Source organism: Gadus morhua, chromosome 18, assembly GCF_902167405.1.
Source record: "Gadus morhua chromosome 18, gadMor3.0, whole genome shotgun sequence".
Lineage (NCBI taxonomy): Eukaryota > Metazoa > Chordata > Actinopteri > Gadiformes > Gadidae > Gadus > Gadus morhua.
The window spans coordinates 21836385-21980563 of record NC_044065.1 but is presented as its reverse complement, the minus strand read 5'-3'; the positions used below and the strand labels follow the sequence as shown (position 1 = coordinate 21980563).

Genomic DNA, 144179 nt, shown 5'->3' with positions numbered 1-144179 from the left:
GTGCACCATTTACGGTTTGGGCTGTAGTACCACTTTCAAGGCGTGAAGTATAATAATCCTTACAAAAACAATAGGGATCCAACCTGTTGGCTTGGACCCCTAAAAATAAAATTGAGGTTGTGGTAATGGACTATTTCCTTTTCAATAACCCCACCCCCCAGATGCAGTCTGCTTTTATTTCACAGCAGTGGGGGGGGGGGGGGGGTATCCAAGTAGAGCAAAGAAAGAGAGAGCGGCTGTAATGTTTGGGATAATAATATGAAATACATTAACATGCAGCCAATGGCGGTTCTACACGGGGGCCCGTGCCCCTGTGGACATGTCCCTGGCCCCCCCTGTGGCCCCACCGTGCTGACCAAATAAAACAATTATGAATTGATTATGATTTTACACGCGAGTGCCAAAAGCGGAACTAATGCGACGCAACGTTCTACACGGGTAAATTAGAGCGGCGCACCCAAACGGCGCACCCAAACATTGTTGCTGCACGTTCTACACGGGTAAATTAGAGCGGCGCACCCAAACGGCGCACCCAAACACTGTGTTGCTGCTGCTCGGTGAATGCGAGCTCAGCAAATACTCCTGGAGAAAGGAGCTACGATTTCTCCTGTTGCGAAAGTCGAAGGTAAGCAAAACGATTTAATCTTTTATGTGACTTGTTGTTCTTGATCTTCCCGTGTTAAGTAGGGAGAAATGGTTATGCAACGAAGTGTAATGCATGCCCCTACGATTTTTTTCTTCTAATAGCAGCTATCATGAAACGAGGAAAGAATATAGCATCCTTTTTTGCCCCAGTAAACAAAAAAGTGAAAGAAACAGCAGTGAGAGAAACAAGTCAAGGTATTGAGAGAGCTGAGGAGCAGGAAGAGGGAGAGTCAGAGGAGGTTGGAGAGAGGGCATGTGATGAACGTGAGGGCTCTGACACAGAGAGGGAAATTTCAGAGAGTGAGAAGGATGAAGAAGAGGGTGAGGAGGAAGAAAACATACAGAGACAGAGAGAGAAACAGCCAGAGGTACAGCAAGTAAATCCATGTGGATCAAGTACTGCAGGTTTGTGATGAAGGTTATTTCTGTCTGCAAAGTAGTGCAATTACAATTTCATTGTAGGTCTACTATGTATCCTTAAAATTATGCTTTCTGCTGTAAATTCAATTTGTGCCAATATGGCACAAACTTGAACTACATGCAGATATACATGCGTAAGTAAATAAATGTTGTAGTTGTGCTCTATGTTTACTGTACATCTTTCTACAGATATCAGCAAGTCCAAGAATGATGCACCAGTACAGCCGAACTTGAATATATTCCCAACCACTTTGATGGGGGACAGAAGACGGTGCTTCAGGCAAAACTGGTATACTCTTCATCCATGGCTTGAGTATTCTGTCATAATGGACTCTACATATTGCTATGCATGTAGACATTTTAGCACACCAAAGGCCCCTGACACTGTTTTTGTTTCAACCCCTGGGTTTAGAAACTGGAAAAATGCAACTATGAGAAAGGCAGGGTTTTCAGTTCATGCAAAGTCTGAGCGACACAAGTGTGCGATGATAGCATGGCGGGATTATCAAAGTGCTGTTAAAAATGATGCAACACTAGCAGATATCCTTAACAAAGAACACACTAAACAAGTACAAGAAAATCGGGCATACATTAAAACAATTGGGGAAGTGCTGTTACTTACAGCTACACAAAACATAGCACAAAGAGGGCATGATGAATCTGAAGAGTCCAATAACAAAGGAACCCAGTCAACATTTCCACATGGGCCCCATATGGGTATTGACATGGGCATGTGGGCATGGGTTCCATCTGGTTTTGCTCCTGGGTTCCAACCGGGGCCCACCCGTGTTAGCCCATATGGGCTTATAGGGGTTCTGACTGGGTCTTAGGTGGGTTCCAAATGGGCAATTCTTATATCTGAACCACCTTTGCGCCACCTGTTTGCGCCTATATGGGCTTGAGCTGGGATCTAAAGGGGCCTTAAGTGGGTTCAAGCTGGGCAACCTATATGCAACCCATGTAGGCTACACCTGTGTCCGCCCATTTAGGGTTCCATCTGGTTTTGCTCCTAGGTTCCAACAGGGGCCCACCTGAGTTAGCCCATATGGGCTTTTGTGGGTTTCTGACTGGGTCTTAAGTGGGTTCCAAATGGGCAATTTTATATCTGAACCACCTTTGCGCCACCTGTGGTTGTCTGTATGGGTTTGAACTGAGATCTGTATGGTCCATGTGTGTGTTTCAGCTGGGCAATTTATATGCGATCCATGTAGGCCACACTTGTGTTAGCATAGAGTTTGCCCAGCTTTAACCCACTTAAGGCCCATGCAGATCCCAGTTCAAGCCCATATAGGCAAACACAGGTGGCAAAGGTGGTTCAGATTAAAAATTTCCCATGTGGACCCCATTTAAGACCCAGTCAGAAACCCCAAGATGTAAAAAGTGCCTAAAATTTAGCAAATTTAAATTTAACCAGGGTGAAAGAACAAAACAAAAAACAATACACTGTTTATTTTTTTAACAAAGTGCACATCAGAACAAAAAATAAACAAGAAATATATGTACACTATTGCTGTCAATCTCATAAAAAAAAAAACTATATAAACTCACAACACAAAAGAACCAACTTAACTGTCCTTACCATCCCTATAACAAAATCAATTCAACCTTAACGCTGATGAAGAAAAAATAACAGCGTCACATAAAACAGGATTTCCGGATTTGCACATGGACAGCTAAAGTGTGTGTGTGTGTGTGTGTGTGTGTGTGTGTGTGTGTGTGTGTGTGCGTGTGTGCGTGCGCGCGCGCGCGCGTGCGAGCGAGCGAGAGATCCAAAGATGTTGGCAGATGACATTCTGCCTATTGGGGCTGTGCCCCATTGTCCTGTAAGTTGCCAGGTGTGTTGCCAAGTGCTTTCTGAGCTCTAGCAGCCCTATTCCCACCTCGATCCCGGGCTCCCGTAAACCACTTGGACAGAGCCGCCTCTGCTTCTTTCTGGTTAATGTCCTTAGTGGATGTTTTCCTTTTGAGTGCCCCTAAAAACAAATGACAAGAAGCCAACTTAGTAAAGCTAACTTAACTCTTTGATCATGAAACCTTATGAGAAAGACATCCGTCAAAAAGTCTTATATCACTGAGAAATGTGTATGCATAATGCATATGTGTATAAGAAAACAGGAAATTGCACGACTATGTACAGGTGCTGGTCATATTATTAGAATATCATGAAAAAGTTGATTTATTTCATTAATTCCATTTAGAAAGTCAAACCTGTAGAATGTATACATTCATTCCAAACAGACTGATACATTATAAGTGTTTTTTGCCAAAAAGAAGATGATTATAGCTGACAACCAATGAAAACCCTAAATTCAACATCTCAGAAAATTAGAATATGGTGAAAAGGTCAGATATTGAAGACAGCTGGTGCCACACTCTAATTAGCTAACTAACTCAAAACACCTGGAAAAGCCTTTAAATGGTCTCTCGTTTTGATTCTGTATGACACACAATCATGGGGAAGACTGCTGACTTGACAACTGTCCAAAAGATGACCATTGATACTTTAAAGAAGGAGGGCAAGACACAAAAGGTCATTGCCAAAGAGGTTGGATGTTCCCAGAGCTCTGTGTCCAAGCACATTAATAGAGAGGCGAAGGGAAGAAAAAGATGTGGTAGAAAAGAGTGTACAAGCAAGAGGGATAAACGCGCCCTGGAGAGGATTGTCAAACAAAACCGATTCAAAAATGTGGGGGAGATCCACAAAGAGTGGACTGTAGCTGGAGTCAGTGCTTCAAGAAGCACCACACACCGACGTATGCAAGATATGGGCTTCAGCTGTCGCATTCCTCGTGTAAAGCCACTCTTGAATAAGAGACAACGTCAAAAGCGTCTCGCCTGGGCTCAAGACAAAAAGGACTGGACTGCTGCTGAGTGGTCCAAAGTTATGTTTTCAGATGAAAGTAAATTTTGTATCTCCTTTGGAAATCAAGGTCCCAGAGTCTGGAGGAAGACAGGAGAGGCACAGAATCCACGTTGCCTGAAGTCCAGTGTAAAATTTCCACAGTCAGTAATGGTCTGGGGTGCCATGTCATCTGCTGCTGTTGGTCCACTGTGTTTCCTGAGGTCCAGGGTCAATGCAGCAGTCTACCAGGAAGTTTTAGAACACTTTATGCTGCCTGCCGCGGACCAACTTTATGGAGGTGACAATTTCATTTTCCAACATGACTTGGCACCTGCACACAGTGCCAAATCTACCAGTACCTGGTTTAAGGACCATGGTATCCCTCTTTTTGATTGGCCTGCAAACTCACCTGACCTTAACCCCATAGAAAACCTATGGGGTATTGTGAAGCGGAAGATGCGAGATGCCAGACCCAACAATGCTGAAGAGCTGAAGGCCACTATTAAAGCAACCTGGGCTCTCATAACACCTGAGGAGTGCAACAGACTGGTCGACTCCATGCCACGCCGTATTGCTGCAGCAATTCAGGCAAAAGGAGCTGCAACTAAGTATTGATTGCCATACATGCTGAAACTTTCCATGTTCATACTTTTCAGTTGGCCCACATTTCTAAAAAATCATTTTTTGTACTAGTCGTAACTAATATTCTAATTTTCTGAGATACTGAATTTGGGATTTTCAGTAATTGTCAGTACTAATCATCCAAATTAAAATAAATAAACATTTCAAATATATCACTCTGTGTGTAATGAATTGATATAATATGTAAGTTTCACGTTCTGAATATAATTACTGAAATAAATCAACTTTTTCATGATATTCTAATAATTTGACCAGCACCTGTATATAGCCTGACAGCAAGAATGGCTAAGGTCTGCTGCATTACGAGTTTGAGTCCCGTTCCTGACTAACATTACTGCAGGTATCTCCACCACATCTCTCCTGTTATTCTCCACTATATAAATAAAGGCATAAAAATCTTTAAAGATAAAAAAATACAAAAGGAATTACAATGGCCTATTAAAAACTCAAATTTACCGTATATAGCATTAAAAAGAGGCAGGTCTCGGAACTTCTTCTTGCCACGATGTCCAAAGAGATTGTATTGGAGAGACAGAGCACTGGTGATGATGAATGCCATCATCCTTCTGACACTGTCATCCAATGAAGTTCCACCAATGTCTGCAACCATGGCAACCTGAGTATGATAAAAGTCACAGGAAGGAAATTCTGTATTAACCCTCTGGTTCTCTTTCTCCATCCTTTGAGACCCTTGAGGACATTTTTGTCCACTCAAAACAACTGCTCTAAATATGTATCAGAGAAAAAAAAAATTCACAGATCTTTCTTTCAGTCAACTTCTATTCTTTCCAAAAATACTAAATATTATATTTTTTCTTTTGTTTTTAATATTTTTATTGGCAATTAACTATAGTGTTCGCCTGATTTTTAATATAAAAAGTGATCAGAGGCGAGAGATTTTTCACGTGGTATTAGACCCTTGGATATTGAAGGGAAAAACGGTCTGTCTAGTTACTGGACCAGATGAAATGAGACGGAGAGGTAATAAAGTCTGTCGGCACGAGGACCTTGGATTTATTAAGTAAAGTGGCAACGGTTATACAGAGTCATAAGCGTGAGAAATCGAATATGTCTAAGTCCCTAATCAGCGCTGATGGTTCGTCCGGAGCTTCGCCTCCGTGGAAGGTCTGCTTCAGAAGAAGGTGAAGAGTCTCAGTGTGATACAGTCTTATGCTGTATCTCCTCGTGATGAGGTGTGTGCGTTTGAGATGTGTGTGGTTCTGTGTGTTTTTACTTGACCTTGGCTCCCAGGCACTAGTGTATGCATGTATATCTTCTTGTGTTCCTCCTCACGGGGGAGAGCTTCAGAGCATCTCCTGTTGTGGCCCTCCCGTTCTTGAGGATGACTGGTGCATTGTCTGAGTGTCTACCATCTGCCGGGAGGAGAAATGGGGCCCTGGCTCCGGCCCTGACCTGACTATATTCTCATGTATGTGTTATGTGTTAAAAGTTGACTATATTATAAGGTGACTGCCATGTGATGTGCTCATTAAGCTAGGGTAGGAGTTAGCTATATTTATAATGTACATGTGATGTACTCAGCAGGTTATTTTGCCCAACAATATGTCAAAGATTAGTTAACAAAAGCTATTCTACTAAAAAATAATCACCAATGTGATTAGAAAATAGATATTGAGGTGAATAAGAGATTTAGAAAATACAATTACTTTTAGAAGTGAATAAGAGATTTGAACTTACAATTGCAGAATTGAACTCTGCGTCGCCCAGCTTGGCGCACATGGCCTCGACATCCTCCACTGTGTTTAGTGGGAACACTGCTCCCTCTGGCACAGTCAGCACTTGAACACCCTCTTTTTGTTTCAGGAGGTTGTTTAGCAGCCTGGTATGGACCCTCTGGGTGTCCTTCACCTCCTCGAGAAGTTTGAATAACGGGATGAACGTTTGTTGTTCCATCCCAGAGCTGCTCGTCCGGCTTGAGGAGGGTTGGCTATGTCTCGGGGTCTGGGTTTCGCTTTGGCTGTTGGGTCTTGGTGTCTGAGATAAGGAGAAGTGGCTCCGTCTCGGGGTCTCGCTGGGGCTGTGAATCAGAGGTGAAGTCTGTCTTCCAATTGTGGTGGAGAGACTCAGGGCTGCAGTTGATCTCTGTCTGTCCACACTGGGGAATCCAATGGGACTGGGGGTGCTCCTCGGGCTCCGGGTTCCTACACATCATTTTACATTAAAAGAAGTTAACTTCTCTCTATATTACTAAATAAATAATAAATCAAAATTCCATAGTTAACATACTTGCGTTAGATGGTCCAGGAGACTCAGGTGGGCTGCTGGACCAACTCGAGTTCCTACTGCAGCTCCGCTGCTGGCTTACTTTCTTTGACAGTTCACGGGGAGGTGTCGGCGGTTCTACATCCTCGGGACAGACTTCAGATTCATCACTCGAGAGAACCTCCCTGAGTTTCTGCAGTTAGTTAGTTGTGCATGGTGTGGGCTAGAATGCATGTCAAACAGCTCCCATGTGTCCAGCTCCAGCAGAAAGGGACAGAACTCACTCAAGTGTTTAAATGGTTTTAGAACCACTGCCTTAACACCAGCTTATAAAAAAACATTACCTCAATTGCCTTTGTGAATTTTCAGGTTCCGTTTGGACGTCATACGTAGCCTCTGCCTTTTTCAGCTTACTGCGAGCCGCGGCAAATGTCACTACAAAAGAAAAAAACACAGAAACAGGGGAAGGGGAAATTAAAGCAATATACTTTGCACAAATCTTCAGACTTTTCCACCCCCCAAAAAACATAAAATGTTCTTACCTGCACTGCCAAGTACACGCACTTGGCATGTCGCCCATGTTGAAGGATCTGGCTGAACCATTCTTTTCACTGCCTTGCTGATCGAGACATTGAGACCCACAGGCCAGTAGCATTCCACCTGATCATCATTCTTGAACCAACGTGTTGGTATAATGTCCACCATAGGCTTTCCATCACCCGTAACCTCATCCGGGAATTCCACAATGTAGAACATGCTGCAAAGTTCATAGGTTACTGGTCATGTAACTGAATGAAAGCCACATTCCCTTCTTCCATTGGAAGCAGTATGATTTTTTCCGTCAATTCAGTCACAGCCACTCCATCCAACTCTTCAGAGAGCTTTGACACCGTTTTGATCCCCACAACAGATGAATCTATAGGGTAATTGTAGAAGCACCCTTGTCTCTCGTAAAACTGGCACACAGCGTATAAAGCTCCTGGTGACACCTCCACAATGTTCTTCACAACAGCAACTCTTCCCTCAGCATTATAACAGTTGCTACCATGAGAGCAGGAAATAATTTGTCCCCCTTGCCTGTACTTCTTGTACTGCATACGAGCCGGTATATGTGGGAGAGTAGGACCACATAAATGTGGTTGTTGCGGGCCATTCCTCCTTTCCTCTCGGGAGATAGGCCTACGTTTTTCACCTACACGCCTTACGAGTTGTTGAACAGCGCCGTGTGGCCTTCTTACTAACTTACTTAATGTCCCGAGATGATTTTCAAATGGGAAACACGAAACACTGTCTAGGGCACCAAACCTCCGTGCATCATCAGCCAGATGTATAAGAGAATGTGTGTTGTAAACTACCTGGTCAGGTCCATATATCTTTGCAAAGTTCTGGACATAACATTTTAATAGTTTGTCAGCATAGTCACAATACTCTGAACACAAAGCTGGACTGAGAAGAATTCTCATCGCTACAGATAAAAGCATGAAGTTTTTGTACATCCGTGTAGATAGGCGTCCTTTCAGGACCACAGGTCCAGTATACAACAAAAACTGCCTACATTCAGTGGCCTTCCATTGTTTGAATTCACTTAGAGACCGTGGTTTTCTTGAAAAATTCCTCGGGATATATTCTCTAATTGATTTCAAGTGGCTCGAGATAGTTGTGATGGTGGACGATGAAAGCCGACACTTTAATGGCCCATGGATCCACAGACTTATAAGTCTCCTAACATTTCCCTAGCAAACTAAATGCATGTAGTCAAGTACAAAACTTGAAACCATCCCTATTCCCAGCTCTAGTAAAGGTGAGTCACGATGGTGATGTCCCTCATCACACCTACTTTTAAATGTTATATCAGTTCTGAGTGGTTCATTCAAGTCAGGAAAAACAACCTTGCCATTTAGATAAACCCCGTGCTCTACACAGCGCTCACAGGCACTGTAGCCTGTATGGCCTTTGATACCTTTTAAGAAGACACGGGCAGGTGCATCACAGATGAAGGCATCTGGAAGAGCGACATTAAAATGTTTCCCATTATAATCAAAACCCTCGGAAGTTATTAGCTTAAGGTCCTGAATAAAATCCTTCAAGTATTCACCAACAGAAGGGGGTTTTGAGTGGCCTGCATAGAGCCCAACGACAAATACATCAGATGTCGGAATTTCTTTAATCTTGGCCAAAATAGGCCACAACTCATTTTTCGAGCTTTTGGAGAGGGATATGCCATCAATGTTGACCCGGAGGGTTAGAGTGTCTACTACAGGAGGTGATTCACGAGATAGCTGTGAAATAATAGCATTTGCAACTCCAAAATAGTAGTAGCTTCCATCTCCCATTTCTTTGACCTCACAGTTTTTTGAGGTTGACATAAGCGTTCTTGGATCTTTTGGCAAGTCAAGGCCACAATGCCTTAAAATAGGTAATAGTTCTGACAAGGCACTATGTGAAATATTGCGTTTTGCTGCCCAATCAGCCAACTTATCTTTAAGCTCACTACACGGATCAGATCCTTCAACAATGTCTGAATTATTCTGGCAAGGTTCTGCTTCACTGCAATAATCATAAACCATCTCGGTATCTGATTCTCGGTCTCCTTCGTCTAAATCTGAATCTTGGTCCCTTTCCTCGGAATCTGAATATTGGTCCCTTTCCTCGGAATCTGATATTTGGCGCCTTTCCTCAGAATCTGATTCTTGGTCCCTTTCACGACAGTCCAAATCCTCATTCAGATTCCCGAAGTCTTTTTTGTAGGTTTCCAACACCCGCAAGTGCTCCTGAACTTTGGCATTAATTCGCCGTCGCTTGGTCCAAACGCTATATTCCATTATTTAAATCAATCTGTAACAGATAAAGATTTGACACTTAAATGTAAAATCTCAATAGATACTACTTGTTTAAGGACATAAATATGCCGTTTAACCACTAAAGCCTCTGTGGAAGACCGCTGCTGTAACAAGTGAAGATAAATGCTTAAGTGTGTGTGTTGTTTGTATACTTACTAGTTCTCCTCAAATGCAGGTGCCTGTCAATCTGCGCACACGCACACACACAGAGACATAGAACACATCTGAGCGAGCACATTTAAATTTTCACATGGTCCATTTTGGGGCTTTTTTAGCTTTTCATTCAGCTCTCTCTTGACCCCTTTTACCTTTTATATTTCACCTTAAAAACTGTTTACCTTGCCCTGTTTGGTGCTTTTTTTCTCAGCACAACCTCACTTATGTGACTGTACAGTTATTTTTTAATTTTGACATACTGTATTAATACAGTGGACCTAAAAACACAAAAATCATAAAATCCAAGTAGGATTTTTTTTTATTTTTTAGTGTGAAAACCACAAATATGCTTAACGAACAATTTTTATTACTTGGAATGCAAATTTAATTTGTTGTTTGCTAAATTTGTACATACGTTAAATTTAGCATACATAAGTTGTAAAAGTTTCATCACGTGAGCAGGACAAGACGGGAGAATTTTCACGGGAGTGGGACAAGACAAGAGTGAAAATCCACTCCCGTGTCACCCTCTAGCTGGGCGTCCCTCGATGGTGGCAACCCTATTTTTGGTGCGAAGTGCGGGGACTTGCGCGTACATATTAATAAACTCTGTGGACATGACCCTGTATTAAAAACACAAGCCACTCTTTTTCACCCTCATGTGAACAAAGTATTTAATTTTTAACTTAATTATGTGAATTACCGTCTCTGCAACTTAGCTGCCATTAGGCTAATGCTAATACAATGCTAGCTAGCTAGCTTTGGACAGGCTAGCCCCCCACATCGCGCGCTAAAGCTAGCTAGCATCGCGCGCAAAAGCTAGCATCGCGCGCAAAAGCTAGCTAGCATCGCGCGCAAAAGCTAGTTTGCGCGCGATGTGGGGGGGCTAGCCTTTCCAGAGCACGCACATATTAATTAACTGTTTCTGTGGACATGATCCCGCCTTTAAAACATAAAGCATTGTTTTTTTTGCCCTTATGTGAACACTTTTATAAAATTGTACTTACTCTTCTGGATATGCCGCGGTCTCCGCAACTAGTGCTGTGAGCCTGTGATAACCGGGAACACACTGCCTGAAGGACCCGTCACTTAGCTGACTTCGGAAGTGCCTGCGAAATTACACGGTTCCCTGCATTGTATAAAAACTATATATTATTTTTAGACTAGTGCTGTCAAAGTTAAAGGTTCATTTTAAGAGTTTAATGTAAGAGCTGGGTTATTCAAGAAAACCATGGAAAATCTCTTAAATTAAACTCTTATGAGCTATTTTTGTTGTTATTTGTCCAAACAAAAGTACCTTTAGTTGTAAAATGAACAAGGGAAAACAAGGGTGGTCTAATATTTTTTTCCATGACTATGTGCACCTTAAGCAATTAAATATTTTTTGAATTTAAATATACTTTCTCTGTGTTTATTCTACATTTCAAAATGATCAACCTTGTGAAAAATGCATTTTTTTTTTTTTACAATATGCAAATATTGAATTGTTATTTTTTTATATAGGCTACTAGAATTTACCAAATGCGCAAATAATATAGGCATGTATTTCACAGTCACAATAATGAGTAGCTGGAAGCAAAAAGTTGTTTCACAAATTTTACTACGCACACAATAAAAAATATCAATAATAATAACAATAAGGTTCATGGGGACGGCTCAGTCTCCTTCATGAAACCCTGAACGCTAATAACACACGCAGGAATAGGCTAGGGTTCATGGCGGCTCATTCGCTTCAATGAAACCCTTGAACTCCGCCTCAGCAACAAAAAAAAAAAGTTGGCTTAATATAATAATAACAATAACAATAACACGTTCATGGGGACGGCTCAGTCTCCTTTATGAAACCCTGAACGCTAACATAACAGTACAGGAATAGTGTTCATGGCGGCTCAGTCTCTGTTCGCTTCAAAGCCTCAGCAAAAAAAAAAAAAAAGTTCTCGGAAACTAAAACCTGCATGGGCAGCTCGCGACCATGTGGTTTGGGTCGCCACAATAGAGACAGAGCTTCTCCTCCTGGGGCCCGTTCCAGAAAGCACGCTCAACCAACTCTGAACCTAACCCTGAAATCTGAGTCAACCAACTCTGAGATGGGCAACTCTTGAGTTTTCCATTCCAGAACAGCTGTTCTGAATTAGTTAAATCAACTCTGAGTATGTAAACTCTGAGTTAAGCGCATGCCTGCCGACTCTACAAAGCCATCATCAATGGAGCTCCGATACTACGATTCACCATGGCAACCGGGAGAGAGTTAAAAATGCGGAGACATGTAGGAGAAACTCAGGGTTTCTTGAAGAAAACCTGCCAGTGAGCAGGTTAGGTTCACAGAGTCAGTTACTATGGTAACTGACCTAAGTTGAGTTCACTCTCTTTCCGGAACGGAAAACTCAGAGTATCCCTCTTCTCAGGGTTAACATACTCAGAGTTTCAGGAAAACCTGCTTTCTGGAACGGGCCCCAGGTCCTCTCCACCGGGTCCAACTTAACTCGGGGCCCAGGGGACCATGAGCCTGGCACGATGCAGCTGCGATCTGTGGCACAGGTAGGGTTGCCAACCGTCCCGTAAAATACGGAATCGTCCCTTATTTGGCAATTAAATGTTGTGTCCCGTATTGAACCAATACGGGACGCAATTTGTTCCGTATTTCCATAAATGTCCAATACACATGTCTGTCACACACACAAATACTAAATCTAACAATAATGATCAAAACAAAACACAGGGAATACTACGGTCAGCAAAATTGTCGCGGCGGGATCTACGCAAGACCCGCTCCGGTCATCTGTGTGTCTGCGCATGCGTGTGGTGGTCACGGTTGCCTAGCGACAGACACCACACACCGGCGCTGCTCACAAAACCCGCGCCTTTTAAAAATGTCTACTACACCCGATACTCCACCACGTCCTCAAAAGCGTAAACGCTTGCAGAAGTACGGACGTGAGTGGGAAGACGCACGTCCTTGACTGGACAGCGTCAGTGGAGATGTTTACAAGGCAAGTTGTCAGACAGCATGCAACAGGAGAGCAACACTGCAGACACGAAAGATCACAGAAGACCCAAGCGTCAGTGTCACAGTTCTTCATACCCCAATCATCTCCTGAGGTTGATACGGTATGGGACATTATGTTGTGATTGATTTCCTATCTGGTTGTGCTTTTGCCAGAACATCGCAGTGCATGGGCAGAGCCTATTTTAGTAAACTGTTGTGGTTTGATTGATTGTTTAGGATGTTGAGTTTTAAAAGTCGAATGAACGACCATTTATTTAATATACAGAAGTATATAAATATTATATATGGCCATTTAAAGAACAAATCATACTAATGGATTATTATCAGTTAATAAATAAATAAATACATTTGTTAAAAGAAAACCTTTATTCTTTAATATACATACATTTCCTAGATTAAAAATGTTTGTAGAGCTTTCTGTGTATTCTGTGTCACAATTTTTATATTTTTGAGGAATGCAGTTTTCAGTGATCATTACATCAATTATATTATTAGTGTGGATTAACTGTTTGGATGACCTGACTTCTTTTCGAGTGACAAGACAGGCAGCAGACAAATGTTCAATTTGATCAACAATATGTCATCCCACTCCTCCTCTCTATATTACCGCAGCTGAGGTGACACAGGTGTACCACAAAGACACAACCTCAGCTACAACAGTGTTGACTGTGCACATAAACTGAATCAAAAGATTCTCCTGGATTCAAAATTTTTAAAAAAAAAATGTATAGGGACAACAATGGCAGAGTCAGTGGTTAAAGATGTCCTTGCTCCAAAGGCAGTGGCTGATGTTTTCAAGGCCCTAACATCAGATAAACCCCTCCCATTTTCCATTCAGACAGATGCATCAAATAAAGGAAACAGGAAGATGTTCCCCCTTGCTGTTCAATACTTCAGTCCAGAATGCGGGGTCACCAACAAAATGCTGGATTTCATTGAAAATGCAGATGAGTCCGCTGCTGGGATTGTAGCTCTCACAGAGCAGTCGCTTGACAAATTTGGCTTATCGTTGGATCATGTGACAGCATTTAGTGCACTGCAGACAACACAAATGTGAATCATGGAATTCACAACTCTGTCTTCACCAACTTGAAGAAGTAACAAAAAGATCTGCTGCAAGGAAACTGCCATGCCCATATTTTGCACAACACAGTGAAGCATGCTCTTGACCAGCTTACTTTAGATGTGGAAAATGTTGTGCTGAAGGTCTATGCCTTCTTTTCCACATCTGCCAAACGAAGAGAATCACTCAAAGAGTTTTGTAGGTTTTATGATGTTGAGTTCCAGGAAATTCTGCAACATGTCACAACCAGGTGGCTCTCCCTTAATCCAGCCATCACCCGGCTAATGCAAACCTGGATTGCACTGAAATCGTACTTCATCAGCCTGGGGGGAGGAGTGTCCTAAACAACTTCGAGCATTGTTAAAGTTCAGTGAGGACTCAACTGAGGAAGATGGAGACATTGTGGAGGTTTACCTTCTTTTCTGCAATAATATCCTCTCTCTCTTTGAGGAAGTTGTAAAGGAGCTGGAGAGTGATGAAACCACCTGTGTTGAGTTATATTCCATCATGGAAAACTTCAAGCAAAAGCTCACACAGAGACGAGATTAACAGTTCTATGGCTACTTAACTAAATTGAAGCTGCAGCGTCTCCGTCCACTTGATGCTGACATGGCAAGGGCAGATTTTAGTGCATTCCTCAACACAGCACTCTCATATGTTGAGAAATGGTTCAACTTTTCGGAACACTACTGGTTGTTCTCACTGCAACCTCTCTCTCTGCACCATGGCACCATGACCTTTACTGACATTGAGAGGGTGACCACCAAGCTCAACCTCATCCATAAAGTCAACATGGATGAACTTTATGATGAATGCTCCACATTAAAACCCATTCTGAAGAGGCTCAAAGAAGATGCTGAAGATGAATGGAAGTCCAAAGGTGTGGCTGCCAGGTGGGTGGCTCTCTTTCGAGTAGCTGACCTGCCAAACATGTTGTCTATCACCAGACACATCCTGAGCATCCCAGCATCCACTGGATGTGTGGAAAGGATCTTCTCCAGAATGAGCTCATGAGAAATGAGCTCCTGATCACTCTCAACTTTGAGCAGTCCTGTTCAGAGTTTTACAACAGCGCTTTAAAAGACAAAGAGTTACTCAGTGCTGCAAGGAGTAACAAGAAGTACACCTGGAAAAAGAAGTAACAGTTTTGAGGGGTGGAGTAATGTTGAGGGAAGGAGTAATGTTTTGCACTCTCTTTTCTTACATAAGTTTATAAGTGTTTTTGTTGTTTATTTGTACTGTTTTTTTTTGTAAAAATGTTCAAAGAGAGTCCCTATAGTTATGCACTTAAAAAGTAACATGAAGTTCTCAGTTTATTTAGTTTATATTTTAAAAGTTCATTGCTGCACACGCCACACAAAGAGATTTCATTCAAGATTTAATTGACTGCACTTTATAAAAGAATGTTATGTGGTAATAAAGCATTTCAAGCTTTAAGTATGACTAATTCCTTTCTTGATCAACCCTTTACTAAAAACACCAGCACAAAATAAAACATACCACTGCTGCGGGCGCCCCGCCCCACAGGAGTCGGGCCCGTGGTGGCCGTCCCTTATTTTAATTTCTGAAAGTTGGCAACCCTAGGCACAGGCGACATCCAACGTTGCGGGTCTGTCAGTACCGCAGCTGACATCTTTCGCAGGTTTCACGGTACTAGCTTTGTCCGACATGATCCTTTTGAGGTCACTCAGCGTGCGCGTCATGTTGACCACAAAGACGGACATCTCGGACATGGCCCGGTGCGTCTCGGAAATCTTTTTATCTTGCGCTTGCAGCATGGCCCTTACTGTTTCAAGCTCGGAATGCTGGCGGGCACACACCTCCTCCAGACTCTTCTCCATCTCCGGCAGCTGGTTGTTGGTCATCTCAGAGTTTATGAACTTGCTTCGACCTGTTACTGTGTCGAGGAAGTTATGTGATCAATAGGCCCCGCAGCTGCTTCCAAGCGCTGATCACGCTGAATAAATCACACTGCTTGGTTTGGCTTAATTGGTGTCGTAGAGGCAGTGCACTCATTTTTTCAGAATTTTCAACCAAACATAACAAAATTCATATGGTGTTACTGTCCGGCACTTGTTTCTCAAAGTGAAAACTTGAATACATTTCTTGAAGCCTGGCAATACATGATAGCTACAGTTCCAGACCAGTTCCAGCCCATGCCCACTTAGCCCATATAAAACTCTTACCGGACCCAGATGTGGTTGACCAGCTCTAACCCATGCCCACTGAGCCCACACATAACCCATACAGCACCCAGATATGGTTGACCAGTTCAAACCCATGCCTACTTAGCCCATAGATAGCCCATATGGGAGCCAGACATGGGTGACCAGTTCCAGCCCATGCCCACTTAGCCCATATAAAACTCTTACCGGACCCAGATGTGGTTCACCAGCTCTAACCCCTGCCCACTTAGCCCATATGTAACCCATATGGGAGCCAGACATGGGTGACCAGTTCAAGCCCATGCCCACTTAGCCCATATGTAACCCATATCGAACCCAGATGTGGTTGACCAGCTCTAACCCATGCCCACTGAGCCCACACATAACCCATACAGCACCCAGATATGGTTGACCAGTTCAAACCCATGCCTACTTAGCCCATAGATAGCCCATATGGGAGCCAGACATGGGTGACCAGTTCCAGCCCATGCCCACTTAGCCCATATAAAACTCTTACCGGACCCAGATGTGGTTCACCAGCTCTAACCCATGCCCACTTAGCCCATATGGAACCTATATGGAACCCAGAACAATTGCCCACTTCTAGCCCATGCCCACTTGGTACCCAGGTAACACACATTGAGCCCATATGATACCCAGGTGGACATGTTGTCTGGGAAACTTTAGGGAAATTCTTAGCACAGTTGCTAACCACGACCCACTTGTTAAGAGAAGATTAACTTCTATTAACAATGCAAAGTACACAAGCAAGATCATCCAGAATGAGGTTTTGGGTTGTTTGGCAGAAATGGTTCGTTCTGAAATCATAGAAGAAGTGAAGAACAGTGAGGTTTTCAGCATCATGGCAGATGAAACAAAGGATGTTTCAAAAAGTGAACAGATTTCTGCAGAGAGGTTAGATGCAGCAAGCCTAACTGGAAAAATAGTGAACTTACTGGAAAGTTACGGCCTGAACTACAAAAATAACCTTCTAGGCCAAGCATACGATGGCGCTGCCGTTATGAGCGGTAAACATTCAGGGGTTCAGGCAAGGATCAAAGAACAGGCTAAATTTGCCTTCTACATTCATTGTAGTGCACACTGTCTCAATTTAGTGTTAGTTGATGTAGTCAAAAATGTCCCAGAAACAGAGGAGTTTTTTTCTTTGTTACAGAGCCTTTATATTTTTACCTCTGGCTCATATGTGCACCCAAAATGGCTGTCTCTCCAAAAAGAAATGTATGGCAAAACAAGAGAATTGCAACGTTTAAGCGACACACGTTGGGCATGCCGATTTCTAGCCCTACGCAACATAATAGACACTCTACCTGCCCTTAAACGACTACTGCAACAGATTGCTCAAGAACGCCACGGTGGCCGTTTGTACAATGCAGACATTGATCAATGTCTGCATTGTACAAACGGCCAAATGAAAAAACATTGGTCTCCTTTAAAAAGGCATCACTCTGGGGGTTGAGAGACTGTATGCTTGTCATGAGCTCACAGTTGGTATTGGAGAAACGTCTGTTCAACTCCTTGAGCATTCTGTCAATTACAGGATAGAAAAATGATGTGCAAAACATAGCTTTGTCACGTTCTACCTCCCTCTGACCAACAGTGCTTAGTGTGCAGTAGCCACTGAGCCTAGTGCTCAGCATTGTCTGACGTTTTGCCACTGATGGTGCAGAATCACAGTGCTCACAAATAGTCAATGCTTCATCCCACAACTTATCAAAGAAAGACTCCTGCCTGTGGTCTTTCAATGTCTGGACTAAAGCATTTACCAAGTCAACAGCTCTAGCCAGATCAACAGTTTGTGACTGTAACATGTCAGACAGTAGTTTTGTCTCCCCAAACAACTTACTAAGAGTGACAAGGTGCACAACAAATTGTAGGTCAATTTGAGGCAGAAGACCTCGGGCCTCAACAGTTCTTTCACCGTGGCGTTCTTGAGCAATCTGTTGCAGTAGTCGTTTAAGGGCAGGTAGAGTGTCTATTATGTTGCGTAGGGCTAGAAATCGGCATGCCCAACGTGTGTCGCTTAAACGTTGCAATTCTCTTGTTTTGCCATACATTTCTTTTTGGAGAGACAGCCATTTTGGGTGCACATATGAGCCAGAGGTAAAAATATAAAGGCTCTGTAACAAAGAAAAAAACTCCTCTGTTTCTGGGACATTTTTGACTACATCAACTAACACTAAATTGAGACAGTGTGCACTACAATGAATGTAGAAGGCAAATTTAGCCTGTTCTTTGATCCTTGCCTGAACCCCTGAATGTTTACCGCTCATAACGGCAGCGCCATCGTATGCTTGGCCTAGAAGGTTATTTTTGTAGTTCAGGCCGTAACTTTCCAGTAAGTTCACTATTTTTCCAGTTAGGCTTGCTGCATCTAACCTCTCTGCAGAAATCTGTTCACTTTTTGAAACATCCTTTGTTTCATCTGCCATGATGCTGAAAACCTCACTGTTCTTCACTTCTTCTATGATTTCAGAACGAACCATTTCTGCCAAACAACCCAAAACCTCATTCTGGATGATCTTGCTTGTGTACTTTGCATTGTTAATAGAAGTTAATCTTCTCTTAACAAGTGGGTCGTGGTTAGCAACTGTGCTAAGAATTTCCCTAAAGTTTCCCAGACAACATGTCCACCTGGGTATCATATGGGCTCAATGTGTGTTACCTGGGTACCAAGTGGGCATGGGCTAGAAGTGGGCAATTGTTCTGGGTTCCATATAGGTTCCATATGGGCTAAGTGGGCATGGGTTAGAGCTGGTGAACCACATCTGGGTCCGGTAAGAGTTTTATATGGGCTAAGTGGGCATGGGCTGGAACTGGTCACCCATGTCTGGCTCCCATATGGGCTATCTATGGGCTAAGTAGGCATGGGTTTGAACTGGTCAACCATATCTGGGTGCTGTATGGGTTATGTGTGGGCTCAGTGGGCATGGGTTAGAGCTGGTCAACCACATCTGGGTTCGATATGGGTTACATATGGGCTAAGTGGGCATGGGCTTGAACTGGTCACCCATGTCTGGCTCCCATATGGGTTACATATGGGCTAAGTGGGCAGGGGTTAGAGCTGGTGAACCACATCTGGGTCCGGTAAGAGTTTTATATGGGCTAAGTGGGCATGGGCTGGAACTGGTCACCCATGTCTGGCTCCCATATGGGCTATCTATGGGCTAAGTAGGCATGGGTTTGAACTGGTCAACCATATCTGGGTGCTGTATGGGTTATGTGTGGGCTCAGTGGGCATGGGTTAGAGCTGGTCAACCACATCTGGGTCCGGTAAGAGTTTTATATGGGCTAAGTGGGCATGGGCTGGAACTGGTCTGGAACTGTAGCTATCATGTATTGCCAGGCTTCAAGAAATGTATTCAAGTTTTCACTTTGAGAAACAAGTGCCGGACAGTAACACCATATGAATTTTGTTATGTTTGGTTGAAAATTCTGAAAAAATGAGTGCACTGCCTCTACGACACCAATTAAGCCAAACCAAGCAGTGTGATTTATTCAGCGTGATCAGCGCTTGGAAGCAGCTGCGGGGCCTATTGATCACATAACTTCCTCGACACAGTAACAGGTCGAAGCAAGTTCATAAACTCTGAGATGACCAACAACCAGCTGCCGGAGATGGAGAAGAGTCTGGAGGAGGTGTGTGCCCGCCAGCATTCCGAGCTTGAAACAGTAAGGGCCATGCTGCAAGCGCAAGATAAAAAGATTTCCGAGACGCACCGGGCCATGTCCGAGATGTCCGTCTTTGTGGTCAACATGACGCGCACGCTGAGTGACCTCAAAAGGATCATGTCGGACAAAGCTAGTACCGTGAAACCTGCGAAAGATGTCAGCTGCGGTACTGACAGACCCGCAACGTTGGATGTCGCCTGTGCCTAGGGTTGCCAACTTTCAGAAATTAAAATAAGGGACGGCCACCACGGGCCCGACTCCTGTGGGGCGGGGCGCCCGCAGCAGTGGTATGTTTTATTTTGTGCTGGTGTTTTTAGTAAAGGGTTGATCAAGAAAGGAATTAGTCATACTTAAAGCTTGAAATGCTTTATTACCACATAACATTCTTTTATAAAGTGCAGTCAATTAAATCTTGAATGAAATCTCTTTGTGTGGCGTGTGCAGCAATGAACTTTTAAAATATAAACTAAATAAACTGAGAACTTCATGTTACTTTTTAAGTGCATAACTATAGGGACTCTCTTTGAACATTTTTACAAAAAAAAACAGTACAAATAAACAACAAAAACACTTATAAACTTATGTAAGAAAAGAGAGTGCAAAACATTACTCCTTCCCTCAACATTACTCCACCCCTCAAAACTGTTACTTCTTTTTCCAGGTGTACTTCTTGTTACTCCTTGCAGCACTGAGTAACTCTTTGTCTTTTAAAGCGCTGTTGTAAAACTCTGAACAGGACTGCTCAAAGTTGAGAGTGATCAGGAGCTCATTTCTCATGAGCTCTGTGGAGCACCTGTTCCTGCAGTCACTCCATTTGTTGGCCATTCTGGAGAAGATCCTTTCCACACATCCAGTGGATGCTGGGATGCTCAGGATGTGTCTGGTGATAGACAACATGTTTGGCAGGTCAGCTACTCGAAAGAGAGCCACCCACCTGGCAGCCACACCTTTGGACTTCCATTCATCTTCAGCATCTTCTTTGAGCCTCTTCAGAATGGGTTTTAATGTGGAGCATTCATCATAAAGTTCATCCATGTTGACTTTATGGATGAGGTTGAGCTTGGTGGTCACCCTCTCAATGTCAGTAAAGGTCATGGTGCCATGGTGCAGAGAGAGAGGTTGCAGTGAGAACAACCAGTAGTGTTCCGAAAAGTTGAACCATTTCTCAACATATGAGAGTGCTGTGTTGAGGAATGCACTAAAATCTGCCCTTGCCATGTCAGCATCAAGTGGACGGAGACGCTGCAGCTTCAATTTAGTTAAGTAGCCATAGAACTGTTAATCTCGTCTCTGTGTGAGCTTTTGCTTGAAGTTTTCCATGATGGAATATAACTCAACACAGGTGGTTTCATCACTCTCCAGCTCCTTTACAACTTCCTCAAAGAGAGAGAGGATATTATTGCAGAAAAGAAGGTAAACCTCCACAATGTCTCCATCTTCCTCAGTTGAGTCCTCACTGAACTTTAACAATGCTCGAAGTTGTTTAGGACACTCCTCCCCCCAGGCTGATGAAGTACGATTTCAGTGCAATCCAGGTTTGCATTAGCCGGGTGATGGCTGGATTAAGGGAGAGCCACCTGGTTGTGACATGTTGCAGAATTTCCTGGAACTCAACATCATAAAACCTACAAAACTCTTTGAGTGATTCTCTTCGTTTGGCAGATGTGGAAAAGAAGGCATAGACCTTCAGCACAACATTTTCCACATCTAAAGTAAGCTGGTCAAGAGCATGCTTCACTGTGTTGTGCAAAATATGGGCATGGCAGTTTCCTTGCAGCAGATCTTTTTGTTACTTCTTCAAGTTGGTGAAGACAGAGTTGTGAATTCCATGATTCACATTTGTGTTGTCTGCAGTGCACTAAATGCTGTCACATGATCCAACGATAAGCCAAATTTGTCAAGCGACTGCTCTGTGAGAGCTACAATCCCAGCAGCGGACTCATCTGCATTTTCAATGAAATCCAGCATTTTGTTGGTGACCCCGCATTCTGGACTGAAGTATTGAACAGCAAGGGGGAACATCTTCCTGTTTCCTTTATTTGATGCATCTGTCTGAATGGAAAATGGGAGGGGTTTATCTGATGTTAGGGCCTTGAAAACATCAGCCACTGCCTTTGGAGCAAGGACATCTTTAACCACTGACTCTGCCATTGTTGTCCCTATACATTTTTTTTTTAAAAATTTTGAATCCAGGAGAATCTTTTGATTCAGTTTATGTGCACAGTCAACACTGTTGTAGCTGAGGTTGTGTCTTTGTGGTACACCTGTGTCACCTCAGCTGCGGTAATATAGAGAGGAGGAGTGGGATGACATATTGTTGATCAAATTGAACATTTGTCTGCTGCCTGTCTTGTCACTCGAAAAGAAGTCAGGTCATCCAAACAGTTAATCCACACTAATAATATAATTGATGTAATGATCACTGAAAACTGCATTCCTCAAAAATATAAAAATTGTGACACAGAATACACAGAAAGCTCTACAAACATTTTTAATCTAGGAAATGTATGTATATTAAAGAATAAAGGTTTTCTTTTAACAAATGTATTTATTTATTTATTAACTGATAATAATCCATTAGTATGATTTGTTCTTTAAATGGCCATATATAATATTTATATACTTCTGTATATTAAATAAATGGTCGTTCATTCGACTTTTAAAACTCAACATCCTAAACAATCAATCAAACCACAACAGTTTACTAAAATAGGCTCTGCCCATGCACTGCGATGTTCTGGCAAAAGCACAACCAGATAGGAAATCAATCACAACATAATGTCCCATACCGTATCAACCTCAGGAGATGATTGGGGTATGAAGAACTGTGACACTGACGCTTGGGTCTTCTGTGATCTTTCGTGTCTGCAGTGTTGCTCTCCTGTTGCATGCTGTCTGACAACTTGCCTTGTAAACATCTCCACTGACGCTGTCCAGTCAAGGACGTGCGTCTTCCCACTCACGTCCGTACTTCTGCAAGCGTTTACGCTTTTGAGGACGTGGTGGAGTATCGGGTGTAGTAGACATTTTTAAAAGGCGCGGGTTTTGTGAGCAGCGCCGGTGTGTGGTGTCTGTCGCTAGGCAACCGTGACCACCACACGCATGCGCAGACACACAGATGACCGGAGCGGGTCTTGCGTAGATCCCGCCGCGACAATTTTGCTGACCGTAGTATTCCCTGTGTTTTGTTTTGATCATTATTGTTAGATTTAGTATTTGTGTGTGTGACAGACATGTGTATTGGACATTTATGGAAATACGGAACAAATTGCGTCCCGTATTGGTTCAATACGGGACACAACATTTAATTGCCAAATAAGGGACGATTCCGTATTTTACGGGACGGTTGGCAACCCTACCTGTGCCACAGATCGCAGCTGCATCGTGCCAGGCTCATGGTCCCCTGGGCCCCGAGTTAAGTTGGACCCGGTGGAGAGGACCTGGGGCCCGTTCCAGAAAGCATTTAGGGCATGAGCTCCATCAATTTAAGAGAGTTTTGGACAGAAAAATACAGAGTGGTGAAATTACAAAGCCATGCAATACAGTTGAGCTGGTTTGTTTTATTGAGCCATACAGGGAAGTTTTCTTTGAACTCTTTAGACTGTGCAAGATTGCCGTAACCCTTCCTGTAAGCTCAGCCTCTTGCGAACGCAGTTTCTCCACACTGAAACTGATCAAAACCTTCCTGCGGTCCACCAGTACTGACGTGAGACTCAGTGATCTTGGTGTCCTGAGCATAGAGTCCAGAAGGGCCAAGGCTCTGGATCTGGATGCATTTGTGGACCGTTTTGCCAGACAGCACAACCGCCGTATCCTGTTGTTGTAGTGTAGTGTTTACATCAATAGGTAATGTCACATTTTTATACCCTTTGTTGTACCCTGGAGGTTTGGTCACATTGAATTGACACACTGTATTTGTACCCTGTACTGTATTTTTCATTTTTCTACGGCCCTACCTCCTTTAGCTTCAGGATTTAGGGCATGAGCTCCATAAATTGAGTGGTTAAGTTAAAAAGCCATGCAGTACAGTTGAGCTGGTTTGTTTTATTGGGCCATACAGGGAAGTTTTCTTTGTATTTTACTGATTTTAAAATAAATAAATCTTTAAATATCATTTTGTGCCTTTTTTTTGTGCCCCTCTGGTTGAACACCGGCCCCTCTTTGGCCCCCCTAGTAAAATTTGTCTAGAACCGCCACTGCAGCATTTGCATTGTAGAATACTAGAATTAGTTTAGCGGCCGTGACGTGAGGTCAGCAGAATTCTTTATTGAAAGGAAAGCAACAGGACTAAATGACAGTTTCCACCTGATCCATCTCAGAAGCGGTACGGCAGTGGAAGTGTTCCGTACCGCAATCCACACTAGAAGCAGTCCGGTCACGTTCCGGCTGAGATATGTCAGCGATGTCGCAGGACAGGACACTGTGTTTTTCCACCACGAGGATGAACAATTCATCATCCATATTTTGTGCCTTTTTTTTGTGCCCCTCTGGTTGAACACCGGCCCCTCTTTGGCCCCCCTAGTAAAATTTGTCTAGAACCGCCACTGCAGCATTTGCATTGTAGAATACTAGAATTAGTTTAGCGGCCGTGACGTGAGGTCAGCAGAATTCTTTATTGAAAGGAAAGCAACAGGACTAAATGACAGTTTCCACCTGATCCATCTCAGAAGCGGTACGGCAGTGGAAGTGTTCCGTACCGCAATCCACACTAGAAGCAGTCCGGTCACGTTCCGGCTGAGATATGTCAGCGATGTCGCACGACAGGACACTGTGTTTTTCCACCACGAGGATGAACAATTCATCATCCATATTTCAGCTGTTGACTTCTGACTGAACTGTAGACTGACTTTTTGTAACGTTAATGTATCAATTGGCGCGAAGTTTAAACCCAGGAATATTCATAGATAATGCTCCTCTGGCGGCGGGAGTCCGCATACGGCAACAATCCCTTTCTCCTCCATGATAAGGTTCAATTTGGACTTCAGAGAGTCAAAGCTAAAGTTATTTTCCCGAAATTCCTTCTCAACCATGGCCGAGATAACCCCCATTACGAGTCTTGACTTGTTGTGGAAGTACCAGAGAGTCTGGGAACCTGACGCAGTCTTTAAGATTCATAATTTCTCCGTCAGTTCGGCCGCGGCGCAATCAATGAATACAAATCGTAAACACGACGGAAGAAAAAAACATTTATTTCGAAAGATGTGCCCGAAGTTACTACTTTACAGCCATATTGATGACCAACATTTAGAATAACATGTACTTTTAATTTTAGTTCCGTCTTGGGTGAAATCGAAGCGTAGTGTGTTGGACTCTTTTACGAACAGGTAGGCTTTTAGATTAAAATAAGTTTAATGTCTGTGGGTCTGTATTAAATCCATGTCGTAATTATTGTAGTATTCAACCATTAGCAAGGTGCCACTGATTAGCTATTGATACCATAGATGGAGTGTATAATATTACCCTAGTGAATTGCACAGGGGTTGATGTGAGCTCATGAAAAAAAGAGGCAAGTATCTTAAATGAAGTGCCGGTTTGGGGGCGGTTCTGTCCGCGACCGTAGCCAGTGGAATAGTCTGCATTGACTGGAATGGTTTCTATTGTGTGCGGCGAACGTTTTACTGCCGGGACGCTTCTGAGATGGACCTGGTAGAAATTGGCCTTTAAGCATTGACACAATAAACTAAGATTCATACAAATATCAAACGTTTGAGAGAAGTTCAAACAGAAAGGACAACATGAGGTCTACTGCTGTCCCCCTACAGACAGTTGATAGTCTACCGGGTTGAAGAGAAAAGAGAGGGAGGCGAGGGGAGAACAGAAGTAGAAATTAGGGAAGAAAGAGATAGATGCTCCATGAGGGAGATGGAAGAGCAGAAGAGAAGAGGGCTAAAGAAGTGGTGATGAGAATATAGAAAGTAAATAAACCGAAAATCCAAACCAAAACTGCTCTAATTTTATTCAAGGAAAAGTGGAGCAGGAAATAGGAGAACAGGGCCAGAGGTCTTTCTTAAGTGTTTCTAAAGAAACAGGAAACAAATCGGGTTTTTTTTATATTCAAGCTCTTTCCAATCTGGTGAATTGGACCTAATGACGGGTATCCTGTCCTGTGTTCGCAACGTGGAACCGCCACAATTACAATCAGGTCCAATTGTATCGGCCACGTGCCAGCAGCACACAGCTGCCAAACAGTATTTAACAAGACGGGTTGACTCAAACAGAAACCACTCTGGTCACACAAGACCGGCAATAACACCCTCGCAACACAGAGCCATACACGCAAACATGCGTCCTGAACACTGTAATTTGGAGATTAGAGGTTAGCATGTTTACACTGCTATCACATAGTCCTCTAGATGTTGAACTGCATAACAATTCAATCTTTTTTAAATCATGGTGATTTCTTTCATCTTCATCATCATATTTCCCGGTCGGCACAGTAGTGGCCTTGGGGCGCTCTTGCAGCCTTATGCGTTTGTCCATTAGGACATGTTTCAGTTCATTCCATTTCTGGAATGCTGCTCCAAGTCTTGTGTGGAGGGATAAGGAGATTTTCTCAGAGTTCGTGAAGGAATATCCCAGGTACTTAAAGATTCTGATATTTTTTCCTCCGAGAGCTATCAAACTGTCTTGGTCCATTAATCCATCACCATCATTAATACTAACGTTTTCAGTCTTCATATGATATTTGCATTCGGTACCGTTTAAAGGTGTTGACACAAATGGAGATTATGCTCTGCAGTTCCTCTGCTGAGTAAACAAATATAACATTATCATTGGCATAGAGCAGTTCGGTGAAATGGCTTTGACCAGATATTGGTGCTTTACCACGAAGCTCTGAACACAGTTCTTTACTCTAAATCCTTTCAATATTTCACTTCGGGCTACTCTTACTACAAAGACCATGTAGATGTTAACAATGGGAGGGGATTCCAAGGTACCTTGGCGGCCCCCCACTAGTGTTTCAAAGTGTTTTGAGTTGAACATCATACTGTCAGTGGAAAAAGGCAATTTTGGCCTTTTTCCACTGACAGTACCAGCTCAACTCGCCTCGGCTTAGCCCACCTGTTTTTGCGTTTCGATCACCAAAATGAGGTATCTAGTAACTGCTAACAGGTACTTTTTTAGTCTCACCTCTGTCGAGGTTCCAAGAGAGCTGGTCGGATACTTTTGTGTGAAGTAAACAGGTTTCTGGCCACTGATCGGCCAGAGAGTGTGTTGATGTGTCAAGTTGATAAGTACGTCCCTGCAGTTTTGCGCATGCATGCTATGAAGATCTGCCCATGTTGAAGAGGTACTTTATTCTAGATGGAAACACGACGTGCCTGGAACCAAACCAAGTTGTGCCATACTAAGTTGTGGCGAGAAGAGCAGGTAGGGTCGGTGGAAAAAGGCCAAAGGAAACTAGAAGTTCCTTTGATGCACGCCTTTGTACCAGTGTACATTGCACGTTGTATAGCTATAAGGTGTGGACATCTGAGTCGAATGTCAAGGCAGGGGAATAAGGCATCTCCTGGAATCTATCGTAGGCGAACTAAGATAAATATGGCGTTGTTTGTTGATTGTTTGCCCGGAATCCAAACTGCGTAGATAGAATAACTCGCTCACATGCTTTGGGCAGGTTAGCGTGGTGGTCAGATGTTGGACTCCCAGCCCAAAGGCTCTGGGTTCCAACATGCACTTCCCTGCTGCCTGAAAAAAGAGTAGCAAGACCAAATGGTTTCTGATGTGCGATGGATAAATAAAGAAGGGAAGAGTTGGTGGAGGAATAGTTGGATCGTGGAATGTAGAGAGAGAGCACAGTTTGGGAAGTGAAGGACATCTTAAAAGCTGTGTGCGACCCACGCTGCAATGTGAGATGACCGCATCTGGGCTCATTATATGGAGGTCAGATGGAGGGGTCAGCAAAACACAGTACTACAACTACGTAACATGCACAATAACACAGAAGTTTTTACATTCCCGTCTTATGCACTCCTTTTTCCCAGCATGGTCCACACATTTGCACTGCTCGAGGTAAATCACCGGCTTGAGCTAGCACCCCAATTTACCCTCCCGGACCCTACACACATTGGCGGTTTCATTCTGATGTAAATGTGATTAGACGGCTCCGCGGTTCCAGGGGCGGGACGTGGGTAGAGGGGTTGCTTCGTTGCCTAGACAGAGACAACGCAGCAATATCAACATGATCAGTTCTAGAGAGAGGGAAATCCGCGAGCTGCTGATCATATGAGAGAAGGTGATGCAGTCAAATTAAACGAGAACGGGGAAAGATGGTGCGATCTACGAGATAGACTTTTTTTATTCTCTGTATAAAATACAAGTGGTCAGCCAAATAAAGAATTAGTTGGCGTTTTTGTACTTGTAAATATTTAATCGAGTTTTTAGTCTACAAAAAAATAGGTCTACTCTCCGTGCGCAGCCCCGCCTCCTCCAGGGAAACAAGAAAGCCCTCTCCTTGACGACGGTGGATTTCACCCCCTTGGTTTTACACAGGCAAGGCAGGGAAATTGCTGGGCGTGCCAAGCAGCGACCAAACCGGCTTGGCAGTGTAAAAAGGCCTGATGACAAACACACCGCAAACTTTATCAAACACATACACATAAAGACACACACACACGTCTCAAACACACACACTCACTCCCAGAAACGGACACAGCGAGAGACACACACACACACACACAGACTTGCATCTCCTCTGACAAAAGTTTTAGGATAATACATTTTAGTTTGACAAGTAAGCAACACTACAGACATTAGCAGATCAACAGTCAAACATTTGACTTGTAGCAGATGTCGTTTTAGTTAACAACCTAATTTAATACGTATAATTAGGTTTTCAATATTTACGGTCCTACAGTATTTATAAATATAACTCATAACTAATTCATAACTAATTCAACAAACCAACAACTTGTTGTTGGTTTGTTGAACAACAAATTTCATTTCTAATAATTTGTAATCTGTTGTGTTCATCCATAACTTTTTAAGATTTATTAAAACAATTAAATAACACAAATAATAATGGTTATGGCTGCTTTAAGTTTGCTTAAAATGGATAGTTTTGGTTGTAACTAAGTTAGTTTTGGAGTAAAAAATCAAAAATCAAGCCAACCCCTTAGCTTTAGATGGAGGGCCGGAAATGACTTGGAGAACGTTAAGCAGAGGTACTCTGTTTATGTAGACAGTTAAGAACCAAATGTTCGGGGAATATGGGAGAAAAAAATACACGATTACATTAATCTATTAATATTATTAAAAAGAAAGATTGACAGGATATTAACAATTGACCCACTGTCATTAGATATTATAAATTGAATGTACTGCAGACCTCCCAATACACCAGTGATCAAATTAATGCGATCAAAAGCCTGGAGACATTTAACCATTTTGTGTGCGGCTCGGTTCACAAACAAAAGGATGGTTTTCTCCAGGGTGAGTGTATGCCTTTAGTGTATGCTTTTATTTAGAGTCAAATTGCTCCAAAGTCCATATGCTAAGGTAGCCTGGCTCCACCCGCCTAAGTACTTCCGCTCAATTTGAATTTCCCTTCAGTACTAGGTCTGGACCTGCTGTATGTAATTTGGTTTTCTGGGGCCGCCACAGCGGCGCCCAATCAGCGAACAGAGGGCGTGTCTGAGAACAATGACGATGGCGTGTTGTCAACGATTAGACCCAGCTTCGAAAGTTGACGGCATACATCATCTCTGGCCTTACTATAAAATATTGATTTACAATGTGCAATTTTTCCCTGGTAAATTAAATTCGATGAACAAAACCTGCAGCTGTCGTTGACGGACATTTTTGTGCAGACGCGCAAGGTGTTTGGTTTGTGTACAACCTGCGCGTGATTCCCGGCGCATGACATACGTCACAACCAAACGTTAGCGATTGGTTATGGCAGATCCAGAGTGGCACTGGGCAGATCCAATAATTTTAAACTTCAACAGACACCCGCCTTCAAGTGAGTTAACGTTTGTCAATTGATTAGGTCCAGACTCTCTGTACAAATTAAATGAAATGAAGTGAAGTACGAGAGTCTGGTAGAACCAGGCTAATGCTAAGGATGGGTTGTAGCAATTGTGAACATAATTTTTTTTGCCTTACCTTGATGTTCGGGCTAAACACAGGGCTATCAACCGTCAAAAAACAAGAGGTAAACATGGACCAAACATAACCGCTATAACACATCACCAGAAATTTTTTTGATTTGCTAGAAAGCAAAAACATTAGTGTGTATACATATTTATATGTGTATGTATCAGTGGCGGCTGGTGGTTTTTGAAGTGAGGGAGGAAGGACTGCACGCTTGGTTGCCATTGGCTTGCTTGCACTAGTTAGTGGTGTATGTGAGACTCAAGTTGTTTCAGGGTGTTTTGGTGAACTACAAAATAGCAGGGAGGGATACTTATGTGAATTAAATTGATACAAATCCACCAGTGGCAGCATTGTAATTTGAAAGCTGGTGGCCAGCATGTCTTGGACTACTAGGGGAGAAGGCAAGGATGCAAAGCCAATTAGTCAAATCAGGCCTACTCTTGATTTGTAAAACTAAATAAAAGAATCTGGGCCTATTTTTGCCCTCAATGAGTGAAGATATTTGTTGTAATTTGGCCATGTTTATTTTCAGCTACAATTGTTTAAAGAATGAAGACACAAGACCATCATGTTCTGAATCATTCACTAACATCCTTCCACAATATCAAACAGAACGGTCGGAGCAGAAGACAATTAAAAGAACAACAAGAACATTATTTCACAATTATTTACATGGGCTGTAAGCCTAACATTGTTTGAGGCAAATGTGGATGTTACACTCTAAGCCCGGATAAGTTTAATTTACTTAAAATTTTTGAGGAAACCGGTTGCCTTAAAAAGTAATGCATGATGAAAACTTAAGTACATCTTACTTAAAAAGCTTAAAGGTACTGGAATTTCTGTTTTTAGTTTAGTACACTAAATGCCAATTTGATTCAGTTTACTTTTTTCTTACTAACTGCTTTGCACAACTATTGCACTAAACATCTATAAGTTAAACACACTAAATTCCAAGTTGATTTAACTTTGAATAGTTTACAGCTGAAATTCTTTTTAACAGATGACCCTTGTATCATTAGCTCCTGAGACGATATTTTGCATAAATCATTCAAACAAATTTAAAGGCCTAAAAACAATCTTTGTCAGTTGTTTTAACTTCGGACCATTAAATACTTTCACAATAACAGCCCAACAAATTACATATACAATTCTTTGTAGAAAAAGTGTGCAAAAAGTCTGAACATAAGCTTCAAACTGTAGCAGGAAAATTCTTAACCATAGCCAAGTTCACAGTGCTGCCACTGCTCACTTCTTAATGCTAGAAGTGGGTTGATATAGAGACATCAGAAGTATTTTCTTACAATTCCGACCAAACATATTTTTTAATGTAATCGAACCACAGTATCAGTGCCCATCTATAACATACAATGTATAAACATAAGCAGCAACATGTCAGAAGTGCAACTTTTCAACCAAACACTAGATCACGAGATCTGCACCAGTCAGGAACCAACTTTACCCTGAGAGCTGTTTTTTCAAAGACTGAATTTTGGGTGCCAACTGGCTTTTACCCAAGCTGAGCATCACCTGCTGGACAAAGGAGAAAGTATTTTTCATGTACTTGGGAGTTGGGATAGTCGAGGTGTAGGGCGTAAATCAACCCAAAAAGGATGCAAAAGGCCTTAGGAAGGCTGGCCAGGTCATCCATCACAAGACTTCCTTCCAAGACGATTCCCACTATGGATGGGTTCAGCTCTGGGCTTTCTTCATCAATACGAAGGAGTCCCACTGGAGTTTGAATGTATGAGTCCTGGTCAGTGTCATCCTAAAGGAGGAAAGAAACAGATCAGCAAAGAGGAGACGATCAAGAGAGTTAAATAGTAGTGTTGTATCCAAAAACTGTCTTCAGGTGTACATTTAACCACCCCCCCAAGAAAATAAACTGAAAGAAAGAAAAAACACACTGCATATACAGGATGACTCCTGGCTCTGTTTCCTTTTCATTTGTATAGCCACAGAAAAATGAGTTATGTTACCTGAGCTTGGGCAGAAACAACATGCATCTGCAACATGTTCAACAAATTGATTTACTTACAGAACATGTTTTGAAGAAGGCAGAAGGATCATCCCCAAGGATGACTGGAAGCCCTCGAAGGCAAAGACATCGAACGTCTGTTGGCTCAGTTTTCTGGGAGATAATGGAAATTGAATACAACACACAGTAGAAGTAACAGTTATTAAGGATACTCACGTGTATTGAAAACACAAATTTACATGTAAGACATGGAAGGAAAGAACAGAGGACAAGATAATGAGGGGTGTGTGTGTGGGACAGTGTTTCCCACAGGAATTTTGGAGACTATGGTTTGGGGCTTGCAATCCTCTAGGGGGGTCCGGGGGCATTTTTTTTATCGATTTAATTTAAATGGATCAATCTGGTGAATTTTGGGAACCAAAATATGACATATCAGTTACTGACAAATTACTTACAAACTGCTGGTACTGATATGAATGTTGATTACGCAATGTAAAGGGTCATACTGAATGGGGTTGAAGATTTTTCAGAAAGCATTCAAGAAAAGATGACAACAAAAATGACTAAAACACAGTGCTGAGCCTTTATGCTACTAGTTTATTATTATTATCATGATTATTATTTTTATTATAATTAATACTATTCAATTCATAGATTCTGTGCATACCAAATATTCTCTAACTCCACCCCTATGAAGGTATTATTGTAGCAAAAGTCTTTAGCACCTGTAACTGCAGAATTTGAATGCGTACACTAAAGTCACAGTAAATTTGAAGTCGTATATATTTATTTTGCATGTGTACTCTAAAGTCACAAATGTGTAACAGTACATTTGTTGTCGTAAAAAAAAGATATATATTTTTTATACCATTGTAAACACAAAATAGGGTCTACGAGTACACTAATCTGTGTTACAGGTGCACAAATCCTTTTGCTACAATTATTGCAGCGCAGTTGGTGCAAAACACATTCGCACACCCGTGTTTCATAATCTGAGAACATGCCCAAAAGGCGTGCATTCGTAAACCCAAATTTGAACAAGTACATCAGAAGTTGCACATCTGTGAACGCTATGTTAATTCAGCATTTTAATGAGCGAGCACAAAACCATTTTACAACTGCTCGAATCTGCTCCTGCAAGTCTCAGCTGTGGGTTTTTTGCAGGTTGTTTTGCAACACCCCTAGGTGGTAAATGTGTAGCAAAAGTATTCGTATCCGTAGATGACAGAGCGTCCGTGAGCGGGACAAAATAGTCCCGCCCATAATTTCCTAATCCAATGAAAATCGCCGGCAGGGATGCATTTCTCAAATTACACTGGGACCCACTGCGTGCCAGTCATGGAGCTATAAAGATCGCAGCATACCCAGCGCGGGATAGGCCTACGTTTCTTTCTGGAGAAGTGAAGAGGGCGTCCTACTGAACGGAGATGGGTATCCTACATTATGTTAAATGAAATGATTTAGTTCAAGTGAATTGAATTCCCTCCAAAGTATTTCATTAACATGCCGCAAATGTCCTTGAATGTATTTTAATGGTCGCCATAATAACATAAATTCAGAAATGTTAATGCAATACTTTGGGGAGAATTCACTTAGTCATTTCATTTTACATAATGTAGGATACCCACCTCCGTTCAGTAGGACGCCCTCTTCACTTCTCCAGAAAGAAACGTACCTGCGCTGAGAATGCTGCGATCTTTATAGCTCCATGGCTGGCACGCGATGGGTCCCAGTCAGGGACGGCTGGTATAAATGGGCTAACAGGGCTAAGCCCTCTTACAGTGAAAATAAAAAAAATATTAAAAACTTACAACTGTTTGTTTATTGTTTTAAATGTTGGTAGAACCTAAAGGAGCAACAGCACCAAAAAGTGACCCAGGATATATATCTTCGTTTTTTTCCTGTGAATGGGCTAAATGTATTCAGCCCAAGCGCAGTAGCGTAAGCTTCCATTGACGTTTGATTGACATATGCCCTGACACGCCCCCTTCATATGCTTCCCATTTGGGCTAAATTAGTTTAGCCCAAAGGCTGACCTAGCACAGTAGCTACAGTACAGTGACCTTCGACTAATCACAGCACAGTCAGTAGCGCAAGTGCAGAATGGCGGGCGTTAGCATGAAAATTAGTGAAGTGGATTATTTACTTTCTAATCGGTTTTCTTTAATGTCTTTGGAGGAAAAATTGGAAGTGAAAAGATTGGGGACACATCAACCAAACGATGTACAGATTTACTGCCAGGAGTGCGGTCAGAATATGGCCTGTAATAGTGCATTTGTAAGCGGGTCAACTACGTTTCGTATCGAAACATTTAAAAAGCTGTCTAAATAACCCAACATGACGTGACAAGTGTGTAGAGATAGTGGCCCCTCTCCAAGCTGCATTTCAGCGACAGGCAGTAACAATAAGGTTCTCTAGGGAATCGGAAATGATCTCATTTAATGTTGCATATTTGCCAAAGAGGAGTTGCCATTCTCAATTTAAATCCGAAATTATTCTCATGAAGAGAAATGGATTAAACATCAACCCGACGTATAGCAATGAGATGGCATGTGCACAATTCATTGCAGTAGGCCTAATGTGCGACACCTTAAAGCAAAAGACAGCTGCGGACGTCGGAAACGCCACATAGGCCTACATGTCCTTCATGATTGACGGCGACACAGACGTCTCTACCAAAGAGTGTGTGATCGTCTACAGCCGCATTTTGCGCAAAGGGAGACCAGTCAACATTTTAATTGTGTAATACTTTAAGCACAAAAAAAGTTTTATTTTGCTTAATGGTTTAGTTCGAAATGTTCAATTTCAGCTCAGTGAAGCACTTTAAACACCTTATTTTTCTTCTATTTATAATTGTGCTTCAAATAAAGACATGCCTTTCTCTACACCTTATTCTTGTTTAAAAATCATTCACATTATATGAAAGTTATGAACAGAGATATAAAGGTGACCTCATGGCGTCTGGAGCCCTGTGAAGTATTGATAAATGTAATGCATTCTTTAGCCCACCCACCCAAAATCACCACCAGCCGTCACTGTAATTTGAGAAATGCATCCCTGCCGGCGATTTTCATTGGATTAGGAAATTATGGGCGGGACTATTTTGTCCCGCTCACGGACGCTCTGTCATCTACGGATACGAATACTTTTGCTACACATTTACCACCTAGGGGTGTTGCAAAACAACCTGCAAAAAAAACCCACAGCTGAGACTTGCAGGAGCAGATTCGAGCAGTTGTAAAATGGTTTTGTGCTCGCTCATTAAAATGCTGAATTAACATAGCGTTCACAGATGTGCAACTTCTGATGCATTTGTTCAAATGTGGGTTTACGAATGCACACCTTTTGGGCATGTTCTCAGATTATGAAACACGGGTGTGCAAATGTGTTTTGCACCAACTGCGCTGCAATAATTGTAGCAAAAGGATTTGTGCACCTGTAACACAGATTAGCGTACTCATAGACCCTATTTTGTGTTTACAATGGTATAAAAAATATATATATTTTTTTTACGACTACAAATGTACTGTTACACATTTGTGACTTTAGAGTACACATGCAAAATAAATATATACAACTTCAAATTTACTGTGACTTTGGTGTACGCATTCAAATTCTGCAGTTACAGGTGCTAAAGACTTTTGCTACAATAATACCTTCATACACCCCCCCCCCCCCCACACACACACACACACACACACCCTGATGGCTGGTTCAGATTACACGATCACAGTTATTCCTTCACGATTTAACATTTCACACTATGCAATCACAGAGCCAGGAAATCTGGCTTTGTCTCGTCGGAAGACTGGCCACACTACAAGATTCGTGCAGTGAAGGCTAGTCAGTAGAGATGTGCGGATGAGCTGTAATGTCATCCGCACCTGCTGCCTCATATCAATATCCACCCGAAGCAATGTTTTTCTCAACAATTAATACCCGCAACCGCCCGATCATCTGGGACGCTCCGGTTTTGCGCGGACAGTCCAGATTTTGAGTTGCGTGTTCCGCGTCCCGACAAAAGCCTGTCGACATAGCCAACGTGGTCTTATTATAGCCCGATTATTAACTTAAAGACACATAGAAAGAATAAAGCAACCAGCATATGATTTCAACCATGTGTGTGAGGACATACGCAGCAGGGATGATCGCATAGTGAAATGCTTATGGAAAACAAGCGGACGAGTGCTGGGCGGAGCTGTTCGTGCATTTCAGAAGCAGGGAGATTAAAGAAAAATATGTAATTTTTGTCAGTTTGCCGTTTGTCTTGTCAAAATGTTAACCTACACATTAATTATTTATTTAAACCGCGACCCGGCCGCAATTCCTCCCAGTAGGCGATTACTTTTTTTCACGCAATCTACCTGTAGTGTATGGCATCCCACGTTAGATGCGTGTTGACGTTCAGCCATGCGCAGTTGTAGGTTACCGGAAGTGGAGTAATTAAGCGAGCACGTGAAGCGGTGCCGGTGTTAATGTCGTTAATATTAATATGGTTTAAACACTACAAATTGCGACGAGGATTTAAAACGGGATGTTTTAATTTGCACTAACTGTTGAGGGTGCATGAAGTAAAGTTTCGTCCGTCAAGGGGGAGAAAAAGAGGACAACAAAGCAAGCATGTCGTTGAGTTTACCGGTGGTCGGTCCCTTTGATGTGCTGTGTGAGTCGGCTAATGTCGGTGTTCCCTGGGAGAAGTGGATAAATAGTTTCAAACTCTATTTAGCCGCATCAGGAATCCGTGAAGCATCGCGAAAAAGGGCTTTACTGCTTCATTTAGCAGGACCCGACGTTCAGGACATATTCTTCACGTTGGAGGGCACTGGAAATGATGCAGACTACGATGGAGCGGAAACGAATTAAATGCATACTTCACACCTCAGAAGAACATTCCCTATGAGAGACATATGTTTAGACAAGTAGAACAAGCACAAGAGGAGTCTATGGACAGTTTTGTGAGCCGATTAAAGAAGATGGCAGCAACGTGTGAGTTTGGGGATAACAAGGATGATTTTATCCGTGACCAAGTTATTGACAAGTGCATTTCAAACACGCTGCGCCGACGGCTATTGCGGGAGAAAGACCTTAAACTTCCAGGGCTCCTGGATATTGCACGGACAATGGAGGTAGCAGATCACCAGGCTGCAAGAATGGGGAAATTGACTGTCAATGCTGTAGAGAAGAGACCTGTGAGAGGGAGGAGTCAAACGGTAAGACCCAGAGTCTCCACAACTCGGAATCAATCACCACGTGATGAGCACGGAATGAAATGCTTCCGGTGTGGACGTGACGGTCATTTAAGTCGTGAGTGCACAGTGACAAAAAACAAAAAGTGCAATAACTGTGACAAAGAAGGACATTTTGCTGTAATGTGTAGAATGAAGAAAACACATAAAATAAACAGTAACGACCACAGACACACACAGACGGTGACAGTGACAGTGAGGATGACTATGTATTCACAGTTAATGATAGTGTTGAGGATGGAACACTAACAGTGCTGGTGAATGAGTGGATAATGTGGATAGACTCAGGGGCTACATGCAATATCGTGACTGAGACAAAGTTCGCACAACTGAAGTCCAAAAGTGACATCATACTACAGTGCCCAGGGAAGCAAGTCTATCCATTCGCTTCAACAACACCACTACATGTGAAAGGGATTTTCGTGGCTGATTTTAAAGCAAATGGAAAATCTGAAACTGTCACTGCAAAAATCCAAGTAATTAAAGAAGCACGGATTTGTGTGCTGGGGAGAAAGACTGCTGTACAGTTGGGATTGCTTCGTATTTGTCCTGTTGAACAAGTGAATACTGTTCAACCAAAAGACACAGCAGTTTTCGCGGCTGACTTGGAGGAGAAATACAAAGACTGTTTTCATGGCCTAGGAAAACTGAAAGATTTTCAGCTGGGGCTGCATGTGGACAGCAGTGTGAAGCCGGTAGCCCAGCCTGTTCGCCGAATACCATTCAGTGTGAGGAAACAAGTGGATGACAAACTCAAGCAACTTGAGGAGATGGATGTCATCGAGAGAGTGAGCGTACCAACACCATGGGTTTCGCCGCTCGTTGTTGTACATGGAAAAAAAGAGCCAAGACTGTGTGTGGACATGCGCAGATCAAATGAAGCCATAGTGCGTGAACGACACCCTATCCCCATCATAGATGAAATACTGGAGGACATGACGGGAGCCACAGTGTTTTCAAACTTAGATTTGAAGTGGGGATATCATCAGATAGAACTGAAACCTGAGTCCAGGTCACTCACCGCGTTCGTCTCACACACAGGGTTGTGGCGTTACAAGAGGCTGATGTTTGGAATATCATCCGCACCTGAGATATATCAACACATCATCAGTCAAGTCCTACAAGGCATCCCTGGAGTGCACAACATATCAGATGACATCATCGTTTCAGGTGAGACATTCAACTGCATGATGAAAGACTGCACCAAGTCCTGCAACGCCTGCAAGAGAGACAGCTGACAGTCAACAGCAAAAAGTGCCTGTTCCGGATGTCACAGCTGGAATTTATGGGTCATGTACTGTCCAAAAATGGCATAGGAGCAGCTCAGTCAAAGATTGAGGCAGTGGAGAGCACACGTCGGCCAACAAATGCGGCTGAGGTGAGGAGTTTCCTAGGGCTCGTTAACTACTGTGGGAGGTTCATTCCTAATCTGGCCACGACATCAGAACCACTGAGGAGACTCACCAGGCAATCCTGCAAATGGACATGGGGGTCAGAGCAGGAAATGGCCTTTGTAGAACTAAAGAAACAGCTGGCCAGTTCACATGTAATGGCATATTTCAGCCAGGATGCAGAGACACAAGCCTGTCTATCACGCGAGCCGAGCTTTATCTGACGTAGAGCACCGCTACTCTCAGACTGAAAGAGAAGCCCTTGCCATTGTGTGGGGATGTGAGAAATTTCATGTGTTCCTCTACGGGAAAGAGTTTGTGATGGTGACGGATCACAAACCACTCGAAACCATCTACTCGCCAAAGTCCAAACCGCCAGCGAGAATTGAAAGGTGGGCTTGAAAACATGCAGTGCCCCATGCTTTCCCACCACGACAAATGGAGAACTTGTCGGCAGAGGACCACACTCTTGCTACTGTACGGAGCAGTATCGAGACAGATGACTGGAGTAAATGCGAGGCGGCTTACAAAACCGTCAAGACTGAGCTCTCCACTGTTGGGAAAATAGTGCTGAGAGATACCCGGATTGTTGTTCCTCAGGCAGCACGACAACAGACGCTGATGTTAGCGCATGAAGGACATCAAGGAATAGTCAAAACAAAACAAAGACTGAGAACAAAAGTGTGGTGGCCCGGAAATGATCGTGAAGCAGAGGAGTTAGTGAGGTCACGCTTGTCAACTCAATAGCTTCACTTCACAGTATGTTCCTACCACAAGGTCCGAGCTCCCTGCTAAACCATGTCAGACGCTTGCAATGGACATGTGTGGACCATTCCCATCAGGAGACCATCTACTGGTGGTGACTGATTACTACTCTAGATGGGTGAATGTCGATATCCTCAGAAGTCCCACATCAGTTAACATAATAAAATGTCTGGAACACCTATTTGCGACTCATGGAATCCCAGAGTCTCTAGTGACTGACAACGGCATGCCGTTCGTGTCAAAGGAATTCAAAACATATCTGCAGGAGAGTGGAATTGAACATCGCCGTGTCACGCCATATTGGCCTCAGGCGAACGGGGAAGTTGAGAGACAGAACAGGACACTATGTAAAGCCATACGTGCAGCTCACGCTGAAGGCAAGGACTGGCGCAGTGAGCTTGATGTTTTTCTTATGGCTTACCGCAGCACTCCACAATGTGTCACCGGCCGCAGTCCGGCCGAGCTACTCTTCAACCGCCAGATCAGAACCAAGCTTCCGGAACTGTCGGCGAACAACCAGTTGCAACCGACCGGACAAGATGCTGCTGTTCGCAGGACTGATGCTGTGAGGAAGGAGAAGGGACGTGTGGATGCAGACAGAATCAGAAGAGCGAAGGACAGCACTGTGAAGCAGGGTGACAAAGTCCTGCTCCGTCAGCAGAAACAAAACAAACTGTCTACACCGTTCGAACAAGACCCCTACACTGTGGTGGACCAAAAAGGATGTTCAGTCATTCTTGAAAAGGACGGCAAGCAGATAATGCGTCATGTGTAATTTGTGAAGCGGTGGGTTCAGCCTGAACCAGACACGGTCGTGCCAATCGGTGTGGCTGGAGAGAGGTTGGTCTCTCACACCACAGCACAAGTTAAACCCATGAACTGGACACTAGACCTCAGAGAACCAGGAGAATGCCAACTCACTTTGTTGACTATCGTTTAGACAGACAGTGCCATAAAGGGGCAGAATAATCCCCAGCGTTTGTCTTAATGGCAGTCCACCCCTCGCCATTCAGGTCATGTTTTGTTAAATCAAATGTTAAGGTTTTCTCTGAATTTAAGATTATCTATATATATATATATATATATTAGAGCTGTCAGTTAAACGCGTTATTAACGGCATTAACGCAAACCAATTTTAACGGCGTTAAATTTTTTATCGCGCGATTAACTCAATTATTTCGCCGTTAGTCGTCAATGTAAAGGCCAAGAGCAATTGTGAACTCATCCTTTGAAAGAAGTGAATTTTCGCTAATAAACGCGTTTGTGCTTCGTTTTATGTGTAGAGACCCTAGTCATGCTACTGCAGGGTTGGTGCTATGTGTGTGGGGGGTGTGTGTGTGTGTGTGTGTGTGTGTGTGTGTGTGGGGGGGGGGGGGGGGCAATATGAAAAGTAAGAAATAAAAAGGGAAAAAAACAGACAAAGGAATTAAAAAAAGAGAGCAACAGCGAAAGGACATTAGAAAAGAAGAAAGATAAGATGGAGAAGAAGAGAGGTAAATATCTGAGGTCAAAAAAGAGTCAAGAATAGAGCAGAAAAGGGGAAAAAGGATAGAAAAAAACAAGAAAGGAACAGAGATCGAATAAAAACTTCACAAGACAGGGATAATGTAGACCAAGGATGCCAGGGTGAAATTGGTCAGGGGGCCAGATTTTTTTCAAGAGAGACCTCAGGGGGCCGGATTACACTTTCGGACTGAAAAGGCCTGAAAGGCCAAACACTGCCTCAACACATGGATAGGTAGGCTATTTTAAATTATGCTTGAAGGCCTAGACATCAAAAATAAATTGCATTGGCCCCAAAATAGCCTCACAATGAGGCCTAGAATTACATAGCCTAAAGCAGGAGACAGCTCCCCTCTAACTGTGTGTTCACACCAAACGCAAAATTTTTCGCCCGTTCGCATTGTCGCCGAATTTTTGTCGCGCCACACATCATAATCTGTCGCTGTGCAAGTTGTTGAATTTGTCGCGCCACAACAAGGTAACCACCATTGCATGTCTTTACCTTTTGTGGAAGAGGGAGAGAGTCGCGGAGGACCCGACGCAGTATTATTCATAATATTGTAATGACCACGGAAGAGGCAGTGAATGAAGTATTGAATAGACAGAGATGTATTAGATAGGCCTACCTAATAAACCGTTGGAACACACAAGACCGGAAACATAGCCGGTAAACAAACCCCGAGAAGCCCAATCCCTATGAGAGCTCCCTGCGCTACGGCCATCCGGAGGCGCACAGAGCTTTTGGCCGTGATATTATATATACAATTATAGTATATTATATACTATTATATATAGAGCTCCGGGAGTCGCAAACGGCAACATTCACTTTCTCCTCCATGCTGCAGTTCACCCCGGACTGCACTGCACTGAGTTTGACGGTTGAACGCTGATTGGCTGATAAATTACACATGTGACTCAGTGGCCACGCTTTTGAATGCTGATTGACTGTCAAATTCGCGTCAAAGTTCAAATATTTGAACTCTAGCAAATTTTTTGCGCAACAAATTCTCGTGAACGCGCTCGCCTGTGCACGGCAAAAGTGTGGCGCGACAAATCAAAACTTGTCGCCCGTTTTCTCTCGCGAAAAATTCGCCCAAAACGCATCTATACGTTCAATTTGTATGGGATCATGTCGCCCCGTCGCGTTTGGTGTGAACACAAAGTAAGAACTTAACATTTTCCTATCCATGCAAGTAGCCTACATTTATAAATGAGAAATGCAACAAAATAGACTAGGTGCCAACAAAACACATTTCCTATTAATAACACAAGTGTATACTGTTAATTACTTTTATTTTATTTATTGAAGGCTTGCACAGGTGAACTAGGCGATCGCCTAGGGCGGCAAATGCGTTGGGTGCGGCAAAAGTGTTGGGGGCGCCCCCTGGTGGCGGCCTTAATTGATGAATACATTTTAATGAAACAAGCGTGTTTTCTAAACACGTTTCAAAATGGAATGGAGAATGGGGGATGAACAGTTATTGAATCGTAACAGACCAGCAACAGTAACAGACCAACTGACGGATTCCAAAAAAAAAAAAAGAATAAATACATATATTCTCCCCTTATCACCCGCGGGCCGGATGTGACATTCAGTCGGGCCGTGTCCGGCCCGCGGGCCGTAACCCTGGCATCCCTGATGTAGACGCTCACCTTTGTGTGATGTAAAAAAAAAAATTTTTTCCCCCACCACTCTTCTGAACTCATAATAAACCTGAAACAAAGTAAAACAATATATCAGCACATTGTCAAATTTCCTTATGACACCCTCACCAAAACACATGGGTGACACAATATGTAATGGTCAACATTACAGTTGAAACACACGTAAAAACATTTATAATGGCTGAACATCACCCCGGTCCTCAAGAATCTCCACTGGCTCCCCATCTCACATCGGATCCACTACAAACTCCTGGTCCTCACCTACAAAGCTCTCCACCATATGGCCCCCCCATATCTCTCTGATCTTCTCTCCCTCTACCAACCCCCCCGGGCCCTCAGATCCTCCTCAGCTGGTCTCCTCTCCACCCACACATCAAAACTCCACAGCCTAGGTGACAGAGCCTTCTCCAGGACATCTCCCAGGCTCTGGAACTCCCTCCCCCAACATATTCGTGACTCTGAGTCCCTCACCATCTTCCAGTCCCGCCTCAAGACTCATCTCTTCTCCTCTGCCTACCCCTAGATCACTCACTATCTCTAGCCCCATCAACTTCCCCTATGTAAAGCGCTTTGAGTACGTGAAAAGCGCTATATAAATTGAATCTATTATTATTATTATTATTATTATTATAATGAATATGAAAACCATGGATACAAACCTGACTTTCTGTGAAAAGAGCAGGGCATCTATTTGCCATCTGGTTGATGGCAGGCTTGTCTTGGACAACATCCTTTCTGTGAAGAGAAAATGTCATATCCATCTCTTTATTAACCAGGGACCCATTTGGCTTTTTCTTCATCATTTCATTGACCAGAACCTGATGAGCTTCCTCCAAGTTGTGTTCCTCCTGAAATTTATTTCCCCTTTCCTTGGCTTCTTGATGTCTTTGTTGGGAGGGTCGCCCCTTGTAGAGTGCCTTCCGCGTTTACTACCATTGACAGTGACATCAACTCGACCGTATTGGCGCATTTTGGTTCTATAATTACCCATCTTGAACTTGAGACTGTTCTTCCATCCATCCCATCCAGAGGGCTGGCCTTTTCTTTAAGGCATGGATGTGTTTGCACCAAAGCTTTTGCAACAGTTATTAAACTCTTCGTTTGTTGGGTATGCTTTAAATGCATACATTGTCTCTGCCAGTTTTTCAAGGATTTCATGTTTCAGTTCTTTTGTCACTTTCAGATAGGTGGCATCCCTGAGATACAGCAGGTTACCGAGACGTAGTCTGTATTCAACATCAATTGGAAATTTGGGGATTTCAAATACATCTTGCCACTGAGAACTTCTATCTGAAGAGGAGATGGACAGGATATCTGTGTCTGCCTGGCTGCTTGTGTCACTGAACGTTTCATGGACTGGTATAAGTTCGATCCCTGGAATGATTTTGATAGTTGGTTTCTCAGGGAGCTCCGACAGATCGGTGAGGTTACACAGTTCATTGTTAAATTCAGTATTGCAAGTTAAAGTTGTAGCTTGCTTGGAGAGTGCCTTTGAGCCAGTCAATCAAATCTCCCTCAGTGACAATAACCCACATGGTAAATTTCTGTTTCACAGACATCTGGATAGAAATAAGAAAGTTATTTAGCAAATAACAAATCGTCTCAGTGTTACCATAAGCTCTCCTTGTACCCTGTACAATGATAATGGGAGGACATCGTTTAACTATGACATCTTAACCACATACATAGAGGTGACATCATCACAATGAAGTTGGTAAGATCTCAAATGCTCACAGTACCAGGCTGTCAATTTGTGGCATGCAAACAGAATCTCTGCATCAGCTGCAATAATCTTTTCAATCTGGGCAAATTCAGGTAGACCTGAGCATGACCCAGCAGGTATCATGTTTGGTTGATACTTTATTCAATCTACACACACAGATGACGCATTTAGCAATGATCCTGGTATTCTTATCTTATGAGCAATTGCTGTGCAAAGCAAAACTGGGGTAACCTGTGACATCTCAACTGACGGTCTGAAAAATGAGCTACAATCAAGGAGGCAAATGATTGCCCGCTGGTGCTTTGTCTCAAGTGTCATGGCAACATTTTTGAAGTTTTGTGCAGTGCGAATTGCCCTTTTAAAAAACTTGTGCTTCCCCTTGAAGCACATTATCCAAACCTCACACAGGGAACCAAACATCCTGATAAACTGAGGGTAATGTTCCACAAAGTGTTGTTTTGACCTCAAACGAAAATCTGGGAAGGTTAACTGTAGCAAGTGCCTGTGCTCTGCAATCTTGCAGTCCAGGAAATGCAGTGTCTCCTCAGTATGCCTTGGTGCTACAGCTAACTCAACAATGTCCTTGAGAAGCATGAGGATTTCCCAAGTGTTGTCACCCTCAGGGACATAGTGACTAGGGATGGGCAAAATGATCTTTTTCCGGGAATCAATTCTTTCAGTTCAGTTCACTATAACGATTTGTTTGTTTGATTCGTTCGTTAAGTCAGATTACGTCATTTGACAGGGAATCTCCCAGGTGTCTGCCCCCCTCCGCGAGACGGCCCTGAGCATAAATTAAACGACTTCTAGGCTCTACACTCCGTGAAAACCCAAAATATATACTATTTAGTTTAACTAAATGTCCCACCAATATTTATACCACTTGCTTACTCTCTGTCATTTATGGTTTTATATTTATAAAAAAAAATTACTTTACATTTAATTCTTCATTATTCAGGAATTACAGAACTTTCATGGTCATAAATAAAAAATACGAACTGCAGTTTAATTTCTTTGTTTGTTCTTGAATTGATGTAGAATGGAGCAAAGACTCCTGGGATTGGGAAATGCGTTTATCCAATAAACAGATGGAGGTCAAGTCTATTTTCGGAAATGTAGGGGGATATATGAGTGGCCCCACGTCGAATGGCATGACCCAAGATACGTCAGACAGAGAAAGCGCGCAAATTCGACGTTACCACCTTGTCATTTGTTTATCCAGGTGCCATGGCAACACCATTGCTACCTCTCATTGGCTGAATCTTTGAGACCGTTGTAGACTCAATCAATATAAGGTCGCGGGGAGACGAAGCTCTGATCGTTTGTATATTTTATTTACGTGACCTTATTTTTGGTTTATGTTAAAAAAAAAGAATCAATGAACCAGTTCTCTTGTTTTGGGGAACCAGTTGTTGTCGTTCACCTTCGGGATTCGTTCGTTGTGAACGAATCGGTCGCGACCGACTCATCCCTAATAGTGACCAACAACAAGTGGAAGGAGCCTTATTAGACACCAGTTCTCAAATCCATTTCCACCAATTGTCCCTTTAGTGGAAAATCCCTTGCCGATCATCTGAGGTCGACCTGTTCTGTCACTAAATGGGTACTGAAAGAAACTGATGGCCTGATTCAGCACATTGAGTATGAAATAATGTTTGCCTATCAGGTCTGAAAGACACTGTGACACCTCGGTTGGAACAACGCTTTCCAAGATATCGTGCAAGATGTCAGGTGGGTACCCACTCACCACATGAAAGTGCTTAAACTTTTGAGTTAAAGGACATGCTCCTTTCACACCATAAGAGCGACCCAATCCAGGATCCCCTCGCACCTCTTGCACCTGCCTATCATGGGACTCTTTATCTCGCATGTGAACGAAACCAGAACATACATCACGCTGTTGAGTGTCACTTCTACTGGCTGAACAGAATCTGCAGAATTTCTCGACACTGAAGCTCTCCAAGAATCCTGCTAGAGAGTGAGCACCAAGATTGTCAGCTGCAACATACAAAACAGTACCTTTGACACTTGCAACTAGCTGCTCCAGGAAAATGCCATTTTGCTCAACAAACTGAAGATCATAGATCAGAGGTTGCAGTACTTTTGCATAACCACACTCTTTGACCGTGGAGGTGTTGCACAGTAGAGCTAGTTGGATAGAGTTAAGGGTGGATCTATATTTTGCTGGCATGTTCGCAATAACCCCAGTATATTGCACACATCTTATGTTTTAACTTTGATGTTCCAAGAGGATTGGCTACTTCAGAGTCGTCAATGTAAAGGCCAAGAGCAATTGTGAACTCATCCTTTGAAAGAAGTGAATTTTCGCTACTGCCCATCTGCATATGACCTGTATTCCTGTGGGACATGGACTTTGTCTGACATAGCTTTGTCTAAAACATACATTTTGTTAAGCAACTTCTGTTGCATGGAAACAATTGGAACATATGCAAGAGGTTTTTTGCCTTTTTCCACAACACATTCAATTGGATTTACCAGTAGAAAGTCTCTGCGCACATAGGCTGCTCTTTTTTTGGCAGGCATTATCCCTCCTCCGCTTCGCGTCGGACGGTTCACGCCTCCACGTCGTCCATTAATTCCTGATAATGGACACCTTGTCGGGCATTATCCCTTACTTAATAAAGACCTGACTCTGTTTTGTAGAAGTTGTAGTGAAAGCTGATTAATTTGCCAAAGCTGTTGTACCAAATCTTGCCCCACGTTCACAGGTTACTTAAAGGGATAGTTCACCCATTTAGAACCGGCGTTCTATCATTATAAAATCGCTATTGTAATGTAAATTAATATATAAAAAAATATATGTCTAAACCAGTCTCCCCTTGGCCCATTTTTTCTCATTTAATTTTCTCCCGAAATGACGTCAAATGGCGCGTTTGACGTCATTTCGGGAGAAACCTCTCTTCCCGCTAGATGGGCCGAGGACTACAACACACTTTTGGTGGCAAATTTGCCGGAAATGTTTCCACCAATAAGGAATGAGAGGGGGCGGGAGCTTGCACGCTCAGCTCGCGTACTGAGGGGGAATGAGAGGGACGGGAGACCGACACAAACCTCTGACCATGGCAGAAGCAACATCTGAGTTTGAAAATATATTGCTGCATTGTGATATTCAGGGCTATTTTTATGAGCCAGAATACAGCGAGGAAGAACTGAGACGAATAGAGGAGGAGGCTGCTGCGGCTGCAGCTGAACAAGCCTTGCCTGTTGCCGAGGAGCCGGATCGCGCCGGAGTGAACTGGTGATGTACCTGTTTGCTCTGTTCACCTATGGAGACTCACAAAGAGTCCCTGTGCTGCAGTGAATTTCAGCGATGCCAGTATCTTCGCGATGAAATGGCTGAATCTGGCGAGGAAGGGGCCGTGTGTGTACCATCTCACCCAGGCTTTACGCCTCATCTGAACCGTTGGGTATTGGACACTTATTTCCGGACCCAGAAAGTCAACTGGAAACGCCAGCCAAAGCCCGCCGGGAGAAACGGATGTCTGAGCACAGAGTAAGTGTTTGTTTACTAACACATTGGCTACAATAGTTTTGAGTCACGGGGAACGTGACAATGTAGTTATCCGAAAGTAGCCGACCTTATTGGCAGAGCATAGGCTACGTTACGTTAGCTTCAAGTCTGTGTAAAGCTGTAGGCTACTCGAGGCATAATTTATCTTGCTTTGCTAATTTTGTTCTTTCTTTCTTAGACAGTATAGGCTAACATCTTACCGGCATTTCCTGGAGTGGATACTGCAAGGTGAGAGACTTGGGAAAGGCAATCGCCTTGTTTTGCCAGCGTGTGTTGTCCAGGCCATCAGGGCTAATTACCCAACACAAGATGGGCAGTACCGTGGCTACCAGGAGACGGTAGATGCCCAAGATGAGCTCTGATATTTAGCAAACTCGCCATACGTTTTGTTTTTGTATATAGTTTATATTTTATGAATAAAACTTCAAATTCATGTTGGTTGTTGTGATTTGTTTACTATACCAAATGATGTTACACTAAAGTAGGCCTGCTGTATAAGATGAACACTTATTTCAACTGGGGAGAAAAGGTTTACATATAGCCTACTTGATATGCTGAAATACTGTAATTAGCAAATGTTTGATGTACAGTAATATACAAATGATACCTAAAGTACTTATAAATCTATTCTTGCTACATTCATACATTATGGCTGTATGTTGAACCTACTTTGCAACTTCGTGATTTATACCACAAATTGTAGTTTTAACCATATGGAAAAAAATGTAATGACAGAAATTTAAATAATTATTGCAGTGAAGTTTGTTATGGTGAACATGGGTTTATACAGGAGTCCAAGGTAAGGTAGTAAAAACAATAAGATTTTATTCACAAAGGAAAATGATCCAATATTTACAAAGATAAGATTGAAAACAAATGTTTTATAAAAGATACGTTTAAATAGATAAAATAGGTCAGATGTCCCTCTCAGAAGCGCCTTTTTAATTCAGCCACTGCCGCCTCCTTTGGTGGTTTTGGCACTGGTGCAATGTTAGGTGGCAGCGCAGGCTGCGGCAGGGCAAGTGAGGATGTTGAAACCTTATATAGAATCGTTGGGTTTCGTCTTCTGGTTATGACACTTGTGACAAGTGTGTCAATGAACTGGGTGGTGTGTGGAATAAAAATCAGCTTCACGACCCACTGCTTGGATCTCCTGCAAAACACTTGGTTGAAGCGTGGTTGTCCTGCAAAATAAATTAAAAATAATTATAGATAAGACTATAAAGGCAACATTTGAGATGCTGTACTTTTTTCAAATGAAATACCCGAATTATTCAGCTAAATCTGCAAACCGTGTAAGCTGTGAAAATTATATTCTTGATTCTTCATTGAGCCACTCTTACTACACAGGTTGTGGCCTGCTTTCTTTTGACAATGTTTTCATTGTGCTCCAAACATGCAAGATGACCCCTTTCTCTCATTCCCTGGAAAGAGAATCCCTGCCTTTTTGGGAGGTACTTGAGCATTGCACTGTGAAAGATCTCCAGCGGCCCTGTATGCAATAAAATAAAAAGTGAAAAGAATATGAGAATGAAAACATGATCATTACGGAGTGATTTTGTAAAGTATTCAAGCTTATAAGGAGAACTATCATAAACTCACCAGTGTGTTTGAACAGGGCCATCTGTTCCAGGTCTTTCAAAAGCCTTTTGTCATTTACCAGCGATTCGAGATTTTCAAACGCTGAAGACTCCCTCTTCATCCATTGGCGCTTGCTTTGCTCCTGGGCTGTTAGAGGATGATTTCCACACCAGTTTGTTTGTCCATCATCCTCTGTCCATTCATGCTCATTACACACGTGGTGTAGAATGGACTGCCATCTGCATTTCAGTATCTGTATGAAACAAGTATTATTTACAATTATAAGACTATATATTTTTGGTCTCTAAAAAACAGATGAACAAAGCCTTTGATTCCTTACCTCTGCATCACCCTTGCTTGTTGCACAGGTAAAACACATGTGGTTTATGATTGACCTATGAAAGAAGAAAATTAGTATTTTAGAAACTTACAAAACAATGAAAAGCTTGGCACTTTACAAACCAACACTGACCTGCTCCATGCAGCAAGAATTTCGTTCCCTTTAATTGCTCCTTTCCTCTGTATCTTCTTCCTCAAACCTGAAAGAATAAATGTGACATAAGTTCGGTCCCCTCACAACATTTGTTGAATTTTTTTGTATAGTACAGCCAAATCCCATCCTTTTATCTGCAATATTTAAATCACTCTGTGCTGCAAAGCTCTGGACATGATTTGTGAATGGGGAGGGCTGGAGAATGGGGGAGGATTATGTTTCGTTGTGTGTGTACAGGGAAGGCAAAAAATACATACCTTTCGCTGTATGCCAGATGTCAAACTCATGCTGAACATTGGGGAATTCTTCCCTCATGATCTTGCATATCGATGTTGAGCGGTACGTGGTCATCACCTCAATATCTAAGCCATCACCCATGATCTCCTTCATGCCCCTTTTGAAACCGAGTGGTTCCATGGCAACAGAGCTGCCGGCTTCTGTAGACTAGAAAATAAAGTTGAATAGTTACTTGAATTGAATAGTAATTTTTCCCAGCAGCAATAATAACATATATTTTTATTTTCCAGTGTTAATCTTTTATTTACCTGCAGCAGTTCTGTGTGAATAATCTCCTTGGTGTCGTCCAACATGAGGGTGTAATGGCAGTACTTGGCACTGAAACCTGGGGTGTCACACCGGCCATCCCCTGACAAGTGTAGCTTCTTCCCATCCTCCTGTTCTAGGTACACTCTGGCCATGATTTCTTTTCTCTGTTGTTGATATAGGTCTTCAATGGCAGGGTGCAAGTAAGCCTTCTGCATCTCATAAAACGTAGTCTTGGCGATCATTTGGACATTCATGGTCTTGCACCAGTCTGACAGTTCAGTGTACGTGCCACCCCTGAACTGAACAGCTGCCACTGCGAGGAGGTTCACCTCTGCCATTCCCCTCACTTCAGGCGATGATCTCCATGTCCCGGAAGGTCCAGCAAGACATGTCCACGTCACCTTCCTTTGCGCCCCACAGTCAAAGACAGTTTTTGATGACAGAGGCTTGCCGCACATCTGGCAAAATTTGAAAAGTGACATCAAGCAGGACTCATTCACAATGATCTTCTTTCCATGCCAGTCATTGATGCCTTCATCTTCTGATGAAGACGTTGACGTGGGGGTGACAGTTGTGTTGGGCTGATAGTTTTCGTCTGCTTCACCCACAGTGCTAAAACTTGAATCAAGGGTCCCAGGTGTGTCGGGGCACGATGTCTGCAAAACAAAGAGGTTTATTTTTAATTGTAAAGATGACCAATTATATAAATATTATTCCTTTAGAATGATTAGTTGAAAGTTAGAAAGTGTTATCTTGTGTAAGTAATATATTGCCAAAATATTTGATTCAGATCATTTGTAAAGTAGCCTTTTCAGAATCTTACCGATAGTCCTTGGTCCGAGGGAAAGGTTTTCACTGGTGTGGATGTCAAAGGGAAGGTCTTCAGCGGGTTGGAGGATGCAGAGAGAGTCAATGCGCCATGACCACTATCAGCGTTCTGTAATGACACAGGCATTTAGTTTGTCATGTTTTTGGTACCACACACACAAAAATTAAATGTAGGGACAAGAATAAAACTGCTCAATATGCATTTGCTTCCTAGTATAATGTTAGATTATATCACTCACTGAAAAGGCTTTTTTCCTGCTTTACTTTGTTTATGAACTATTTTAGCAATTTGCCCCGATAGCTGCTATTCGTTTGGGTCACGTGACGTCACTATAGCTTTGCGCCACCATCTTGACGACCGATCTCACCCACTGACCCATTGATTTCAGTGGTAACTCATGCCGGCAATTTGTTATGCAGTGGGCACAACAGTACATACTACATACCTAGCGCAAGGCAACGGGCAATGCTCGTTCAAAACTCATCCCCGGCGTCCATAGCGAAATCGACAGTATGCTAAGCTAAGCTAAGCACACAGAGACCCCGGGTAGCAGCCGAGGGAGCGTATCTATGATCCCGGGTCCTATGTTCCCCGGGTCCTATGTTCCCCTCTTTGTATGAGACTCAAAGGACCGCTTTTCCCAAAAAGGGTCCTATGTTCCCCGATATGTTAGTTTTTCCACCATTACTGCCAAATACCGGCCGAGAAAACTACCATTGCATGTGTTTACCTTTTGTGGAAGAGGGAGACGTCCGAGAACCTGACAGTCTTTTCATACGCCGGTAAACAAACCCCGAGAAGCCCAATCCCACGAGAGCTCCCCGCGCTACGGCCAACCAGATGCGCAGAGCCTTTGGCCGTGATATTATTATACAAATGATATTATATACTAAAAGCTCCGGGAGTCGCAAACGGCACGGGGAACATAGGACCCTTTTCACTGCTAGTGAGCTCTAGCAGTAAACTGAAGTGCTCACTAGTAGCCTCACAGAAATATAGTAGAATATTACGACAGTCTTACCTGTAGGCGACTGCGTTTTGCTGCAGGGGGTGCATTAGAAGCCCCGGCTGTTCGTCATCTGGGAACGGGCCCACAGCGAAGACGGACGGAACAGCAGTTGGTTTGAGTGCGGACCTTATCTTGCCGAAAAGTCTTCCTCCAGTTTGAAATGGAGACTGCATATCGTTTTTCCTTTTATAATTTCCGTCCCGGTGTCTTCTCCAACTCTGGGGTTGTTTATCGCCCGCAGCCATAGTTTGCAACGCTGAGCGTCTTTCACTGGCAAACCGTGAAAACTTACACTCTGTCCCAACCTCGACTTTTCGGTGCAACCGGGTACCAAACAACCACTGGGCATGATTGCTTTTGGAAAAACGAGCCAAAACTAGTCAACGACGGTTCGTGAATAACTTCGTGAATAAAGTTTGTTTGCTCGCATGGGTCCTTCCCCCTTTTAAACGGAAACAGGTGGGCGGGGGCAGCGAGCGCAATGCACTGTGGTAGTTGGAGGTTTTCTCACTTTGAGCCAGAGAGACCATGAAAACACTCTTTCTGCCTTTTTTCATGCTAGGATGAACCAATTTCAATTTCTTTTTCACATTTATAATACATTGAATTATTTAATTCATAAAACCTTCATATTACCACCGGTGAACTATCCCTTTAACTGACCTCATCTATGTCTTCAATATCATCTGCATCTGACATTTGCTCTTGTGCAGCATCACAATCATGACTTAAACATCATCACCAACGATTTCTGACTTAAACCTCCTCCAGTTTTGTTCTTTATGTAATTTGCTCTTGTGTGCTTTGAACGTGGAGTAAACACTGCTTTCAAAGTTACAGTCTTTATAAGGACATCTGACCTTATGGTTTACTTTCAGATGCACAGAATGCAGATGAGTGATTTAAACATACGGACATTCCTGATGTAAACAAGGAAATGGCATGTTTGAGCCTATAATGTTTAAACAGCTTTGCTCTCTTTTCACAGCTAAAAGCACAATACTTGAACTTCCACATCATTATTGTTTGAATTCTGCTTTGAACAGTTTTTCCGTAGCGTCTGAACATTGAAACTGTTTCTAATGTTCCCTAATTAGCCGAAAATACCCTAAATGTCCTTTTGAGGGCCAATATGGGCAAATTTATGAACTTAGTTGCAGTAGCACAGCACAGAAAAGCGACTGGACGGCGTTACCTCTCTCCCTGCACGCAAAGAGCCCACCGCCGTCTCAGTCCAGATCCCGGTGTGGTATCTAGATGGTGAAAGTCTTTACTGTGATGTTTCATCGCTCTCATAAAGCTACTAGAGTGAGAAAACTAGCTCTATCATTGGCTAGTGGATAGCCAGCTAGCGCCTTAAAATGTCGGTCGGACCTGTTAACATTAAAGTTAGTCTTTACCCCACAAAGAAAAAAACACAAAAAGTCCAGTTGCTCACCAGTAGTTCCTCGAAGTCACGCAACAGCATTAACGGTTATAGTATGGTCGGAGAGCTGTCGGACTCAGCACTGCGGCCTGGCTTGGACTGTCGAACGCGGTCGCGGTCTGCAACTGCGGCGTCTCAACTCAGTGGATTTGAAAAGAGGCGTGGTGTAACAAAACTTGGAAGTTTAAGGTAATTTTAATTGAAATTATTCATACATTCACTGTTACGCCTCCTGGTGGTGACTCATTAGAAGGGTGCAACATAAGTCAACAGACGTAGGGTGAGGGTGCAGGTTTCGCGGCACAAAACCGCAAAACCAGGTACCAACTAGGGATGGGCGATATGGCTTAAAATCCATATTGCGATATACATTGCAACCTATTGCGATAACGATATATATCACGATATATAAATCATAATAGAACCATTTCAGAACAGGGTACTTATGCCGCTTTTCCACTGCATGGTACCAGCTCGACTCGACTCGCATTTTTGGCGTTTCCACCGCGAAAACATGGTATCTGGTACCTGAAGTGGCTGCTTTTTTTAGTACCGCTTCGCTCTAGGTTCCAAGCGAGCTGAGCCGATGCTAAAAGGTGACGTCGGCAGACGGCCGGCCACTGATTGGCCAGAGAGTGTGATGAAGTCACGAGAGCGACATGGCAACCATGCTGGTAACAGCCATAGCAGCGCCGCAGCCAACATATTCCACTTCTTCAACATGCCAGCTAATAATACGAACACGAATACCATCGCATCGATGTCCTCCATTGTTGCTATGTGGGTTCTGTCCATGTGTGGGTTGCGTAGGTGTTGTTTGCGTCACGTACAAAAATACGTCACGGCCCTTTCGCGCAGCCGACCCCGCCCACGTCCAGGAGGTACTATTTGCGGTGGAAAACGACCCGTGCTGCTACCGTGTCGAGTCGTGTCGAGTCGAGTCGAGCTACATGTGCGGTGGAAAAGCGGCAATAGACTCTAAGGAAAGCCAAACTGCTAAATGTATAAAACAAAAGAAAGAAACTTAGTAGGTCTATGTCGTTTTGAGAACATTTATTGTGCAAAACTGTAATCATACAACATAATGAGGTAGCTGCAGAGACTTTAACAAAGAAAAAAATCTTCTGTGTAATGACGTATACTTCTCTTAATTAAATTAAAACTGGTGGTGTCTTGTAAATAAAGAAACGGATATTGTGAGTTAGGGAAATACGTATTAGGCATGGCTATTTTAAATAAAGAAAAATCTTCCAAGTGTGTGCACAGATACTTGATATTAAAACATAAAAGTGCAAAGTGAAAGCATACAATTTTAAAATGAACATGAAATGAGGGCATCACCAGCTCCTCCGTTTCGCTTTCAGCCATATTTGCTTAGATGACGATGATGCGTTGAAGCCGGTTGCAGCTCATGGCTCTTTTAATTTCGCGGCTCGTGGATGATGCGTTGCAGCCGGTTGCAGCATGTGGCTCTTTAAATTTTGCGGGTCGCGGACGATGCGTTGCAGCCGGTTGCAGCTCGTGGCTCTTTAAATTTCGTGGGTCGCGGATGATGCGATGCAGCTGGTTGCAGCTCGTGGCTCTTTTTAAATTTCGCGGGTCACGGACGATGCGTTGCAGACGGTTGCAGCTCGTAGCTCTACCCATGACCCGCTCTATATATTTCGCGGGTCATGGATAGATCGCGTCAAACATGCATCAACGCGATAGAGCAATATAACTCAAATCTCTATCGTAGGCCATTTTTTATCGTTTATATCGTATATCGTTTATATTGCGCATTCCTAGTACCAACTAGGGTTGGGCAATCGTCTACAAGCTTCCATCGTCCGATAACGCCCCCTAGCGATCGCAGATAGTCGATGCTATCGGGGGGCATCTTTATAATAATTTTATAATATTAATTATTTATAATAATTTATCACTTTGAAAAAATTCGTGTTTTTATTTTTCTATATATTTTTTTAAAACGATTACGAAGGTCTTCCCCTTGGACCAGCGTGAGCCTCCGCTGATTTAAGTTTCGATGCGGCGCTGTCATGATGACACGCTGATGACACACAGCTCATAGCTGTGTTCAAAATCGTTCCCTATCACGGATATACTAGTGCACTATATAGGGTGCTCGCCATTTTATTGTGTTGTTCGAATTCTCACTGGTTAATTTCATGCCCTATATAGTGCACTTAAAATACCCAAAATTTGAGTTTACATATGTTCACTACGTGTTACTCCCATATACCACAATGCAATGCGGTCGTGTTTTTCCGAGGAGAAGAAGAGGTCTCCGGCTTTCGTTTAGAAATATCCAAATTTATTTGGGATTGAACAAGAAAATGTAACATTCAAAATTAATAAGAAAAACCTTGTTCAAGGAAATGTAACATTCAACATCAATACAACCTCCAGCTTTCCTCGAGAGTTGTTTGCATGATCTGGGCGCATTTGTCTGCGTCACACAAATACCCGGCGCATTTACTGACGCAAATGACGTTTAGAAATGTTCAGCGTAGTGTCCGAATTCTCGTTTGTTCATTCCCTATGTAGTGCACTATATCATGAACACTATAGGGAATAGTGAGTGAGTGAATAGGGAACGATTTCGAACACAGCTCATGTACCTCAGCTGTGACCCGGAAAAGGTGCAGCGGGGTGTGATGTAATTTCGCCGTGCGAGCAGACCGGTAGGTTTCGAGCCCCTCCCCTCTCCTCTCGCAGCAGTGAGTGAATACGGCAGGTCAGCGCTACATAGTATGTTTTCCACCGGTGCCAGTTATTTCAATTACGATTGCGGGGCTTTTTAAGTTGTAATAATAGCTACCACAGCGGTTAAAAAAATAAATAATAATAATAATTAAAAATTAATTATTAAAATATAATTATCGCCTTTTTATCTGTAACTTGAGACGATCGACGATGGAATCCATCTATCGTCGATAGAATCGACTATCGGCCCATCCCTAGTACCAACAGTAATATTTATTTACAAAAAAAAACAAGCAACCCAGGGGTCAAGGAGGACTAACAGTGGCACCAAAGTAAACAAAAGGAAATAATAACCCACCCATCCCCCCCCTTGACAGGTGCTAAGCACCCATAAATACAGTGGGTGGTGCACACTCTAATCTAGGGTTGTAACAACAGGTAAACCTACGTGATGCAAGATGTAGAACCCAGGGTATCCTCCTGTTCTCACTTGCTCCCCAAATACAGCCGCTCCGAACTGAACACAAAGGGGACTATATATCAGGTGAGGGGTAGCTTGATTGCTGATCAGGAACAGGTGGGGTGGTGACTGAAATCAGGGGTAGATCTGCGAAAAGTGACAGGAGGGAGACAAAAACACCACAAAACAGAACCAAACAAGACATGTCTAAAAAACGTACAGCATACATAAACCCCAGACGTAACACTCCCCCCCCATAAAGAGTCAGCCCATGGCTGACGATAACCCACACCATCCCCATGTAACCATATTCCATCATTGTTCCCCTTTCACAAAATAACCACCTGCAACAGGCTAAACACGAGAAAGGGCATCAGCAAAAACATTATCACCGCCTTTCTTATGGCGGATTACTAAATTATAACTTAGAGACCACCGCATTAAACGGTGGTTGTGGTTATACATACGTTGCAGAAAAACCAGTGGGTTGTGGTCTGTGTATACAACCACAGGCTCCACACTAGACCCCACATATACCTCAAAGAACTGCAAGGCAAGCAGTAAGGCCAAAGTCTCCTGCTCTATTGTAGAGTAGTGTGTCTGGCTGCTGTTGAACTTCTTTGAGAAGTACCCTACAGGATGGACCAAACCCTCGGAATCCTTCTGGGTTAGAACTGCACCTGCCCCAATACAACTAGCATCAACTTCAACAGAAAAGGGTTCATCAAAATAAGGAGCGCTAAGGACTGGAGCATTGCACAAAAGGGCTTTACTTCAAAAGCTGACACTTATCTGACCACACAAACGATACTAAGGGACTGATCAGGTCAGTCAGAGGGGCTATAACCGAGGAGAAGTTCCTACAGAACCCTCTGTAGTAACCGGTCATCCCGAAAAAAAAGGCGCAACTCCCGCCGTGTGGTTGGCACTGGGAAAGATGTGATGGCCTCTACCTTGGCCTCAAGGGGACGCACTTTTCCACTGCCGACCTGTTTTCCCAAGTAGGTCACTGTTGCTTTCCCAAACTCACATTTGGCCAAGTTCAAGGTCAGAGAAGCGTCTGCGAACCGCTGGAACATTTTTCTCAGTGAGCCCATGTGAGCAGACCATTCTCTTGAGTGTACCACCACATCGTCAAGGTACGCTGTACAGTTGGGCACCTTTCCCAGCACTATAGTTACTAGCCGTTGGAATGTTGCAGGAGCATTTCGCATTCCAAACGCCATAACTGAATATTGGAGGAAATAGCAATGGCAGATATTTCTGAGGCTCTAGGTGGAAGTGGCACCTGCCAATAACCTTTCAAAAGATTCAGTTTGGTAACATAGGAGGCGGACCTAATGGTATCTATACAGTCATCAATACGCGGCATGGAAAAGGAATCGGGAATTGGGACCGCATTTACCTTAGGATAATCCGTGCAGAAACAGGACGTGGTATCAGGCCTTGGAACCAACAGACACGGGGAGCTCCATGGACTTGAACTCTGGTGTGCCAGTGATGCTCCAACAAATATGCAACCTCCTGCTTCATCACTGATCTCTTCACTGTGTTCACTCGATAGGGATGCTGCTTAATCGGCTTTGCATCACCCACATCTATGTCATGTTGCAAAACAGTAGTGCGAGTTGGAACATCTCAAAACAGACAAGGAAAATTATGAATGAGCCCCACCATGTCAGCTTCCTGCTCTTTACTCAAGTGTGGCATTAAGGAAGGAAGGTTCAACAAAATCTCAGGGTTGGATAACCGAGGAGTTTTTTGTTGGACCTTGTGACCGTTCAGACCATCCTCATCACTCACTGTGAGCGTAGAAGGACTAGAACTCACAGCTGCTAGCACTGCAGCTCCCACAGCGGCCGCAGGGTTCGCACTGCGTCTCTCAGGCTGCATGTCGCCTCTAGGATGGTAACGTTTTAACATGTTTATATGACACACTCGAGTTTTCCTTCGCCTATCAGGAGATACATAGTCAACAACATAGTCAGTATCACTTAACCTCCTCTCAATAGAATAAGGACCAAAAAAACAAGCATACATAGAAGAGCCAGGGATGGGGAGCAAAACTAAAACCATATCATCTGACTGGAAAGAACGTTGAAGCGCCTTTCTATCAAACTGCCGTTTCATAGAGCTCTGAGCAGCAGAGAGCCTCTCCTTCAGTAGGGCCGAGATCGTTTATTGGCCTGTGGCATGTGCCACCGCGACCACTGACATACCATGGCATATGCCGTTCTGGAACGGTAACTGCCGTTCTGAAACGGTAACTGCCGTTCTGAAACGGTAACTGCCGTCGCGACCACTGACATACCATGGCATATGCCGTTCTGGAACGGTAACTACCATTCTGAAACGGTAACTACCGTTCTGAAACGGTAACTGCCGTCGCGACCACAGACATACCATGGCATATGCCATTCTGGAACGGTAACTGCCGTTCTGAAACGGTAACTGCCGTCGCGACCACTGACATACCATGGCATATGCCGTTCTGGAACGGTAACTGCCGTTCTGGAACGGTAACTGCCGTTCTGAAACGGTAACTGCCGTTCTGAAACGGTAACTGCCGTTCTGAAACGGTAACTACCGTTCTGAAACGGTGATGCCATGGCATATGCCTTTCTGGAACGGTAACTACCGTTCTGAAACGGTAACTGCCGTTCAGGTGGAACGGTAACTGCAGTTCCCAACAATGGTATGTGACACCAGCATAACTCCTCCGTATAATTTCAAGGCAGGTATTGCCATAAATGTAAAGGTATATATATTTGGTATTTATTGACACAATATCACAACATAACGCCGTAAATAAAGGGATTTACACGTTTCTCTCGTCCGTGCTGTTGTAAGGATATTTCCGATCTGTTTGTTGTTGCTTTTGTAATGACAGTTGCTTTTGAAAACAGCCGGACTTGCTCCGGTGACGGTAGTTATAGCCTAGCCTTCTAGGTGGCCATAGAGCTATAGTCTATTGCTTTGTTCCAATATCCATACTATCCGCAGTCATTATACTTTATTTTAGTATGACTTATTTTTTGTGACAAGCTCTAGTTTCTGTATATATGTATTTGGCATGTATCATACACACAACCTAAATGACATCAGTTCAGACATGGCTCTAAAGCAATTTTTTTTGTCTTCGAAAATAATAGGTCATAATTGAACTACAATAACTAGGATGTGCTTTATATGTAAGGCATATGGCAATATGCCAAATACCTTCTACATCATGCCAACTACACCTGGAAGAAATTTTGGAGTTCTAGGCCTAAACCTTGGGGAGTTAATGGAGTTTTTATGGTGTGTTGTCACTGGCGGCACAAACCTCTCCAAAATGTCTCCAAATGGCCAAATTGTGCCAAATGCATTTACTCTACTTCTGTGACACTGGAAACATTACTGAAGCATTTTGGTGACTATAAAACCTTTCTCCATGATTCAAAACATAATTTTTTCACACATTCATATTGAGATATTGGCCATATCATGAAAATATGACAAGAACTAAATATGAACAATATATGCGCAAAATATGCGCAAAGTGAGTTGTCTGCCGTGTTGACGCAGCTTTATATCTCGGCTCATACGTATCACACCTGGACACGCCTAGCAGCGTTGGAAAGGTAAACTCATTGGCTAGAAGCCCAAGTGATTGATATATCAATAGCCAATACGCTGTCCCTATACTAAAGCCGCGAAACAAAGTAAACAAAGCCCATTGGCCCTTCGAACTGGGAGCGCTCCATCTACTTCACGGGCTGTACCGGAGTGAAAACTGAACAGAAAAAGACGGGGACACTTTTATTTTGTAGCCAGCAAAGTGATGAAAACAAGCATATCCAACAACTGCATACTGGAGCTAGAGAAAATATCGATACGGCTGCGAACGTCTGTATGTTAGTTGACGAACAAAGTTTGGAGATGGTAAACAAATGGAATTTACACGACGATATTCACAAGCTGGAATAATTTTATGAAAAACCATTTGGATGCTTTTGATCAGTGGATTCTCACGGACAATTGGAATATAAATAATTGAGGAATGGACACATATTACGGTTCTCAGATTGCTTCAAAGGTAGGGAGTCACTCTGTTTTTTGGCATTTCCGGTTTACCATGCTGGTAAATATCAATATTTATGGTTTTGTGCTCATGATTTATAGAAAAAAACAACCGGATGAATAAATTGTGGAGATTCTACCCTTTCTAACGACGTATAGAATGTCTGTAATGATGAAAGTTGAAGCGGGTTATGTCGCTCCGTAGTGGAAATATATCGTCAACAAACCAAATCGCCCACCGGTGGGCGATTGGGTCTTAAGAGATACCATTTACATTCAAAATAATAGGTTACCGATAAATGTATGGAATATATTCATTGTCTCTATGACCCTTGAGACTACGACCTCTAGCGAAGCATTTGTCAATCAAGTCAATGTGCACTACTGAGCACCATGAGACACATTGCAACAATGTGCACATAGGTCTGCTAATAATTGGGTTTGTCTTGCATATTTGACAAACTGAACGGGCTGAATAAGTCATGAGCATCTGGTAATGGCATGATCAAATCTACGAGTTCAGGAGAAACCCCTTTTATGTTCTTTATATAATATAAGGATAACTTCTTAGTAATGTGACACAAAGAACGCAGGTCGAGACGTTGATATCCGTTTTAACTCGGATGTACCAGCACCAGGTTCCGTAGAGTGCCCCCTGAGGCATGGGAATAGCAATGCAACTATCCATATCATACATAACATTTCCTCCCAACATATGGTTGTTATAACTCCGGTCTCTTCAGCAATACAGTTGGAACTGAAATAAGCAATAGCATTACAATGCATTAGAACTTAATAATAAAAATAATAATCTTTAGGAGAGAACAGTCTCGTAGGCAACTTTGTGTTATTGTTTGAAAGTCTATGTTGCTTCATGGATCTGTGAATGAGAAGAAGAAAAAACGTTATAGATGACAGCAGATAACTGTGCTTGAACAAGCGATTCTATCTTTACGAAGGGTAGTGCTGCACGGAACCAAAAGAACATGATGAGTTGTATCACGAGGAATAGCACGAAGGCATGAATCAGGACATAAGGGTCGAAGTCAAGGGCTGACTCAATATGTGTGGAAACAAGTCTCTGTGTCTTTGTTAACGATGTGTTGACAAAGGGCCCAACATGAAGACCACCCCTCTGAGAATTAGGCTTTTTGAGCAACCTTCACGCTTCAATTCAAAACCCGGGCACAAGCCTTTAAAGCAAATTTCTAAATAAATTTCTATCCTTGCCCGATAGCATTTTCATCTGGTTTGGCCGTAGGCTTCAAAATAATTGGCTTGCTGAACTGCTCAAACACACTTTGACAGGACGGAGGGGAAGGTGAATATCCAAACAGGTATCGTCGTGTTTGACTTCATGTTTGTTTTTTAACTCATACAGCCTTTAATCGGCAGGTTATATGTTTTCTTCAAAGATCTTCTGAGTTCATCTTTCAGATGAAGATCGACCTTCTAAAAAGTAGGTGGCAAATCCAGCTTTGCTGAGTGTACATTACTGGTGAGAAGATCTTCAGTTAAATCCGGTTGGATCTGCTGTTACAGCGCGATTAATCGCTTGATGTGTTTGGCGGTGGATGTGTTGATCATTTGTTAAATCAAGGACTTTTTCTCGCCAGATATTGACTGAGCTTGTTAGCGCTCGGCTGAACACAGAGAAGACGGCATGGTTCTGTTTGACCAAGCTTTACGCCCGCCAAGCTCGGAGATTACTGCATTCTTCTTTGATACCGTTTTTGTCCCTAAACGCCTCAACAGGGCTTTGTTGGCCTGAGAGTCTATGTGAATACACACGCGTGTGCCAAATCCAACGCAAAAAACTTGCATTAATATAAAGAAAGGTATATGGTGTGTGTGTGTGTGTGTGTGTGTGTGTGTGTGTGTGTGTGTGTGTGTGTGTGTGTGTGTGTGTGTGTGTGTGTGTGTGTGTGTAACCGAGAGACAGAGAGCTAGAGACACACACACAAAATGAAGGAGACAAAGAGAGAAGGTAAGAGGGAGGGTTGTGAGAGGAGGGCATTCAAACACAAGAGGTGGTTGAAGCCACTTTAGCGTGTTTTGTCCCTGTAACCAAAAGAGTCGGGCAAGAGACCTTACACTAGGCAGAGAGACAATTTCAATACCATCTCTGTGTTTCCATGGCAACCAGACAACTAGTGTAGCTCGGGAGGTGATGTGGGTTAAAAATGGACTGCATCCGCATTGGGTGATATAACTGTGTGTATAAGTGTGTCTACATTTTTTTTTTATCTTCCTTTGAAGGACTTAGACAGAAACGTGCTACATGGTGGCTGCACGTACTGTGGCGGACGGCAGGGAGCAGTAAGGGGAGGAGACATTGAGCCCTCTAGCCCCAACCCCAAACCTTATATAGGCTTCCTTCTTTAACAAGGCCAACCTGTGGATTGTTCCACAGGCAGTGATGGGGATGAAGAGGAGAGCATCTGTACGACTGCCTAGAGAAAACATGTTGGTCATCCAAGAGAGCTGAAGAATTAGAGAGTGACATCAACTCCCCCCCCTGCTCCCTAATAAACAAGGATTGCCTTTGATGCTTTAGCAAAAAATAAGAAGTAAGTAGATTACACACACACACGCGCAGACAAACACGGACAAAATGAAAAGAAACCCAAAAGAAAGATGGTTGAAAGCTCATCTCTCTTCTCATCTGCACAAAGACACAAATGCACACGGATGCAGAAAGCAGGACTTTTATACATAACAAGTAGAGGCCACGTTTATGATGAACAGATTGTCAAGAGATTTTTTGACCCAAAAATACATGAGGAATTCATTACAAAATCTCTGCTAGTCGGCGTCTATTGAAAAGTTGTTCACATTTCTAAGCATCTCTCCTTCACACATGTTTTGTAATCCTAATGACCGAATCAGCATGAATCAGCTTCAAACATGTTTACCATGTCCTTTACATGGAAGCGGAGAAGGGAGACTTAAAACTCAAGACCAGAGGTGTTCGCCCAATCTCAGTATAGAACTGATCCCAGGGCAGCTAAAACCCTCTTGGTCAAACGCAAACAGTAGCCGTAACGTAGGCAAACCTTAACTGATTGTATAATGAAACATCATTAAAAACATTGGATATTTGTTATTGGGACGAAGTGGGTTAGCCAATATAGTCTTCCAAGACAATTCACAGCATGTCTTTTATTTTGCTCAATTGGTTAGGAGGGACCTGCCAATACCTCTAGTCTAAGAACTTTTACACCAACTCTATCATTAAGCCTTGGTTTGGCTTCCTGCCTTTTAAGTGCAAGTCATTTGATTGCACCTGTTTCCTTACTTGGATTGATAAAATAATGAATGTTGAGTGATCAAATGTCGAAAATGTATTCAATTTATTATAGATTGCCTTTGGCAAAATGTTAACGTTGTGGGATTGCAGCTGTTTATTGCTACATGGAGAGGAGAGGGAACCGCAACATGGATTTATTTTTAATCTCAGACCTTGTTTGCAAACTCACAAAATAAAATAACAAGTTGGGAAGGTTGTAAAAGATCAACTCAACAAAAGGTTTTGAAAAGCTTATGGAAAGAAAAGCAGCACATGCTTTAAAATAATGATCAACCTCGAAGAGTTGCCCTTCTCTAAGCCAAACTCATTCCAGAACATTCTTGACTATCAAAACATACACGACTGGACCAAGCCAGCCTATATCGAACAAAACCACATTGTACAGGCCAAACCCGATTGGGTAACCAAATCAGTTCCTACTTGCAGAACCAGATTTTAACCAAATTAACCAGATCTTGACGTGCTGGAACACAAAAATTATATTATAATTTAGACAGTGTATACGCTATGACAATTTGCAGCCAAAAAATAACAACAGTCCAACACAGTGGCTTTCAACAGAAGGAAATTGTGTTTTAATCGTTATCGGTAAATCATGCTTGTTGTGAAGCAGCAGCTTAACAGAATTCCATCGATTGACAGTTGAACTCCAGAGAAACCGTCCACATTAATAACATACATGTTATATAGTTTCAATGTCAGTTAACCATATCCGCTGTAAATCTCATCGCAAGCATATTGCAGTCAACTAAAGGAACAGATACAAGTGGATTGAGTGGATATGGATTATAACCACTAATGGACTGGAAGGGACGGGGATTGAACCGGTAACCTAGTGATCACTTGACTGTCTTTCTGACACTCCGAACTTGTAGCGTTAGCCATACTTGATATTGCATATAGTTATTTTGATGAACAGCATTTGTGTGGGGACAAAAACATACACGCCGTAGTTATTAGTACAATTAAGGATTTCTAGCAGCACAGTTTTATTAAACAAGACAGAGAAGTTGCGGATCAAAAAGGAAGGGATAGGTTTAATGGCTGTAGCAGGCAATGAGCCATACAATTATTGCATATACGTCATAATAAACATTTAAACATTAAGGGTCAGTTCTTTAATCACACCACAACGCTCGCTAAGCTCCTTTTGTTTGAGCTCCAAAAACGATTCTGTTTTGAAATCACAAATCGATTACAGTTAAAAGGATAGCCATACAACATTTGAAACTGTTAAAGTATTTCACCAAGTGGTATCAATGGATCCTCATCCCCCCTAACACCCTCGAGCTTCACATCGTTACTTAAACGATTTTATCTGGTGTGTTGGCATGACATACCTGTCTGTTCTCCCTCCTTACCATATTTAACTAGCAAGAGCTAACCTTTCAGTAGTACGCAACTGCATAACATTGCTTTTGGTCAGACTCGCATTTTGGGTGAGATTTTATGAACACGATTATGGTGATTGTAGGTGTGACACCAATTTGTTCAAATAGGACAGTGTATCTTTAATTAAATGTGATGATCAAAACCAAACTTTTCAAAAGCTTAAAAGCAACACTTCTCTCAACAAGTTTCTTAACAGCACAACATTGTAAATAAATAAACAAAATATAAATTACACAATTTAACTTAAAATGAATGGATGAGGAAACAACACTTTTAAATAGGCTACAATTTGTTATACCCATAAGTATTATCAAACATTAAATTAGATGTACAGATGGAGAAAAGCTCTTTCTCGACAGCATTTCAGAATGCAATTCAACTTCCGTGTGAGCGTGTTCTCCCGACCTCGTACGGATCGGTGGACACACAGCAGGGATCGGATTTCTTCATGTTAAGGTGCCTTTTTCAGAATTATAAATAATAAACAGAAGTGACTCCAAAAGCTCATGGAAACACGTACAAGTACAGATGCAGATATATACATACAAAGATGTGTTCCTGCCTCCGTCTCAAAGCTTATAACCCCTTCCACAATCCAGTGGCTTCTCCCAGTGTGAGCTCCTCCCAACATTACCTCCATGGTCGTTCAAGTGACGGACAGACGGACGGACCAATCAGGGTTGAGCGTTGTGAGTACATGTGTATAGCAGCAAGGGGTCGGACCCACAGTCACATAGATATATAATATTGATAATAATAATACATTCGATTTATATAGCGGTTTTTAGGGTCTCAAAGACGCTTTACAGAGCGAACCCAAAAAGAAATCATTCAATAAGAAAGTATATTAGTAAGAAAAAGGGATTTTAATCACAATGAGACTTTTACCTGGTTAAATAAAGGTTCAATAAAAAGTAAAACAAGATAAGAAAGGAGGAAAGGGGAGGGAACGAAAGGAAGTTCTGTGGTGAAAGCGTTCTTAAAGAGGTGGGTTTTGAGGGTTTAACTGAAGGGAGTGTTTTGGCCGGTCGGTTGTGGTCGGGGAGGGAGTTCCAGAGGGAGTGTGAGAGAAGGCCCTGTAACCCCAGGTGCAGAGCTTGGTCTTGGGGGTTCTGAGTGTGTGTGTGTGTGTCCGTAGACCTGAGGCAATGGGTGGAAGTGTGGAGGTGGAGGAGGTCGGAGAGGTAGGGAGGGGCCAGGTTATTTAGGACTTTATAGGTGGTGAGTAGTACCTTGAAATTAATCCTAAATTGAAATGGGAGCCAGGGGAGGTTGTGGAGGACTGGGCTGAGGTGATCTCGGCGGCGGGTTGAGGTGAGCGTGCGGAGAGCTTCTGGACGTACTGAAGTTTATGGAGGTTTGTGTTAGGTGAGCCATAGAGGATGCTGTGGCAGCCGTCGAGTCTGGAAGTTATGAGTGCGTGGATAAGTGTTTGAACTCATATGTCGGGATTGGTTGTTGTTGGCCATGCTGACTGTGAAGTTGCCATGGGTGGGGGGGAACAGAGAGTTTAGGTGGGGAGGTGGGTTGTAGAAAGAATGAAGACAAAGAATAGCATAACCGGTTAGCTAGAGGACTGGGACAAACAGTTTAGGAGGGTCAGGCCCGCTAACAGGGAGGCAATCAGGCATGAAAGACGGACAAGATCACAGGATTGGTCCTTGGTTCTTTTGCTGGGGAAGGTGCAAGGAGCCAGCCAATGGGGGAGCGGCTCTGACTTTGGCCCCAGAAGCAGCGCTGTGGTCTGCATGGTGGGGCGCCAACGGCTGCCTGAGAGCCCTGGGCCGGGGTTGGGGGGTGCGGGTGGGACTCGGCGGGGTGCTGGCCATGCTGGGGTAGACCGCTGGGCCGGCTGGGGTAAGCGTAGCGGCGGAGGAGGAGGAGAGGGGGATCTTGGAGGTGAGGAGAGGGAGGTGGCGCAGTTTGTAGGACGGCAGGAGGGATTGCCCTCCTCGTGCGCCTCCTTTCTCCTCCTTCCCGGGCTGCTTGTGTCTCCTCCTCCCCTCCGGCGTCGGCTCAAAGGCCTCGCCCTTCTCCTCCTCGGACCCCCTCCTCGTAACGCTCACTCCTCTTTTCAGAACCCTCCCCCTCTCCTCTCCCTGCACGCTCCTCTCCGACGCATTGCCGCCGTCGCATCCGCCGTCCATGGGAGGAGGAGGAGGAGGAGGAGGAGGAAGAGGAGGAGACGGGCTGGGGCCAGCGTGAGCGGGGGTGGCGGGCTGTTCCAGAGTGTCGTTGCTTAAAAGAGTCAGGCGGTGTTGGAGTACCACGGGGGAGGTGGGTTCAGCGGGGGGGGGCGCCCGGCGGGCCAGGCCGGGGGCTGTCCGGGTCAGTTGGCCCTGATGGTCCAGCTGGATATGGGACGGTAGTACCTGAGGCTGAATGATGGAGAGAGACAGAGAGAGACAGAGAGAGCAGTGACGTTAGTGTTTAGTTTGATTCCAATGGCTCAACAAAATCAGCTCTCCGTGGAGTCCACAGGTCCAAAGAGGTCTCTACCATCTTCTGAGGGTCCCATCAAGTGACTCTGCTTATAAACTGACCTGACCTCGCCTCAGATACACATCGATAAATGTGCAGTATGAATAAAACGACACAGGCAGCCCGGTCGGAGGCGTTTCGCGGACGGAGAGAGAAAGGGAGAGGCAGATATTAAAAAGAAGATGAGAGACGGCAGACAGGAGAGGGAGAGCAGGACACAGAAAAATTAAACGGCAAGAGAGAGACTGATGCATATTTTAGAGAGACCAGAGGGGTGGAGAAAGCATGAAAGACGGGAGAAGAACTGAGGGAGAATAAAGAGCGGGACACAGGGACACAGAGGGAGGGAGGGAGAGACAGGGGAGGGAAACAGGGGAGGGCAGAGGTGATGAATGGGGATGGACAGAGCAGATGAAGAGATGGTAAAGAAACAGACTGAAATAAAAGCAGCAGAGAGATGTGGAGAGAGGGAGGAGGAAGAGAGGAGAGAGACAGAGAGACACAGTTATTCTCTCAGATGACACATAATTTTGGAGGCGAACAGGCCAGAGGAGACACAGGAAAGATGCCCTTTATAAGGGCTGCTTTGATCTGTGTGACTGTGTGTGTGTGTGTGTGTGTGTGTGTGTGTGTGTGTGTGTGTGTGTGTGTGTGTGTGTGTGTGTGTGTAGATACGACTGTGTGTACACATGTGGATATTAGTGTGTTTGTGTGTCTATGTGTTGATATTAGTGTGTGACTTTGCATGTGTGTATATTAGTGTGTGTGTGTGTGTGTGTGTGTGTGTGTGTGTGTGTGTGTGTGTGTGTGTGTGTGCATGTGTGTATATAAGTGTGTGAGTGTCTGCTTCCGTGCTACTGCAGTTTGATCTGCCGCTCTGCGTGTGTGTCCTTGTGTGCACCTGTGTTGGTGCGTGTTAACCGACAACTTTGGCAAGCTCATTAAATCCTCCCCCAACACACACACACACACCACACACACACACAGAGAGTGGAACAACATCAATACGGCCTCCCGCCTCTAGCCTCCACACGCCCAGACCCTGCTTGTCCCACAACACACCACCACATTACCCAGAATCCTCAGTCTGGGCCTACATGGTTGTTGAATACTAAACGCGTACAAAATAATGCATCTTATCCAAACGACCGATCTGGGAGCTTATGTAAAATAAGTTATGAACCACAGTAATGTATGTTGTATAATGGGTGGCAGGTAAGGTTTAAGAACTTGATTTGAGCATAATTTGTCAGGAATGAAAGAGCCATCTCAGTTAGTGCTGTGAAATGCTGTGTGAGTATATCTGTTGTAGTTGACTTCGAGCCTTTCGATATTAGACAAGTACTGGCTCATTCTGGACCAATCAGGGTGTCTCCTCCCGGATCGGTTGGGGGATTTCATCTTGCCTGTCAATAACATATGTGAATGCAGCAGTTGGGGGGCGCTCATTAGGCCCCTAAGACATTTATTTACATGAAAATCTTCGACACTATAAACATATATATACATGTATAAGATGAACGGATATGATGAATGTTAAAGAAGGTATAAAAATAGATATGTTGCTGAAACTACATGATGTATGTTAATGCCACTGACTGAAGTGATCTATTGCTTTTATACAACGGTTACTGTTATGGCGAAACGTAAGTCATAGACACACCACATTTAAAAAGAAACGAAGAAAGTCAAAGTAGCCGTTTTATTAAAGAATACAAAAAAGTAGTCCCTCCTGGCTGCCGTTATGCATCGACGGTCGCTATGCAACACACTTTAGCGTCCCTCCGAGAGAAGGCTCCGATAGAGCGGTTCGCCGGCAATCGTGTGCCTAAGCTTTCGTTAGTCTCTCCATCGCCTTGCTCACTCCCGGAGTAACAACATTTACACCCTCTCCATCATCCAACATATGTTTTACTTTGTAACTGTTTCTACTTCCAGGCGCGGAGTGATATGCAAACTTTCACAAAATGATCGGGCGTCATAGCAGTTATGTATACGCTCATTATACAACAGTTGGGAACCAATCAGATCGCTGGATTTAGGTCCCCCGTTGTATAAAAACATATATATGATGAACGTAAATGATGCATGTTAATGAAGGTATGAACACATATACATTTATGAAGGTATACAATGTATGGTAATGAAGGTATAAACAGATATTTGATGAACATATAAGATGTATGTTAATGAAGGTTTGACATTGGTATCCATTGATGAAATTATATATAATGCATGCTAGTAAATATTATACATATGTTGATGAATGTATTTAATGGGCCTAAATAAACATATGATATATATATGTTGATGAATGTATAAAATGTATTTGAATACATACGTTGTCAAGAGAGTGTATGACATGAATGTGAATAAAATAAACAAGATGAACTGATCACAAGACTTCATGAATATCGGTTTGGACACATGGGTCAGGATGACGTGTGTGTGTGTGTGTGCGTGTGCGTGTGTGTGTGTGTGTGTGCCCGTGTCTATGCTGTGTGCAGCTACTGTTTGTATGGTTCCTCCTGCATTTGTTTGTTTCAGATAATTATACAACCGACACGTCTATTACAGACTATTTAATAACATCTATAATGTCATATCTAACTGACACGTTAAGCGCCAGGAACACACACAATGTGTGTGATAATAATCACAGTTATTGAATTTGTCAAAAAACAGACACACGAATGCACTTGTGGACAGCTATTCACATTTTATGGAGGGGTCAGCGGAGACGCATGCAGTGAAAATATACTAAGAAGACATTTGCGTCATCAGGGGTACACAGTGGTCCACAGATGGTTAATTATAGTCCTGCCTCTACATTTGGAATGATTATGGCGCTGCATTGTATATTCCCCAGCATTATTGTACTCTATCTCTATCTGCGGGCTGCTCAAATTGTTGGCTTTAAAGCCCATTTTTCGGGGGCAGTTCCAACGGAAGATACAAGCAGGCGTTCATTCCCATTGAGGGGCGCCTTTTGGTGGTGCACAGTGGCACCTGGTGGCAGTACTGCAGTCGGTCTGTGCGTCTAAATGATTTATGTCAACCCATCTGCCTGGGCATCTGTCTGTCTGGCTGCTCGATTCTCGAATCATCTACTTCAACCCTTGTCCATTTGACTGTCTATCCTCTTGTGTGTGTTTGCGCGCGCGCGTGCGTGTGTGCGTGTGCGTGTGTGTGTGTATCTGTGTCTGTCTGTGTGTCTGTCTGTGTATGTGTCTGTGTGTCTGATTGTGTGTCTGTCTGAGTATGTGTCTCTGTGTCTGTCGGTCTGTCGGTCTGTCTTTGGCTGTCTGCTGTGTGTTTTATCTGTGCGTGTCTGTCTGTGCATGAACAAGTAAAGTAGGTGGGAGTTTGGGTGTGACTGTTTTGTTCTCTCTTTCATTCTGTCTTCCTCCCTTTGTCCCTGTTCTGTCCTCTAACCCCTCCTTCATCATGAATAAGAGATGAGGGAGGGAGGGATAACGTTATACACTGAATGACTCAGCACGCGAGAGGGTGAGGGGAGAGAGACATAAGGTAGGGCAGAGAGAGTGAGAGACAGAAGTTGGACGGTAGAGAGAGAGAGAGACAGAGACATACTAAGTGCGAGGAGAAGGACAGAATAGAGAGTAGAAAGAAAGAGGACAAACAGCGAGCTAAAGGTTATCAAATGATACGGCAGAGGGGAGAAGACTGGAAGACGGAGAGAGAGGAAAGAAGGGACGAGAAAGAGAAAAGGAGTAATGGCTGGCAGGTGCTTTGAAGGAGGGATTCACCTTCGCCGGCTGTCTTTGGCTGTGTGTGTGTGTGTGTGTGTGTGTGTGTGTGTGTGTGTGTGTGTGTGTGTGTGTGTGTGTGTGTGTGTGTGTGTGTGTGTGTGTGTGTGTGCCTTAGAATACGGACATTTCCAGAATGTACCGTCTCGTTGGAAATCTGATTTTTTAACAGGTTTTCTCGCCTTACGAAACACACAAACAGAACGCAAACCCAGTTAAGCTCTCAAGCTAAATTTACTGATGTCCCAATAAAGGCAAGCCTTAACTTAACCTCCCAGTGTAACCCTTCAAAATCCATTGGACATCAACTTAACGTTGAGCAGTAGTTTAGGTGATGCATACACAGTAGTATCAGTGTAAACCATGTACAATAACTACTGAGTAAACTGCAGTGTAGATAACGTCACTGTAATCAAGTGCTCACAAACTAGTCTGAGATCTGTTAGTGTCCGTCTGTGTCTGTTTGTGTCTAAAAAGTCTGTCTACTACTGCACCGGAACAAGGGTACAGGGACGAAGTGCTAAGACACAGGGTCAGAGAGGGTACATGCAGTAGGTTGGCATCATTGTCCTGTGAAACATTTTAAATAGTAGAAATACTTAAAATACACTATAGTTTATATAAATTGAAGCTTTTAATCCAAAAAATGCTATGTGGGATCCAAACTGATCTTATTAAGACTCTAGTTTAGGGCATCGATTCCCAACCCCAGGTCCCTGGACCGGAGCCGGTCCGTGGACCTGTCAGAACCGGGCCTTGAAATATTTCCGTAAAAAAATATTTATTTTCTTTTGTTTCTTTTATCAAAAAAAAAGTATTTTATATTATTGCATTGTTGAAGGCAGCATAAGGCTCAAGCATTTCATTTCTGTTGCCATAATTGTTTAATTGAATATGACAAATAAACCATCTTGAATAACAGCCACATCCTTTGTTTAGAAATGATGCATCTTACAATGAAGGCATTAATATTTATTTGGTCATCCAAATGTTTTTATGAATATGCCGATCTATGGAACAAAAAAGGTTGTGAAGCCCTGCTCTAGACGACTGGACAAACCCTACTGAGGATCACTACATATCCAAGTTCACTTCTGAGTTCACTTTATACAGGAATGTACACAATTGTGGGGGGGTGTGGGGGAGAGAGGGGTGTGTGTGGGGGAGAGGGGTGTGTTTGAGAGAGGGGTGTGTTGGAGATAGGGGTGTGTGTGGGAGAGCGGGGTGTGTGTTGGAGAGAGGGGTGTGGGGGAGAGAGGGGTGTGTGTTGGAGAGAGGGGTGTGGGGGAGAGAGGGGTGTGGGGGAGAGAGGGGTGTGTGTGGGAGAGCGGGGTGTGTGTTGGAGAGAGGGGTGTGGGGGAGAGAGGGGTGTGTGTTGGAGAGAGGGGTGTGGGGGAGAGAGGGGTGTGGGGGAGAGAGGGGTGTGTGTGGGAGAGCGGGGTGTGTGTTGGAGAGAGGGGTGTGGGGGAGAGAGGGGTGTGTGTGGGAGAGAGGGGTGTGTGTGGGAGAGCGGGGTGTGTGTTGGAGAGAGGGGTGTGGGGGAGAGAGGGGTGTGTGTGTGTCGTAGAGGGCTGTATTTGGGAGAGTGGTGTGGGGGAGAGAAGGGTGTGTGTTGGTGAGGTGTGTCTGTAGGGGGGAGAGGGTTGTGTGGAAGGGGAGGGGTGCGGCGGAGGAAGAGTATACAACGAGAGGAGGACGAGGAGGAGGAAGACATTTTGAAAAGGTTCCACCATACCATGCTTTGTCACTGAAGTAATGCACTAGCGTTTCCACTCCTTGCCAAGGTAGGGTTAAAGGAGGCAGAGGGAGAGAAGGGGAGAGAGGGGGGGGGGGGGGGGGTGATGGGGGAGAGAGGGGACAGGAGTGGTGGTTAGAGGAAACAACATCAGTGTTATTCAGACAGAGTATGCACAGACACACACACACACACACACACACACACACACACACACACACACACACACACACACACACACACACACACACACACACACACACACACACACACACGCACACACTGAGGTGGTTTGGTTGTAAACAGACGAAAGCTGCGAGGGTGCTGAAAGTGAGGCATTGTGTCCGTCTTACATCTGTAAACATACAGATGGATGAAAGACCGGTGGACAGTCAGATAAGCCAGTGGAAGGACAGACAGAGAGGAGCACAGACACATTGACAGAGATACAGACAGACATTTAAATATAAGATTAGGTGTTGAGGAAATGAATGGCGAGAAGAAAAACAAAGACTGAACAAAGATAATGGAGATGGATGAGCAGAATCAAAAGCATTGTTTATTTATTGTGCTTCCACTTACAGGGGGCGGGATAAGTCAGGAAGGTTTGATAACCGTTGTGTTGGAACCGTTGAAACATGTATACTAAACATGTGTAATAATTGTCTTAGGCTTTTTTATGAACGAATGATTCATACACTCAGTGAGTGTATATCATTCGTTCATAAAAAATAATGCCCAGACAATTATGAAAAACAAAAACCAACGAAAGCGCCGGACATGTGAGATAGTGGGGAGATAAGAGGGAGATATATTAATATCTGAAATCAGAAGATGAATATAACCAATTGCTGAACTGAGGACCAGCTGATGTGGTGAAACATGTGTACTTATTACCAAATGAAAGGACGAATTGTCTATTGTGGGACTTTAAGCTTTAACCTGAAAAGTGTCATTAGTATTATATTAGCTAATATACTTTATACGACATAATCCCATTGAGAAGCTAATGGAAGCACACAGTCAAACAGGAAGAGGACAACCTACAAAATAAAGGCCCCGGCAGCGGTCTCAACAGCAATACCGCCCGCAGAGAGATTAATGAGAAAGGGGCTTTTAGCGAATTACAAAGATGGAAATCCTTTGATATTTATTCAAAGCTTGCGGTTGAAAGCGGTGAAAAGCCCACGTCTGGCTCAGATTCTCTAATTGATTTCGTGTTTGCTATCTTATTTTTAGCTAAATAACTTTGTCACTCTTAAAAAAGTCTCCCTTGAAGTAAACAGATTTACCTTTTTTTATTTTTTCAATAATTGTTTAAGGGGGAGACTGAATGCTTAACCATCCCAAACGACAGAAAATTAAGTTGTTGACAGAATCTATGCAACACAACCCGTAAAGAACTCAAAGAGACGAACACAAGAATGAGATGAACAGGAACAGAGAGAACACAGAGATACAGAGATAGGACACAGCCAATGAAACACTCTGAATTAATGGTACTCAAAGTGGAGAACGTGTAATGCATTGCTCCATGCTATTTAGTTGAACTACTTCGAGGGATAGTGGCATAACTTGAGGGAGAGGAAGGGATGGAGGGAGCGCGAAAGGGAGTGGCATGGTAATGAGCACATCATTGAATTGTGGGGTTTCGTAGCAGAAATGAGTGGGGCGTTGGACAAATAACATCCTTTGTTTTTCCCTAAGTGGGTTCTGTGATTTTTAATTTTTTTAACACAAGATCAGGTCATCATTAAAAACAGGATGCAGAGTCCCTCTCTCGCTCTGCATAAGAAGACTATGACGGTAGCATCAGATATGAAAATGATGATGATAAAGGGGAAAATGGATGTTAGGATTCACCATCTCCCCCGAGAGGAGGGTGGTGAAGGCGAGCATTTAGCGGTTCATGGAGGTATGGGGGGTATTAGGGAAGGGCACCAATAAGAGACTCACTCTGTGGACCGCAGTGGGGGACGCATGGTCGCTGCCTCCCCCTGTAGGGTCTGGAGCGCTGGTACTGCCACGGAGGAGAGAGGAAAGGAACGGGAGGAGAGCCCTGGAGAGACAGAGAGAGACAGAGGCAGAGGCAGAGACAGAGACAGAGACAGAGACAGAGAGAGAGAGAGAGAGAAATAATAGGTAACGGTTTAAAAGGTGATGGGTTAAAGGGTAGATAGAACAACTTGGAGGAGAAAGGTGATGAGGTTGGAAACAACATAGGAAACGATAGGATGGAGATGATATGAACCCATGAAATCATGACACAGATATATCAAAACTCAGCCTCCCAGAATAGATGCCTCCTGTTTCTCATGAGAGCTTTCTTGTGTGAATGTGCAGGCCATTTTAGTGGGTGTTTGTGGGTGTGGGTGTTTTCTCTTACACACACACACACACACACACACACACACACACACACACACACACACACACACACACACACACACACACACACACACACACACACACACACACACACACACACACACACACACAGCATCTTCCACAGTGATAACCTTTGAAAACCGCAGTAGTCAAACAGAAATGCCAAAGCTATCGTGCAACGTCCTGCAACACAAGAGAGAGAACACAGAGAGGGAGAGAGACATCGGGAGACAGAGAGCGAGAGAATAATGAATAAGGAAACCATAAAGAGGAAATGAGCAGGTCATCAAAGAGAGAGAGAGAGAGAGAGAGAGAGAGAGAGAGAGAGAGAGAGAGAGAGAGAGAGAGAGAGAGAGAGAGAGAGAGAGAGAGAGAGAGAGAGAGAGAGAGAGAGAGAGAGAGAGAGAGAGAGAGAGAGAGAGAGAGAGAGAGACTAGGCCACAGAACCAAAGCAGTAGGGAGATAACCAGAGGAGGTATGGGAGGATCCAGACAGAGCTGCAGAGAGGCAGCCCGGTGTGTAGAGCGAGGTCACACATGCTGTCGACCGCCGTTAAGAATGAAGAGGGCCGCCCTTGTGCGTGCGTGTGCGTGCGTGCAGACATGGGTAGTGCAGCCCATCCGTGCAGGTGAACAACAGAACTGCCTGAGTCGGCCCCGTCGGAGACAACCAAATACTCCACCATGTTCCTCCTTATCTCTCCTTATCTCTCCTGCTTCTCTCCCTACCCAGACAAGCTCCTCCACGGTCAAAGGTTTAAGTTAGTGAGAGGAGGGACGGACTTGAGATGAACACACACACACGCTAATACACTGCCTGTGATTGTTCACGGATGAAGCTGTGATCAATTATGGAGTATGTGCATGTCTTGAGAGTGAATGAAGGTAAAGGTAAACTGACATGCACTCTGAAGGCGGTTCATGAAGCATCTCTAGAATCCAAGTAAAAATGTAGATATTTGTATGAGAGGGGTCGCGAAGAAGCCACGGGCTCAGTCACCATGTAAGCCTTCAGTCTCTAGTGGTCTGAGAGGTGAAGAGGCCTCGTCTACAGGCTCAGTCACCAGGTAAGCCTTCAGTCTCTAGTGGTATGAGGGGTGAAGAGGCCTCGCCTACAGGCTCAGTCACCAGGTAAGCCTTCAGTCTGTATTGGTATGAGAGGTGAAGTGGCCAGTGGGCTCAGAGCACCACAAATGTATGGTTCAATGAGGGGATAGTGTTTGCTTTAATATCGTGCTGTCTCATAGGGCATAGAATACATTTATTTTCATCAGAACCCCTGAGCTCATTGAGGTCCGAGGTTGAATAAGGGACATAAACCAGACGACTTAGCCTATTATTCTCCCTGTACGCCATTACCGAGTTTAATTCTAGAGCAGATGTCTCTGATCACATGACTGACAGATTGCGCTCTGATAGGCCGGCAGTCGGCTTAGGCCTGTGTTGGAATGCCCTGCTCCTGCTGTAGGTTATGACGACGTGAATATGAGTAATAAATTACCAGAATTTTGTATCTGAATTAGAGAACATGGATTAGGGAACATGGATTAGTTATTGAAATAGTACAACTTGAAATGCAAACTTTGAATTTATTAGTTTTGAATACACATCTTAGGAATTCAGATGACCTTGTTTTGAAAGCCTCATATTTAAATGTTGAATTCAATGATGTTTATATTTCCATTTACAAAATTCAAAGTCTTTTAAGATTGAAAACATGATGGCTTTGATTGGCTTCCATGTGCCTGCCTATAGTGATGTGCATTCACCACTCGTTTAAGTACCCCATATCTTTGAGTAGTTTGTTTGTGCTATGTTTATAATGCAACCAAATGAAAAGCTATATTTAATAGATTTTTCTGGCCATCTTCAAAATAAATGTCATATATCAGTCTCGGGGGAAATGCCCCCTGTCCATCATACAAGGTCCCATGGCATGAATATCTCACTTTATGAGGTTTTCTAACATAAATATGAGTTACCCTAGCCTGCCTATGGTCCCCCAGTGGCAAAAACTTGCTTTCTGTGTAAAACGAGCAGTAGGTGTTCTGCTCGCCTTTGAAAAAACAGAGGCTCAAGCGCGCTGATTTGGAATGTGGTCCCATATGTCGTCATAAAGTATCTAAGCACCTCCCCTTTCTCTGCATTGGCCGCCCGCCACATGTGTGTGTGTGTGATTACACACCCTGTAACGCAAGTGTTTGCTGTTGGTGTTATGGCGCATAACACGTCGGTTCTTTGACGTCTCTTGTATTTCCACAACAAGACTGTAGTCTTGGGGGTTATCTCAGCCATGGTTGAGAAGGAATTGGGGGTAAGGAACTTTTGCTTTGACTCCCTGAGGTACATGAACTGCGACATGCTAGCTGCCGCCGGTCTTCCCGAGGCACCACCGCCCGGCAGCGGGCAGCGGGCCGCAGGCAACGGGCCGCAGGCAGCGCGCGGTTCAGTCTACTTCAGATTGATGTGGAAGTGGAAGAACCAGAGATGTCGGAGAACCCGACAAAGTCGTTTGTGATTCATAATATCTTCTGGAGGCGCACACAACTTTTCACTGTGGTAATATAGATATCTATCTATTGTATGATATTATTTAGATATAGAGCTCCAGGACTGTAACGCAAGTGCTGTAGACTTCCTTGTTATTTGGATAACCGTTCTGCTGTTGGCGTTATGGTGCATAACACGTCGGACTCTCGTCTCTGGTATTTCCACAACGAGACTCATAGTGGGGGTTATCTCAGCCATGGTTGAGAATTAATTGGGGGACAGGAACTTTGGCTTTGACTCCCTGAAGTACATGAACCACGACATGGAGGAGAAAGGAATTGTTGGCCGCGAATGTCTCCCGCTTTAGCCCCCATTACCGCTGCCGAGGGACCACCGCCTCGGCGCTGCAGGAGGCTAGCCCTAAGCGCTGACCGCTGACCGAGGTGGAGGTCCCTCGGCAGCGAGGCTCCGGCGGGAGACAACCGCGGTCAACAATCGTGGGCAACAATCCCTTTCTCCTCCATGTCGTGGTTCAGTCTACTTCAGATTGATGTGGACGTGGAAGAACCAGAGACGTCGGAGAGCCCGACGCGGTCGTTCGAGATTCATAATATCGTCTGGAGGCTCACACAGCTTTTGGCCGTGATAATACATATTTTATGATATAGATATCTATGTAAAATATGATATCATTTAGATATAGAGCTCCAGGACTCCTTTGTGTTCTAGAATATTTGCAGAACACGGCTAAAGGCTGTGGGCGCCTCGCCATTGCGATACATCCACCGTAAACAGATCGCATGGTACCGTGGCTGCAAGCTGCTCAGGGCCATTAAACCCCCAATAGCGCCGTGCCAACATACAGGAACAGGCGTGAAAAACATTGTTTAAAACGCAACCTTCGCCTTTCTTACTGTAAAACGTTATGACTGCAGAACGCTGTGATTTACGTTGATTTAAATCAATGCTACTATTAGGCGTGATTTTGACCCTTACGGTCATCCATAATGTGGTGCCAGCGTGTGGTCCCACTCACATTGTGTTCCCTCCAGGGTGTCTGTGAGGCCTGGTGCAGCCATGCCCGCCCTCCGTCCGCTACCGTCGTCTGCGTCTGTCCGGCCGTCCGCCTCTCCGTCCCCGTCTCCCGGCAGTGACACCTGCTAGTCGCCACGGGAACAGTCTGCGTTCAAACACACAAACACACACACATACACACACAATCATTTATTATAACAGAGAACAAAGAAAATGAAAAACACATTTTCTGAATAAAGAGCTGTGATGGTCTGACTCAGACGTTGGTTGAACTGAGATCAGCCGTCTGGGCTGCCACGAACAACGCTTTTGGACTGGATGTCCTGTGACTCTGACCGGCGTTCCAGCTTACGACTATGTGGAGTGAGTGTCCATGTCTTACGCCATGTCCTACTCCATGTCCTACTCCGTGTCATACTCCGTGTCCTACTCCTTGTCCTACTCCGTGTCATACTACTGTCTAACTCATGTCTTACTTCTGCCTTACTAAATCCCTCTCCATACAGCCTAGACCTATTCCTCCTCCACTGTTCAGTGTTTAAAGAGACAGTATGTGGTGCTTAATGATATGCTCTGCTTTTTCATTGTAAATAAAATCACACCCTGATAACAAATTGTAATATTCCTCTGTGCTGAATCTTTGAATAATATTATTTAAACTACTTTCACTACAGTTGTACTGAATAAACCCCACTTCTAATTTTGTGATGCTTTTCAGCATTCTTACCTGGTCATATCATCAAATATTTAAGATATTCACGCAGGAAGGCCATATTAACTTCAATCTGAACAGCGTGGCCTTGTAAAGTCATCTCTGACTCCTTTTATGTTTAAATTGGCTATTTCCATTTCACACATAAAGAGGGAGCTGAGAAGAAGAAATATACAAGTGATCATTAAAGAAATAAAGTGAGTTCTTACTTATAGGATGGCTTCTTTTTGATTTAAGCTGGCACAATTCTTGCTAAGGGAAATATCTCTGGCTCTCAATTGTGTCTCCTTAACATAATCTATAAATTGTTTGGGATATGGAAAGATGTATTCCTATTTTCAGACCAACCTGACTGGACGGGGGATTCTAGACATTGTCACTGTCTTGGTTTTCATTGGGATTCACGACTCCTCTGTCTTATTTGGCCAATAATCTCTAGATTCATATTTCCTTGTCTTAATCCAAGTTGAGCTTGATCCTGAGTTTCTGCTCACAGCATTAAGTATTTGTTTTTATTTTCTGTTGTGAGATTGTCTTCTGTGCTAAATTGGTTTTGGAGTGGCAGTACTTAGATGGATCCTTGCTCTGCTCAGCCCTCTGCTTCTCCACACGACCAGAGGCTGCTGTAGAGGCCAGCCGTTTCCTCACAACCTCTCCTTCAGGGCAGGAAGGATGCATTAAATGTCCATCGTACCCCACATTGTCCACGAGGTGGGAGAACCAGTGTAATGAAAGTCATTCATCTTAAACAAAACACTGGCACTGTCCATTAAAGGCATCAACACATGTCTCCTAAAGGACACCACACATTTCAAAGGTGCTGATTTACATCCTAAAAGGAACCATTTTCATCTGTCACACAAGTTGTCCAAAACAGAAAAAAAAGAAAAATAATCGCTGTGGGCTGTCGGAAAGAACAACGAAACCCATGATCCCCGAAGCTCAATTCTAATTATTCGGCACAATGGAAACTACTCATAAATGCTAAACACAAAACCACAAAAAAAAGGAGATTGCAAACCCCAACGAATATGTTTGGGGAGGGAGGGGGAGAGAGAGAGTGATAGAGGCAGGAGAGAGAGACAGAGACAGAGACAAGAGAGAGAGCGATAAACAGTGACAGAGAGGAGATAGACAGGAAAAAGAGACAGAAGAGAGAGAGAGAGAGAGAGCGAGAGAGAGACAGAGAGCAGGAGGGGAGAGAGAGAGACAGATACACAGACAGATCTAAAGACAGACAGCGACACCCACCAGTTGCTGTGTTAGCTGCAAAAAATGAGATTGCAAAAAATGAGATTGCAAACCCCAACGAATATGTTTGGGGAGGGAGGGGGAGAGAGAGAGTGATAGAGACAGGAGAGAGAGACAGAGACAAGAGAGAGAGAGATAAACAGTGACAGAGAGGAGATAGACAGGAAAAAGAGACAGAAGAGAGAGAGAGAGCGAGAGAGAGACAGAGAGCAGGAGGGGAGAGAGAGAGACAGATACACAGACAGACCTAAAGACAGACAGCGACACCCACCAGTTGCTGTGTTAGCTGTGCGATGGTTTGATCCCTCCTCCTCACGTCCTCCCTTAGCTGCTGCACCTCGCAAAACAGCTCTGCCACCTACACACACACACACACACACACACACACACACACACACACACACACACACACACACACACACACACACACACACACACACACACACACACACACACACACACACACACACACACAAACATAATCCTAGACACTTAGAAGTTTGTTACTAAAAAAGCCAGTAAACCCAAAACCATATGTTCTTTGTTTTAAACGTGGTAATTTGTTTGTATATCATGATTGTATAATGCTATGGTGTGTGGCGCATTTCATATACGTGGTTTTAACATCATAGACAACAATGGTACTAGAAAACTCTCACAAAGTTGGCGTGGGTCGTAACCATGGGGATAACATTCTTTCATAAACTCTCAGAACATTTATGCTAAATCTCAGTTTTTGAATTCCAGCTGAAACTGTGGGTTCAATGGTTCTTTTAGGGTTAACAACAATCCTTCCCTCATTTCATTTGACTTGCATCATCTAAGAGATAACACACACGCATACACACTAACGGACAGATAGATGGGTAGGGATTTAGGAAGAGGGGGATTTTATTGAGTCTGAGAGAGTGATAGATTGTTTATCTCTCTCTCCCTCCCACTGCTTATTGAGAATGTTTAATTATGAAGAACAGACATGTTAGGACTCAGGAGGTGCAAAATGAGGAGAGATTTCAGCAAGATAGACAAGAAAGAAAAGAAGATCAGAGAAGAGAGAAAAAGAGGGAGGAAAGAGAAATTAGAAAGATGGAAGATAAAGATCTGAGCGAGAAAAGAGAGGAGGGGAGAGAGAAAGGTATCCCATCACAGGTTTAATCACACACCTGTTTGTTGAGGGGCTGCTCCTCTGAGCTGTTGGAGTCCTCTGGGCTAAGGGTGTCTGTGGTCAGGGTGTCCTCTAGATCCTCCTCCTCACCCCCTCCCTCCTGCACACACACACACACACACACACACACAAAATCAGATCTCATGGTCATTCTCTATTTCTATTGAATGTGTGGAGGCTTGGATTCCAACACATGTTCTGCAGCATGATGCTGGTGGTGTGATGAAGTCACATCTCTGCTTGGGAGCTAACTCCACAGGAGCTCATTGGCATGAACTGCCATTGTCAACATGTTCACACACACACACACACACACACAATTGTGCATAGCGATTGTGTGCAATCACATTGACAAGGTAGAGATGTGTTGTTTACTTTGATCCCCCTGTTTGCTGGTGCGTTGGTCATAACATCAGTCCAGAAAATGCTTTGATACTTTAAACTATTAACTGTGATAAAGGGCCTGTTTACATCATGATGCAGACAGACAGACAGACAGACAGACAGACAATCTGTCTGTCAATGATTCTGAAATGTATGGTGAAACGATGTGGGTTCGTCCATCCTCTGATACATAGTATATCCAGAGCTTATCCTTTCTTAAGAAAAGGGTTTTCCCTTCCCACCACGCTATCCTCTTTCCTTGTGGATGTTCTCTTTGAGAAAGCTATACTGTGATTTCAGATGTTCTTTTGAGAATTGCAACATGTTTCTTCTTCTACTTTGTCCCTGATATCTTGGAATCACTCAAGAGAACTGCCACTCATGGTAAACATACATTTATAGACCAGGAAGTGCCATTAGTACTACAATTAAATCTGACAAACCTTCTAGGCTTCACAGTGGAGTACATAAATAGACAGCAGGTTTCAGACTTCAGATTTCCACTGTCTATAATATTGCCCAATGAACTCCTTATAGGTGCAAGGACCAGGTGCAAGGACCTTTGGAGAAAATTGTCCGAACACAGTGCGTTGCTAGAAATAAGAGAGTGAGTGGATGGAACAGATGAAGTCACCTGTAGCAGGAGTCTCTGCAGGTGTTCCAACTGAGCTCGGACAGCAGAGCAGTTATCAGCCAGCTCCTCCACATCCATCCCAAGACCGAGATCCATACCCAGACTCAAATCAAGGTCCAGGTCCCGGTTCAGGGATAGACTCAGACCAGTACTGGTACCAGCAGACCTATGAAGGAGAACCAGGGTAACATCATATACTATCGGGACCCTCTGCAGTCTAGTGATGCTTTGCTAAGACAATAGGATACCATCACTTCCCAAAGCGACCTTAGCCTCAGTGACTTTACGGAGGACAGTTACCTTGCAGTCGACAGACCCAGGAGGAGCTCCTTGTCGCTCCTTTGGTTCCCAGGGTCCTCGGTCAGATGGTAGGACTGGAACTCACTGGGAGGGACAGGAGAGGATGTAAGTGTGAGGAGCTAGGGCTGTGAGGGATTTTAACTAGTTGGGTTGGCAAAGTAACTGTTGTTAAGTAATTAAGTTAGTGAGGTGAGTGTAGTAACATAGGTTAGCTTGTACAGTTAGCGCTTTGACTGACGCTAGCTAAAAGGGGTAGTGCTGCAAAGGATGCAAGTTAGTGAGGTGAGTGTAGTAACATAGGTTAGCTCGTACGGTTAGCACTCTGACTGCTGTTAGCTAGGGAAGTTAGTGATGTTACTGATCTAGTACGTTTAGAAAGGAGTGTAAATAATTCATTGGTGTAATGGATCGAACAAAGCACAACTGGTTGTTGTAACCTGCCTGTTGTCATTGTGGATATCCTGTGTTCCCCAGCAGAGCTGTGGCATCCTCCACTGGGCCATGTGGGTGATCCCATCCCCATCTGTATTAATCGGACCAAACAAATCAAGCAAAGGAAATAGAGGTTATGAAAATGAATGACCAATTCTATTTTCTTAACAACCTCTATTTATATGTGCACACAGAAAAACAAAAACACACATACCGCCGTGCAGCAACGGGTCTTCAGGAAGCTCGTCGTCAAGCATGAGGTCATCGTCGTCAAGATCACACGAGTCCAGATTGTTCAGTAGGTCCTGGAGGGACACACACACAGTTCAAAGTAACAAAATGTAGAGATAGACAGAGACAGAGTCAGAGAGATAGAGGTTTTATACGGCAAAATATGCTGTCTCATTCCCGGCATGGTCCGCGCGTTTACACCAGGCATTTTTACACTGCCAAGCCGGTACGGTCGTGGCTTGGCACGCCCTGCAATTTCACTGTCTTGCCTCTTTAAAACCGAGGGGGTTAAATCCCCCTTTGTCAAGGCGCCGACTATCTTGGTTAACTGGAGACCGCGGGGCTACGCACGGAGAGTAGACCTCTTTAGAAAAATATGCATAAGCCGAATGTTTAAATCTTTTTATAATTCAAGACACTCGCATGCAAGAATGAGTATATGTATCTGAGTGTACTAACGCGATTAACTATTTACAAGTGCAAAAACATCGACATATTCTTTATTTTGCTGACCACTTTTTTTTTATCCCGACAAATGCCTCGCAAGGAAAGTACCTCTGGTACTTTCTCGTAGATTGAACCATCTTTCCCATCATCGTTAAATGCGCATGCATCACCTTCGCTCCCATGACGGTCAGCCTCCTGGATTTCACCGTCTCTCCAGTTAGAACTGCTCATGTTGATGTGTTGTCTCTGTGGTAGAGACAATGCAGCAACACCTCTACCCAAGTCTGCCCTGGAACTGCAAAGCTGTCCAATTGCATTTCCATGAAAATTAAACCTCCAATATGTGTAGTGTCCGAGAGGGTAAATTTGGGAGGACCATGCCGGGAAAAAGGCGGGCATAAGACAGGGCATTTGGCAGGGTAAAAACGTTTACTGACTGAGTTAAAATACCGGCTTGATTTCGCACCCCAATTTCCCTTTTCACACCATACACATATTGGGGGTTTCTTTTTCATGCATATGCGATTAGACGGCATTGCGATACCAGGGGCTTTTGTCGGGGGTCAGTCAAATAAAGAATATGTTGGTGTTTTGGAAATCGTAAATACTTATTTGCGTTTGTAGCCTACACTCAGATATCGTCTAATCATTCTTGCATGCAAGTGTCTTGAATAAAAAAATATTTAGAATATGCAAATTATTCTAAAGAGATCGCTGTGCGTCTTCCTGCCTACTCCAACGAACCAAGAAAGCCGGCTCCTTGACGAAGGCGGAATATACCCCTTAGGTTTTACACAGGCAAGGCAGTGAAATTGCAGGGTGTGCCAATCCGCGACAGTACCGGTTTAGCAGTTTAAAAATTCCGAGAGAGAGAGAGAGAGAGAGAGAGAGAGAGAGAGAGAGAGAGAGAGAGAGAGAGAGAGAGAGAGACGGGGAAGAGAGAAAGAAACGGGGGAGAGAGAGAGAACAACGGAAGGAGAGAGAGGGAAACGAAGAGAGAGACAGACGGAGAAGAGAAACGGACAGATAGAGAGAGATAGAGAGAGAGAGAAACGGAGAGTGAGAGAGGAATGGAGAGAGAGAGAAACATCTTTCCCTAAACTTGAAACATTTGACGAATTGTTTTCTATGTTTAAATTGATCAAAGTGCCTGAGAGAGAACACTTACATCAAGCCAGTGGAACCATCTGGGGCATGGGAGCTAAACCCTGATGGAGGCAGGATGGTAATCGGTGGCTAGGGTGTTCCAGATGAAAGGTACTGGGTTCCTGATGCCTGCAGCCTAACTTGTATACATCCTTGAGCAAAATGCCTCAGAAATAGATGCTCCTTAATGACATGAAACTGAATTCACTGTCGGTCGCTAAAAGTGTTTGCTGGATGAAAGCATCAAATCGTCTCATTGATCATTGCTCAGCTCAAGATAACCGATAAAAGAATGCATAATATAAATATATATAAATAAGTACAAAATATAAAACAAAAGTAGGGTGAAGGTTGCTTTGATAAGGTCAGAGCTCTCATAAGATGAGACTTTACATCGATGCCCTTCATTTTATGAGATCAATGATAATTCCTTTTATATATTAGTGTGAGCGAGAGCTAGAGAGAGCGAGAGCAAGAGCGAGACCCCATCAATGGGGATAGATCTGTACCTATTTAAACCAAAAAAACAGAAAGGAAATACCCCCTCTAAAATTATTCATGAAGAAATCCATTCAAGAGTCACCATGGAAACACAGCAAGCACATGTTTTGTGCGCAATGACAATCAGTTCCCATCAAAAGAAACGTGGTAAAAGTTTAGAAAGGTTTCTGCTAAACTAGGACAGGAGTTGGAGAGCACTTAGGTACTACAATACATCTGTGGAGGGTTCTTCCTCCTCCTCCTCCTCCTCATCCTCCTCCTCCTCACCATTCTGCTTGGGGACGACACGCATGCACGCGCACACATTGGTGCACACACACAGACACACACACACACCAACCTTTCTTGCTTGAAGTTTAGTCACACTGCTTTGACCCTTGAGGAAACCAAACATTCCCTTTGAATAACAGCCAAGAAACACACACACACACAGGTGTGTGGAGGCACTTTCCCCTCAGAGAGAGTTGGTGGTCCACATGCAAACATTACCACTAATCCCCCCTCCTCCCGTTCTACACTGCTTCCCTCATCTCTCTCTTTCTCTCATCGGTTCTTCTCTACCCTCTGCGTTTCTCTCCAGAGCCTCCCCTTACTCTCCTCTCCCTCTGCTCCTCACTCTAGTCATGCATCCCCTCCCTCTCTCTTTACCTCTCATGGCTCCCCCTCTCTCTCCCCTTTCCCTTCCTCTAATCTATCCTCTGCTCTCTACTCTTCTATCAATTCCTCTGTATCTTTGTTTAGGGACTTGGATCACTCCAAATCCTTATTTTTCCTTTTCTTTCCATCTCCATGTGCTTTCCTTCTCCTTTAGTCTCATCTCAGCCTCCCCCGCTCCTAACTCTCCCCCTCACCTCTCCACCCTCCACATATCCGTCTGCTCTCCCAAACTCCCTCTCCTCTTCCCGCCTCCAATCTCTCTTCTCTCCTCTCCCCTTTTCCTCTCTATCCCTCTCATCTACCCATTTCTCCTTCTTCCCCAACTCTCCTCTGCCCTGCTCCAACTAACTTCTGCCAACCTCCCTCATTTCCACCTCCCTCTCCTCCACCTCCCTCTCCTCCACCTCCCACTCCTCTCCTCCACCTCCCTCTCCTCCACCTTCCTCTCCTCTCCTCCATGTTCCTTCCCTCCACCTCCCTCTCCTCCACCACCCTCTCCTCTCAACGCCTCCACCTACCCTCTGCCCACCTCCCTCTCTCCTCTGTTCTCGTTCCTCTCCTCCTTCCTCTCCCCTCTCTTCTCCTTCCTCTCCTCCCCCCACCTCCCTCTCCTCTCCCTGTGAACAAGGTTCCGCAGTTCCACTAGGTAAGACACCACAGAGGGATGAATCCTCTGCTGTCAGGAGAAAAACATAACCCGGAGTTCTCCCATGTCCCGCGGACCATAGCTAAGTACAACAACACACAACCTCATCTCTCTCTATCTCTGTGGCTCCTTTATCACCTGAGTCAGGGGCTTAGTGACTGATCACAAATAGACCGCATGACCAGCCAGCTGACACAACTACTGAACGAACACACACACACACACGCACACACACACACACACACACACACACAGTGTGCATCGATAGGTATCAACCAAGACCAACACTGACCCCTAGTGGCCAGTGAAGAAAAGGTGTACATTTTTGAGATGCTTTAGTATTATGGAGACTTTCTGTGTAAAAACAGTAATTATAAAACCAAAAAAAGACAAAGGAGGAATGCGACACAGTTTGGGATCTCAATGGATCGTACCAAATATTTTCATTACAATTGTTTCCATTTAAGTCTTTGTTGAAGGGGGGGAAAGATAAGCTATGATCATAATCAAATCTCTTTCATATTGGCACTTCAGCACATTAATAAAGACTACACTGGTTGTGGTTTTAGAGACGACAACCTGTGAATTTAAAATATTCGACAGGTAAGACTTCATTTTGAAATGACAGTCAATTATGATTTGTTGTCGAATTCAAGTTTGATAGCTAGTACTGTGGAATTAATTCAGAAGAAAGAAATTCGTTTTTTGAGTTCACACAGCGTGATCACTAGAAAAGCATGTGAAAGATGGGCTGATACAATTGAAATTATCTTTAATGCAAGTCAAGCAAGATGATCTAAAAGAATTCATCGTTGTTACTCCTTAAGCCATCTAAAACATGTCCCCTCCGTCTCCCCTGCCCGCCAGCAATAGTGCAACCAACACTTTAGTGCCACTCAGACATGGTAGTCTTTCTAGAATGGTTCTCCTCCTCTGTTGGGTCAGGCTACACATTGTGAATAATAGGATGGAGTTCTTAAAGGTCCCATGACATGAAAATCTCACTTTATGAGGTTTTCTAACATAAATATGAGTTCCCCTAGCCTGCCCATGGTCCCCCAGTGGCTAAAACTTGCGTTTGGTGTAAAACGAGCACTAGCTGTTCTGCTCGCCTTTGAAAAAACGGAGGCTCAAGCACGCTGATTTGGAATGTCTGTATTCATGACGTCACCAAGAATCTCAGCTCCTCCCCGTACTCTGCCTGGCCCGCCCAGAGACGTTGGCCCGCCAATGAGACTGGACCGTGCGAGCGCCACGTGTGTGTGTGTGTGTGTGTGTGTGTGTGTGTGTGTGTGTGTGTGTGTGTGAATACACACACTGTAACGCAAGTGTTTCTTGTCGGTTCTTTGACGTGTCTTGTATTTCCACAACGAGACTCGTATTGGGGGTTATCTGAGCCATGGTTGAGAAGGAATTGGGGGAAAGGAACTTTAGCTTTGACTCGCTGAAGTACATGAACTGCGACATGCCGTCGGTTGCCGCGAGGCACCATCGCCCGGCAGCGGGCAGTCGGCAGCGGGCAGCGCGCGGTTCAGTCGACTTCAGGTTAATGTGAAAGTGGAAGAACCAGAGACGTCGCAGAACCCGACGAAGTCGTTTGTGATTCATAATATCGTCTGGAGGCGCACACAGCTTTTGGCCGTGATAATATGTATGAAATGATATAGATTTCTATGTATTATATGATATTATTTAGATATAGAGCTCCAGTACTGTAATTCAATTCAATTCAATTAAAAAAAACGTTATTTGTCCCCAGGGGGCAATTGAGGCAATTGTAACGCAAGTGTTGTACACTTCCTTGTTATTTGGATAACCGTTCTGCTTTTGGTGTTATGGCGCATAACACGTCGGACTCTCGTCTCTGGTATTTCTACAACGAGACTCACATTGGGGGTTATCTCAGCCAAGGTTTAGAATGAATTGGGGGGAAGGAACTTTGGCTTTGACTCCCTCAAGAACATGAACCACGACATGGAGGAGAAAGGCATTGTTGGCGGCGAATGTCTCCGCTTGAGCCCCGCTGAGGGACCACCGCCGGAGGCGGAGGTGCCTAAGCGCTGCCCGGCAACAATCCCTTTCTCCTCCTTGTCGCGGTTGAGTCTACTTCACATTGATGAGGACGTTGAAGAACCAGGAACGTCGGAGAACCCAACGCGGTCGTTTGAGATTCATAATATCGGCTCACACAGCTTTTGGCCGTGATAATATATATGATATGATATAGATATCTATGTAGGCTATATGATAATATTTAGATATAGAGCTCCAGGACTCCCGTGTGTTCTAGAATATTCACAGAACACGGCTAAAGGCTGTGTGCGCCTCGCCATTGCGATACATCCACTGTAAATAGAGCGCATGGTACCGTGGCTGCAAGCTGCTCAGGGCCACACCCACACCCTCCTCCTTGACCCGCCTCGCTCCTTCTCATTTGCATTATAGTTACAGACACCAAAACAGCGCATTTGGGGGAAGCTCAATGTGCGACTGGCTCGGAGTGGCTGTAACTCTGCACCACGGCTGAATTTCGGGAACGTCTTTGAATACTGTGTTAGTTGCCCACTAATACCTATATTAAATAATACATAAAATAGCATGTCATGGGACCTTTAATATTTGTGTTAAATGGGTGTACATTGCTGATTATCCACATGATGGCGCTACATACATTCAGACGTTAGGCATTACTCTTGCACTCGCAGAGATTAATTGTTATTTAAATAGATTATAATATTTTATTCTCCAAATCAAACGTACTGACTCATTATTTGTTTATTTAGCTACCGTTTTTTAACATTCAATATTTTACAGTCAAATTTGTAAATAAGGTTTGTAATAGACGGAGGCAGCCTTTAAAAGGACACTCAGATGATTCTAGGGCAGAATCAGGGTCATCTATAAAAGGTAGCCCTGCTAACCCTGGAAGATTAGTCAGATATAAAATGGTTTGAAGGCAAGAGAAGATGTGAAGGAGGCTTGAAGATACTACCTGAGACATTACATTTAATGCTGAGCTAAGCATAGATGGATGGATATGGTTAAAATAAAAATGTGTTGTTTGCAACTTGTTGCAAACAACGGTAAAGTTCGGGTTGATGTTCTTCATTTTCAGATCATTATAAAAAAGTTTTTTTTGGTCAGCATGCAAATTCAGATGGATGTAAAACATGCGTTTTGGGTGTGTTTACTAATTATGGTCCTTTAACATTATATATGCCTTTCATCAATTATTAATAGATCATATAAATACCTTTATATTTATTGAAATATTAGCAATAATAACAATACAAACAGCAGTGTAAAAGTAATGTAACTGCTTGTATTGGGAGCCCTCACATGCTGCAGAGACAAGCGACGAACCAGTTCATGTAATGGATTATCCTCATCACACATGGGGTCCCTTTAATATGACGCCAGCAGGCTGCTGGTCGTTTAAGGCCAAGAGGGAATGGAACCAGACCCAGAGACTGACCTCATCCCAGATCCTGTGGCAGGCCAGTGTCCCGTCCTACTGCAATATTAAGCACCCTGGCTTTACTATTCTCTATTTATCTTCCCGTCTCTCTATCCACCTCTTTACCTTATTAATACTACTATTGATGTAACACCTTCATTTCCCCTCAGGGCTGAATAGAGTAGCTATATTTACAGTAGCTTTATATAGAGTATATATATAGCATTTATATATACTGTTCATGAGTTTATATATCTCTTCCACCATCTTTCTAGGTTAAAGAAAGCTTTTAATTGATACATACAGCTAAAGGTGGTTTATGTTATTTCTGCTGCTAGGGGTCTCTCAATCAAAATGGTAACAAAAGACTTAGTTTATAATGTTGTGACGTCGTATTTAAGTAAAATTTACGTTACTTTAGTCCGATTAATTCACTTAATGTCCTTTCATTCTAAGGAAATAGCTTCCAGTAACCTTAGGTTAACTTGCTAACTTACCATTGGATGAGTCCACTAGCCATACAGCTGTAGATAATGTAATGTGGGCCCAGCGCCACCCCACATTTTAAATACTAAATGCTACTTTTCCCTTTGCATTAGACTTTTATATGACGTATACGTATGTATGTTTTACGTCTGCTAAGCTAGAAAAATCGAAGTCCGAGCCCCAGGTAGTATTCGCGCGCGCCGAATGAGAATGCCCCTTATTCTATTCCCTTTAGGGGCTAAAGAGAATAGGACACTATTGTATGATACATAATTGATTTAGAGTCAAATAACCTTTAAATCATGTCTCATGACCAACATGAACATAGAAAAAGGTTGATGAAAGTGTCACAAGACAACTATCCTGGTATGTTGCTAGGACCCTGAAGAACGTGTGGAAAGCTGCTAATCCAAACCTATCCACCAGACGTCCAGTGTTAGATAAACCTGATCATTGAGTCCATCGCGTGTCCGTGCCGCCCTGTGCAGCATAAACTCAGTGGTTCAGAGTGGACAGTCAACCAAATTGTCAACCACTGCCTTTCCACCGTTTTACTGAACAGAATGTTTTCAGCAACATTTTAAGACACAAGGACTTGTTGCTCTGTCAAATAGCTAAGCAGCACTTTAAGCCATTTCAAATAGAAGGGAAAAAATCATGAGTTAGGTCCAATTGTCAGCATTTGATTCCAGATATACGAGTCATCGTGACGAGGAATGGGTTCTTCCCATTGGCTGTTGCCACCTTAATCGCTGATTACAGTCCCAGACCCCCCCCCAGTACACGCGGGCCGACAATATCAAACTGGATATAAAGAATCTGTGCCTTCCGGACTATGGGGTCCAGTGAAACCGCATGCCACCCACACCACACAGGAATCTAACCTCAGCCTTGAACCACTGAGAGCGTAGGGGAGGGCGTGAGTGGTTCAAGGCTGAGGTTTGATTCCCGTGTGGTATGCGGTTTCACTGGACCCCATAGTCCGGAAGGCACAGATTCTTTATTTAGAAATAATAATATAATATATGATTCTTTATTTCTTTGTTTCCTCCTCGACTCTCATGATGGCCGGTTTGGGCCTAGTGCAGGGGTGCCCACACTCTTTCGACCTGTGAGCGTCTTTCAAAATGCTCTACCTGCCTAAAAAATGCTAAAAATATATTTATTTATATATACTGAGTACATACACTGATGACTTGCAATGAATGGAGTCAGCCACGGTAGTCTGGTCAGTAGCTGCTGGTAGCTATTCTCAAGCTTCCAAATGACAGTTGGGCGTGCTCATCAGTCATGGTGGAATGGTATTTAGACTTAATGTGGGAAAAGGCTGACATAAAAGTAGAGCCAAATAATGCAGTCAAGGAGGTAGCACATTTCGTCATGTTTGTATACTTTTCCTTTATGAGTAAGTTCCAAAATTGTCCATGAGCCCTGATATTATGCTCAATATCAGCTTGTACTGTCAAAATCTCACCCTTCACTGCAGACGGCTGCAGGTGAAACAGTGCTGCAATTTTTGATGAGAGTAAAAAATTGCTTTACCACTACAGTATCCTGCCCCATGCTCGGATGTGTCCCTATGAGGACACACAGTGCTACAGTAGCCTAGCCGAAGACACCCAGCACATCACAGGCCATCTGCAGACTTCCAGACACCCCGTGCTGGACCAGACTGAATCCACCCAACCACTGTGGAGGCTTGACTGTGGCCACAGCAAGAAACTCTACCGGTATACTTGAAATAAGTTATTCATACTGATCACTGATGGCTGTTGGCATTTTGTGTGTCTGTTGATGGTTCCTAACGTCCTGATGGTTCCTAACGTCCTGGGGGTGTCTGTTCTGAAACGTATGAACTCTGAAATCAACAGTGTTACCACCCTCAAACGGATTACCACATTCCCAAACGAGAAGCCATGGATTAACAGAGAGGTCCTACTCCTATTGAAGGCACGTGACATCGCCTTCAGTTCAGGTGATGCTCGGGCCTATAGCTCATCCAGGGCTAACCTGAAGAGAGGCATCAAAGCGGCCAGGCACTGCTACAAGCTGAGGATCGAGGAGCACTTTAAGAGCAACTCTGACCCCCGACGCATGTGGCAGGGCATCCAGGCCATTACGGATTACAAACCGGCCAACATCTCCCCCCCATCCAGTGACGCCTCCCTTCCTGATGAGCTTAACCACTTTTATGGACGCTTTGATAGGGAAAACAGGGAGGTGGCCATCAAGGCTGTGCTCCCTGCAGACCACCAGCCCCTCACTCTCTCCCCCATCGACGTGTGTGCAGCACTGAGCAGGACTAATGCACGGAAGGCTGCTGGACCTGAAGGTATCCCCGGACGGGTTCTCAGGGCCTGTGCTGTGCAGCTGACTGAGGTCTGGACTGACATTTTCAACCTGTCACTAGCCCAAGCAGTTGTCCCCGTGTGCCTCAAAACCACCTCCATCGTGCCGGTGCCAAAACACTCCACTGCAGCGAGCCTGAATGACTTCCGCCCCCATCATCTCAAAGTGCTTCGAGAGGCTGGTCCTGGCTCACCTCAAAACCTGCCTGCCACCCACACTGGACCCTTTCCAATTCGCCTACCGCCAGAACAGGAGAACAGAGGATGCCATCTCCACAGCACTCCACTCCGCCCTCTCCCACCTTGACAACAAAAACACCTATGTCAGAATGTGTTCAACACCATCATCCCCTCCAAACTGATCACCAAGCTTACTGATCTGGGCATCAACACCTCCCTCTGCAACTGGATACAGGACTTCCTAACCAACAGACCACAGTCTGTCAAGTTGGATAACAACACTTCCTCAACCCTCACCCTGAACACTGGCGTTCCACAGGGCTGTGTGCTGAGCCCCCTCCTCTACTCCCTCTTCACCTACGACTGCACAACTATACATGGTTCCAATACGATTGTCAAGTTTGCAGACGACACTACGGTGATTGGTCTGATCAGCAACAACGATGAGACGGCCTATAGGGAGGAGGTCCAGCACCTAACTGCATGGTGCGCCAACAACAACCTGGCTCTCAACACTAAGAAGACGAAAGAGCTGGTGGCACACACACCCCCATCCGTATCAACGGGACGGAGGTTGAGCGTGTCACCAGCTATAGGTTCCTGGGTGTCCACATCTCAGAGGACCTCTCTTGGACCCTCAACACCTCTACACTGATCAAGAAGGCTCACCAGCGTCTCTTCTTCTTGAGGAAATTAAAAAAGGCCAATCTGTCTCCTCAGATCCTGGTGAACTTCTACCACTGCATCATCGAGAGCATCCTTACCAACTGTGTCACAGTATGGTATGGCAACTGCTCTGTCTCTGACCAGAGAGCAGAGGGTGGTGAAAACTGCGCAACGCATCATCGGTTCCTCACCCCCCCCCCCCCACAATTATCCCTCTACTTGAATGTACATATCCCCTGTATCAACACCCATAGTACTCTATTTTATTATACAATATTTATATTTACTGTACTTATTGTACCTCTATGCTGCTCTGATACTGTATAATTCATGTACAAACTGCACTTTACTGCTCTTTTGCACTTCTGGTTGGTCACAAAACCTAATTTCGTTGTACTCTGCACAATGACAATAAAGTGAATCCAATCCAATATAACACGCATGCACACGCACACACAGGCCTCACAATGCTATTGAGGTCTGAGTCGTAGCTCCCTCTGTGATGGGCGGTGCTGGCGGTGTTGGCCGTGATGGTGGTGGCGGAGGTCACCGCCCCCCCCAGGGGCTCCAGACCCTCCTCGTCCCACATGTACGTTCCCCCAGAACCACAGCTGTCCGAGGGGGACAGGTCCAGAGACGACCCGCCCTGGTGGATGAGGACCACAGAGAAGCAGAAACCGGAGAGATCAGCCCAGGAGGTTGGTTTAAGACATGGAGGTAGCAAGGACTTCAAAAATTAAAACATGTTCATTATTATATCTTCTAGTTTTGCATTCCTTACTTTGACGTAAAATACATTCTTGAATAACTTTATTATCATAAACATATTTTTTTAATTCCTTATTATTTAAACAATTGTTAATAGCTAGATATTATATCTAATATATATTAGACATAATATTAGTTCCACGTTATAACCCACTTTGGCATTGTCACTCTCCCATTACTGTTTCTATTCATCCCTGCATTCATTATTGATGAGCTATCGAAACAGGAACCCTGGCCTGTGATTGGTTGAAGGAGGCTGGGGGCGGGCCGTATTTACCTGTTCCTGATAGTCTTGTTGGCTGGTCCTCCTCTGCCTGGTTAACCTGCTCAAATGGTAATCCTCTGGGTCACCTGGTGGGGGGGGGTCTAATAAGTCAGTCATTGCTCATTCATAACACTCCGCCTCCTTGACGATATGGAACAAGTCGGGGCAATATTTAGTATTTTAGTTTGTATCAATGCTAGATCTTGATATAACTAGGCAGGGTTGGCTTGAACTAGTCAATTTTAAAGTTCATAAATAATGTCATTCATTTGAACTTGGCTAATAAATAGATACCTGGTTTAGTGGGGTGTATGTCTAAAGAGTGTTCTATTGAATCATTATCAAGATGCTTCCTCCACAGCAACTTAGTAAATTCAGAGACGTGTCATTGGAAGAAAAACCAGACACTCAAACAAGGGATTGATCCTGGTCCAAATATTGACCTAAATGCATATTGTTTTAAAACCGTAGGACTATTGCGTGGGCTATTATTATTAGCCGTTTGATTGACATGAATTTCTTAAGTCATGTCAACCAAACATTATGACTTCACCCCCCCAAATAAGATTGTAGCAAGTGTGAGTGAGAGAGCAAAAGAATTAACAGCAATATAGCCCCGCCCGTTAATTAAGAGATGGTCTACCAGAAGTAAGTCACAAAACATATTTTCGGTTGTAGGTAACAAGGTGGAAATCAGGCGCAGGGAATCCTACTCAAAGAGGTAGGTTAGGCTTGGGGCGTTGGGGGACCAAACCCAGCTGCTCTTCACTCACCACTGAGCCTCACGCCGCTCCAGTCGATGCTGTCCCCGAGGAAGCTGGGCATCCCTGACATCCTCGTCTCATCGCTGCTACGGAGGACTTTCACATCATGTGTTCTGGACTCCGATTGGTTCATGGCCATTTCCTCTCCACCGTCATTGGTGGAGAGAAGCAGGATTCCAACACCACCGTTTCCTAGGAAGAGCAAGTGGATGGATATTGTTAGTTGTTTTGTCTGAATATGAATCATTTCAGGTTTGAGGGTCAGTTTTTCTGGTTCTCTAAAAGGGCGCTTAACTTGTTTACTATTTCATGTGGAGGGTTGTCTCAGCATTGAGACTCAAAGAAAGATCATATGTGTTTGTATGATTGAATCGTATTTAAGATTTATTTTCTACATTTGTGATGTTTGCTGTTATAAGGTCCATTTTCAGAACCGATGGACATTTATAAAGAACTATAAAATTGAAACTACTACAGTTAGAACTACACCTTAGTAAATGTTATCGCATCTTGAAAAGACCTTTACCACATGTTTCAACTGAAGGCCATGGTTGCCCTTGGCAACCCTTTTTCCGTTATTTACCAGTCCCCTGAAATCCATGCCGATTATTTAGAGAATGCTGTTCGTTCATACCGAGGTTATCAAAGTCGTCCATGTACTCCTGGCTGGTGTCGTTGTGTCGCTCCAGGGAGGAGGTGGACGACAGGGACATGTCCTCCAGCGTCTCCCCCAGGAGGGAGACCTCGCCGTGGGACACCCGCTCCACCGCCTCAGGGGTGCTGCCTGGTACCAGAGGAACACCGACACGTTGGTGTGTTTCAATGGGTTTACAATGTGGGTCAAGTACATGAAGGGGACGGATGTTACAACACAGAAAGACCACCCGGGAGAATGTATCCAACATATGAGACTAAGAGCTAGACTCTACTAGACTCAGCAAAGACATGGGTAGCCCCAGTCGGGATATAACCCCAACCCTTGCAGTATTAATGCCACACTCTTATCCATTGAGTTAAAGAGGAATGCTATTCGCAAAAGACTCAAGACTCACCTGTTCAGAGTTCAACTAGACTCTGCATAGCCACCCCTTCCCACCCCTCCTACACATTTATTGTATGTTGTACGTCCTGGCACTAAAAAAAAAAAAAAAAAGTACCTTGTTGTTTAGCGTCTTATCCTAGCTATCTGTGTTGCATACAGGGAATGGGTTAACCCAGCAGTTGTTGGTGCTTGGCACTTGGTTCTATAAACAACCTTCCTGTACCGACGGCGGTAAATTGTTGTTTCTGTACAATGTCATTCTGACATTGTACTTAATGTCCAATGTACTTTGGATATCTGAGATGACCTTAATGTAAATATAAATGTATACCAGGTAGAATATATGGCAAAAAGATAGTTGTGCATTGCATCATCTATGCATAAATGAATGCCATGTTCAAATCTACAAATAAAGGGGTTGACAACCTCCAGGATAACGTTATGAGATTAACATATCATACCGGGGCTGTTCTCCGTGGTGGAGGGCGTGACCGAGGGCGACTCCAGAGAGTTCCTACGTGCTTCCGCTCCCTGGACTTCCACTTCCTGACTGTGGTGTTGTGCTCCAGGGGCCGGTGTGACGCGGAGTGGGCGGGGTTGCCTGATGAGCGACGGCCGCGAGCGGTGGGCTCCGAGGGCGTTGTAGGACAGGTGAGTGCTGGGCAGGAGGGGCTTCTTCAGGTGGGAGACCGGGAGGAGGCCTTTGGCTCCCCCGAGACCCACCACACCGTCTGCGTCCCCCCAAGGGGCGTGCTTGGCCAGGGGGGACCGGCCCCCCGGGGCCTTTGGGAGGAGCAGCAGCCGGGAGGAGGGCGCGGTCGGTGGCGGCTCCTTGGAGCCCCGCTCGGCGGCCCTGTTGAGGGAGTATGAACGCGTGATCCTGGAGGAGGCCGGCGCGGCCGACAGCGCGGCAGGCAGCGTGGACCAGGGCTGCCTCTGCACCTGGTTCAGGCTCCGGGAGCGAAGACGGTCCTTTTCCGACAGCAGGCGGACGGACGGGCCGCCCCCGCCGAGACCCCCGGTCCTCAGGCTGTCGCTGGACTGCGAGCGGCCGGCCGGCTGCTTGCTGAGGAGGGGGGAGCCCGACCGAGAGCTGGGCCGCGAGCCCCCCGGCCCGCCGGAGCCGGACGAGCTGGCGCGCTGGCGGAGGGCCCCGAACCGCTGGGCGGGGCCGTTGAGGTTTGGTCTGGTCCCGTTGGTGAGGCCCGGCACAGCCTTCTGGCCCGGTCGGGTGCCGCCGGCTCCGCCCTTTACAGCAGGGAGGAGTTTAGGGCCCAATGGTGGCGAGGACGCTGAAGCTGCTCCCAAACCAAAAACGCGCACTTTAGAGGCAACTGTCGTCGGCGCCGTGGTTACCGGGGGGTTGGGTTTCTTGAGCCAGCGCTGCGTTGTCGACGGCGACGGCTGCTGTTGCGCTGGCGGGAGTTGGAGCTGTTGGCACGGAGTGACGACGTCACTCTGGGCCACGGCCCCGATCTTCCTACCTGGCACGCCCGCCCTGTTGACCCCCACCTTTCCTCTTTTGGTCCAACTTATGGAGAGAGGGGCGGGCATGCCGAGCAAACCATTGTTCTTGACCAGGCCCCCTGTGACGGCGGTGGAGACGGTGTTTGGGGGCTGGTGGTTTGATCCGTTGGTGAGGGGTGCAGAGAGGTCGACCCCGCCCATCGGGGTCCCACCTGAAGCTGTAGCAGTAGGGACGCTCTGAGGGTTGCTGGCCTGGGGCACTCCGGAGGAGGAGGGCCGGAAGCCAAACTTGGGCAGCCGGGAGACCATGGTGGGCATGGCGGGAGGGGCGAGGAGAGCTGAAGGAGAGGCCGACATCAGACCCCGCCAACGTTACCATGGAGACACTGAGTCGGCGACTCTGGATGAAGAGGAAGAGGAAGAGGTAGGGAGGGAGGGAGGTATTGAACCAAGGGAAAAACAGCAAATACCTATATAAGGACTTTGGTCACACTCAAAAGAATAAGAAAAATAGATTTGAAATCGGTTCTGAAAGACCTGTAGAGATCAATCATAACTTGCATCCCGAGGGAATACACCTTTTTTTTACGCAAAGCGTTTCTTTGCGTAAAAAGGATAATAGCTCGTAATGAATGGAATGCAGAATACACCTCATTACTGAATATAGGAATCCTGAAATACTGGTATGGTTCTCTGAGAACAGGTGTGGTCCCCTTGGAAGTAGAACGGAACGTAGATAAGACACGCATTCCTGGTTTACTTTTTATACCAGTCTACAATTCACTTTTTAAATATAAGTGGTATTTTATATAGTATTCATCTTTTTCCCATACTACGTTACTGGCAAACCCAATAATTCTCCAACACTGTACAGTTCCACAATGATTTAATAATCCCTTTTTATATATTTGGGCTGCAATCAAAACCTCCTCTGGTGTGAGTGTATGCATGCATGCATGCATGCGTGCACTGTGAGTCAGAAGTTGTACAAGCCAACCACAGAGTCTTGGATTGTCTCACACACACACACACACACACACACACACACACACACACACACACACACACACACACACACACACACACACACACACACACACACACACACACACACACACACACACACACCTTTAGGAAAGTCCTTGGTCCATAATGACTTGAATACTTTCCACCAGACAGCAGCAGTAGGTCCACATCTCATGGTATTCAGGTGTTGATAGTCTGGGTACGCCCAAGCCACACCCATATCACTGTCATCCCATACAGTCATCACAAATCCTGCTCCCACACACACTGCCTGACGGTCAGCTATAATGTAGGTGTTTCACTGTACATAGCATGGTCTGATTCGGCTTTCGCACCCACATTAAAACAATCTGGTCAATGACCTGTCTTTGAGTACCGTAATAACAAATTTTCTTTTTCAATTATGAATGCATTGTGAACAAATGATGGTGGCCTTTTTGTGCTGAAAGCCACCATACAGAGTAGGTCTGTTCATTTGGTCAGGAGCAGCTATAATGCCTCCTTCATGACCAATACAATTATTAAATTATTAAAACAAAGATTAAAACAAAATCTAGATATAAAAAGGCATCAACTCAAGGCCTGCCCTCCAGCTTTGACACATGATGAGGAGAAGATTGAGGATATGAAAATAAAACATAAATAGACACAGTTCACGGCATCAGATTATCACACGGTAATCATCAGTTTTCCGCAACCAACACTTGTGATCATACAACATGGAGTCTGTGTGTCACGAGAAGAAACTGATCAGAAGACAGACACGCCTAGAGGCAATTAACGAAGAGCTAATTTATCAAAAATGGAATCAATTCCATGTGAGAAATAGGCAACTGGATGAAGAATTACAGAGGGATGATGGATGATGCTGTAAAACTTGATAAACGAATCAACTTCGTCAACATCAAGTTAAGTCCTTTGAAAGGAAGCCCTTGATTATGTTAGGCTGGTGGTCTGTGTGTTGGTCTGCTTTGCATATCCATTGAGTCAGGGTAGGGAGTTCAGTTCTACTGCTTTCAAGAACACTCAGAACTTGGAAAAAACTGCTTTATTTAAAATGTATTGAACAGTTGTCAAACACGGAATAACAAGATTTTAATTGTGGTATAAGTCATTGTAACCACTCCAACCCTACATTTCACCTCATACAGGTGCATCTCAGTGAATATGAATATTGTGGAAAATGTACTACAATCTCGATGATGGGGCTTACAGCTCATGAAAACCCCAAATACACAATACAATATCTCAGACAATTTGAATAATGCGAAAAAAATATCTAAATTGTAGACTCAAGGTGTCACACCCAAACAGCTAATTATCTCAAAATGCCTGCAAATACCTGAGTCGTCTTTTATAGTCTCTCATTAACCCTATTAACCCTTAAAACATGATATGGGATCCTTAAGCAATAGACAGACTACATGGATCCATCTGGCTCTCAATGACCCACACCAGTCTCCTTACACAATGGCAATGTGATAGATCATTTCTATGCGTTTTTTGTCTGGATTATTTGTAGATTGTGATTTCATTTTACAAATTACAGACAATGTTTTTGGTTATTATTGGCTTTGTTGCAATGGTGAATGCTAAAATATTCACGGTCCATGGAGTGTTCTTGCATGCTGATCCTGCCATGTTCAATAATCAATCACTATTGTTGACTGAACACTGATGTTATTATTTAAAGATGCCGGGTGTCGAGTGTCAGGCTCCGACATCTCGCTCATCATGACTCGTCCAGTAGCGTCTTTCTCTGGCCAATCAGTGGCCAGCAGCTAGTTTGCGTCACACAAAAGTATCAGATCAGCTCTCTTGGAACCTCGGAGATGAGACAAAAAAAAAAGTACAACGTACCAGGTACCTCATTTTGGTGATCGAAACGCAAAAAAAGGCGGGCTAAGTCGAGGCGAGTTCAGCTGGTACTGTCGGTGGAAAAGGGCCATTATATCCACCTTATGCAAGTGCTTGATCCATTATAAATGCTTGCCTGTGTTATTTTCCAGCAGCACATAGGGGGACATTCTGGGCCCATTTCACAAAGATAAGCCCTACTTTGCATTCCTGGGGAGAGAGCGAGCGGTATGAAGGAAATCATGTGTACAATAACTTGGATGAAATGTGCAAGTATAACACAACAGACACACACAATGTTTGTGCTGCGTTACCGTCCTCTGTGTTAATGGACTGGTAAAATGTATGTGACTGCCTAAGAAGTAAACTGCATCATGGGATACAAACTACACCTGGACCCCAAGAACGGTTGCATACAAGCAAAGTGAGCATTTGACTAGCAAAGCAAACATAAATTTAAAAGAATTTGAATATAATTAAATAGAAAAATGGGAACATTCTCAAGATGCAGACAGAATTGAATCACACCGGATCCTAGATTGTTATTCAGATTACTGCCATACTAACACTTTAGTTTCCTGATAGACCATGTTAAAGGCGCTGCTAGCAATACTAGTTCATTCAAATCAGTGTTCAATAGCTCTACATTCAGCCATCAGTGATATAAGCCGTTTTCATCTCCTCCGCATTTGTAGATCAGGAGATTCGACCCCGAGGGTGATTCACACTTTATATGCGGACATCGATGTCATTCAGACATCAGTAGAATCTCCAGGTTGGTAAGGGGGGTGAGCTTGCAAGGAGCGGGATATGGCGTAGGTACTAAGTTTGCAAGAGAAAGGATAAGTGAAGCCGCTGTCACTCTAGTTTGTTTTGGTATGACCACAGCCATCATGGAGGCAGAACGGGCAAAACTCATCGCAATCATCTTAAATGTCACTGCAACGATGCATCATATATTCCGTTGCATCTACAACATCCGAAGCATCGATCGATGAAAGATTAGAGCATGAGTTGGAGACAAATAGAAGAAATTATGAAAAAGAAAGGCGTCGCGAACGACTGCGTTAGCGGAGAAAGAGAGCGTATTTTTTTGCTTAATTTCACATATAACAAACACTGGGACAAATTATTGATTTCATGGAGTGGAAGGCCGGGACCCTATAATGTTCAGCTAACTGTTAAAATAATAATGTATATAATAATAATAATAATAAAATAAACATTTTCTATATACACGTGCAGCTGTGAACTCATGCATTGTAATTTATTGTATGATGTGTACTTTAGGGTTATGATATCACCTATCTTTTAGCGTTCACCACGAATGACTCTGAAAAGCAGTGCCAAAATGTAAATATTTTTTAACCTTTCAGCAAACAAAAGACAACAGGCTGATTATTATTAAGGGTGCCACTCAATGACATGCAAATGGTGTGAGTAATAGATTTTCGACTCCTCATTCACATATAAGGTAATTTAGATTCCAACAGAGTAAATAAATACTACCTCAGGCGTAGTATTACCCCATAGTACAGAGCTAGATTTTCAGGGTACAAATTTCAGGATATGTTGTTCAGCAGGTAACTCTAGCACTAGCTATAGCACTAGCTATGCAGATCATTTCATTTATCTTTAAGCATTGAAGAAATAACCTCATCTATGACTGAAAATAAAATGACTATTAGAGTTGCTGCACCTGAGTGTTCTAGAGGTTCCTGTTGAAAGGAACCTTACCGACAACACAGAGCCAAAGTCCACTGCTGTGAATGATGGTACATCCCAGAATGATTAGCAAAGACTTCCAACAACACGTTTACCAGGCACTCTCCCTAATGGAGTCTTCAAGAAATAGCAAGGCAACTCATTACCCAAGCACAATCTCAGCGTCAGACCACAGCCACTGCTGCCTCTCCAAAGCAAGGACTGGAGATGGACCAGTGGAGACCTGGTCCTGGGTCAGGACTTTAGAAAGATGATGGACTGATTTGGGGATGACACAACAGTTTATTATTTTAGTATTTTAAGACCAAAACGACTTACAGTGAATAAAGATACATCTAATTAACGAGCAAGTTATGGCATCGCCCTCAAGAAGGCCTAAAGGTAAACCAGTGTTTCCCACACATTGACGAGACTATTATTGCTTTTGTAATTTCTATTTTGTATGCAAGGACCATCCTTTTTTATTTTATTTTTTTGGACTTGTGAAGCACATTGAGTTGCCTTGTTGTATGAAATGGGCTATACAAATAAACCTGCCTTGCCTTGCCTATGGCGCCCCGCCATAGTCTAATTTCGGCCGCCATAGTCTCTGCGTGCACATGAATTTTTTTTTTTTTTTTTTTTTTTGCTCAGACGAAGTTCGTGTCGCTCTCATTGGGATTGCATGAGAGCACGAAGTTCGGCTGTCTGGGTTTACACAAATGTATAGCCTATGAAACGATTGAGAAGGTGACATTTAGGCCACGCCATTGTGTTTAAATAGGCGTACACTGAAAAAAGGAGATTGGCCATCTGTTGTGTAGAATGCATATCTGCAGAAATATACGCCAAGAACTGCTAAAGATAATTCCATAATTTATTATTTCATCTGAATGCAACGCGAGCTGCAACAATAGTGCACCACAACTCAACAAATACAAAGTCCATAATCAATACCAAGGAATTAGTTCTTTGTTAGTGTTAGTTTACTATTAGTAGGCAAACCACCGCGCATGTCCGGTTGAATGCCCCCCCCCCCCCCCCATAGTCTCCAAAATTTCTGTGGGAAACACTGGGTAAACTGTACATGGGGGATCAAAACCAGTACCTTTGGGCTGATGGCAAACACAAAAGCCAATCCTCTATCCTGCTCCTTATGAACCAAAGTAAAATGTGTACTGGGAAAAATAATAATAAGCGACTGAACAAGTCAATTAAACAATGTGTCAAACATCTTCTTCATTGAATATTCATTTTTTAAACGCTACAAACACCAGGAAAAGGCCTTACACCCCCATGATACGATTATTTCTGTTGGAAATAGCCATCTCCATCTCCTTGTCCACTGTTGTTCAGATTAACTGCTCATATATCCTTTATTATTTACAAAGAAAATAAAATCCACATTGACCTATGTGGAGAACTCAAGTAGGTCTATTTGCCCTGGTTACATTCCCAGTTGATGTCAATTGAATCCTGGTCGCTGAATTGGCCCTTTGCTAGTGCATTGATATTGTCTGACTAAATGAGTGACTAGGTTTAATCTATAGCCCTGAGAAACGGCTACTCTAAAACAAACAAGACACCACTAAGATGAGAGCAATATTCCAATTACCCATGTGTTGTTGATTGGGTTTCCTGTTTATTTGTCTAACCAACCAATTAGTTAGACGTAACACTAACACTAGGACTAAGAAGGACCTTGTCTAAAAGGAATACCTTGAAAGCCACCCTAAACCACAAAACCCTTTTAGGAGATGGACTAGGTCATTTTCCTCACAAAATTCACTGCAACAAATGGAACAGACTGTAAACAGCTTCCAGAAACATTGGCATATGAACCAAATACTAACAACAATTTGTTGTTTTCTATTTTTCTGTATCAACACCAGACAGATAAGAAATGCAACTCTCCAGCAGGCTTTGAGAGAACAAACGCATAAATATATGATGAGTTTGTCTCCTGGGATAACGGCTGCCTCTCACTGCATCAAACTGGCTTCAGATTTATTAATTCACTCCTTAGGTTGACAATCAAAATTATGTCTTCCTTTCAGTCAACCTTCCCATTCCTTGTTTTCACCCAAATCACATCTTTCCCGATTTTCCTCTCTTGTCCTCATCTCTCGCTCACGATTACTCATCTCCTTCACCCTTCTGTTGACGCCTGACCTCCTCCATCTCCTCACCCTCCTCGCCTCCACCTCCTCCCACTACAGTAGGGTTCATGCACATCAATATTTCTGCTCCAATTCCCAGCCTAGTGAGGTGAGAGACCTACAATAAGGTCTGCATTTGTCACTTTGGTAGAGGGGCAGAGACTAGTAAAAAACATGGATGGTCCTTCATCTTGAATGCATTTCCATTACCCTTCTTGGATATTTAGTACAATGAAGTAACAATGTAGGAAATTAGGTCAAGGAGCAAAGGAAGTTAAACCATTAAAGCACCAACTTCTAATAAACATGGGCCACCTTGGTTTCAGCTCGACTAGTTCATAATTTGGAAGGATTAATGAATTGTGATTGAAACAAACTTTGAATATGTGAGAGGGGTCAGAAGAATAGATGTCTGCCTGATGGCTAAGATGGATCTGGTCCGACCAATCCTCAGATCCAGAAGTCCAGGCTTCAAGGTGTGAACTTGAGCGTTGTCTGTTTGACCATGTGCCATTTCTGATAGAGTTCCAGGGGTAACATTTAAATTGGCTTGGCGTCAAGGTGAGCGAAGCGAAGCCAAGCCCCCACAAGATTTCTGTTGTGGTTCGCCAACCGCATGAAACAGGTGGTTGGGAACATAACGTGTGTCTTAAATCGTGCGTCTATATAAACAAAGAACATTTAACCATATGCTTTATTCAGAAAGATTATTAGGGGGGTGTAGCTTGATATTGAAAAGCTTGCACATTTGTATTTTAACTGTGATCCAAGCAAGGGTCAAAACAAACAAACACAAGCATCAAGGGGAAATACCCTGAACAGAATTTTATCAACTTGACTCAATTAAATGTGTATGGAAATAAAACACTTTAAATCACTTATAGTTCCAACAAAATTGTTTAATTTAACGCAAGTAGGTTTGCATCATTACCGCCGAAATACATACACTAGATACAATAATTGATTGAATTATATTTAAGAAATACAATCCGCATGTATCTCCGCCCCTCATTTAAAAAAACAAATATACAAATTGTATCTAATTCAATTTCTGGCTTTCGGAGAAGCAGACTGTCATGGGGCCAGAGCACAGACGGGCCAGAGGGGGTCTGGGGGGGCCAGAACACAGACGGACCAGCAGGGGTCGGGGGGGGCCAGAACGCAGACGGACCAGCGGGGGTCTGGGGGGGGCCAGAGCACAGAAGAGCCAGCGGGGGTCTGGTGGTTCGGAGATATGAGCAGCAGATAGTACTAGACCGTAGACGCCAACTAGCCGTTTGTTTGACCATTCTAACACAATCACAAGGTGAAGGAGATAAAGAAGGTAAAAGCGGGCGCAGCGTTTCGGGTTATCCCAGCTGAAAGGTTTGATCCCAAAAGGTTTGATCCCCAAATGTGAGAGTCTTAAGTCTCTGAAGTCACTATATGGCACTCTGGATTCAGATCTCATAATACCTCCATTAAAGAGGCTCCAGAGTGCTGGGCATCAGAGGGAAGATTCGTGTTTCTAAACCTCCCACTCCCCCTGGTAAGTGACTCAACGGTAACCTGATCCAGCACTCAGTTGACTATCGATCGGTTGACCCGCTGGCTGCTGCTAGCACTCCCTGTCAGGATCACATTCACTGGGAAATTAAAAATAACAGTGGCAAGCTAAACATACTGCATATAGTATGACTGCGTGCAGCAGGGATAAAAACCAAAGACAGCCCAACAACATAGGACGCCTCTGACGTCTCTCTGAGATGGGGACGACATCACACAGCCAAGGTAGTCAGTGGTTTGGCTTTGAGGTGACACATGCGCGAGATTCAGCAAGACACCAACAACATCCACTGGGAATCTGATCCTAACCTGTATGATGTAATAATATAAAAGTATAATCAGGAATTTTAAAAGCATATGGTTTATTGTCTAATATTGGTTTCAATTAGGCTATTGTATAAAGGTCATGGTATATTTCCCATGTAAAACATTTTAAAGGGGTGACATCATGCTTTTGAGATAATGAAATCGAAATCAGGGGTATTTGTGCCCCGAATACCCTCAAGCTCAAACTTCTCGGGGGGGGGGGGGGGGTGAATTTGCCGACATGTTCAACCAATCGCAACAGAGTGGGTGTGCTGACCAATCACAGCAGACTGGGACCTGGTCCTTAAAGCAACATGACACAAAACAGACTTGAAAAAACCTTTTGAATGATGTTGAAATAGGTTTTGCAGAAATGATCACTGTGAGAATAATAAGTAGTATTTTTAACATACAGGCATGTAACCCTATTCTAGTAATACCCCCTAATTGTGTATTTGCCTGCGGCATAATTGATCTCAAATTGATAGACTCTTCTAGATACTTTACCACAAAATAGGAAATACCACACAAGCTTAATTCCTAACATACGATAACCACAAACAAATATGTCAGAATCCTCTTTGTGAGGACAGACTACGTCTGCTTTGGAGGGTCAAAGGGCCACCAGTAATATACCCGTTCCTCGTGGCACATACACAATATTCTTCTAAAACACGCACGCACATAAACGTTTCTGGCTTGGAAAACCGGGATTAAATATCAGCATCCAAGTCTTGCATTGATGTTTACATTGATATTTGTATATATATATATAAATGGGACATTTTCATTTCCAAAAGCTCGATATGAAGATTTCTCAAACTATTAATAAACCAGGCATTTACCCTTGATAGTAACAGGCAAAACATGACCAATATAGCAAAAATACATGTCCTGCTTATCTGTTTGTGTTCTCCTAACTCCCCTTTGGCCTGTTCCTGATCAAATCAGACCAGGATACCGGCAGCATTGATCATCTGCTCTCTACGCCCTCCTCCCAGGGGTTGAACTTGAGTTCAACAAAGGCTACATCAGTGACGCCACAACTACTAGGTAACTACTACAACTACTAGGTAAGTACTACAACTACTAGGTAACCACTACAACCACTTAGGTAAGTACAGCAGTCTGTCACACCCTCCAGGGACAGCAGCAGCCTGTCAAACCATCCAGGGAGAGCAGCAGCCTGTCAAACCATCCAGGGACAGCAGCAGCCTGTCAAACCATCCATCTCCCACGAGAGGACTAGCTTCAAAACTGTGGCCTTTCTGCCAACTCCCTCATGCACACACGCACACACGTACATCGCAGATCAGTAAGAACATCCCTAGAGGGTAGAAGAAACATGAACTTTCCTGACTCAGCTGCTCTGATATATATACCCCCCCCCTCCCCTCCACAGCCTGCTAAACATCAGGCTTTATGGGTAACATGGTTCTGACTCCTCAATTATACTTTCAATATGCTTTTTAACAATCATGTCTATGCCTACTGTACATAAGAAAATAAAAGTGTATGCGACCCCCAACCCCAACCCCACACACCCTCACCCTGGGGAAAGGTGACGCATCAAAACACAACTGTCAATCATGAACCAACAGACACACCCTCCTTCACAAACTACAGCAGCACTGAACACATGTACTCTGTTTACAAATTGTCATAATTTGCTAGTGCCAGCAAATTCCTCCAGGATATGGCCGGTTTCATTTAGAAGTTGGTCAAAACTACATTTTTTTGTACGTGTCAAACTGTATGTCAAGTGAATCCCAGTCTCAAATCTTGCTTTATCCTTCGAATGTAATTGGCAATAAAATAACTCCATAACACCATGACAAGCCGAAAGAGAAGAGAGAAGTGTGAAAATTTGCAACAAAAAAGTATGCATTCACTTTTGTGGCTTGTCCTTTCCTTAATATTTACTATTGAAAAACATACTGTTTGATAGGGAACTAGGCTACATAAAAAGGGAATGAGGACCTTTTTTTTCCACAAACTAAGTATGCTATGAAGGAAGAGCTCCCAAGACAGACCCAGTCCATGTCGAAAAGGATGCTATTACAGATAATATTATCTGATAATTTCTCCACTTAATGAGTGATTTGCACGACCTAGTATTATAAAAGGCCTAATTATTGAATAACAGGTTTGCCTTATCTAATGATTTGTCCTAACCTCCTGATGAGGGGCTCAGCAGGCCGCAGGCTAGAGAAAGAAAGCAGGAGTGAGAGAAAGACAGATGGGGGTGAGCAAGAGAGAGAAAGGTGGGGAGAGCCAGAGAGAGAAAGATAGGGAGAGAGAGAAAGATAGGGAGAGCAAGAGTGAGAAAGAGCAAGAGAGAGGGCAAAGGAGAGAGAATGGAAGAGAGTCGTGAGAGATATAGAGAAAGAGAGAGAGTGAGAGACAGTTCAAGACCAAAACTGAATGATGTTTTAATAGAGCTCGTAAGTCTGCCCCTTCCGGGAGACCCCCATGGGACCGGAAAATTAGAATGGGATTCAATGGAGAGAAAGTAATTATTTTCTGGTCCCAGTCTTTATGCCCTGGATTACACATATGTTGGTTGTGGATTTAACTTATAATTTTTCATGCAAAGAAGAAGTTCGATAATGTTAGGTTTTGTGTGAGGCTGTTCTGTGAACTACAGCCCCTCGGTGCTCTCGACGCGAATGATATGCGTAACCACCACTCTGGTACAGACATGGCGATCTCTCTGCTCCACTTCTTTTTTCCAAGGGGAGGATAACAGCATCGAAAGAGGTGAAAACCATTATAAGTCGGGGCATGTGTAGATTTTCAGTTATGTCGGTCTTGTCCACGCCAGTCGCAGGGAGCGTGACGTCACATAAGAGACGTGGATTCTTTCTCATTTTGTTTTCTCTACAGCCTCTAACTGAACAATTGCACAATAAACTGTCAAACTCTTAACATGAAAGATTATCATTTAAATCCACAAACAACATATGTGTAATCCAGGGCATATAAAGACTGGGACCAGAAAATAATGACTTTCTCTCCATTGAAACCCATTCAAATTGTACCATCTCAGAGGTCCCATGGGGGTCTATCGGAAGGGGCGGACTTACGAGTTCTATTGTAGAGTATGAGCTTTAAACGAAGGCAGTACTCCTTTAAGACAAGTCTTTCTTTGGCTTTGAATTAACTAGGAGTAGGGGGTTGGCACCACTCTCTAAAGGCCCTCTATTATTTAGGGTCGGTAGCTCACCCCTCCAAAGCCTCATACAGCCCCCTGGGGCTCGGAGCAACCAGCACAAAATCCCTGTTGCACTGGGGGGCCTGGGGCCGGAGTGTGTGCTTGTTTGTTAAATGAAGAGGGAGGAGGGAAATTATTAAAGACCACTATGATGTGTGTGTGTGTGTGTGTGTGTGTGTGTGTGTGTGTGTGTGTGTGTGTGTGTGTGTGTGTGTGTGTGTGTGTGTGTGTTCCATACCCTCTCCAGTAAACAGGCATGCCCTTCACACATCACACACAAAGCAGCTCTTTCTGGCTGCGGCCTCCTTCGCTGCCACACTCTCCCACCACGCGTACACAGCCGACACCCATGCAACGCTCTTACCCCAAGTAAACACTTCATCTCCATACAGATATGATCCACTATTTTACCAAGACCTCATCCTCAGTGTAGACTCTGTGTCGTAATAACTAGTCAGAGAGGAGGAAGCTAAAAGGAAATGGAGGGGAAATAAAGATTGAGATTGAAGACCATCTGAGGCTCAACATGATAAAATAGGGAGATGGAGAAAGAGAAAGAGAAATTAACATATCAACAGTAAAATAAACAAAAAGGAGAATACAGGAAATCAATCATTTAAATATGTGAACAAGCGATGACCTCATGGCCCCACCAAGCAGGAAGCGTTTAGAGAAGAGAGACAAATGCTTGCATAACCATCATTACCATCATCAGCAGCATTTGCCTTTTCTTATGTACTGGAATTCCTTTCCGATCAGATAGGGAGGCTAAGCTAAGCAATGCTTAACTTTACTCAAATAAATTTAGCTCAGCTTGGCCAAGATAAAAATAAAATAAAAGAGAAGCTAGCTAAATGATGCAATGCTATAAAAGAATAGAGGCTAGCTAAAATAGCTAACCAAGCTAAACTAAGCTTCTAAGCTATTCACCAGACCACACACGCAGTGCGATGCTAGTAGGCCTCCTGAGGTATCTGACATCTGTCACGCTCATAATATACAGTTATCTTTAGCGAGGAAGTGAGCTCTATAAACAGCATAAAGACAGGGTGAAACGACACATACATGCAAGGGAGCAAGCCAGCATTGATCTGTCAGCATCAGGCTTTCTCTAAAAGGAGTACCATATGATTTGTGGACTGATGTGAAATAGACCACTGAAACATGAGTGTCACACAGGAAATTAGTTCTGAAGACCATTTCCTATTCATGATTCTTTAAACAGTGCGGCAGAAACTTAACCAAAACTGAATCCATAAATTAGCCTCCAAAAATGGTGCGAGCAAGAGTCCTAATTACCGAGTATGATCAAGAGAACATAAGACGCAGGCTCACACAGCGCACCAAAGCATATTCTAGCAGTACCAGCTTATATCTTAATCAGTTGTATCATAAACAGTTATCTCACAGGGCGGGTCGGATACACCAAGGTCCAGAGAAATCTTGTCCTTGGGCCCATAAGACAACGATATTGTTCTGAACGCACACGCCTGCCCACCCACCCACCCACCCACCCACACACCCACACACACACACACACACACACACACACACACACACACTTAACACTTATAAAAGTTCAGTGTAAATAAATTGGAGCACTAGAGATAGAGGAGAAGCATGCCCTCTCTCCTTTGTCCGGCACAAAGTCAGGATCATCTTTATTGATGACCTCTGATTCTAGATAACGTCTAAACTGGGATTTATGAGTGAGTAACGATGGATGGGTGAATTAGTAATACAGGGAGAGGCAGTCAGAGTAAGAGAAGAAGGTTCAGATAGAGAGAAAGATAGAGGAATATAGATGGATAAGAGGCTCTCCTTAAACAGATTAATCATTAGCCAGAGATCTTTGTGCTGTTATTGCATTAAACAGGTTGTCGTAGTCAAGAGAGCTTAGCAGTCAATCACTTACATTTCAACTGCAAACAATATCGGATAAGTTAAAGTTAGGCCGATGGTCAATGATATTTCTTGTTGTGTTTCAGTGGTGTTGTACGGGTATGTTGATTAATGAGGGATTCCATTCTCATCACCCAGAAAGCGAGGCCCAGATACTAATGATACCGATTGCTTTTATACCTCAAACAAACTATGATTCATGCTTCTGTTAGCTTAATGTGCCTGGTAAAATACTTTTTACATAAACTTCAGTTGTAGAAAAATAACTCAACAAACGGAGTGAATAATATGTGTTTTCATAATAAGCATGAGCAATTGGATAATTGTGTTATTCTAACATAGAGGAATACCATAACAAGTTGTTTAGCAGATTAGCATTAGCAAGACAGCTTATCAGTGTCTGGTTGCCAGTGCATCGTCAGTGGCGAAACAGGGCATTAGGAAACAGGGCATTAGGCTATGTACTACGTAGACAAGCTCGAGTGACTCACAGCCATAACATCATTAGTCATACAAGTCCAAGTACACCATAGATTCTCAGTATTGAGCTGGCTACTCTCAAGGCTTTTCAAATAAAAGTGTCTCAGAAAGCAGACATACCGTTTCTATATGATTGAGCAGCTGAGAATGCGCCGAATTCTCTCTGAAAAACTCACTACTATTACCATTGCGTAACATAATGACTAACAATTATTACAAATAATGTACAATTATTCCAGCGTTTCTTAAGTCATTACCACCGTCTTAAAGTGAGTATTAAAACTGAAATAATTGTGTGCAAATGTTAATAAGAAGCCGTTTTGGCTGCTTGGATAATAATTTATAGATAATTTATTTTAATTTATTCTGTCCATCTATGATAATTCCCTCAAAACTGCCATTAGTTATGTTAGGTAAAACAAGTTAGCTCTTCCCAGGCTTGACCACTTAACCAAGAGGTCAAGGGTCATACAACTTCACCTAATATGAACAGACATTAATTATGATGAATGATTAACCTATTACAATATATGGCCTACAGTATTTGAATGCGAGAGTCTATCAGCTGCATTTGCTGAATGCCTGCCAATTCCTTTTATGATAGTGCTTTGTATCATAAATACCTAATAATTGAGATCTCTCTCTCTCTGTCTGTTTGTCTATGTTTCGCTCATTGCATTGTCATCATTCATGTCTGCAGGGAGAGGGAGGGAAAGAGAGAGACACTCCCATTGATCGCCCTGTTAGCCTCTGGGCTACATGCTACTACAGGCCACAAGGCACAAGAATAGAGGCCAGATTAACCGGATTACCCTTCCGGATGATCTGTGATCTTTCTGAGGGAGTGATCCTGAGGGGGGTACAGTACCATGGAAGAGAAGAAGAATATACCATTTCTAGGGAGATATTTTGCTATGTATACTACTTAATATAAAACACACACACAATGGATACAGGAATATAAAAACACTGGGATTCTGAGGAACTAAATTATTAAATTGAAAAAGTGTCAATGGGTACCCCACCCAGTCCTGGACACACACACACACACACACACACACACACACACACACACACACAGGTCCTGCTGTCAACTGCTCGTGGGGTGCAGTACAAAGGCAGGAGGATACAACATAAAGGCCTTCCTAGGACCACCACCACGGTGGTTTATAACCACTGGAGAACTGAATACGCAATGGCCCGAATGAGTTGCAAAAAATGCAGCTACAGCATGGAATGTTGTCCTTCCACAGTGGGGCAAGTGGTCATTTTGTTAAGGAAAACAACAAGAAATGTGGCCCAGACTATCACACAGAGTAGGCTTATACATCGACATAATGTCCCACTGATTTAGAGTTAAATGAAGCAAGGTCGGTACACTCGTACCTTTCATAACATACAGTTAGGCCTATAAGTCCTATATTCACAAAACAATGTAACAGTTGTCCATACAGTGTGTGTGTGTGTGTGTGTGTGTGTGTGTGTGTGTGTGTGTGTGTGTGTGTGTGTGTGTGTGTGTGTGTGTGTGTGTGTGTGTGTGTGTGTGTGTGTGTGTGTGTGTGTGTGTGTGTGTGCTTACCCTTGTGAGATAAGATGACCATTGGAATGATTGACAGCCTGTCTCCGGGCGGAAGTTCAGGTGTAAAGGATGAACTTTCCTAATGCTACTAATTCAGTCAGCCCGTTCACACACCGTGATATTCAATGAAAACCTGAAAAGGCAGAAAACAAAATTAAAAAACACAATATGAAGGTGAAAACAAGGAAAAATTAGTCAAGGGTGGAGAGCTAGGCTACTGGTATAGCAGCTCGGTACAGACAACACCTGGAGGTCTGTAGTCCTTAAAGATACTATTTATAGATAAATGTATATATTTATATATATATATGGCCAAATCGCAGCAGTCAAAACTCGTTCTCCACTTCCACCGCCGAGCTCTGAGCGGGTATCGGGGCCGGAGACTGACGTGAGCATGGGTTTCAAGCAAGGCTTGACAAGGCTGTTACCGCCGCTATGGTCCTCCTCTACCAACGCTACGGTCCTTCTCTACAGTCCCTTTGTCCGGTTAAACAAGGCTGTGACCGCCGCTATCCTCTACGGTCCTTCTCTACAGTCCTTCTCTCCGGTTAAACAATGCTTTATTACAGGGTCCTACAGTCCTTCTCTCCGGTTAAACAAGGCTTCATTACCGGGTCCTACGGTCCTTCTATCCGGTCCTTCTCCCCGGTTAAACGAGGCTTTATTCCCGCCGCTATGGTCCTTCTCCCCGGTTAAACGAGGCTTTATTACCGTTGCTACGGTCCTTCTCCCCGGTTAAACGAGGCTTTATTACCGCTGCTACGGTCCTCCGCTACGGTTACTCCCGTTGCTGCTGCTGTACTGCGCTGAATCATTCAGCGCGCGCGCACACACGCACACACACAGACACACACACACACACACGCACACAGTGCCTGAGCCCACAGCTGACTCTGACGTCAGCAGCCTACTGTAAACAGAACTCTCTTTTCCTCTGGTGACCTCTGTAATATAGTAGGCTAAACTCATTAAATTATTATTAAATAATTAATTCAATTTAGTATGCGCTTGACGTGAAAGGATGACTAATGAATTATAAAAAAGAAACCCACATTAAACCCATATCATAAAATAATTAAAAATAAACCAGTAAAAAAGAGAAACGTCATTGTTGTTCATTGTTAAACTTCAAAAGTCTTCATTGTCTGAATTCTGCCCATTAAAAGAAGCAGTGTCTGACCAATGTTTCCCATCCCGGGATGAGATGGACTTCAGATTGTATAGGCTCTGTGTTCTGACGTCATCCTGGTAACTCGTGTGCACACTGTCTTTTTTTTCCGTTGGGATGTTATGATAGGCTTCATTTTGATGACATGTTTCAAGCTAACATCAGTTATGAATGGGTTCTTCGTCACATAGTGGACAACACCATATAAGGTGTCATGTGGGCGTGGCTTATTTACCATTCGCCCTGCTTCCAATATGAACAGAATTCTTACCTATGTGTTCGAGAGATGCTCATGAACAACCTCCAGAACACAAACGTGTTAACCTTGTGTCTCTGAATAAACCATGTGCTGAACAATTACCACTCTCCGAGTCATACTGAGCCCAAAACAACAATAAAACAAAGGAGCAAATTAGTTTTCCATGCGTTGCTTTGACGCAGGGCCGTATTTATAATATTGTAATGACCACGGAAGAGACAGTGAATTAATTATTGCGATTTATAAGATACCACCGCTAATAAACCGTTGGAACACACACAAGACCGGTAACAACAATAAACCCTGCAAATTCGAATCCCCACGAGAGCTCCCCCGGCTAAGGCCCGCCCCCATCTCCCAAACCCTGTGTCGCTACATTACCACCTCCTCACAAAGTTCCTCGCCCCGAGGAACCAACTGAATAATGGCCATAAGATTAACATAACGGCTCATTGCCACACAACGGAAAAACATTTTTTACAACATTGTCCAACAATTATCTATATTTTTACAGATAACAGACAAAGTCTTCTAAGTCTCCTGGGGGCCTCCTTGGCTGTCGAGGACCCCCTATCCGGGATCAGGGGTAATGGCCGGGTATGAGGTTTTCAGTCACTGGAAGGGGACAGGGGGACTGGCGGCAAAGGGGATCGGTCACTGGGGAGCGGGAGAGAAATGCGTCCAGGGGGCCAAGGTTATCAGATACCGGGAAGGGGTGGTAGCCCTACAGGGGGCAGGGAGACACTCCGTGGCTCTGCTGGGTATATGGGCTGTGGGGAGGCAGGATGACCGCGAGGAGAAACTGAACCCCCCTGGGCCAGAGGGGCTGCACCCCCTCCTTCCTTTAGATGGTAAGTGCAACCAGTACACCACCTCACCCAACCTCTCCAGAACCCGACAGGGACCTACCCAAGGACTGTCCAGTTCGTCCTTTTAGAATTGAAAACACAAACTAGTTCTATCGCCTGGAAGTGCCGGCCTTCGCTTGTCAAGTCATGGTTTCTCTTCTGCCTCATCCCCGCCCTCTGCTGTTGTTCCAGGGCAAAAAGGTGGGCCGACTCCAGGAGATTTTGGAGTCTCTTGGCATACTCCGGGCCTGGGGAACTGTCTGAGGAATCGGGTGGTCGACCAAATGCTAGCTCCGCAGGTGTATGCAGCTCTCTTCCCAGCATGAGAAGGGACGGGGTGCATGCCGTAGATTCCTGCACTGCGGTGCGGCAAGACAGGGGTAGGTGGTTATCCCAGTCTCTCTGGTGCTGTGCGGTGAGAAAGGCCAGCTGTTGGTCCATAGTGCAGTGAAACCGCTCCACCAGCCCATCACTCTGATGCCTATGGGGAGAGGTGCGGGTCGCTGTGCAAGGTCTCTGGTACCCCGAAACGGCTGAATTCGCCACGATATCCACTTCCTGATCTGTGATGGCATAGGCTTCTGGCCACTTGGTAAAGAAGTCGATGGCCGTGAGAACATAGCGGTTACCCCTGTCCGAGCAGGGCAGCGGCCCCACTTTATCTGCCACCACCCTCTCCATGGGTGCGCCCACCAGAAACTGCTGAAGGGGAGCATGTGATTTTCCTGTGGGACCTTTACGAGCGATTTGGGTGTCACACACCGCTGTCAAAAGTCCTCGACGTCCCTCCCGGACCAGCCGCAGTAAAAACTCGTGGGCATCGGAGCGTCTATGCATGGCCTTGAGCACTGCCCCCTGTATGCCCTTTGGGGACCACCACTTGCCACCTCTCCTTGTCTGTGGCCGGCTCCTTCCAGGCCTGCTGTAGCACATCCAGGCAGAGACGCAGGACCCCAAACTTGGCCCACAGTCCCTTGGAGAGAGTTAGCACCCCTTCCCATGGCAGTTTTTGCTGTGCCTCCACCCACTGCAATACTGGCCGAAGGTCAGTATCTTGTTCCTGCTGCTGTCTCCAATTGCCTCCCTCTATGGTCACCAGCTCCCGGCAGACGACCTCCATCCACTGAACCCTGGCGCAGCGTTCTTCCTCTGCTCACAGTTCTCTCTTGCTGGCCTCCTTCCTGTCGCAACAACGACAACCCTCTGCAGCGCAGGATTGCAGAGAAAGCGCGTCGGCGTTGGTGTGCCCCACTCCGAAGACGTAGGCCTATAGTTCCTCAAGCCACCTGCCTTTCTAGCTCTTTGAAGGTCATGAGCCACTGGAGAGCTGAGTGGTCTATCCTCACGGTGAAGGGCAGCCGCAGAGGTAATACTTGAAGTGCCGGAGGGAGAGCACCACGGCCAAAAGTTCTCTGCAGTTCTCTGCGCAGTAGCGCAGCTTCGCATTGTTAAAGGCCCGGCTAAAGTACGCCGCAACTCTCTCTCCATCAAGCCCCCCTTGGGACAGAACCCCTCCCAACCCAACGACACTAGCATCGGTGTCCAGCATGAAGGGTAGTGAGGGGTCGGCTTGGGCTAGCACGGGGGCCTCGCTCAGGGCGCGCTGAAGGCTGGTAAACGCCCCCTGGCACAGCTCAGTCCGCACAAAGTCTCTTTTTCTTTTGCAGCAGACAATAAAGAGGCGCAGCCAAACATGAAAAACCCTGTACAAACTTTGTGTAATAAGAAGCCAGGCCCAGGAAGCTCTTCAGCTGCTTCTGGTTAGTAGGGGAGGGACAATATGCCACCACCTGCACTTTTGCCTCCATTGTGCTGATGCCCTCCCACCCCCCACGTGTGTCCCAAGAACTGTACCTTCCTGCGCATGTAGTGGCACTTCTCTGGGTGTAGCTTCAGGCCTGCAGCACGGATTCGTTCAAGAACCCGACGCAGCGACTCAAGTGCGGATTCAAAGGAGCTGCAGTGTGCCAGGATATCATCCAGGTACACCAGGCACTGTTGTGGGGTTATGCCTGACAAAACCCGGTCCATTAGCCGTGCGAATGTGGCTGGGGCGTTACACAGTCCGAAAATAAGGACCTTGAACTGCCATAAACCCCGGCCTGTGCAGAAAGCTGTCATGGGTCTTGCTTCTGGGGAGAGGGGCACCTGATAGTACATACTACTGAGGTCCAAGGCGGAGAACCAGGATGATCCTGAGACCATGTCCAGGGACTCGTCAATGCGCGGCAGGAGTACAAGTCTTTTCTGTTCACCCTGTTCACCGGCCTGTAGTCTGGGCAGAGCCGCCATTTGCTGTTCTTTTTGGGGACCATGACGACGGCAGATGCCCAAGGACTGTTATAAGGCTGAATAACGCCCGACTGCAGCATGTCTTCCACAGCTTGACCCAAAGACGCTTACAGTGAAGGGAAGGACCTCACTAACCATCACCAGTGTGTAGCACCCACTTGGGTGATGCACGGCAGCCAATCTGCGCCAGAATGCTCACCACCCACCAGCTTGAGGTGGAGAGTGAGGGAAGAAAAGAGTCAGTCAATTATACAGGAGGATTATTAGGGGGCCAGATTGAATTAGCCTGGTTGGGCCAGGACACGGGGGAAACCCCTAATCTTTGCGATAAGTGCCCTGGAATCTTTTATGACTTCAGTGAGTCAGGACCTCGGTTTTATGTCTCCTCCGATGGACGGCACCTTCCACAGCACAGTGTCCCCGTCAATGGACTGGGGCATCGGGATTGATGTTAAGGCCAGAGGGAAGAGTGACACCTATTCCCCACCAACCGACACCACTTACCGGTATTCCCAGGCGGTCTCCCATCCAAGTACTAACCAGGCCTGACCATGATTAGCTTCCTAGATCAGACGAGATTGGGCGTGTTAATGGTTGTAAGGCCGTTTAAACGTTGCAAACGGTCAAAAACCTCATCCTCATCCTCATCGTCATCCGCTTATCCGGGGTCGGGTCGGGGGGGAGCAGCTCAAGCAGGGGGCCCCAGACTTCCCTTTCCCGGGCCACATTGACCAGCTCTGACGGGGGGATCCTGAGGCGTTCCCAGGCCAGTGTTGAGATATAATCTCTCCACCTAGTCCTGGGTCTTCCCCGAGGTCTCCTCCCCACTGGACGTGCCTGAAACACCTCCCAAGGGAGGCGCCCAGTGGGCATCCTTGCCAGATGCCCGAACCACTTCAGCTGACTCCTTTCTAAGTAAAGGAGCAGCGGCTCTAATCCGAGTTCCTCACGGTTTTCCTTACGGTCAAAAACGTAATTTTATATTTATGTGGCATTCAGTCCAAAGCTTGAAATATATCTTTGGCATTAAGCAGGCTAATGCTGTGGTCAGTTGTGTAAAGTAAAGTAGGGTTCTTTGTTCAGATGTATCTCTCTCCGTTCAATAGATACATCTTTATCAATTGGAGAAATTTGTTAATGTTCGTCCCTATAAAACAATAATGAAAAAAATACATTTTATCTTGCCAATAACAATAATACACAGTTTCAAGAGAATGTTTGATGTTGCGTTGATGGTGCACGCCGTTTTTTTGTATAAATGCAAAGCGAAATTATCTGAGTAGGGGATGGCGTAGCCTAACTAATGTGTGAACAACCAAGAGAAACGTAACTCAAATTCGATGTGAAACAGTTTCAGGCTTTAAAGGTGACATTTATACCACCAGGTGCGAGTATGATTAGCAGTAACAAGCAGTTTAAAAAATCTGTCTCTTCTGACATCACAAGCGGGCGTGTCCACCCTGATGTATGACATATAGAGGAGCAACGTTTGCTCCACACAAGACTGACCTATCCAGCACACATCTAAGTGGTCACACCCACTTGTAATGTCAGAAGAGGCAGAATTGCGGAGCAGCTTGTAATGGCTTGTAACAGCGCAACTTGCAGGGCGTTATCCTGGTAATTTCTCTTCATTTTGGAGAACAGTCCTAGTATAGGCATCAATCTGCAGCCCTCTATTGGCCAGGAGCGAGGCCCAATCACCACGAGGCCCTCTGCTGCTCGGTTGGCACAACCCTTGCGACGGCCCCTGATATTGTTTTGAGTAAGAGCCAGCTGACTGGATCACAGGATGGTACGAGTGCTACACATAAATCCTGTTTATTAAATACAAATTATAATTTATTGAATATATATAAATCAAATCTTTTTGACAATTGAAACTTTCAAAACAAAAGTGCCACTCTCCCATACTGTCCTATGTTGCCTAATCTATAAATGCCAGCAGTACTAGACAAAAATGTGATCGCATTTTGTGTAGAAAGTGTCAATTGGTAAAATACATTGTGTAAAACACGTAATACCTTTAACACATTTACATTAAAAAAACAACATGATTTATGTGTTGTTTCCTCGTTTTAGTAAGGTTACCATACAGGTCCAACTGGGTGAACAGTTCTGCTGCCCTGAAAGAGAGATTTCACGAGGCCTTGCCCTTGGTGTGGCTGAGCAGGGCAAGTTAGTTACCATGGTGATTCATATGGACGCTGCTATCCATGAAACCACTCACGTTGTGTAACGTTAGTCATCTGAGCTTTTGTATTCAGTGCTATTTTATGTAACTGATGATTTTCTTTCAAATAAAACAAATTTGAGTCTCCCGAGAATGGCATTTCTTCTTTTTGGGACCGATTATGGACGTGTTCTAAAGGCCAATTTCCACCAGATCCGCCTCAGAAGCGTCACGGCAGTAAAATGTTTGCCGCAGTGAATAGAAAACCCTCTAGTCAATGTAGCCTATTCCACTGGCTAAGTTCACGGCACTTCGTTTACGATACTTGCCTCTTCTATTTTTTTCTGATTTGCTACAGACTCACAGACCACACTTGATTTAATCTAAAAGCCTACCTGTTTTGAAAACAACTGTCCAAAACACTACGCTTTTATTTCCCCCAAAGCTGAATTAAGTACATGTTATTCTAAATGTTGGTCATCAACAAGGTTATAAAGTAGTAATTTCAGGCATCTTTGTCAAAATAAATGTTTTTTTGTTTACGATTTTTATTCATTCATTGCGCAGCGGCCGAACTGAAGGGGATATTCTCCGCGTCTGGTTTTCCGACTCTCTGGTACTTCCAAAAACAAGTAAAGACTCATGGTGGGGCTTATCTCGGCCATGGTATAGAAGGAATTGGGGGAAAGTAACTTTGGCTTTGACTCTCTGAAGTCCAGATTGAACCGTGACACGGAGGTGAAAGGGAAGTGTAAACTCATGAATGTGGCAGTCTGCATACGGCAACACCGTATTCTGACTTCCGCATTCATGAGTTTACACTTCCTGCCGAGTGATACATTGACGTTACAAAAAGTCAATCAGGAGCTCAGTCATAAGTCACAGCTGACATTTGGATATGAATTGTTGATCCTCGAGGTGGAAAAACACTTTGTCCTGCCCTTGTGACGTCGCTGACAGTATCTCAGTCGGAATGTGTCCGGACCGCTTCTAGTGTGGATTGCAGTACGGAACACAGCCACTTCGCTGCTGTACCACATCTTAAATGGATCTAGCGGAAATTGGCCTTCACCCTACGGTCACACTAAATGCGTCCGTCGACCGATGGCGGCTTTTTGACATATCCATGTGTTTTACCGGGTTGTATTACAAAGGCGATTTCATTGGGCAGTGTATTTGCGTTTATTTGCAAAACGCGATCTGATTGGCTGATGGATCCATCGCTGCCTGAAAAGTTTAACATTTCTAAACTTTTTGACTCAGGCCCGGGAGCCAACAGAACGGACGGAACCACAATGCATTTCGAGAGACACCCCATGGAAAGTCAATGGGATCCGTTGACGGACGCATGTAGTGTGAATGTAACGTAACGCCTCATGCCCACTGCACCGTCAGTCAAAGGACGTCGGAAGGCTTGGCTGACGGATGGGGTCGTAAGAGCCCGAGACATTGCACACATTTGCATACGCGATCTGATTGGATGACGGATCCGTCGCTGCCGAAAAAGTTGAACATTTTTCAACTTTTTGACGGAGCGAACGGATCCACAATGCATTGCGCGTCCGTCCCCATTCAAAGTCAATGGGGATCAGTCAACAGACGGAGGCAGTGGGCACGAGGCGTAAGTAATTCTATGTTTGCTTAACTTCCGCCGAAAGAAATTCCAATGGTTTGTTGTTCGTTTGTTAATACTTTAATATCCCAGGGGGAAATTATTTTTGTCACAAACTCCGAATATCCATACACAAATATTAAGAATAAAATATAATATAAAATATAATATTATATATTATATACATATCATATAAATATATATATATATTAGGGCTGGGAATCGATCCGAATTTCCTGGATCGAGCCGATTCCGATTCATAAGGTCACGATCCGTTTCGATCCACGATTCGATCCGATTCGATTTGATATCGATCTATTTACAGACATAATGCAAATAAATACTGTCCCATAGACAAAACAGCTCCATGTGTTTGTGATTGTATCTTTGTACGTGTAAGAGGGACACAGAGAGAGAAGAGTCAAGAATCAAGTATTTATTTTAGACAAAAATCCAAGTATTATTTGAAATTTAAGTAACATATCCATGGCAGAATTAAAACAATGACCAGAACTAAACAACAATGACCAAATAAAATATAAATAAATTAAAATTAAGTGGCCCTCTATATTAGAAAACTACAAGAACCCCTGTACCCAGTCTTTGACAACCAGAGACTTGTGAAATGCCACACGAAGCCGATTTTTTGGGTGAAACCGCATAATGCTACGGCCACACCAAACGCGTGTAACGTGTCTAACTTGACGCTTGATCATTGTGTGTCACAAAAATGGTTTAACGCGCCAACGCGCCAGTGGCTGCGCTGGATTTAGGAGTCCAAGGTAGGAAACCCAAAAGCCGCCGTGTTTGGGTGCATGATAGAGTTTAGATCGGGTTAGATTAAATAATCTCGGATATAAATAACAATAATCGGGTTAAATATCTTCACATGGTGTGTCTGGTGTGTTTCCAGCATTCGTAGTGTTGATCAATTAGTTGATCAATAGTGTTGATTCGTGGTGTTGATTCAAACTTATCAACACCACAGACCTCTCCACCCTGATCAGCTCCTACCCCAACCCTCCCCCAGCTTCCTCCCTGACTGACCTGGTGACTCACTACAATAACTGCCTCTCCTCCTCCCTCACCACCCTGGCCCCCCTGAAAACCCGCTCAGTCTCATTCACCCACACTGCTCCCTGGTTCACTCCTCATCTGCGCCAGCTCAAAGCCACTGGTCGTCGACTGGAGCGACTCTACAGTAAGACTCAACTCACTGTACACCGCCAAATGTATTTGGACCACCTCCATCACTACAAGAATGCCCTCACCACTGCCAAAACCTCATACTACTCCAACCTCATCAACACTGGTACAGGCAACAGCAGAGTCCTCTTCTCAACAGTCAGCCACTTACTTCAGCCTCCTAAATCTCTCCCTCCAGACATTTCCACCACCCAATGCACTGCGTTCCTTGACTTCTTCAGCTCTAAAATCAACACCATTCACCAACAACTGGCCTCATCTCGCACCCCCTCTGATGACCCACCCTGGATGATCACCTCTGGCCAACCTCTCATCAGCTCCCTCTCTGACTTCACCCTAGTAACAGAACAGACCGTTTCAGAACTCATCCGCAAAGCCAAAACCACCACCTGTCAGCTCGATCCTCTTCCCACCTCCCTTGTCAAAGCATGTCTTCCGTCCATCTCCCCCATGATCACCAACGTAATTAACTCCTCCCTCACTACTGGTACTGTACCCCCCACTCTCAAGCTGGCTGCCATCACTCCCATCCTAAAAAAACCTGGTGCTGACCCAACTGACCTTAACCATTACCGGCCCATCTCCAATCTCCCTTTCATCTCCAAAACACTTGAAAGGGTGGTTGCCGCACAACTACAGTCCCACCTCGACACTAACAATCTCCACGAACCGTTCCAATCTGGCTTCCGTCCAAAACACAGCACTGAAACAGCCCTAGTCAAAATCACCAACGACCTCCTCCTTGCAGCCGACTCTGGATTACTCACCATTCTCATCCTCCTCGATCTCAGCGCAGCATTCGACACCATCTCCCACCCTCTGCTCCTGGACCGCCTAGCTGGTATTGGGATCACTGGTGCTGCACTCTCCTGGTTTACATCCTACCTCACCGGCCGTCAACAATTTGTTCAACTAAGCAACCACAAGTCTGGGTGTTCAGGTGTCTCACTGGGCGTCCCCCAGGGGTCAGTCTTGGGTCCACTCCTCTTCACCACTTACCTCCTCCCGCTGGGCACACTCCTCCGTCACCATGGGGTCCATTTTCATTGCTACGCTGACGACACACAGGTCTACATCTCCACCAAACCCACCGCTGCCATCCCCCCCACCTCCCTCATCACGTGCCTGGAAGAGATCCGGAGCTGGTTGAGCAGGAACTTCCTGAAACTCAATGGAAACAAGACCGAGGCCCTGCTCATCGGATCCAAATCCACCCTCACTAAATCACAACACACCCCAGCTCCACTCATAATTATCGATGGATTCCCAGTACCCTTCTCCTCCAAAGTCAAGAGCCTCGGCGTCATCCTGGACAACACCCTCTCATTCGCACCCCATATTCACAACATCACCCGGACTGCATTCTTCCACCTCCGCAACATCGCCAGACTCCGCCCATCACTGACCCAATCCAGCGCTGAAATCCTAGTTCACTCATTTGTCACATCACGCATAGACTACTGCAACGCCCTCCTCACCGGACTCCCCACCAAACTTATCAACAGACTGCAGATCATTCAGAACTCAGCCGCCCGGATCATCACCCGCACCAAATCATCTGACCACATCACCCCTGTCCTCATTCAACTTCACTGGCTCCCAGTACACTACCGCATCCAATACAAAACCCTACTCCTCACCTACAAAGCTCTCCACAACCTAGCCCCCAATTATCTCTGCGACCTCCTCCAAGAATACACTCCCTCCCGCTCCCTCCGCTCAACCTCTGCTGGACTACTATGTATCCCCACATCACGACTCACTTCAATGGGTGCCCGGTCATTCAGCTGTTCAGCACCCAGGCTCTGGAACTCCCTCCCCCCACACATAAAACAGTCAGACACCATTTCAACCTTCAAGTCACAACTCAAAACTCACTTGTTCAAACTCGCACAAAACGTCTAACTGATCACTTTTTTATTTTTATTTTTTTATTTTTTTTTATTTATTTCTTATTGCTTATGTTTATTTATTTATTTATTTTTTCCACAATGTCTTGCTTTTTAAAAAATGTATGATGACTATATGCTCTGTAAGGTGACCTTGGGTGTCTTGAAAGGCGCCTCTAAATTAAATGTATTATTATTATTATTATTATCAGCAGATAGTCCGCCAAGACGTTGAGGTTGCTTAGCAACCAGAGACGCTGTCCATGCAAGTGAATGGAGCGTTCCCTCTTCGTCATAACTATCAAACCAAACATCCTTCACATTCAACGAGCGAACATTATGAAAGTAAAATGCACATTTCTCGCTAAAAATGTTTACATAAACGCATTTAATGGCGTAACTATGTTACTATTTCCACCCAGAATAAAGAAAGATGTCGGCCATATGCTTCTGTGCAAGCGTCACTACTCTCTGCCAGTGACGTCGGGTCAAGCTCCACGCTGATTTGTTCCATTAGTAGATGAGACAAGGAGGTGTCCGATAGGCGGAGATGATCAGCGGGAGTGGCCGCCAGCGAAGCTGTGCATGGTGGGAGTTGTTGTCTTCAATCCACAAGCGCCAAAAAGTCACTTTCTGCCTTTTCTCGGTCAAGACGGCACCAAATTAGAATTTTATTTTATTATTCGACTACATATAGGACCCAATTTCAATACATATTCATGCCTCCAGCGGTGAAATGCTCCTTTAAGTTTCGGTTTCGTTTAGCCGGCATTCGCTTTTTATAGTGCGCCTTGCGCGTCAAAGAAAATAGTGCCTTTAGTCACCTGGAAAAGATCGATCCAGACATTTTTGGATCGATATCGTGCTTTTTGAGCGTGAATCGGTATCGGATCGCAGATCGATTTTTTGAACACAGCCCTAATATATATATATATATATATATATATATATATATAAAAGATAAAAAATACAAACCTAAGAAATACAAATATACAAACAACATAAATTTAAGGACAATATAAATATCTATATATACATACATACATGATGCATACATATATATATATATATATATATATATATATATATATATATACACATACATACGTATATACATACATATATACACATACATATATACATACATGTATACACATACATGTATACATACATATATATATATATATATATATATATATATATATATATATATATATATATACACATACACATATATATATACACACACATACATATATATATGCATATATATACATATATATATATATACACACACATATATACATATATATATACACACATACATACATATACATACATACACACATACATATATATATATATACACACATACATATATATATATATATATACATATATATAGATATACACACAATATAATAATATATATATATATATATATATTATATATATATATATATATATATATATTAGAGCTGTCAGTTAAACGCGTTATTAACGGCGTTAACGCAAACCAAATTTAACGGCGTTAATGTTTTTATCGCGCGATTAACGCAATTATTTTATAAAAAAAAAAAAAAAAATAATAATTTCTTTGGCTCAAAACAAAGAAGCAGTATCCTGACTGCTATGTTCAAATGACATTTGTTCAAAGCAGTCGTTTAATTGCACTATAGGCTCATTTTTTGTATTGTCCTGTTTTGATCAGTGTATATGCCAATGTTTTTATCAATAAAAAATCATTTGCACAAGGCAAGCCGATGCACCTCACCATGTTGATAAGAGAATTAAAATGAGAAGAATTATGGGACAAAAAAATCAAGGGATATTTAGCATAGAAAAATAATTTGCGATTAATCGCGATTAATTATAGTTAACTATGACATTAATGCGATTAATCACGATTAAATATTTTAATCGCTTGACAGCTCTAATATATATATATATATATATACACATTCACATATAAAAGACAGTACTGTGCAAAAGTATTGTTCAGTATTGTGCAAAAAGTGCAAGAATTATTGTCTCTGTTTGAGGTCAGAGATTACAGAGAAGGGGTGTCTGACTTTCTAGGGGAGGCGTTGTAAAGTTTAATGGATTGAATGATTTCAGGCAGGAATGATTTCCTGTGGCGCTCTGTGGTGCATCTGGGTGAGAGGAATCTTCTGCTGTTCCTTTTATAAATAAATTCTGTTAAACAAGATAATCATGACCCTTTAAAACCGCTGTTGACAAGGTTCACTAAAAAAAAAAAAAAGTTTTGTGTTGTCTGTGTTTAGGCCTTCATTCTTCGTATTCTTCGGGACGGACTACAACGAGGTGTTTTTGTGGGGCACAACGAAAGTCGAACAAAAATCGATCGTTGCGCCAAATGGCCGAGAGAATTCCATTCCAACGGTTAGATCTATAAATACATTTTGTTCATCAAGATAATCATGAAAAATGAATGCCCCTTTAAATGTTTTCGAAGTTTGAATGCAATCAAGAAAGTAAAAGGCGAAAAAAAGGCTATAAAATAATTAACATGGGGGATATGGACATGCAATAAATGCGCAAACACTAGTTAGAAAGTGTGGTGCAAATCAGCATATAAACTGTAATATCCACCCATAGCCACAAGGGAGCAGGACCAAGCATACAAGCTGTAATAACTGCACATAGCCACAAGATGGCAGCACCATCACACGTACGAGGAAGCCGCAGGCGGGCACTCAACAACATCATCGCCGATCAGAGCATGTACCACGTCATAGAGGCCACGCCTGTCCAGTATAAATACATAGCGCAACCCAGAACAGGTCAGACACTCTAGGTAGCTCATCTATTAGATGCCCTACTAAGCTTATCTCCACGCATACAATTCCCCTCCTTTTGCTTCATAGATATCATACCGAACCTTTATCAAATAAAGTGAGTTAAAAGTAATCCTGATTCGACAACCTTTTCTGAAAGAACACGACAATAGAAATGTCTGGTCTCTGGGCATTACGGTTGTTTTCAATTAGTAGTTACAAATCCAACCCTACAGAAAGTGATTTCATTAGGTGAATACTAGGGGTCAAGGACACCTGGGATCTCCTTTATATGAAAGAGGGCCTGAAGGATATAAATAATAATATATATATTGCATTTGGGGGCTCCAGCTCTACAGGAAGTGATTCACGAAGCATCATTAAATGCTCCATTGAAACACATTGGAAATAAAAGGCATTGCAATAAACAAGTCATTGGAAAGAAAAAGGAACTTAGCCACTAGTCCTATCAACCAGGGGGGCAAAAAGGCAAAAAGGGGGCCACGCGCAGCGGTGTTACACTAACCCTCTAACCAACTCTGCCCATCTTGACAGGACACAAAAAGGGGCATGACCTCCGACCGTAGAGTAGAGGCAAAACAAGGCATCGGTTTCAACTTCCCCATTTCCGGTGTTTAAATACAGCAGCCTCCGGACAAGTATTTCATATATGGGGTAACCCTAACTCTAACCCTAACCTAATATATGGTCACAGACTACCCTTTCCTTACCAAGGAAAGGAAAGTGCTGCTGGAGCTGCTTCCCCCGCAATTTTTCCCCTCAGGGCTATAATGGCAAAGAGAGCGAAGCAACGTAACTTCTCCAACACTAAAATGGAAACGCTCATCAACATGGTTAAATTAAAAAAAAAAACTTTTTGGTACAGGAGGTTAGTGCAGGAGGCATTACAAATAAAAGAAAGCTTGCTGCATGCGAAAAAGTGACTGATGCAGTTAAATGAGTTACAGCCCACAGACCATCAGCAACTCGCCAAGCAGATCAGCGCCATCTTTGAAAACGCATGATAAGCCATTGCTCTACATTTCTTACATTTCTCACAGCTGTCTTTTATAGGGTTCTTTTACCAATTAGTCTGTTTAAAATTAGATAAAGGAGTAATTCAATGTTTTAAACATAAAGGAAACACGGGACATATGTGGATGTTGATTGCTTGATGGATACGTTGACACTCTTAAATGCTTTGCTTTTTGCTTGTAATATCGCTATTCTACCACTTGATTTGGTTTGTACTCATGGACCGAGCTGTGCTTATATTTACACTAGAGCTGTCAGTTAAACGCGTTATTAACGCCGTTAACGCAAACCAAATTTAACGGCGTTCAAATTTTTATCGCGCGATTAACGCAATTATTTTATTAAAAAAAAAAAAATATTTATTTTTTTTTCCTTTGGCTCAAAACAAAGAAGCAGTAGCCTGACTGCTATGTTCAAATGACATTTGTTCAAAGCAGTCGTTTAATTGCACTATAGGCTCTTTTTTTGTATCGTCCTGTTTTGATCAGTGTATATGCCAATGTTGTTATCAATAAAAAATCATTTGCACAAGGCAAGCCGATGCACTTCACCATGTTGATAAGAGATTTAAAATGAGAAGAATTATGGGACAAAAAAATCAAGGGATATTTAGCACAGAAAAAGAATTTGCGATTAATCGCGATTAATTAGAGTTAACTATGACATTAATGCGATTAATCACGATTAAATATTTTAATCGCTTGACAGCTCTAATTTACACACATTCCTAATTATAAGTACATTTTGGTAAATTCCATACTTTGCTTGGCAATGTTCATACGCACTACTTACGCACAAATCTGTGCATAAGTAGGGTTGATAAATGAGGCCCTTGATTCTCTGGACTGTAGGTCTGAGAATATCTCCGATTTTTATCTCACAAACTGCGAACAGGGCTGTAGTATGAGATGGAGCATTATCGTAGGGTTTTTGAGTTACGCCCTCAAATGTATAATCATACTTGATCTCGAGCCGCTCTTTCATATAAAAGAGACCCCAGGTCTCTTGCTCACGCCTAAGTTTCCTTGATCCCTAGGTCACCTTCTAATTCTACAACTTCATGTAGGGTTGTATGGTATAACTTTAGTATTTTAGTAAACCGTATTCCCTTATTCATATAAAAGGGACCAAAGGTCTCTATCTCACTCCCAAGTCATTCTGTGCCCCCGTGAATGGTGTGTTACTTCCTGTAGGTCTACGTGGATGTCGATCATTTAAGTAGTCTTTAGAAAATATTTTTCATCTTCCTTTTACTTAATGATGCATTAACAATAAATCGGGATTCATTTGTCATGATTATCTTGTGTGTAATGTTTCATAGTGCATAGCGCTGTCATCGACATGGTACGTTCCTTCGTTGCTGACTGCAGTCACCGCATAATAACGCACTTGAATTCAGTCTCGTATTCCAGTTATGCATTCATTCAACATTATATATTCCTTTGCTTTTTATACCACCCAAATTACTAAAAGGCACTGTTAGAGCTATATCATACATTTGCACTTTTATTTTTATCATATATTGTATATCAACATATTTTTAAACAGTTACAGCTCATTTCCTCTAATCTAAATCATGGTTGCTGTGGTAAGCGATTGAGTTCAGTAGCAGCAGCAGTCATTTACTTTCGTGGGTGCCGTAAACGTTTCCTGGTAACAGCGAGCTCCACCAATCAGACGTGGTGAGTCACACTTCAGGATTTAGTATAATGGCCTCAAAGACATCGCGAATAAAACATGTTCTTCTAAAAACGAGATGTAGCCCGGTTTAACTTGTGGCTTCTACGGGAGCAAATATCATTGATTCACTATATAACAGTGTGTGGTACGTATAAATTGGATGGTTACAACATTAAGGCTTTTAATCAAACCTCTGGTGAAGATGAATGGGATTTTTACTTCCGGTAATACACAGTTACGCTCTATTATTCTCACACTGTTCATTTCTGCAAAACCATTTTCAGCGTCTTTCAAAAATGTTCTGCTTTGTGTCATGTCCTGAGATACTGAGTTGGCTGCATCGGGTGTCGGTAAAGGTCAAGGCAGACATCAGGGATTCCCCAAGATATGATGTTATTGGAGGGATAGATCAGCATCATGCAGAAAAGACTGTGCCTGACAGTCTATAAATCCTCTTACGGCTCCTTTGCGTTAATGATGACTCAGAAAATGAGAACGAACAATCCCGTCACACAAAGCTACTCAGGATTGCTCAAGACATTATTTTCCTGGCTTCTGGTGGACGAAGACTAACACCAAAACACATTGTAAATGGAGCTGCTGTACACCAAGCTACACGCTCAAAGGACTTAGTGCAGTTACTACATGCTGATGGGCACAGCATAAGCTATGAGTCAGTGTTGAGAGCAGATACTACCATGGCATATTAGGCTATGAAGCGATACTTGAGAATGGTGAAGTATACATTCCACTGAACATTCCAGAGATCAAAGTCAGTGTTTGAACTCAAGGATGCTAACATGGAATCGCAGAAGCCCCCTCCAAAAAGTTCATGGATCAGTTACACCCGAGATGTATTATTCAGATGCAGAACTAACTAAACAATCAAAGAACCAAGATCTTGCCTGGATTATATGCAAAGTACAGAACACAGATGATCAGGTTGTTCCCTCTTGGAATGTCAAAATGAGATCCCCAAAAAACAGTAGCTGGAATGATGCCTATCATAATTTCTCCAGCACATGACTTTGACACATTTGGACAGTGTTACAGAACTGCCACAAAATTACTACAAAACTGGGCCAAAGGTACACAATCATAACTTTTGATGAGCAGCTTTACTGCCAAGCAAAGATGCTTCGGTGGCAACACCCAAAAGAGGGTGAGGATATTATTATTCTCTTGGGTGGCTTTCATGTGCAGATGAACTTTTCAAAGGTCATTGGACAGCAAGGTCAAGGTCAAGGTTCAACTTTATTGTCCCCGTGGGGAAATTTGTCTTGGGCACAGTGCATCATTGCTTTCTTAACATACATAAGAGAACAACAGAACAAAAACACAACCACAGACACAAACACAATCAGACAATCAACATTTCAACATCGAGAACATGGGGCTTGATAGACTTAAACTGCACCTTGCTGTATTACATAGAAATCGACAGTATGGGTATCTAGTGCAAGTGTTTATTGCACTAGAACTTATGGATAGAGTGCTATGTGCTAGAGTGCTTAGTTCTAAAGTGCTATGTGCTAAAGTGCTATGTGCTAAAGTACTATGTGCTAAAGTGCTAACCTATTTATTGCACATCATTCTATTGCACATTGTTCATCAGCTTATTGGAGGCTGGGACAAATTATAATTTAAGGCGGTTGGATTTGCATAGCGGCACACGGAGTCTTCTCCCTGATGGCAGGGTTTTATATTCAGGGAAGAGTGGGTGTTGGGAGTTGGAAATAATTTTCTTTGCTTTTTTCCTAACTGCCTGCTCATATATGCTCTGTATAGGCTCATATTCTTTCCTCCCTACGATTTTCATTGCTGTTTTGTGCATGCCGGCCAGTTTGCTTTTCAGCTTCATGGTTAGGTTGCCAAACCATGAGGAGATCCCATATCTAAGGATGCTCTCTACAATGCCACGGTAGAAAATCATCATGATATGGCTGCTTACGCCATACAATCTTAATCTTCGCATCTTGCTGATTCTGAAAACATCATGAAGAGAAAAGAATGGAACCGTGTAGCACGGGCACACAAACTTACCTTTGAAGCACTTTGGAGAATATTGTGGCCAACCTTTCTGCATTCGGTGGATGACAATGGACCACAGTTGCCTCGAGTTGGCAGATGCACTCTCCGAACACATACGATGTGGAGTAATCGAGGCAGCTGCAGCATGCTATGTAGATCTTGCTCTGAAAGTTGGAGAGGTTCAGGATCTCCTTGCTGAGTTTGACAAGGCTGATGAAGACAAACCAACATTTAACTTCTGGCGACAATACATGGACCTTGTGTCTATTCTCCTGGCATTCACACAGGCACTGAGATGTGGTGACTGGAAGCTTCACATGTCTGCCTTCAAGAGCATGATGCCCTGGTTTGGTGCATATGATCAAACCCACTACACAAGATGGGGTGCTGTATTCATAGCAGACATGGAACATCTTGCACAGACGGCACCACGGGTCTACCAGGGCTTTCCTAGATGGTGATTTTGTAGCCAAAGAGGCCTAACAAAGCTTCAACAAGGTGCCATTTCATCTTTGCCTTGAGCACATCAACAAAACCGAAAAGGTTGCTGGAGGATTGGTAGGCATCACTCTAAATGAGACAGCTAGAAACCGTTGGTCCATCACCTACAATGAACGTGCATCTTTAGCACAGGACACTAGATCCCTGTTTGGACTGACACATGATGGAGAAGATGATGAAGACAACCAAAAAGACTGCCTTCCATCAAGAATCAGATGGGATAATGATGATGTCATTCAACTTTTACACCAACTTTTATCATGTCTTCCAACTGGAGAATATGTATGAGTTGGTGTCTTTGACAACCGGTGATGTTGCTTCAGAAGATATACTGAATGACGTAACACATGCTGCAGAGACTGGGAAAAAAATGGTAACTGAGTTTGTGAAAAAAACAATGAGCACAATTAGGGGTGGGAATTGATACGTTTTTATCAATATCAATGCCATTGTTGATTCTGCCTATCGATCCAATTCCTTATAAATTCTCTTACCGATTCGTGAGTAGTTCATTGAGTGGCAAAAAAAGAGTTCTACAGTCTTCTGCACCAAAAGTAACCATTTTATTTTCTACATACTAACACAAGAACAAGAGACAAGAATATATAGTCATACTGAATAAGTTATACTGACAATAAATAAGTAATAAAAAAAATAGGAAGACACTTACAATTGAACATGCTAAATTATGATTTAACACTAAACTTTTATATGCATATTTTAGATGTAATAGCTGTAAGTTTAACTAAGCTTAAACCAAACGTCATAAAATTAAAGTTTAACGCTTATCTAGGAAGGGTTATAAAAAGTAAACAAAATAGTGAACATACGTACATCCCCTTTAAATAAATAGGCATGAAATGTATGCCATCATAACATCTTTTAGATTTATTTCTTTTACTGAGCGTCAACAATTCTTATGCAAGAATATAAGCGGTTGCAACCTGGTCTCACAGGAATCTGTGTAATGACTACGGACGCTTAACTCGAAATCTGTAGCCACATCACGGAAACACGCCGATTTCCGTGATGTGGCCACGGAATTCGCTCCAATGCAAGTTAATGACACTGATGTTCCGTGGCTCACACACGGATCCCCGTTTCAACGAGCGAGTCGACCACGGGGATTAATTCAAAACCCGTGGTGGTCTCACTGAAACACTTAAATTGTCCTTGATGTGTCCACGGAAGTTGCTCCAATGCAAGTAAATGACACTGATATTCCGTGGCACACACACACAGATTCCCGTTTCAATCTGTGTGTGTGCCAAAGTTGACCACGGCGGGGGCTTGACTCAAAATCCGTGCTGGTCTGACGGAATCACTTAAATTGTCTGTGATGTGGCTACGGAATTGGCTCCAATGCAAGTAAATGTCACTGTTATTCCTTGGCTCACACACGGATCCCCGTTTCAACGAGCGAGTCGACCACGGGCGCTTAACTCACAGTCCGTGGTGGTCTCACGGAATCACTTAAATTGTCTGTGATGTGGCTACGGAATTGGCTCCAATGCAAGTAAATGACACTGTTATTCCGTGGCTCACACACGGATCCCCGTTTCAACGAGCGAGTCGACCACGGGTGCTTAACTCACAGTCCGTGTTGGTCTCACGGAATCACTTAAATCGTCCGTGATGTGGCCACGGAATTTGCTCCAATGCATGTAAATGACACTGTTATTCCGTGGCTCACACACGGATCCCCGTTTCAACGAGCGAGTCGACCGCGGGCGCTTAACTCACAGTCCGTGGCTGTCTCACGGAATCACTTAAATGGTCCGTGATGTGGCTACGGAATTGACTCCAATGCAAGTAAATGACAATGTTATTCCGTGGCTCACACACGGATCCCCGTTTCAACGAGCGAGTCGACCACGGGCGCTTAACTCACAGTCCGTGTTGGTCTCACGGAATCACTTAAATGGTCCGTGATGTGGCCACGGAATTTGCCCCAATGCAAGTAAATGACCAACCCGGTATCACGCAATTGCGTGCTCCTGCGCACGAACGTTAATCTATTGAAGCGTGTTCCCGAGCACGATAGTCCGACTTTTTGCGTGTTACACAAAACGAAATGTAAACCAATGCATTCTGAATGGGAGTGTTCTAAGACAATTAACGTGCTCCACAAAACGGCACGAGAGAGAGAGAAAGAGAGAGCGGGAGGGACAGAGAGAGAGAGAGAGAGAGAGAGAGAGAGAGAGAGAGAGGCTTCAGAAAGGGTGTGCACAGATAGTACAGTGCACCCTAGTTATGTTTATGCCACAACCTATATATATAATTAGGCTGTGGAAATTGCAATAAGTTAAGAACACAACTTCGCACGTTGAGCACACAGCCGTGTGACTCGTTTATTTTGTAAAAAAGAAAACCGGAAAACAAAGCGTGCTGAAGGTAAACAAATCCAGCATGGTCTGTGACGTCATGAGACGCACGTACTCCTTAGGGACCGCGATCCCTGAACCACCAAGAACGTAAATGACATGCAGTAAACAACAACACAATTGAAAGAACAACACATAACGAAATACTGTAGGTGAATTATGTTACGGTCACTACAAGGCTATAATTATATTATTTAGCGTGTAATGAGACAATCTATCGAAGCCAAATTGTCGAAGATGCCCGAGAATCTTCGGGGATATCAGCATGGGAAATCGGCGAATCAGACCCATGAAGGGGGGGGGGGGACACGTTAGTTGAGGGGGGGGGAGACACGTTTGTAGGGGGGTCAACTGAGAACCCCAATTCCCAGAATCCCCCGCGGCTCCGGAACACGGCGTAGCTTATATTAATCTTTATTATCTGATTGGGAAATGCAATATTTTAGGGCAGATACACCATTAAACGCGTTTCTAATGACATTTCTAGCGAGAAATGTACATTTTCCTTACATAATCTTCAGTCAGTGAATGTGTATGATCTTTATTAATCTTTATTATCTGAATGGGAAATGCAATATTTTAGGACAGATACACCATTAAACGCGTTTCTAATGACTTTTCTAGCGAGAAATGTACATTTTCCTTACATAATCTTCAGTCAGTGAATGTGTATGATCTTTATTAATCTTTATTAATCTTTACACCATTAAACGCGTTTCTAATAACATTTCTAGCGAGAAATATACTTTTTACTTGCATAATCTTCAGTCAGTGATTGTGTCTGATCTTTAGTTTTATAGTTATTAGGATTTGATCGGCTCGCTCGCATGTTTCAACGACGTCAGGTTGCTTTCGCTAAACTAGCAGCTCACGTGCTTCCTGCGTTTGTGTTATTAAACTGTTACTTTATGTAACTTTTAATGATATCATCTTGTTAGAAACACGTATATCTGAGAGCCAACCCAGTCGCCAAAAGCATACGTTGACAGTGTACATTTCGTGAACACTGGATTACGTCGCATTTCAACATAAAATAGCGTGTTATACAGACACACATGCACGCACACGCACAGACACACACACACACACACACACAAGCACACACACGCACGCACAGACACACAGACACAGACACACACACACGCACACACGCACACGGTGCATTTCGCTGCTAAAACAACAACAAAAAAATATTCCCTCAAATATTATTACTTTCAAAACGTTGGCCAAAATGGCCAATAATATCATTTTTTATTTGGGATGCTTCTAGGACATTTTGGGTGGATTTTGAACGGTATGTGGGGGGCACGTTTTTTGCAGGACCTGGCAACCCTGCGCTGTTGCCCGAGATCTGGATCCACCCCGGCGTGGTGCCGTCTCCTTTTGACCTTTTGACCCCAGACTTCTGGGGGAATAGCTGAATCAATTCATTAGTCAATCAGAAGCATGTAAATATCTTCCCGGTGGCGTAAGAGGACGAACAAGGTGTCCTTCAACATCTACGCTTCCAGGAGATTGCAACGGTGCCACACATGAGCATATTCGAACATGTTTAATGGTAGTAATTAGCTGTCGAAATTGGAGGCCTTTATCAATAATGACCAGCTATAGATTTGCTTCCCGATGGAGATTTTTGACAAATTACATGTTAATTAGCATCTACACGTTAAGCTGAGTCCAATGAGATCAAGCTCGGCCTCTTGCTACACCGAGATCATGTCCTAGACCTAGGTGTACCATGTAAAACACATGTTACCATTAGCTAGAGTGTCGTTCTTGGTGTCATTGGACTCAGCTCAACGTGTAGATGCTAAATAACATGTCATTTGTGACAAATCTTTATCGGGAAGCAAATCAATAGCTCCAGGGGGGGCCCTTCCTGCCCAAGACTTGGCCCGGTCAGACCCCGAGGGCAGGCCCCCCCTCCTGCCCTCGGGGTCCGACCGGGCCAAGTTTCGGTGCGGAGGTCCCAGTTAGGCCCTAGAATAAGGTATTAAAATTTCAGGGCGGTAGGACCTTCCTATCTCAAAAACTGTTTTTCCACCACATTCTGAACCATTAGGTCTTGCAGGCTACACTTCTGAGGGGCTTTGTCCAAATGACACTCCATTTGAGAAAACTTTTTTTCTCTAAGGGCTAGAACTCCAAATCTCGGATATGTCGTACACGGGGCCCCGGGAAATGTGTGTAAACATCTTAGGATCCCTAGCTATCTCGAAAAGGTCGGCAAAGGGACGTGACCTCCAACAGTACAGTAAATGTACATAAGACAGAGGTTAGTTTCTAGTCCCCATTTTTTGTGGGATGGAGGTGTACATTTGTGGCTAAAGGTGTGTAGACACAGCTGGCCTGTGGCCACGTTTTTGAAGTCGGGGGTCAAAAGGTCAAAAGGAGCCGGCACCACGCCGCTTATGAGATAACAAAAAGTTAATGTGTGTTTCTCTCATAATTTTTTGTCATTATTAAAGAGAGGCCTGATTCTCAGATATGCATGTTGGATGGCTAGGGTGTTGGTCTGGGAAGAACTTCAGGCCAAAATCTTGCAAGCGAGCCGCTGGGTGCAGGTGCAACGAGATGGAGCACTTGCTGAGCCTGGACTTTCATAATCTTCGCTCTGTGAATGCAAAGGATGTTTGGTCGGATGTTACGACGAAGAATCATAATGTGAATGGGAATATTCTATAAATCTCTTGATATCATCTTTCGTCTCAACACTTCTGCTGCAGCCACTTAAAGTCTCACTCCGAGAACCTTAAAATATGAATCAATCCATTAGAAGTATGAAAATATCTTCCCGGTGGTGCAACAGAGCAAACAAGGTGTCCTTTGACATCTACGTTTCGAGACGATTGCAACAGTGCCACACATGATCATATTTGAATATGTTTCGGGGTAGTAATTAGCTGTCGATTTTGGAGGCCTTTATCAATAATGACCAGCTATAGATTTGCTTCCCGATGGAGATTTTTGACAAATTACATGTTAATTAGCATCTACACGTTAAGCTGAGTCCAATGAGATCAAGCTCGGCCTCTTGCTACACCGAGATCATGTCCTAGACCTAGGTGTACCATGTAAAACACATGTTACCATTAGCTAGAGTGTCGTTCTTGGTGTCATTGGACTCAGCTCAACGTGTAGATGCTAAATAACATGTAATTTGTGACAAATCTTTATCGGGAAGCAAATCAATAGCTGCTCAGTATTGAGCAGCTACTACCATTAAACATGTTCGAATATGCTCATGTGTGGCACCGTTGCAATCTCCTGGAAGCGTAGATGTTGAAGGACACCTTGTTCGTCCTCTTACGCCACCGGGAAGACATTTACATGCTTCTGATTGACTAATGAATTGATTCAGCTATTCCCCCAGAAGTCTGGGGTCAAAAGGTCAAAAGGAGACGGCACCACGCCGGGGTGGATCCAGATCTCGGGCAACAGCGCAGGGTTGCCAGGTCCTGCAAAAAACGTGCCCCCCACATACCGTTCAAAATCCACCCAAAATGTCCTAGAAGCATCCCAAATAAAAAATGATATTATTGGCCATTTTGGCCAACGTTTTGAAAGTAATAATATTTGAGGGAATATTTTTTTGTTGTTGTTTTAGCAGCGAAATGCACCGTGTGCGTGTGTGCGTGTGTGTGTGTGTGTGTGTGTGTGTGTGTGTGTCTGTGTGTCTGTGCGTGCGTGTGTGTGCTTGTGTGTGTGTGTGTGTCTGTGCGTGTGCGTGCGTGTGTGTGTCTGTATAACACGCTATTTTATGTTGAAATGCGACGTAATCCAGTGTTCACGAAAAGTACACTGTCAACGTATGCTTTTGGCGACTGGGTTGGCTCTCAGATATACGTGTTTCTAACAAGATGATATCATTAAAAGTTACATAAAGTAACAGTTTAATAACACAAACGCAGGAAGCACGTGAGCTGCTAGTTTAGCGAAAGCAACCTGACGTCGTTGAAACATGCGAGCGAGCCGATCAAATCCTAATAACTATAAAACCAAAGATCAGACACAATCACTGACTGAAGATTATGCAAGTAAAAAGTATATTTCTCGCTAGAAATGTTATTAGAAACACGTTTAACGGTGAATCGGTCCTAAAATATTGCATTTCCCATTCAGATAATAAAGATTAATAAAGATCATACACATTCACTGACTGAAGATTATGTAAGGAAAATGTACATTTCTCGGTAGAAAAGTCATTAGAAACGCGTTTAATGGTGTATCTGTCCTAAAATATTGCATTTCCCATTCAGATAATAAAGATTAATAAAGATCATACACATTCACTGACTGAAGATTATGTAAGGAAAATGTACATTTCTCGCTAGAAATTTCATTAGAAACGCGTTTAATGGTGTATCTGTCCTAAAATATTGCATTTCCCATTCAGATAATAAAGATTAATATAAGCTACGCCGTGTTCCGGAGCCGCGGGGGATTCTGGGAATTGGGGTTCTCAGTTGACCCCCCTACAAACGTGTCTCCCCCCCCCTCAACAAACGTGCCCCCCCCCCCCCCCCCCCCCCCCCCCCTCAACTAACGTGTCCCCCCCCCCCCCTTCCCCCTTAATGGGTCTGATTCGCCGATTTCCCATGCTGATATCCCCGAAGATTCTCGGGCATCTTCGACAATTTGGCTTCGATAGATTGTCTCATTACACGCTAAATAATATAATTATAGCCTTGTAGTGACCGTAACATAATTCACCTACAGTATTTCGTTATGTGTTGTTCTTTCAATTGTGTTGTTGTTTACTGCATGTCATTTACGTTCTTGGTGGTTCAGGGATCGCGGTCCCTAAGGAGTACGTGCGTCTCATGACGTCACAGACCATGCTGGATTTGTTTACCTTCAGCACGCTTTGTTTTCCGGTTTTCTTTTTTACAAAATAAACGAGTCACACGGCTGTGTGCTCAACGTGCGAAGCTGTGTTCTTAATTTATTGCAATTTCCACAGCCTAATTATATATATAGGTTTTGGCATAAACATAACTAGGGTGCACTGTACTATCTGCGCACACCCTTTCTGAAGCCTCTCTCTCTCTCTCTCTCTCTCTCTCTGTCCCTCCCGCTCTCTCTTTCTCTCTCTCTCGTACCGTTTTGTGGAGCACGTTAATTGTCTTAGAACACTCCCATTCAGAATGCATTGGTTTACATTTCGTTTTGTGTAACACGCAAAAAGTCGGACTATCGTGCTCGGGAACACGCTTCAATAGATTAACGTTTGTGCGCAGGAGCACGCAATTGCGTGATACCGGGTTGGTCATTTACTTGCATTGGGGCAAATTCCGTGGCCACATCACGGACCATTTAAGTGATTCCGTGAGACCAACACGGACTGTGAGTTAAGCGCCCGTGGTCGACTCGCTCGTTGAAACGGGGATCCGTGTGTGAGCCACGGAATAACATTGTCATTTACTTGCATTGGAGTCAATTCCGTAGCCACATCACGGACCATTTAAGTGATTCCGTGAGACCACCACGGACTGTGAGTTAAGCGCCCGCGGTCGACTCGCTCGTTGAAACGGGGATCCGTGTGTGAGCCACGGAATAACAGTGTCATTTACATGCATTGGAGCAAATTCCGTGGCCACATCACGGACGATTTAAGTGATTCCGTGAGACCAACACGGACTGTGAGTTAAGCACCCGTGGTCGACTCGCTCGTTGAAACGGGGATCCGTGTGTGAGCCACGGAATAACAGTGTCATTTACTTGCATTGGAGCAACTTCCGTGGACACATCAAGGACAATTTAAGTGTTTCAGTGAGACCACCACAGGTTTTGAATTAATCCCCGTGGTCGACTCGCTCGTTGAAACGGGGATCCGTGTGTGAGCCACGGAACATCAGTGTCATTAACTTGCATTGGAGCGAATTCCGTGGCCACATCACGGAAATCGGCGTGTTTCCGTGATGTGGCTACGGATTTCGAGTTAAGCGTCCGTAGTCATTACACAGATTCCTGTGAGACCAGGTTGATATAAGCATATCTGCCTTTTCTGGGAGTGAAAGGGGTAACTTGAGCCGATGTCGAGGGGCCAGCTGCCTGAGAGCGATCATCTAAAATGCATGAAATTTGTATAGGTCGGCATTATTAATAAAAACTACGACACTACTACTATAAAAACTGCAGTTGCAAGGCGACAGTGGGCTGCTAAGGCAGGATATATAATGTGAACGTTACTGTTGTCAACGGAGGACACAGTGGAGCTTGTTTGACTCGTATGCAGGCTTTAGAACACATGGCATTCTTGGGACTTAATTCCATGCTTGGTAGACAAATGCTTTATCATGTTGCTGGTTTTTGCACCCTTACACGAAATTATAGCATTGCACTGATTACATACAGCAGAATTTTCATTGCGTTTGGTGAAATGGAGCCAGACTTGCGATTGCTTCCTATTCGCCACGATGCTGCCTTGTTGTTTGAAATTTTGCGCAGGGTTGTCGCAAAATTTTTGCGTAAACCGGAAAACGTGGTGCGGAATCGTTAAGAAGAATCGATAACGTTGGAGGCGTACAATTCCGATGGAATTGGATAGTTGGAACCGGTTCTGAGTAGGAACCGGTTCTCGATTCCCTCCCCTAAGCACAATGAACACGAACTTCCATAACAGCTTCACTAAGAGAAAACTCAAAACATTTTCAAATCTTTACATAACAGATAGAAAACTTGGAAAACTCAAATCCAAGTGTGTGAAGCCTGAGAGGGATATTTTCCGTCGCATCATTCTATCCATGGACAGTGGCAGAGAGGTTAACCTAGATCGGCTTCTCCAAGAGGAAATGTGTGCAATCCCCCTCTCACTTGCCACTACAGAGTCAGTGCTCAGACCTGCTAGCAAAGCCGCCTTAGCCACCATACTACAAGCTGGTGCTTGTAGTATGGTTGTAAGTCCATCTCTTGTGAGAACATGCACTATTGGGATTAGGGATGGGCATAATTAATCGATGCTCGATAATCGATCGTTAAGAAATGCGTCGATCAATTTATATTGTTATCGATCAAAAGGACGTTGTGTTGCATACTGTGAGTCTTGAAGCATTTAATTGAATATCACTATGTGGGAGAAATACCACCCTGCCGACTGGTGGAAAGTGAATGGAAGAAGGTTCCTGTCAAAGTTAGCGCGACAATACCTCTGCATCCCCGCAACTTCGGTCCCGTCAGAGCGGGTGTTTTCTGCTGCTGGACTGACAGTTACAAGGCTGCGTTCGCGTCTGACCCGCGAGCATGTTAACATGCTTATATTCCTAAATAAAAATATGTAGGC

General features: G+C 43.8%; 1 protein-coding gene, 2 long non-coding RNA genes and 1 pseudogene across 6 annotated transcripts; 1 reads left to right on the top strand and 3 right to left on the bottom strand.

The window, feature by feature from the left end:
- The first annotated feature begins 47096 nt into the window (after window positions 1–47096).
- LOC115531482 (uncharacterized) lies at window positions 47097–48021 on the top strand. The gene is made up of 2 exons (XR_003973893.1): window positions 47097–47570; window positions 47767–48021. It is a non-coding gene; the product is annotated as an uncharacterized LOC115531482 (long non-coding RNA).
- A 2780-nt stretch (window positions 48022–50801) lies between these two features.
- On the bottom strand, window positions 50802–51572 carry LOC115531444 (uncharacterized). Its single transcript, XR_003973889.1, has 3 exons — window positions 51483–51572; window positions 51032–51145; window positions 50802–50864 (listed from the first exon to the last, which is right to left on the bottom strand). It is a non-coding gene; the product is annotated as an uncharacterized LOC115531444 (long non-coding RNA).
- A 12462-nt stretch (window positions 51573–64034) lies between these two features.
- LOC115531266 (serine-rich coiled-coil domain-containing protein 2) lies at window positions 64035–115855 on the bottom strand. 4 transcript variants are annotated; one of them, XM_030340418.1, is made up of 17 exons: window positions 115633–115855; window positions 115022–115154; window positions 98244–99649; window positions 97375–97524; window positions 96750–96932; window positions 95989–96062; window positions 95410–95589; window positions 84393–84483; window positions 84188–84269; window positions 83747–83830; window positions 83447–83612; window positions 82427–82528; window positions 81535–81621; window positions 79302–79445; window positions 75345–75447; window positions 73389–73428; window positions 67588–67780 (listed from the first exon to the last, which is right to left on the bottom strand). In XM_030340418.1, exons 3-17 carry the CDS (start codon window positions 99604–99606, stop codon window positions 67732–67734), a joined length of 2898 nt encoding a protein of 965 aa, XP_030196278.1. In that variant the 5' UTR covers window positions 99607–99649; window positions 115022–115154; window positions 115633–115855; the 3' UTR covers window positions 67588–67731. The 4 variants fall into 4 exon arrangements, with proteins under 4 accessions (XP_030196275.1, XP_030196276.1, XP_030196277.1 ...); XM_030340417.1 differs by lacking the exon at window positions 73389–73428 and having other exon boundaries at window positions 67433–67780; XM_030340415.1 differs by lacking the exons at window positions 73389–73428; window positions 75345–75447 and having other exon boundaries at window positions 64035–67780.
- A 4218-nt stretch (window positions 115856–120073) lies between these two features.
- Window positions 120074–120198, bottom strand: LOC115531737 (uncharacterized; annotated as a pseudogene).
- Between the last annotated feature and the right edge of the window lie 23981 nt (window positions 120199–144179).

Coding starts and splice junctions, on each gene's coding strand:
- LOC115531266 (XM_030340415.1), bottom strand. CDS start 99,606: ATGTCGGCCTCTCCTTCAGCTCTCCTCGCCCCTCCCGCCATGCCCACC. Junction 81,622..82,426: donor AGCAGCCCCTCAACAAACAG/GTGTGTGATTAA, acceptor GTGTGTGTGTAG/GTGGCAGAGCTGTTTTGCGA. Junction 79,446..81,534: donor CACAGCTAACACAGCAACTG/GTGGGTGTCGCT, acceptor GTTTGAACGCAG/ACTGTTCCCGTGGCGACTAG.